Below are 121,896 nucleotides of genomic sequence, written 5' to 3'. Positions count from 1 at the left end.
AGGATAATGAAAGATAAGATTTTTCGTAGCTGCTGAGCCGATACAATCCATTATCTTCTTTTCAAGAACAGTTTTCAAGTTAACGGCTTCAGTATGAGAATGTTCCTGATGGTACGTGGGACAATGGGAACACCACACTCTGTTCGGAGATCTAAAGAAGAAGTTATCTGACAAACGACAAAAGATGTTAATTTTTAGTTAAATTAAAATACGACTTTCGATTACCTTTCACAATAAGCCATCGATAGTTTCTACAATATAGCTCTCCGTCATATAGAATTGAAACTTTTAGTTTCATAATTTCATTCTTGTTGATCACCATATCCTTGTTAGTAATCAGGAATTTACCATCCATGGGGACGGTAGTGTTGCAAACAAAGTGTCGATCCCAGACAGGAATTCCAAAATTGCTTGCTGTCAGGTTGTTTAGACCAACGTGAAGTTCTACTTTCAACATTTCCATAAACAAATGATCTGTAGTCCACACCATTATTCCTGATGGCTCCATAACCTGAAAGTTCACCACCCTTGTTGCGTATGTTGCCGTCGAAATAATGTTGCTGTTGATCCATTTAGACCAACTTAAAGGCAGCAAACTAAGCTCTCTGTAGCCTGGAGCTAAAATCCGAATTTTCTCTTGAGCTCTAACGGTAACCAAGAACGCAAACACAATCGTTAATCTCACAAATAACTGAACCATTGTAACCTACTCGAAGAGTTACTTCCAGTCAACTAAAAACAGCATTCACTTGCCATTCCATAAGCGCTGGATGATCGTGTCTCTTATCACTTGAACAGTGGGGAATCCCATGATGGAAAATACCATTCCAATTCCAAATCATTCAATTGTGTACAACCATGATCACTCTATTAGTTGTGCAATCAAGGACTTCACCATGGATTGGATGTTTGATTCTTTGCTTAATCTCTACTTTAAGATGCCTGAAAGCTTACAAAATCTGTAGATTGTTTTTCTTATATTTAGCGAGGGTGCAATAAAGTGCCTTAAACATGTTTATGAATGTTAATCAATCGAGGACACCTAGCATACTTTTTTTTGCCAGGAAAAATAATTATCTGTATGAGGCTGAATGCCGAAATATTGCTCAGTTTCATGAACACGAGTTTATTTTCTCTCTTAAATTCATTTACGATTTATAAAGAGAACTTTTTAGACTGCAAAATGAAAATCATGGTAAGCAAGGATACAAGTGTTTTGAGATTTTTCATGGTTTTTTCATAGACAGGCCAGTCATTTGAACAAATAATATGTTTCTTTCCTCTACAACAAACCTTTGATCGTGTTTCGTGATTTAAAGTGTTTAATTTCATATATTTTGGCCATGCTACGTATTCTTTATTAAGTGTTTCTGTAACCGGCATTAATGCAAGTTCATCTTCCGTATCTGTTCCAAAAATGATCTCTAACACATGTAGCGTTATGCTGGAACTTAACTAGGAGGACATATGAATGATAGTTGGGGTTATTTTATTTTTCATATCAATCTTCAGTCATGTACTAATCATAAATTACAGTTGTCGCGAGTATATCATCGTCGGTTGTTTCGTAACTATTGCTTTCAGTAGTTGTTGTTATTTTCACTGTACCAATTGCATGTTTGATAGTTGTATGAAGCAACATTATCTGTTGTTCTTTCTACTGTTCCTATTGCGTTTTGAGTAGTTGTACCAAGCAGCTTAGCTTCAGTTATTTTTTGTACTGTTTCAGTGTTATCTTGCGACTTACCTCCAGTTGTTTTCTCCACTTTTTCTTTTGCGTTTTGGATAGTTGACGATACTTCGAATACACCGTCTTAATCGAGTACCTCGAATACTCCTTTCCCGTGCTCAACCACTCTACATTTATCAGCAACTGTCTTCATTTTTGCTACTACACCATTTTGTACCACATACGTACCCACGACGTTATTCACCAATGACCTGAGGTCGTTTATGTTAAACAGGCGGGATTCAACAAATATTCTGTGATCCGTCACATACATTGTGGCATTCGGAATCGGAAAGAAGAGATACTCCGTCGGTTGTGATGCGATACAAGCTTTGATGTTATTTTCCAAAACGGTTAGGTTCTTTGCTGCACCGATTATATCACCTAGATACAGCAAGAAAACACTCATCAATACTAATTGGAAATATTTTACTATATCATGCAATAATTACCTGGATTCCATTTAAATAGGCTATTGCTGTAATACAGTTCGCCTTCCTTACGAACTGCAGGTCTGCACTGAATGGATTCATAATGTTTTCTCACCAAATCGTGTTTAATGATCTTTAACATTCCATTCTGAAGTGTGGTACTATTTTCGTCAAATATAGGCTCCCATACAACCCTATTATAAATGTGGTGACTGAGACGGTCACATTGTATTCTCAACATATCTATCGATGAAATGTCGCTGGTCCACACCTGGATTCCAGATGGTTCCAGAATCTGTATATTCACCGTTATTTTCTCAGGAAATAACCAACCCCATACAATAGGAAGCTTATAAATATCGGCTTCAATGGTGCCTAACAACGCACAAATAATCGCAAACACTGCTAGTGATCGTTTCATTTTAACTTTCTCGATGCACAGCTTCCAATCAACTAAAAACCATAAGCGCGTTTCTTGGCAGATCGATGAAAAATCTTCACTCTTATCAGTTTTCGTTGGGGAATTCACACAACGAAGAAATCATGTCAGTTCCACATACGTCATAAAGAATTGTAAAGATGTTATATTTGGTATTCAAGGTCAAAGTTCAAATTCAAAATTTTACAATTTGATAAAAATACATACCGACAGGCAATAAGAGCCCCCGTGCATGCGGTAGCTCTTATGAAAGATCATTTCAAGCATTAGCTCCTGATGCAGGAGTTGCTGCATGCTGAAGGCAAAATACGAAATAGGAGATGCTTGAGGAGGAGAGTATTTTATTTAGCATCTTCTTAAAATGATTAAACAGCATTTTAAATTGTATCGAACTCCATACAATTATTTGCTTTGTTCAGTTGCTTCGTTTACATTTTGTGTTTTTGCTAATTCTTGAAGACCCTTTGAGTCTGCATCCAGTACCTCGAACTCTATTTTCCCATACTCAAGAACTGTACATTTATCAGCAACTGTCTTCATTTTTGCAACTACACCATGCTGCTCCACATACGTATCAACGACGTTATTCACCAATGACCTCAGGTCATTTACGTTAAACAGACGACTTTCAACGAACATTTTGTGATCCCTCACATAAGCTGTGGCATTTGCAATCGGAAAGAAGAGATACTCCGTCGGTTGTGATGCGATACAAGCTTTGATGTTGTTTTCCAAAACGGAAGAATTGCTCCTTTGCTCATGACATATGAAACAATCACCTAGAAAACATAATTTAACTTTAAACTGACTCGAAATAGTTCAGAAATTATACACAAATTACCTATATTCCATATCAATAGGAAATTGCTGTAAAACATCTTGCCTTGCAGACGAATTGAAGCTCTGCATTCAATTGTTTCATTCTGTTTTATCACCAAATCGTGGTTAATTATCCTAAACTCTCCATTCTCACGGACGGTGGTGTTTTCAAAAAATAATGGATCCCATATAACCTTAGTTTGGCTGGTGTAGTTCTGTCGGTAGCATTCTATTTTCAACATATCTATCGATGAATTATCGTTGGTCCACACCTCGATGCCTGATGGCTTCAGAATATACATATTAGTCATTATTGTTTCCAGCTTATAACGCTCGTTTATAGTTTTAGATATGAACGAAGGTATAAAACTATGATTCCACGATCCTGGTACGGAAATAGGAAGCTCATAAACAGCAGCTTCAATTGTGGCTGCAAATGCACAAAAAATCACAAACACCCCACACAACACATATGCATGTAAATCGAATATCAACTTGAAATAATCGTACTTCTATGCAATATGATTGAATCGTAAATGATGCAAAAATAATGCCTATACGTACAAAAGTGGAGGCGCTAACCGTACATTGTTCAAAATGTATATGTTTAGTCGTATATTTTCTAAGTCAGCATCATATACGACTTACGATATACATCAGCCGGACATTGCTCGTTTATCTATACGTATGCATAAAGAAAATCGTATTACATTCTTAATCGGCATCATATGGAACAAAGATTATACATTGCTCGTACATTGTCTATGCTTACTGCGATTCCGATTCGAAAAATACTAATATGTGATTCAATTTCTTCAATTTAATACGACTTCGTGTTGTGTGGGACCGCTAGCGATCGTTTCATGGTAACCTTCTCTAGTCACAGCTTCTAATCAACTAAAAACATCATCCACGTTGCCTGCCAGAACTCTGAAAACTCTTTTTTCTTATCAGCTTTATTTTTGGCGAAGAATCCACACAAAAGTCTTACCATTCCAGTTCCATATCAGATTCAAGCCATTGATCAAGATCAATGCTGAAGATTGAATATTTCAGTTTCAAGCAATATTGATTTTGTAAAATTATATTTTTACCTACTCGGTTCGAGTAGGTTAAGTGCTAACTTTTAATTGAAGCAATTTGTTTAAATTATAAAAAATATTGAGTAATCGTCCCTTGCCTTGAAAAATTGAATCTGTAGTCTTGCTTAAGATCGTTGATGCGATCAATAGTCGCTTTCATACTCTTTTCTTCTGCGTACAAATGTTCAATGCTCATGTTCGTTGACGAGGCGTTAAATCATACCTATGAATCGTTAACAATCTCATAATTCACTCCACTTCACTTCCAATCCGCTAAGGATGCTATCAGCACCTCCTGACCGGCTGTGGTGAAACATTATCTCACTTCTCGGAAAGGAATTGTGGTGCTGGAATGACGTAATGCTCAAGACGAATAATTAATAAGAGTTGAAATCATTTTATTTTTCAGTTTCAATTTTAAGTTTCCTAATTTTATACAACTCGTGCTAAAGATTCATTGAGACAGATACTTCTGTTGTATCGTAACTACTAATTTCAGTTGTGTTACTCTTGTCTATTGTTTCGCTTGCATTTTGTGTAGTTAATGCTTCTTGAATACTCGTCGTGTCTGCATCCAAAACTTCGAACTCTATTTTCCCCAGTTCAAGAACCGTACATTTATTTCTAACTGTCTCCATTTTTGCTACTACACCATGCTGCACTATATACGTAGCGACCACGTTATTCACCAATGACCTCAGGCCATCAGTCTTCCACAAACGGCTTTCAACGAACATTCTGTGATCCGACACATAAGTTGTGGCATTTGCAATGGGAAAGAAGAGATACTCCGTCGGTTGCGATGCAATGCAAGCCAGAATTATATTTTCAAATTCGATAGATTTTCTCCTTTGTTCGCGCCATATGAAACACTCATCTAGGAAATAGTAGAATGATTATAAATAAATTAGAACACTGCACAAAATCATAGAAAACTCACTCATATTCCAGATCCTGTGAAATCTTGTCCCACTGTAAAACAGAACGTCTCCCTGACGAACTGAAGCGCTGCAAAAAATGGTTTCATTCATTTTTATCGCCAAATCGGGGTTCTTGATCATGAACTTTCCATTCTCATGGACGGTGGTATTTGAATAAAAGATTTCCTTGGTGTGATTCGATATGTGACCGACACATTGTATTCTCAACATATCTATGGTTGTAGCATCGCTGGTCCATACCTCGATTCCAGATGGTTCGAAAATCTTTATATTAACTTTTACTGTCTCTCGATTGAGCCTTTTGTTAAAGAAGTTAGATAAGAACGAGGGCACAAAACTAGGATTCCACGATCCTGGTACTGAAATAGCAAGCTCATAAACATCAGCTTCACCGGTGGCAAACAACGTACACAGAAGCACTACAAACATCGTTAGTGATCGTTGCATTGTCAACTTTCTTGAGGCTCCGCTTTGGGTCGACTAATGTGCGCGTTTCCTACCAGAACGCTGAACATGTTTTCTCTTATCAGTTGGCATGTAGTTCATCACAGTCCATAATCATCTTTTCCAGGTTAATCATCAAACAGGCACATAGGACTCGCCGGTCTAAAGATGAAATCTTCTGTACAGTTATAAAATATATAAATATTTTTGAAAATTCGCAATTTACTCATCCATTTCCTTTACTCGATAAGCACAACCGCAAGTCCAGTGAATATGTATGTGCCATGCTTAAAGTTAATAAGTTGAAACGGGGTTTCGGTAAAGACATTTAAAAAGTAGGACAATAAATAGATAATGTGGGGAAAATTTACCTTAATTGTGAGTAAATTGTTTGTAATTTTTATTTTTAACCAACCATGATGATAATGACATTTTACGCTATTTGAAACAATCCTCCTGCTTTTATTCCTACGGTTATTTTTACGATTTAAATTACTCAAGTTTCTTGAAGAATTGCATCAAAATCAACGACATCCAGCGTTCCCCTACCAAGCTCAAGTACTTTCAACTTATCAAGAACAGATTTCATTTTTACTCCTACTCCATCATGCGCTAAATACGTCGTAACTACGTTGTTCACCAATGGCCTCAGGCCTTCAATTTGCCACAGGCGATACTGAACGAACTGTAGGGTATTAGCCACATAGCTCGTAGCATTTGCCAGTGGAAAGAAAAGATGCTCCGACGCGTGCGAACCAACACAATTTAGGATCTTGTTTTCCAGCATAGTCTTCAATCGGGCAGTTTCTACTTCAATCGCCTTCTGACTATCCATCAAACACTCGGAGTAGCATACATTGTCCTTGGGTCGGTAAAACAAGTGATCTGAAACACAAAGATTGGTTTAAACGACCGTAGAAAACTGCCCATATACAACGCTTACCTGTTACCATCATCCTGTGGTAGTTACTGTGGGATAGTATACCCTTGTGTAGCACGGAAAATCTGTACCGAATGATTTCATCTTTTTTGATCGTCAAATCATGATCGAAAATCATAAATTTTCCATCCATGGGTACGGATGTATTTACAATTAACTGACGGTCCCAGATAGGCTCGTGATGAGTGTGGTTAGGCTGACCGACGTGAAGTTCGATTCCGAACATTTCAATCAGTGAACTGTCTCTAGTCCACACCATTATTCCTGATGGTTCACGAATCTGCACGTGCACCGTGAACTGTTTCATAAATACCAAATAACCAGGTAGATGAACTTCCTCTTGGGCTCGAGTTAAGGCACAAAATATTATAAACAAAGCTGTAAACCGCTCCATTGCGTGACCTTTGTAAGGCACAGCTTCCAATCAACTAAACATTCTATCAGCTTTCTTCCCCCTGAACGGCAACAGCAAACGATCTTCGTACTTATCAGTTCCTTGCAGTGAAAGTTGTTGATAGTAACTGCAAGGAGATAGCTTTATTTGCTAAAGCAAATATTCGGTGTGAACAGTTCAAACGAGATGCTAACATAACTCAGCATAGCGCATAGCTTATTTGTTACGATAGCATAGCTTTATTGTTACGATCAACTGATTTTTTTAAATTTCATGGAATTACAATAGAGACGGATGTAAACATTGAATCCTCTAGCATAAACACGAAGTGTACGCCATGACACTTGACTCTGCCTATAGGGGTGGGAAAACCCACTTTGAGGAACGTCTAAGAAACTAGTTCCTTTGACCATATTAAACTGACTCACAACAAGTCATTTGATTTACGTATGTATCAGTTTTTAAAGCAGATTTACGCAATACAGCAAGTGATTTAAAAATTTGAAGCATTAGAAAAGTAATCCAAAGGCTGAAAAACAATTCCTTTTTACTTTTTTGAAAACAGTTTTCATTAAATCTGACCGTAGCTAGGTTCACCGTTCCAGCATTGTACTCATGCCTACTCCCATGTTGAACACCCATCACTAAGTTGAAAGTGCAGTCGACGGATTCGGCTGGTTTGCGTGAAAAAGTAGTGAAGCATTTATTCAGAATTTGCACGCGCCAGCAGTTACCAAAAGGTGATAAAAAGCCATTCGTAAGCTCGAAGATTGTGCGGTAGTGGAGTTTTATAAGGTGCGTGCCCCAAAAGCACTCGAAAAGCATCACCAATCGGGTCGAGATTTTCACACATATCTTCTTCCTCTTTTTTTTTGCAACATCTTCGACATCCACCTCGCTGCTGTCATCGCAGTTACCCAGTTGGTAGACCTAGAAAAAGCAGAAACAGAACGAATAAAACATGGCTGCCAGTGCAAGCGGTGATAAAGCAGCGGATGATTCACTTTATCCGATTGCTGTTTTGATCGATGAGTTGAAGAATGAGGATATTCAGGTAGGTTTGCTTCCGTCCCGGCAAGGCGAAGGTGCGTGCTGTGCTGTATGTGGTGCGTACGCTTTCCGTTTGCGACTCGCGTTACCCATGTTGGCTTCCGTCCAGAACCGCTCGGAAGCGCGCACCGGGTAGCGTTCCGACCGGATCAAGGATTGCCGCGGCCTGTCCGTGGCACGGTGTTATTGACGGTGGTGGCGATAACACTCATCCGCAATCGTTACGCAAATGGGTCGCACCTTTCCTTCGACACCCAACGCAAGACCGGATATGTTTATCGATTTGACGGGGCCGTATGTTGAACCTTTGGTTTTCTTTTTCTTTCTATTTCCCCGCCCCGGCTGTCTATTTTTAGCTACGCCTGAATTCGATCAAGAAACTATCGACCATCGCGCTAGCTCTGGGCGAGGAGCGCACCCGTACCGAGCTGCTTCCGTTCCTGACCGAGTCCATCTACGACGAAGATGAGGTCCTGCTGGCGTTGGCCGAACAGCTGGGAAACTTCATCCCACTGGTGGGCGGTCCCGAGTACGCGATGTATCTCATTCCGCCGCTCGAATCGCTGGCCACCGTCGAGGAGACGGTCGTGCGGGAGAAAGCGGTCGAATCGTTGCGTACCGTAGCCGGACAGCACAGTGCGCAGGATTTGGAGGTACACCTTGTACCGACGCTCCAGCGTCTGGTGTCAGGCGACTGGTTCACATCCCGCACGTCCGCCTGCGGTCTGTTCTCGGTGTGCTATCCGCGGGTGTCGGCGGCCGTGAAGGCGGAGCTGCGAAACAACTTCCGCACCCTCTGCCAGGACGAGACGCCGATGGTGCGTCGGGCCGCCGCTGGCAAGCTCGGCGAGTTCGCCAAGGTCGTTGAGATCGAGTACCTCAAGTCGGATCTGATCACCATGTTCGTGCAGATGGCTCAGGATGAGCAGGATTCCGTACGTCTGCTGGCCGTGGAAGCTTGCGTCAGCATCGCCCAGCTGCTCCCACAGGACGAGGTTGAACTGGTAAGCATTTAAATCCTCCTGTTTAGGTACAGCTGATCTTTAGGGTCTTACCTTTTTCTTTTCTCTAAACACGCCATGAAAATTAAAATGGTCTCTACATTTAGTGTCTTGCATGACTAACCGGATATTCTTAGGGTGTGAGTAATAAAAGACACTAAATGTAAAGTTGTGTTGCATGAAACTATAGAACTTTTCGTGCATCATAAAAAGAAATAACGAAGAATAGTGCTATCAAGACTTTCACATTCCCTCACATTAGATAAACTGGTTTTTTATAGATTTCCAATGTCATTTTGTTACTTCAGTATTTATTTCCATTAGTTGTCGTGAAACGATTGCTTTCATTTCGAGTCTTCTACAAACGATCCTCGCACGTCCAGATCGTCGATGGCCGTTAGCTTATCGTAGTCCAAAATATCGCCATCCTGTTGGGCAAGCTCCAAAATCTTCAGTTTATCGATTATCGTGTTCACCTTAAACACGATCCCGTCCGTGTCGTCCTCGGCCGTAAGAACCGAACCGGCCAGCGGTTTCAGTGCGCTCTTCTTGGCAAAGTAGTCGCGCACAAACTGCTTGAGGTCACTGGTTGGTCCATCGGCGCGATCGACCTGCAGGAAGAGATACTTGGACATGGTCCCTTCTGCGCACTTTTGCGAGACACGCTCGAGAATGCGTCCGAGCAGCGCTATTTCCGCCTGCGGTTCGTCCACCACCTGGCGTGCGGTGTCCGCTGTTGGTGGCGCCGGTGTTGACACGGCCCCCGTCGGACAGGCGCATTTTCCCTTCGGCTTAATTAGATAGTCTGCGTGAGGGAAAACGAACATGCTTTAACCTTCGACGCTTTCACTTTTGGACAAATGTCCGCCCGTGCCTTACCGTCGACAATGAGCTTCCTCGGTTTGTGGCGTTGCACCGTCTTGCCATTGTCCGTGATGATCACGTACTCCAGTATGTCGCCACTCTTGACGATCACGTTGTCGTCCTGCAAGAAGAACTTGCCGTGCTTGACCTCGGTCGTGTTGGCACACACGTTGCACACCAACGGTTGATTTTTCCGTCCCGTGACCGGGTTGATGTACAGCTGCACACCGAACCCTTTCATTTCGGGCTTTTGGGCCGTCCACAGGCGGAGTCCTTGCGGATCAAGAACCTCGAACTGAACTTTACACACTTCATGGCCTTTGTTTTTGTTGCTTCGGAACCAGTCCAAAAATCCGGCATCAGCTACACTAACGGCAACGATTACCAGAAAGAGAACCGACGATGGTACACTGAAATGCTTCATCTTAAGACAACCGTTTGTGAACGAGGATTGACGAAGAACTAATCGAGCACACAAGCCTTGGAATAGGATCCACCCGATGAGGGTATGCTTCTATGTTGGTTGTTTGGTGTCTATGAGGGTTCTTATCGCTCGTTCACGGAAGGTTATCAACGGATCCGGCGCAAACAGGTCCCGGCTACGAAGACAACGGCTTATCCCTCCGTACCAAGCGAGTAAACGGATACGAATGAACGATGCTGTCGCGTTCCGCGATCTTGCTATGGTCATATATGGAACATGGACAGCATTCTCTCCCTCTCCAGTTACTCTTTCTCTTTCATTCTACGTTCCGTGGCTAACGCTACGATCACCTTCTGAGGTAGTTATACTCTCGCGATCGTAATTGGCCTCAGAAACCACTGGTGGGGTAAGACGAAACTCTACCACCCCTCCTTTGGCAGGGGATTTCCCAAGACGCGCGTCGGTGGATTTGTGTTGAAAATATGCACTTCCTTTCGTTACTACCTGGTGGAGTATTTTTGTTTTGTTTTATCTTTTCTTTTCCCCCCGCTCCTAGCACGACTGGATTTATTGAACTCGAGCTTAACCTTGACAATGCGAATAACATTAGTCTCTTCTTAGCCGGGATGCGTAAATGAGGACATAATCTTTAGGTCTAGACGACGAAACAGTCAACCGAAGGAGGAAGAGTCAATAAAACCGACAAAACAGATCGTGGACGGATAGGGATGAAATAAATTTGTTCGAACAAGCGCAGATGCGATTTTGTGGGGAACCATTTCCGTTTCATTTGTGACCTTTTCCGTCATGAGGGGTGTTTGTTAGCATTCGAAAAGATACGCAATCTGCAAATACTTTATTATTATATATATATATATATATATTTTAGAATCAGATTTGTTTGTATATTTAGAATTTTTACAGTTGGCTCCGTATTTTTTGTCTTTACTTTGGGCTGGAAAACATTTATCCCATTGATATTTTAGATGTTCATGTTCCGCTGCTCTGAAAAGTGGCAAACAATTTCACTCGTAGATATACAATCGCCATTTGCATATTCATATCTAAAGGGGCTTCTCATTTATACCAGAAATATGGATGTTTATAGAGCGGATATATGATAGATAGGGTTGGACATTCTATTCACCGTTCGAATGACGTGTTATTGCTTTGTATCTCACGCAACGATGCGTTTTACGCGTGTACGAAACGAACCATAACCATTGGAATTCCCACGACGGTGACTACTCATGGGAATGGGATATTAATTAATGGAGGTCCGCGTATTGTTTTTAATCCGATTATTTGTGTTTGCTTTGTTGTTGTTGTTTTTTCCAGAATGTAATGCCAACACTGCGTCAATGTGTTAACGACAACTCCTGGCGTGTGCGATACATGGTGGCGGAAAAGCTGACCGATCTGCAGAAGGCCGTCGGGCAGGAGATCACCAAAAACGACCTGGTTTCGGCATTCCAGTTCCTGCTGAAGGACAGCGAGGCGGAGGTGCGCGCTTCTGCCGCCACGAAGGTGACAGAGTTCTGCTCGAACCTCGACAAGGCTTGCCAGGAGCAGATCATCATGACCTCGATTCTGCCGTGCGTGAAGGAGCTGGTGGCCGACCCGAACCAGCACGTCAAGTCGGCACTGGCGTCGGTCATCATGGGTCTCAGTCCGATCGTGGGCCGTAATAACACGATCGAACACCTGTTGCCCCTGTTCCTGGTGCAGCTGAAGGACGAGTGGCCCGAGGTGCGCCTCAACATTATCTCAACGCTGGACTGCATCAACGACGTGATCGGCATCCAGCAGCTGTCCCAGTCGCTGCTTCCGGCCATCGTCGAGCTGGCCGAGGACACCAAGTGGCGCGTGCGTCTGGCCATCATCGAGTACATGCCGTTGCTGGCCGGACAGCTCGGGCAGGAGTTCTTCAATCAGAAGCTGCGCGACCTGTGCTTCAACTGGCTGAACGACCATGTGTACGCGATCCGCGAGGCGGCCACACTCAACATGAAGAAGATCGTGCAAACGTTCGGCACACAGTGGGCCGAAACGAACATCATCAATCAGATTTTGGTCATGGTTAAAAACAGCAACTATCTGCACCGTAAGTGTTTTTCTAGGGAGAATGAAAAAAGCGGTGTTCTCATGACCAAATTTAATTCATATCGTTCGTAAAACCCTTGCATCACCCAGGAATGACCTGCTTGTTCTGTATCAACGCGCTCGCCGACGTTTGTGGCGCGGACATCATCGAGCGGCTGTTCCTTCCGACCATCAAAGTATTATCGACCGATCCGGTAGCGAACGTGCGCTTCAACGTGGCCAAAACGCTACAGAAGCTGTCGCCATTCCTCGACCAGGCCGCCATCGACGAGCACGTGAAGCCGATCCTGGAGAAGCTGAACACCGACACCGATGTGGACGTTAAATACTTTGCCTCGGAAGCGATGGTCGGCATTGCCGGTACGTATGCTTTAAAAAACGTTCCCACACATTCCCGAGCGCATTACTAATTTTCTTTCTCTTCCATTTCAGCAGCCTAAATCAACACATTTGATGCGAGAGTGAAGTGAAGACAGGGAGAAACAGAGTGGGAACGGGGAGGGGGAAATATCTACATGGCAGTTGAGATAATTTAAGAAGGAGGGCATGGCTAAGATGAATTTTGCCCAAGTAGATCAAACACACATCATTTGCGTAAAGAAGGGCAGACTTTTTCAATGGCAAGAATTAGCGCAACTTGTTTTTCCTTTCAAAACAGATGTCTACTTCCAAGAAGAAATAGAACGAAATGAATGGGGTCTTTGCGTCAACGTGTACGAGCACAAGAAGTATCCTTGATAAGGACGATAGAGAGACGATGGTCGAAGGAGGAAGACATAATGTTGTTGTCGTTGTTTGGAAGCAGCACTTTTTCTCGGCTGCAAATGCCATTTCCGTTTCAGTTTGGTTGACCTCTTAGTAGCTTTCGTGTGGAAAACCATCCGGGAAAAGGTAGTATAGTGCTTGGTGAAAGCAATTAGCATGAACGTATTAGCTTGGAAGGGTCACGGAAAAGGGGGGCGCATTTGCTCGCACACTCACACACAATACACAACAGCATACAAATCACCATATAGGGGATGGATGATGGGTTTCCCTTCAATTACATTTTTCCTCCTTCACGCAACTTTCTCTTTTCGATTCCGAGGGAAATGGGTTTTGTAATTTGTTGTAGAAGCGAAAACCGCCATTGCTACTTACACTTGGTTTTGTTGGCGGTTAGTTTTTTTCCATTTTAAAATTGTAAAAGATTCTTGCTCTAGGATCTTGTTTTGTTAGACATCGCACGAAGTTCGCAAAACCCCTTAGTTATTGGGTGGAATGGAACAGCTAAATTCGTACACACGAACAAAGAATCTACTGTGAGCTGAACTGAAGGATTATCGTTTTTTTCGTGCATAATTTTCCTGTGTCTTCTGTTGGAAGAGTAGGAAAGTGGAAAACAATTCAGTAGAGGCGATTAAAGAAGGGAGCGAAGTTACAGCGCAGTGTGCATTACAGTGAAAGAGTTGTTCTTCTGATATTCGAAAATAACTGCTTACTACTTCTTCTTTAATACTTTAGTTTAACCTATGACTACAAATAAATATTAATAATTATAAATATATACATATAAAACATATTGTGGTAGAGGGGTGTGCTAAGAGAGAACAAAGTTGAACCCGAGCAAAGCACATTCATACACAACAAAAACACACTAGAACACTCACATCGTCGTGTATCTGGAGAGGAAAAATCTAGGAATAAAGTAAATAAGAAACACACGGCTTGTGTTTTTCGAATGTAACGCGGAAAGTGTGTGTGTGTGCGTGTACGTGGCCATCTTCGAGCTTAATCCTTCATCCATTGCGGCCGTCTATATGCGGTGGCTTCCGTCGATATCTACCGCTAAGAACCTCGAGTTTAACCCTAGATTAACCGTTTAATTCCGCTCCGTTTAATCCGAAAGGGGTTTTGGCCAGGCTCGCCGTTCACCGGCCGTTGCAGGTGCTCTCTTCGTTTGAGTATGCTTTTCCTTTTGGCTGCTTGTCTCTTACGATCTTGCGAATGCCGGTAAGGTGACATGCGTCATTCCTCAAGACGCAAACGGAGACGGTATTTGCCCATTCATTCCTAAGAGATAAATCGTCCGGTGTGTGCGTGTAGCCGAAAGTCAGCTGTTGAGATTACATTGGATACCGCCCGAAAGGGGGTTGCGCTACCCCTATTTTACACCGGCGCAACGGGTATGTGTAAGTATGTGTTTTTCTAATTTTGAATCTCCCTTCCAATCCCACCACTCATCTCTACTTTTTCAGCTTTACCCCATTCGCCAACCCCTGAGCACGGGGATCAAAGTTCGATCGTGTTGAATGATCGTACGTACGAAAGACGCGAGTCTAGCGAATTACAAATCTGCTGTGTTCCTCCGTTTGTGGTGGATGTGTTTCTTCCCGTATCAAAACTCGTGTCTGAATTCTGCGATCGACTAGTTTTTGTGTCCAATTCCAGGGCCCGCGGTTGGTTTGGTGCCAGAGTAGTAGTCAGCGCTGATAACAGACGTCCGCCGAATCGCGCGGGGTCCATTGTTGCGATTCATCGTCCGCTGAATGGCGAAACGCGACGGTTCGTGGTGATGGTGGTCATTTCCACTGACAGTGAAACAGTTGGTTGATACGCAACGGGAACGATCGCACTCGGTGGTGTGGCGCCCCCCAGTAAGTAGTACAGTCAAGTGAACAAAGTGGGTTGTGTCCATCCAGTTTGTCCGAAAAACGCGCCGAAGCCGGTCAACATGAACAAGGTACTGGTGGTTATTACCGGGCTGGTGATAGCGGTTGGTAAGTGATAGATTTTTATATGACCTGTGAACCTTTGGTAATGGTGTTTCAGTTGATATGTAATTTTTGCTAGAATGTTTTCTGGTACGAAAACCAGACGATTTTCAATCTATAGGGTAACATACAAAAGCCATAGAATTTACGATTTGTTTTAAACGTTCACTGTTTAAAATAAAAACATTCACGTTAACGTTTTTAGTAGAATACGTTGAGTGAATTCTTATTTTCAATCGCACCATGTTATTACGACCGTAACAGACGTTCTTTAATGATCCACCTAAAATGTGTTCAATCGTCAAGGATCATTACGCTAATCTCTTACTTTAATGGATATATTATGGTAATCAATTTTGACTACAACCATGCTGATTGATGTACATGATAGGAAAAATGCAGGGAGAAAAAATTACAATATGTTTTCCCATTCTCTGCTAAAAAAATCTTTTTTTATTTACTATAAAGACTTTGCGTTTGAAGAGCGAGTTATGTCTCTTAAAAGGTCTTCGTTTGGAAGGCAATGTTTGTACTCTATCAATATTTATCGCTTACGTAATGCTATGCTATCGGTTTGCTATCTTTATGGAGCAGGTGATATTCAATTCAAGGGCTTCAATTCTCCAAACTTTAAAGTTGGATTTTGGTTTCCTTTTTTTTTGCATTTTAAAATTTATTTTAGTTTGCAACACTTATATTTCTTTTATTTTATACTGTTTAACCCTTTAAAAAATTGGTGTGCTTATTGTATCTCTTATTTCTCTAATCGTACTTTTCAATTATACTTGTGAGTGGAAATCCTTTAGCTTTTTCCTATTGTTTTTTTTTCATTCAACCGACATTTGCGTTCTCGAATGTCTACTACAATGTTAACCTACATATCTTTCTGTTAACTGCAATTGTACTCGCCTAAGTCACTGGTGTAGTATAAAGTTTTGAAAGTTTATTTTAGTTCTTGGAACATCCACCAACAGTATGAACGAATAGAAAAAGAATTCGTTTTTTGGGAGAGATTTTCGATACAAAAACGATATCGTGAAACTTTTCTTACCAGCTTTCCTCACTTTTAAATTGTTTTAAAACTTTGAATCCCCTGCCTTGCCCATCGTTGCCAACCCCTGGTGCAATACGTTACAAATGCAACGTCCTAAGACGCCGCGGTGTAACGGACGTTACGCTGCAACATCGCGTTTACACGACGATCGCGATCTTCGCGGCTGCCTGGAAGTTTCATTCACGATCACGTTTCAGTCGACCGTCGGACTTTAAACTCTTTGCGCCCGTTGTGTGTGCGTGAATTCAATTCGTTTCGCGTCGTATAGAACACATTGAACACTCCGGTTGGTTACCGTTTTTCTAATTAGCTTGGTGCAAATTTACATGCAAATGTGCACCCCTTCGGTGTCGTGAGCAATTAGAAACAGCGGAGTCATTAAGGAAGGAGTGTTTGTCCCGTCTTGAGGCTTGATCGAATGAAGTGTTTGGTGGGATTTCAATCCGAAGTGCAGAATTGACGAATTATATTCAAATCGACGTCCGTTAATCCTTACTTATTTATTAAACAACGTGTTAAGCTCGCTCTCAACATTGTGTGGAAGAAAAAAACATTGTGTTATATTGTGATCGATTTCAAAAGCGATAACAGCGTGTGATAAATATTATGAAAATGGGAAAGCGTGAATTTATCACTGACCTTACGATTCGTTTTGCTGATTCGATCGCCCAATTTCGCTGATGCAGAACGTTCTGCGTATGCTACATTACATTTTTATGGTTTTACGTTTTTGGTTTAGCTTTCCAAAAGATACCCATTTTAAATGCTTTATTTGAAATCCAATTATCATCTGACCTAGAGGGCCAGTATGTAGAATTTTGCGTGAATCACTAGAAATAGATAACTTTGGGCGTAGGCATTTGTTTACTCGTCGAGTCGTTATTTGAGTGTGAAATTATAAAGCCCTTAAGTAAGCACATTATTACTTCTGCTGCTTGTTGTTGACACGGCATTGCCATTTGAAAGGCACAGTTGTTGATAACCTTACTACCAGCGTATTTGGGTGTTGGCCGCTTGTTGCGCCATCCGATGTCTAAATTGTTAGCTTGACTTATTTACTTTCCCACTGGTATTTCGTGTGACGCTCCTATTGATTTGCTACCGTAAACATGATCAATAGTTACACTGCAACCGTTCGGCAAACGTTTGCTCTCTGCGTGTGAATTTTGTATATTCTACAACTTAATTTTGGGTAGGCTTTTCCATTTTCTGTACCAATAACCGCGACGTTTGGCATATGTTGCAAAACTTCTTCTGTTTCGCAGGCTTACTGCCCCTTCCGACAGAACTGCCACTAACTGGTTCTGGTAGTAAAAAGTAGGCATTTCATCTAAACGGAGGCACGAAAGCTTAGGCCTCCTTGCGTGCGCTCCCAAGAAGCGGGGGAAAAGTATAAAAGTAAACCTAGTGTAGATGAAAAAAGGTGGGTAATTCAACCATCTAACGAACACGCGGCCAAACGGCCTCCGACGAAACCGGCCAATGCGGTTGGACTTCCAAGACATCCGTCAGCGGTTGGACCCGGTTTTTTTGATGTTGTTGTTGGTTTGTCTTCTTCTGCTTCTACAACCAACGGTTGGGCCGTTTCGTTGGTGCGTTAGCCAACCCGTTTGACCATGGCGAACCGTTCCGAGGAAGCTTCTGGTAAGGGCCTGAAAACAAGAACCTGGGCCCCGGGGGTGTGGAAATTTCGAAAGTCGCACAAATCGCCTATTGAACCTCTGCCAATTTTGCACGTGTTGATCGGCGCTCGTCAGACGCTTCGATCGCTTATGGACAGGAATGCCGTAGAGCCGCTCCGAACTGTCGAGACGAGCCATTCCGATGATAGACCGGTCAGCCAGCCTAGCCTTTCCGATCCCCGGGTGCAGACTAATGACCCGTTCACGCTCTCATTAAGGAAGCAGGGCACGGTTTTTAATTTGGAGTGTGCCTTAATCTTCCATCGGTTTTGGCTAGCGAGCGAAAACTAAATCTCCTATATCCTAGGAATACTGCATTAAAATGTATCACGTATAGTTTACCGTTTGGAATACCACAAACGTACCGAAATTAAGCATAATGTTTTTTTCCAACAAGCGAATGGATCAAGGATCACGGAAAAGAAAACTAAAGAAGTTATGAAGAAAATCTGAGGAATGCCAGAATGGTTGGCATGAAAAAGACATACGTTAAAATAGTTACTTCTAGTAACAACCGAGATCGACCGGATCATATCACAAAACGAAAAGGCCAACCAACAGAACTTGATGATATGTACTCCTCTCAATGAGTTGCTAATCACTAAGTCAAACTGTGAACAGAAATTCCAGTAATTGATTGAATAAAACAAACCGGTAGGAAAGCATCATAAAATAGCTGCACAATCACAATCGTATGAACTCTTCGCAAATGCAACCTGCAGCGAAGCGTCAACAGAAAAAAATGTGTTTGAATAATTTATTACCACCGACACGCGGTGGGCACTTACCCTTGGGGGAGGCAAATAAAAATGTCAGCTCCATCGGTTACACGGTGTCGACATAGCTACAGTTGACGAGCCCGATTTCCCGATCACGTCAGTAAGATTGCATCGCACTCGAACAGACCGTCGAGTAACGGAATCCTACCAGCAGGAAGTGTGACGGAAAAATGATACATGCAAATCGAGTCCGGTCCGGCGGAAGAGGTTCACTTTACTGCTCCTCCTCAACACTCAACGGGCCCCAGAGATGGGGTGGCCTGGCGGAGCTGGAGCACAAGGTCAAACAGTGGCGAGGGAACGAATGGGTCCAACTTCCCGGTCGTCGTCCCGGTGTAGAGTTTCCCTCCGTGGTCAAACGCTGATTGCCACTTGTCGATTTGTGCTTCGACGAGCATCAAACTTGGGCGACCTGTTTCGCAACAGAGGGTTGAAATCAATTTTCTCCGGAACGCCATGTCATCGGTGCAACCCCCAAGATGCGGGGCATTAGTTGATGCTTTCCCTGCATTTCATGTCACCTGTGGTGAACATAAGCTGGTGGTTTGATGAAAGTCATCTGTTGCAACGGTGCGAGGTGACCGTTTAGCGCTCGAAGCTGATTAACTTTCAACATCGGATGGCTTCCTGCTTTTGCTACTGCATGCATTTTTCACATAGTTCGGAGAGGAAGGGAGTATTAGAAGATCAGACCAGGGCCGGTTTATTGCACCTGTAGCACCTTATCTATCCCCCTTGAGGTTTCCTTGATCGCTGCTAATACAAGCGACTTTTATTTTATTCAGATTCATTTTCTTATTTCTTACACTACAAATTTTTGCAACTATGCTTAGCAGTTCCTCTTTTACCAAATTGCTAAATCCATTTTCTTTTCTCTTTATCTTCAAAATGAGCTCAGTTTTCAAATATTTCCTAATGATTTCGTCAATCACATGCTAAATTGAACAAATGGCTACTGTTGTCCCGATTACGGGGTTGTTTTTGTAAACTTCGTACCACGGGGTTGGGAAAAGATGTAAATGTTTGGCGGAGCTATTTGAATTGCCACCGTTGTGATCGTGTGTCAATACCGCCGTCCCGAAAAAACCGACGAACCTGTGCACCTAATGCAATTAGTGATGAGAGAAGTGAAAAAGTCACACTTCACAAATTAACATCGATCGAATGACGGTGTAATTCGGCAATTTGGGATTGTGTGTCGCAATTTGTCTTTCGGGGATTTTATATCTGTGCAAAAATACAGCTTTGTTTTGATAAGGTCATTTAATTAATTGAAGTAACATTTGAGTTTCCGCGACAGCCGAGCGGTAGCGCCGGTTAGAAAAATCGGCAAATGAGCGCCGGGGCTCACAACCTCGACGGCGTGGGTTCGAATCCCAACCGAGACCGGACCCTCCCCTGTACGAGAGGACTGACTATCCACGTACACATAGGGTAAAAAGTCTCGTAAGCCCTTTACGGGCAGGCATGACCAAGAGGTCGTTACGCCAAGAAGAAGAAGAAGAAGAACATTTGAGTTTACTAGAGGGTTTAGTTTATTTTTTTTCTCGAAGTATCAACAACATCGGCTTGAGCTATATGAAAGACGAATAATTTCCATTTAAATCCATTTTATTTACATTTAAATGTTTTATTTTATTCAGAAAAACGGGCATATTAGTTAATACTGGATTGATTACCCAAATCTAACATTAAAGCTTATTATAGTTCCATTTGTCTAATCAATATTTTGAATGATTCAAAGGTTACCCTATTCCAGATGGTTTTAAGATGAAGAAACGCTTTGGTTTCTTTTTATCCCTCGAGTATAAATTTATTCCGGTAATGCTATTTTCCGGAAAGTGATGAAAATTGATGTCGTAAAGTCATCATAAAATTAACTTACTAACTGTTTTTAAAAAGTAACGGGAAAGGAAAGGAAGCTTTGATGTATTTTAAAATAAATTTAAAAACGGTTAATTCAAACGGCCTCTAGAATAAATAGACAACAGATTGCTCCCCACTTCTAACAAAAAACTACCCTTTCCCCAGCGGAACGGATCCCCACACTTCTAACGTTCGCACAAATTGAGCGCACGCCATGCCGTCCGTATCTATCGTGCATGAGGGGGGAAAAACCACGCGAGCGGCGAGAATATTTCAAGGGTTTCCAGTTTTTCTCCGCGCGAATCATGCACCGCATACGCCGATCCCGCGCTTTTGCTCGCCCCAAAGCGGGGTGGCGCCGCGCCATTTCAGTCACCGTCGAGCGATCGGATCGGACGGTCGCGTTGGTTCGCTCCGAGCAAGAGGCTGATTCCGCCGGAACACGAGAGTTCCACCACCGCCATCTGTTGAGCCATTGCTTGTTATTGACCTCGTAAACAAGCAGCGACTTCGCGTTAACGAGTTCACCACGTGCGCCGTCTCGCGATCTTGGTTTGGTGTGCGCCACTGTTTTGTTATTTATTCGGGTTTTTTTTCGTGCTCGGGGATTTATTGGCGATCGTGCTGGCAGAAATTGGCCATCCGTGTGGTAACGGATGGGGTGTGTTCTGTGTGGTGAACTGCATTACGCAAGCAATCTTTTGCCATCACGCGAGCTTCCGTGGATTGCGGCTCACTGAACTGCGGTGCTGAAACGTGGCGCAGTTGAAGGCCACCTAAGAGACCAGAGCCGAAGCAGAACGGTGGTGCGAAGTTCCCAACGGACGGTTCCCCCCTTACCGCCCCGAACCGAATAGGTCATTCAATTTAAATCCCAGTCCCAGCAAATTAGATACCTTTGCGTGCGTGTACGTGTGTGGGTTTGGGTTCCGCCACGCGGTTAGTTTCGTTACAACAAATTCCGCACACTAACGTTCTAAAAATAACGTCGCCGTAAAACATATATTTCAGTTTTTTTAGGGGCGCGCGCATTCATCCTCCTATGTTCCGTAAGTGCCTCAATGTGCGGTTTGTTATACTCCAGTGATTGTATCGTAAATCGTCGAGTGGTCGAATTGTTTGTGCGAGTGGATTGTATTACGGTCGCGAGTGTGTTTCGTCCGGGTGTGCGATAAGACATCGTCCCCCTTTCAAGATCGGCAAAGTGTAAACAGCGGGGAGAATCGCCTTCCTCTTACTTGGGAGCGCCATATTTTCCAGCGAGACAACCACAATCGTCTTCGAACGGTACACATCAACGTAGCCCCTGCGAAATTCCGTCAACCATGAAGAGTTTAAAAAATCCAAGTAAGTTCCGGTTCCGGCTCTAACGAATGCTAGCCAGCGGTTGTGTCACGGCTCGACAACTTCATTGTCACCGAACACGTAAACAAAACTCATCTTCCGGTGTCCGCAGTTGCACTTGTCCGTCAGGTACTCCAATGCATTTCCCGGAGACTTTCTCCTTTGATCGTGTTCCGGATTGGCGAGCCGACGACGGAGAAGATACGATACAAAACTAGCTTTCATGCGTAGAAATGGATGAATCCCCAGCAATGTCTAACGACGAAAACCGGTTCTGGAAGTCTAATGGGTTCCATGTTTTGCAGACTTCAAACCGCTTTTCTAGCGTGAATGTCGACGAATCGAAGAACAGCAGAAACTGACCGGACGTGTTATGCTAATTTTGCTCGGAAGATCTCAAAATCATGACCAGAATAAGAAGTCCTTAAGTGTGTTCTTTAAGAAACCAGTACAATTTGTTGGTATTCTTTGCCATACGTTACACGGCCCACTTAGATTAACTTCCGCAAACTCAGGAAGTCATCGTCCGTTCATTGACATTTCGTTATCTAATGTTTTTAACTATTCCAAGTGGTATTACTTATCGCCAAAGCCGTATCATAAACCAAAGCAGATCCTCCCGCCAGTTTCAACAAAAAACTATTCGTTTTAGGAAACCGTTCAATTTATATTCAACTTCCCTGCAGCTAGGAGATAAGCAACTAGCGCGCCAAGGTGATAAATAACGTCCATCCAAGCGTCTTCTATCAGCGTGTTCCGTTCGTCACCTTGTCAACTCTTCCGCCGAACCGCCGTGCAATGCTAAGGCCAGGGAGTGTGCTACCCTTGATCGTGACCGCATTTGTGTTTGTGCTAAGAGATTAGATTTATCTCAACCGCGGGGTCTACAATTAGGACGTAATCTTTGAACCAACAGGTCGCGCAAGTTTCTCCCCCCTCCCCTGGCCACGATCAATCTGCATACCGCTGGTTGGCTGTAATGACTACCTACTAGGCTTTAATGATTGGTCACTTCTCCCTAGAGCCAGTGGTACGGGCCGGCGACGGTGATCGGTGGCCACAGTAGCCAATTAAAACGTGCCCTACTCAATTGTTGCTGCCGGGCTAGCTTTCTTTAGGACAAAGTTAAAGCTGAAGGTCTTGATGTCAACTGGCAAGCGGTTTTTTGCGATCAACTTGAAGTAATTATGCTTTGTCACATCAGCAATGCATGCATGCTTTTTTGATTGATATGGGATATTTGATCATACTTGCTAGGAGACAGTAATTAATATCATCTCAAATTAATACTCTCGTTCTTCAGTTTTGGCTGTAATAAATGGAAGGCAAATGATCAGTATCATAAAACGATATGTACATAGCTTAAAGACCCGTGCGATGAAAATATCGGTTGTTAGTTCACTTATTTAATAAAATGAGACAAACTCTTTGGAAGTAAATATTTTTATTCTTGTTTTTGGACTGTTATGGCCAAAAAATAAAACTAAGGTTTCTTAAATACCTTTACATTTAAATTAACGATACTGTTTATTTGAATTACAGTTAATTTGAATGTGAGACGCTCTTAGAAAGCGATCAGAAATTAAAAACAATATTATGAAGGATCGTTAGAAGATTAACTTTTGAATATTGAAAACAAGATATTGATATTAAATTTAGTTTTGTACAAAACACTTCAACCAAACATTGATGAAGCTATAAACTATATATGTTAATTATACATTAAAGATAATTTACAGCTTTGTATGGATAATCACAAATTATAAAAACATATGCGTTTCAATGATATTCATATTAAGACATAATGTGTGCATAACATTAATGTGTGCTGATGGAATCTAAATTTCGGAATAGATTTACTCAAACGTTCCTTGAAGAATGGTTTAATTTTTCAGCAAATGGCGCTGCCAATCAGATCCAATCAGCCGATTCATTCTCCATCGCATGCAGATTGTACTAACTCGCTCAATGCCTTTTGCTCCATCTATTCCACAGGAGTATGGGTGGGCATGAAGCCGGTGCGGGCGCATCTGGACACGGCCAAGTTTATGTTCTTCTACGGGTAAGTATAAACAGGCTGCTTCACTGCTACACAAACAAACGCGAAGGTCAATTAATTGCCTAACCTGTTGCCCCATCGCTTCCATCTCGCGCACAGTCCAAAGTTCGAAGATCATGAAACTTACTCCCTGGAGAAGGCCGAGGACATCCTGCTGCACGGTCAGTTCGATAAGAACAAAAAAACCGTAATGTACTTCCACGGATACATCGAGACGCCCGAGGTGGAAAGTGTTCACGTCATCGCCGACGCGTACCTGAAGCGGGCAGATCACAACATCATCATCCTTGACTGGGCTCAGCTCGCCGACGGCAACTATCTGCTCGAAGCGGTCCCCAACTGCAAGAAGGTAAGGCCTGGGGTGGAAGTGCGGAAGTAGTCCGGAAGAATCGGAACGGCACTAATGTTCATTCCCTCTGCTTTATTTCGTAGCTCGGAAGTTACCTCGGCACGGTGGTACTGCGTATGGCCAACGCTGGGCTGGATGTGAACAAACTGCACCTTGTGGGCCACTCGCTCGGTGGTCAGCTGGCCGGCTACATTGGTCGAACTGTGATATCGCAATCCGATAAGCAGATCAAGCTCAACAGGTAAATGCGCACGCGATGGCGCCATCCCTTGAGGGTCTGCCATCGTCATCCGGTTTTTAAATCCCGCGAGAGTTTCTTAGGCTCTACCCTCGTAACACTCATTTGTTCGTTCAATTTTAGAATTTCGGCCCTGGATCCCGCCTTCCCACCGTTCTATCCGGGCATTTTCGCTACCGCCCTCAGCTCCAAGGACGCCAACTTTGTCGATGTCATCCACACCGATGCCTGGCTGTACGGCGCCCCGGTCAGCACGGGGACGGCCGATTTCTGGCCGAACAATGGTAAAACCCTGCAACCGGGCTGCCCGAAGCGGAACTACAAACTACTCACGGACAACGGTAGGTTGGGGAGGGGCAGAATGGCTGCATGGAGGGGGACACCCGGGCTTACGCCAGATGATATGGACGCTTTTGTTATCGGTGCTTTGTAGTGATAGTGACTATTGTAATACCCTTTTTGTTTTCTTTCTTTTATGTTTCGATTTATTTCTTTTTTTTTTGTTTGTTATGTTATGTTACGTTCCCTGTTTACGCTTCACTTGTGCGTACAATCCTGCATGGTCCTTGTTCCCGCTCAACCCATCCAACTCCTAATATATCCAGCCAAAGCTTTCCGGCAGAATTCATCCGAAGGTCTCTCATACTTAGTGCTTATTTATGATTAAGTTGTTGCGGTTCATTTTATTCCCTTTGTCAGATTATTTCGTCCTTTTTTATCAGTTTAAAAAACACTTTTTTAATATTTCCCCCTACAGACTTGTGCAGCCACCGGCGGTCGTGGTGGTTCTGGGCAGAAAGTGTCGCCGAAAGCAACGTACCCTCATTCCACTCGGTCCGCTGTAAGTCGTGGGACGATTTTAAGGACGGCAAGGTGGACCGCTCGGCCGCCGTCGTACAGATGGGAATCGATTGCAGCCACGAGTAAGTCGGACTGTGACAGCAACTTGGTTTGTTGGAACACATCGTACTAATGTCCTTCCTTTTCGGTTACTTTTTAGCGCCAAAGGAGATTATTACCTGCAGACCAACGGTGCCTCGCCGTATTCCAAAGGAGTGACCGGCGCGAAATATGAATAGCGTTGGCGACACTGCACTAGCTTAAGATTCCAAGTTACCCGTGTACAAAATGGTTTTTTAGTAAAAAAATATCAGAATTTTTTAATAGTTTTCACAAACATATTCGACTGGTGGGTTTTACTTTTGGAAAGAAAGAAAATAAGAGTGAATTTGGTAGGTAGCCATTGTGTTTTCGGCAAATGGCATTTACATTTTCCTAAGTTGTTTGTTGACATTTTTTTTGTTAAATTTATATGAATTGTTACTTTTATGAATTGTTTAACAATGAAGTCTTAAAAAATTAATCAATTTTCCTAGTTTCATTCCCCGTGTTACGAACTGCTTCGAAAAACGTTGAAAATTCAAAGTCCAAGTAATTCGAGTTATGTGTTCTGCATACCTTCAGGCGCAAAAGCAACCATAAACTTCGGGCGCAAAAGCAACATAAAACAAATTCAAACCGCTCGAGCCCGGTACCGTCCTACTTTTCCTGTGGTTTGCATTGAAAGCTGAAACATTTTCCCGCCTGATCCAGTTATTCTGTTTTATTATCTAATAAACGGATATTGTAGTTTGTTCCTTTCTACATTTCAAGGTCCGATCGTGTTACGTCACAGTGTTTGACACAAATACTTGCGGCACGCATTCTGCAACCATTCCACCTTCCACTGAACTGCAACAGATGCGTAACCCGACGCAGCTTCTTCCTCCATCCACCTGTCGTTGAAAACAACTGGATGTCTTTTCCTTTTCCGTGTTCCACAAAAATGACAGCAAGTGGCGGCTGCGGCAACGTTCACTCCTGCTGTAGAATCCGGAAAAGCCGGTTTTCCCTGTCATCGGGACGCTTCCGATCCCAGTCTATCCCGGTTTTGTCCGAGCAGCAAACCGTGGGTTCTTCCAACAACAAACATCCTATCTTTATCTTTCGCACGAATGGTATCTGCATTGTGACCGGTTTATTGCTCATGAACTTGGGATCGTATACGTGCCCTCGCTGGACCTCACGCTTTTTTAACATTTTTTAATCGGGAGCCAATATAGCATCGCATTGCGTGATCATGCAAATGGTGCGTAAAAAAATCGATTAAAATTTGCTGTTGACTCGATCACGATGGAATGTTTAAAATTCAATCACTCCAACGTTAACGTTAACACGTGAATGTGTATTACATCCCCCATTCGGGGAGGTTTACATTGCCGTCCCGGTCAGGTTCAGGTTCAGCGGAACATGGGCGAAAAACGGAAAACATACCGACCCACACCGGCATCGACAGCGCCAGTCGCGAAGAGGGTTCTCTCTACCGAACCGGCGGAAAAACTGTTGGCGGTTGCTCGCTTGCACGGTTCAGTAAAAGCGCTCCCCGGTTGAGCTGCGGGGGGCTCGTGGAGCTGACTGTGGGCTCGTACGAAGCAGTTCGTTGTCTGCTGGCGGCTGAGCCGGCTGAGGGGAAAACGCGAAAACTCATTCCGGCTCACGCTGTCGACCAGTGCGGATCGTGCGGTGGTTGCGCATTTGCTCCGAGCGTTGGTTCGTGCAAAATCGTACTTCCTGAGGGACCCGCGGGTGTTGAAGTGTTTCGAGGAGCCTCCGTTGCTTGTCCTTGTTTTTAAGATCGCGAGTGAAACCGGGAAGAAAGAATAAAGCCTTTCAACGCCTTCGTTCCGATATTCCGATTCTCAAGCAGGAAATCTTCACCTCTTGAACAGTGCCTTTTTGACGTCAATGAAAGCTTTCGCGGTTGATACCTCCATTCTCCATCGTGCCAGAATCGATCGATGAATAGCGTTCCGTGCCGTTAAGTGTCTGTTGTAAATTATCCTCTTGTGATCGCTGGGGAAGCATGAGAATTTCCATACGCTGCCGCAAACGAATAGCGGCTGATTGTTCACTATTTGGCGTGTGCAATTAAAAAAATTTCTTCCAAACAGTGTAATCGCTATCGCCGGGTTAAGTGATAACCGATCCTCGACTTCGTCTTCCACTCCATCGATAGCTGGATTCAAACCGGTGCTTCGCGTTCCGTTCTGTTCGAGTGGCAACTTGGGGTCTTGGAATGTTCTGCTCCTTGGCCGAAAATGGGCCACCAAATTACGTTAACCCCACGGTGATTACGGTTCCCAGCAAGCCGTGATCAGTAAGTGCTGTGAGTGTGTGTGTTAGTCTGAGTTGCAGATTTGGCGCGGATGTAATTGCTTAAGCTTTAGTTGTGCGTAACCCTTCAGAACGCACCTCCTCAGGGCGCTTTTCATTTAGCGCCGGATAAGTAACGAGCTCGGCAGCAAAGTGTGTACCGAAAGCATAAGTGTACCATAATGAGATTATTACTCGGCGTGATCATGGTTCTATCGGTGCTGGCAGGTAAAGTGTTCTGTTGTTACCCCATGGTTTTTACATACTCGCGTTGGACGTCTCTCGGTTTTTCCAACAAACAGTTTCGCTGGTAAATCTTAAGCGAAAAATCGGAAGCCATTCTCCCACATTAATAACAACCCGCTAATGAGCTTCGATCGGTAGCCATTTGTAATTCCATTCAACTTTACAAAGCTAATGACTTGGTTACCCAACACAGATTAAGCTTCGGAATAAAGAAACATTTTCGTTTTTTTTATTGAAACAACACCCACACTTCCGCTTGTCACCGTGTTCGAATGATACTTTACCTTTTTTTTCCTCATTCTCCATGACCGCCCACATCCTCCCAACGCTCTACTTAGGAATTGGCGCCATTTTCCAGGGCGGTGTGCTGGACCTTAACTTCTTCCGTTGCATGTGGAAAAAGAACTACGAGTGTCCGCACGAGGACATACGCTTTTTCCTCTATACACCGTAAGTATTACCGGGGTCGTTATTAAGTTGTGCTGTGTTGTTTATCGAATGTCTCGTTTGAAAATGTGTGTTATTATATCTTCTGTTAAAGAAACATATTCGCTCACACGTGCCAAAACGTTTGAATAGTTAAAACCCAGCTGATGCTTGTTTATTGTTTTTGAGCTTTTGAAGTGCCACGTGTTTCTGTGGCATTTCTTTTTCCGATTGGTTGCATCGGTCGTAACAGGATGGACGTGTTCGGTTATTTTCTTCTTCTGTCTATTCGTTTGCCATTTATTTATGTGGTCTAGCCTTGTTTTCTCGTTTTAAGACCTTCTCGGTCGCTTGTTTACCTGGCAGATATAAAACATACCATAAAGTGTTAATCAGGCAATCGGCAAAAGTAGCGCACTGTTTTTTCAAGTAATGCTGTTGCTCTGAAAGGTAAACTGATTAATAATGCAAGATTTGAATGACGGTTATGTGGAATGAAACAGATGAGAGACTTTATTTGTATGCCGATCGCAACCGAGTTATATTTTCGTGTAAACAACTGTTGGCCACGTGCATGCACTTAACAAGATAACTAAAAATATATCTACCATATCTGATTCATTAATTAGTAACGAATTAGTTTCGTGCTAAGTCTACCACCTTCAAAATTCGTTTAAGAATGAGTAGTGCTGTTAAATAATTTAATCAATTGAATAACTTCAGTTTGACATTCGAAACTTCTTTTACAAGAAACCAACATCCACAGTAACCCCATTATTCTCTAATAAAAATAGCAAAAGTGATTCAACTGCAACCTGTTTTAGTTGGCTTGTGGTTTGTGGTACTTATTTTCCCCCTTCACTCTTCAACTTCATGTTTCCGCTTTATGAGAGCTCGCTTCTCGCTAAACTTACCACCGGCCTCTGCGAGATAACAAATATATTCCACATCTTACGAGAAGGCGTTATTTGAGGATTCGTTCAGGTTTCTGTTTATTGCTCGGACCGACTGGAAATCCTGTTATTCGCTGACATTGCGTGTCACTTTTCCGCCGTTTCGAAGGTGCTAGAAGCTAAATGCCAATCCAAACGGTGGAGGAAACGAAACTGTACACCGGTAGTAAGGCTTTGTGTGTGCAATTGCACAACGGATGCACTTTCACAACTGCAGCTCCCACATACGGGAGTTCAGGAGGGTTTCCAAGGGATGGGAGCGGATTCGAGAAGGATTAGGGAGATCGACCCGAGGGAACCAGCAGTTACTAGGTCACTGGGCTGTAGAATCCGGTTCCGTTGATCTTGGTTAGACGAAAGGATGCGAGACGTTGAAAGGCGTAAGAAAAGAAAATACCCCTCTCTGAACACCAGCAACGAAGCAACGTGATCGAGGGGCTGAGTTTTATTATCATTGATTAATATTGGCCCTTCGAGGGACTTAACCGGTTCACTAACTTGTTGTCATCCTGTCTGATGACCTACAGTCTGCCACTTTTCACTTTCTAAGCTTAACATTCGACAGGATGCTAGTGATAATAATAATAATGCTCCACCGCCGACGAGAAGCAAATGACTGCATACACGCACAATCAGTGAGAGTGAAAATGTTCATTATCATACACCCTCGATACGTTCGTCTTTGCATCGGCCTAGCGGGACGAGCCCCAACGGAAGATTTATGTCGAAGGAAGGGCCCCACACTTGATCGATTAAGATAATGATAGCCGTAACAATTATCCCGACGATCGTTAAACATGCTCATTGATGGTCACATCGGGTTTAGCACGAGTGTTTTACCATCGTTGCATGGAGAAGGGTTTATTTAGATACAAATTTTCAGGATGTTAAAAATTGTAGAAATCTTTTTCATTTTTATTTTAATTAGGTCACTTGTTATAAAACAGCACTTCAAAATTTACCTTAGGAAACAGCTATACAAAATGCTTGTAGATTGAACAAACCTAACCTTGTGTGAAGAACAATTTTAGTAGTTTAATTGAAGAAAATAGCCCGTATAGTCTGATGCCCCTCTCAGAACTCTCTCACACATGTTCCCCTTCAAACGTGGTGCACCATTTACCAAGTTCCGCGCAGCTCGGCTGAATAATTATTTTAATAACATATTTGGCAGCACCGTTTCGATGTTCACTTCCCCCTGCTTGGAGAAATTCTAACCGACTCTAACTGTATCGATCAATTAACCGATCACGTCGAAGCTCCGTTGTTTGTAGATAGTCCAGGTACGCGGTCGAACGATTGGCGCCATTTACTGCAGAGCGTTTCTTTACAGATGCTTCTGTTAAATCGCTTCTCTATTCGGCTGTCAATTGTTTCCTTTCCGCCCTTGATGGAGGAATAATTTCTTCCCAATGTTTTTAAGCGAATGAAAACTATGATTGCATCGTTGTTTTTTTTTCAACTGATTCACCGTCTGAATCATTTCCCGGAAGTCGCTTCTAGTTGATTGATGTTTAGCGACACTATGACTTTCGATTTCAGACGGCATGTAATGAAACAAAAGGATGTTCATAGTTTCTGCCTATTACTTAGTGTGGTACTGGAGAAAAAAAAAATAACGAAATATGTGCAACATATTGCCTTGTTTACCTCACAAAAGAAAGATGAAACTTCCAAACCGACTATCTACTCGGGATGATCAGTGACTCTTCGTCGCATTTCGCCTAACGTGAGCCTCATAAACTGGTACCATTTAAGTACATTGCACGCGAATCGTGATTTCTTCCCGCATGATCATTCCCCACACATTTGTAACCCCGGAGAATGATGTTCGTTTCTGTCGCTGGCTAAGGTTAACACGATCAGCCGGGTTCGATCGGGCGGAACAGAAAGTGCAGCAGAAACGCTCCCAAACGATGTCACTTCCATCGGTCGGTGTTTCCGCGCGCAACGGCAGGGGTTCGTCGCTTACCGGTGCATTGAAGTCTTGTGTTCATGCGCTCGCTGGCTAAACGCTGCGCTGGTGGTTTAATGTTGTGACAGCGCGCAAACGTAAACGATCGACCACTAGCGACATTCAGTAGCGTTTTGATCCACAATCTTCTTTTCTCTTCCGTCTCCTGAGTGTTCGAAAATAAAAGGGAAGCCTTTGGAAATGCTCTCGAAAGCTGCAACTGTCAGCCACCAAGTGCCCACATTCTGATGGAATTCCTTGCGATCGACACCTTTGGTCCCTTTATTGCATCATCGCAATTAACGAGAAGTTTATCCGGGGCCACCGATCGGACCCTTGCGGAAAGTGAAAGTCACAGCAAGAAGCTTCCCAGTTTAGCTCAAGAAAAATGAATTATTGTGTTGGAGAAGGCGTGACGATGGGAGGAAATCTAAGGTGTTCCTTTTAAATTGAGTTATTACTGATCAACGCTGTTACCTGCTGTTTCCATTCGTCTGGGAAATAAAACACGAGTCCAACAGAGACGCTGTTCCGTACGGTTGATTCGGAGAGTTTTGTTTTTCGCGTGCAATCTGTGAGCAAACACAGCATTGCTTTGAATTACTACCTAACACCTCATCCGATGTATCTTCGTCTGCATGGGAAAATGCGTACGATCATGCGAATGCTGTTCGCATTCATTCCTTATCGGCGCGCGAAGATCCTACAGCGGAAGTTAGAGCGTGGTGTTACTTTCAAAAAATTTACTTCCTCTCGTAAGACAATCGAAGCGATGTGAGTTGGTACGACTTCCTGCCTTTGGTGAATAAATTTGTCGCGTTGACAAACACGATGATTAATTACTCGTGCTCACAAGTTTGCCGGGAGCCAAACAAAGATGACCCATTTATGCCAGCTTTATCGTCTATGAAGAACCGACGATGGAAAGACCTGAACACCCCTTTCCTGCGGGCGGCAAGATTTGCCAAACTGAAGCCTAATGGCAATTTCGAGCGTCGTTCGTCGCGTTGATTGCTTCCAATTATCACCGTCTGCGTGAGTGAAAGAGCGTGAAACATTTTCCCTGCATCGCTTCCGCGGAGGCGGAATTCGCTCCCTTTCCCTTCCGTGCGGGAAGCTCGAAGGCTGGGCGGGGTGTTTTTCCGCTTTTCCGTTTGCGTGCCCACGTGCCGGTGTGCCGATTTATGTATGCTCTCGTTTGCATCGTAAGCACATCCATGCACGCCCGCCTGCAACGCCGATGGTGACGTTCTGCATGGGAGCATCGCGTAACAATACGAGAAACGATTGCATCGAACCATGCGCTCCATCTTATCTGGCCGCGAAATTGTGTTTGTCGTGCTCGAGTTTACGATTGACGGAGGCTAAACGTTGGAAATGAAACCGCAATAAACTTCTCGCTTTCGTTTATGCTCGGCACGGTCGCAGAACCTTCCGCAAGGGCAAAGTGATCGACATGAACAAACCGAAGACCATCTTCAAAGCCGGCTTCAAGACGAACCAACAGACGGCGATCATCATCCACGGCTTCAACGGGACGCAGACGAGCCGGCACATCATGTTTTTGAAAGATGGTAAGCAGATATAATGTAAAAAATTAAAACAATCCAAACTCCAAAATGTTATGGTTTGTTTGAACAACCATTTAAGGGTAACATGACTTATTTATTAAAATACTAAGTTAAAACAAAATTTTGTAGACATTTATAATCATAAAACTTATAATAATTCACTTGAATCTTATTCAAAAACATAATAAAAACCATGCTCTCTCCTAACTCTGTAAAAATCGGTTAAAGAGTTAAATTCGATCAGTTTCGAGTAGTTTTATGCTGCCATGAGCTTTCGGAAAGCTTCATGCTTTTGCGAAACCTTAAGGTGCATACAGAATATGCAACGATTTTCCTCTCAAAGCTTTCGGTTCGAAGCTTTCGGATGATTTTTTTTGAAGATTTTTTCACAAAAATTTTCTTTCTTTCCTAGGTTCTTGCAATATCCATTTAGAACAAACCACATTGCTATAACAAATAATTCCAACTGTATGTTTACAGCATATCTTTCGCGGAAGTTCAACGTGTTTGCGGTGGACTGGGAGGTGCTTTCGCAGTATCCGTGTTATCTGTCGTCACTCTCCAACACGAAACTAGTGTCACAGTGTACGGCACAGGTGAATTACCATTTTCTATGTTCCATAACGGTTGTACTTACGACTACTCTCTTTTTTATTTCGGCAGCTTTACTCTTTTCTAACCTTTGCTGGATGTAGAAGCAATCAGATCACCTGCGTGGGCCACTCGCTCGGGGCACACATCTGCGGCATGATGAGCAACCATTTGACCAAAAAGCAATACAAAATAATCGGTAAGAAAGATGGAGCCATTCTCCAAACGTTTAGTTCGCTCAAAAGCTCCCCTTCGCTCGGACAGGACTTGATCCCGCCCGGCCGCTGATCGAAAAGCACGCCTCCAAGGAGTTCCGGCTGACGCGCGATGACGCCAAGTCGGTGCAAATTATCCACACGAACGCCGGTTTGCTCGGGCAGAGCGCATTCACGGGCAAGGTCGACTTTTGCATCAACGGCGGTCAGGTTCAGCCGTACTGCGAGGGCGACAGGATAAGTAAGTCTTGCCCAACGGGTCCCATTTTCTTGGTGCTAATGTTACCATCTTATTGCCTTGCCTCCAGAGCAAGCTCGTTGTAGCCACTTTCTGAGCGTTTGCTATCTGGCAAACGCGATCTTAGCGAGGCGACCGATGCGAGCCTTCCGCTGTCCGTCCGGGTGCGTACCGGACAACCGGATACCATTCGTTAAGTCGAACCGTGTGCGAATGAAATGGCTTGCGGTGGGACAGGACACGCCGGGAAAGTAAGAACATCCATTGGTCCGAACGATTCCCATCATTTATGTCTTCATCTCCATTGGTTTTACATTGCAGTATTAGCGGAGGATACTGCGTTCACATGTCGCAAACGATGAACTGCCCGTTCAACTAGGATCTAAAAAGTGGCAAACGACTGAAAACTGACATTAAAAGTGTGTTTGTGTGTGTGTGTGGGCGACGCAATTGTTGGTAGTAACATATGGTTCTACAGATACCAGTATTAAACCAGGATAGGCTCCATCCCAAAGTGCGACAGTAGTAAAACGATCGACATCGAAATATATCCTGACCAATGTTCTCAACAGGTTTGCAATAAAGAATTTCGTTGATGTAAATACTCAAACCCTGCTAAAAGGAAGTGCTTGGTTGTGCGTGTTTGAATTGTTCAGCAAGGTTTAACCGCATTCCACTAAATGATTTTCCGCGTTGTTTGTGTGGATTGACCCGAATTATTACATGTAAAACATTGTGCATTTTTGAACGATGACACAGTTTGGGTACTCCGACCGGATGTTTCCGAATGAATACCAACGTTGCAGGTCGTGTTCATTTGCCTCGGTTGAACGGTTTAACCATCACATACACGTGCCTTCAATTCTTCTTCTTGGGCATCGGAGGTTCGCTCGCCGTGGGTGCAAGGCATAAAGTGGCCACTACGTGACGGGAATATTAAGACACAAAAAGTCCGCAGTACCGCGAGTTCACGAGGGAGGATGTCGACATCAATTTGACATTTGGTGCGAAGCGTCTTTGTTTTAAATTTGTTACCTCTTTCTTTGGTGCTTTCCTATTGCCGAAGACACCATTAGCGAACACACCGAAGGCACATAGGGTGTAACGAAAAAAGTACCGAGGGAAATACGATAATGCAATGAACTGAAACCAATTGGGATGAGCGGTTTTTGTAGACAACAGGCATGCGGTAAGGAATGGGTTTTTTATTTCTTAATATTTATTTTATTTATTATTCTAACTTGCCCTACTTAGTAAAACTTTTTGTTGAGTTTTTTTTTCTATTCGATAATTTAAAAAAAATCAGATGGTTTTCTTTAAAAATATCAATAATATTAGTTAAGTGACTATTTTGCTTATTTATTGCTTGTGAAAATCATGTCTGATGCTGTCTCTTACCCTCATAAGCAAACCGGCCCTGTGAAAAGCCTAATGAATACGTCATCAAGCATAAAGGCGCGGGTCAATTCAATTGACAGCATAATTTTCGCGTTCCAACCGATCACCGGTATCGCCAAGGTTGGCTTCTGTAAATGCTGCTCGTAACGGTTTAACTAAAAACCGCGAACCACTTTGCGATCTCCACCAACCTTCACCTACGCGCGCACCACGTGCGTGTATGTATCGAATGAACATGTTTCGCGAGCCCTCACCGCTTTGGGGATTCACTTCGAATGGACCGATGAACACTGGTCCCCACTGTTCGGGGGGGTGGTGGTGCGGTGGAAAACAGCAGACAACCTAGGTTCCGATGGACGGCCGACCGACTTTGGTGGCGGTGGCTTCGAGCTGCCAGCCGTTGTGCGGACCAGTTGCAGGTTAGTCGCTTGGTAGGGCTCGGTTCGTCCAGCCGATCGGTGGTCAGTTGCAGTTGGAAGCGAATTCCCCGTTAGTGAGTGAGATCGTCACAGAGTGTTGGTAGAAAAAAATCGTGTGCTGTAGTGAAGTCTGGAAGCTGATTAATTTTATTACCGTGCTCATCCATCAAAAGGCGGCCCAACGATGGTGCTGCTGTTGAATTTAGTCCTCGGCTCGATGCTGCTCAGCGGTGGTGTTATGATTTGTAAGTGGCCTGTAGTCGTTGGTAGTCTAAAGTATCGTTCACAATATCATCCCATGTGCATCCGAGAGAAGAGGGAAAACGAATTCCTTGTCGAGAAGATGGAAAGTAAAGGCAAAAGTCCTTTCGTAAGTGCTAATAGCCGTACGGGGGTGAGCCTTTTGGCAGTAGACGACGAACCCAGCGTGATCGAAAAGATCACTCACACTCGCCTCATCGTCGTTGCTATACGGATGTCGTATTAATTTGTGAAAACCCATCAAAGGATGCTACAGGAAGCGAGAGATATTAATCCGATTGCCTAACTCCAAGCAGTCATCGTTTGACTGTACGAGCGCATCCCAAACGCAAACAAAACAAGAACCAGATGAAACTACTCCAAACAACACCAAGTAGCAAAAGATTAAACAATAGAAAACCACTGACACGAATCATATGACTTTGGAATTGCATGTGCATGCAGCGGAAGTCGACCACTTTCCACGGTAACTATCCACCACCACTGCACAAAGCTTCACTACCACCACACACCCAAAGAGCCGGTGCGTACGAAGGTTGCTTTTAATTACTGAGGGGTTTTTTTTCCGAAGCTCCACTACACTGATTTGCGATCCACCCAATACACCACCCACAAAATACCCTTTTCTGTCTTGTTGATGTTTGTGTTGTATGTGCTTCCGTTCTATGCTGTTTTTTTTATTGTTTATTACGTGTGTGTGTTGCTGGTTATTTTTTCGTCCAAACCAACACGGATACGGTTCAGTAATTGTAGCGTCCATTTTCTTGCTCTTTCTTGTTCTATTCTCTGCTTTTGTTTCTTAATTCCTAAAAAGGATGAAAGTTTTTGATTCTAAGAAGATTTTTTATGCCCTTAATATATCCAATAATTTCCTGTTCGTTTGCTCAATCCGATCTATATTTCCGATAGTCCCTGCTCGTAGCTCTCTTTATCCATTTTTGCATGCATTCTTTTCTTCTCGTTCACCTTACTCAGTTTGAACATCACTTTTCCGATTTGATTTCTCTCCATCACCATCCTTCACCATTGTTATGCACGATAAAAAAAAAACATCACCACCAAAACTGCACCCCTTCTTTTTCCCCACCATGTTCCGACCTGAAAGCATATGATTCGATCTGGTTTTACGTTTCTGGTTTTCGTGGTTTTTTTAAATGAAAATACCATCGAACGAAAAAAAAACAAACAAAAAAACAAACAAATCAAACCAAACACCACGAAATGCGTGCGTGTGCACCTACACACACAAAAAAACCAACCGCAAGACCAATTTATAGACGCCCAGGCGCAGCATCTTCTGGCCCAGGCCCTGTACCTGGGCGATCCGAATTCGTTCAACTCGACGCGGGAGGACTGCGTGTGGAAGCGAGGCAACGGGCAGGACGTCTGCCCGGACGAGGACATCAGCATCATACTGTACACGTCCGGCATCGTGAAGGATAGATTCAAGGTAGGTTCGCATCGAACGGCAAACCGTGGCGACAACTGGAAGATCCTTGCTGCGGTTCTCCTTGACACGCTGGTGGAAAACGGTGGACGAAAAGAAGTTATCATAGCCTTGTTCTCGCTGGCAACATGCGCCAGATTGCGGTGCACGCGAGAATGTGCCTGCCTAAGTGCGACTAGGCTCGGCGGTTCGTCTTTGACCGTCAAGGTTGGCCGTTGCGTGGCCACACTTTGTTCAGACAGGCTCGGAAAAGGGCCGCAACGGTGCAAGTGCATTTTTATATACCCCCAACTACTAACCGCTGCAAACAGTCACGCAATCGAAGCCGGTGGCGATTTGTAGTAACGATGTTAGTAACTGGTTTTATTTTTCGCTAATAAAAAACCTCTTCCAATCTCCCAAACTCCACGCTCGTTGCACTCAAGGAGGTGATAAATATTACTCTTTCAATCGTGCTTCGATCGTACCGGCGCTGAATGGTGGGATGCTTCGACTATGGCAAAGGGAGGAAGGGAGCTTTTGCACTCGATGTACTTAAAAGTGTCCGCAACATCGGTGCCCAACATAAACGAGTTCAGTGGTTTCGCTGCCGAGCAGGTTATACAAAGTGGGAAGTATTTTACCGTTGACCGACGGAGGGAGGGAGGTGGGTGCGTGAGTGAATGCACGTGCTGCCTTGCTTTAACCGTGTTGGGCAGAAAAACGGTATGCTGCTGGGCGTAGGGCCATAATTTTTGAAGTTCATTATCACCGCATTTCTCAGCGCGTGGATAAGTAGCAGGAACAGCGGAATCGTTGTATGGTCTTATTGCCTCGATTTGTTTTCATGACAAAAAGAAGGTTAGCATGCAAGTTAAAAGTATTACATAACTGTTTACTGTTACAAGATGCGTCAAACTCATTAAAATACAAAACGCAATGTTTAAAATTAGCAAGAAATTCCACTCCTTTTTAATAAACTAGTCATTCAACTTTGCGTGCAGAAAACTACACTCATAAACACACTGTTGCATTAGGAATTTGTATTCAGTGGAACTAAAATAAATTGACGAACATAAACAGAACATATTAAACATCCTGGACTCCATGTGATATTAAGGCTTCAATGCTGTCGGTAAAAGCTTAGATGCAGTCGGTTTTGTTGAAAATGGTCTTTTGTTTTTAAATTATTTATTCTATGGTTATAACTCTGAATTGTTTTTTCAATATTGAAATTTTGAAGTGAGATTTTAAATTTTGGTTTCAAGTATTTTTTTTATTTTAAAAGAAAACAATTGACACTACATAGAAACAGTAAATCGGGTTTAACATTTCATCTACAATCTTCAGTTTTCCTAAAAATGTGAAAAAATGTCAAATTAAAAAAGTTTTCTTATTGTTTTAAGCAATTGTTTGTCATATCAATAACTTACTCTAGAGGACAAACGATTTTTCAAATTAATTTTTAAAATGCATGAAATCTAAGACTTTACAAATATTCAACAAATATAAAACGTTCTTTCGAATGATCAACGGAATAGCATAATTTTTAAAACCTTCAGTTTCTACGGCTTTCAAATTTCACTTTGCCAGTGTCAAATTGTCTCTGGTGGTTCCGTTATTATAAATCGAATGTTATATGACACATTTCCAAAAATGCAGTCCAAAGTGGAATTCCTACTCTCTCCCTATCGTCCAAACGGTAGTAGAATTGACACCACCAAAGTTGGTCTTGACACAGTTGAAAAATTCGGTGTTTTCCAATCGCTCAAAGGCGGTCACTAATTAGTAACTTCCGATTCGATATTCGAAGCCAACGACGTTGAGGATTGTTCGGGTGAAAAGCTACGACGCCTGTTAGTAAAACTTGTGTCCGCCAAGGGCCTAGTTCTTTGTCTTCTCATCACACAACATATGGAATGCCGGAAAAGGGTGTTAGTTGTGAGGTGATTTAATAATATGTTGGTACCCTGTACATAGCTCGGCAACCGGAAAACGTCTCGGAAGTGATCGAGCCGGCGTGTGCCGTATTGGATCGATTTGTTGATTCGAGCTTCGCCATCCGCTTTTGGATAGCATGCGATTTAGTCAGCCAACATGCACATACGGCGAGCGAACAGTGCAAAGCAACGCCGCTGCAACATAGTGGTGGCCAAGAGCTGGGGGTGTTTTAATATTCAATTCCATGCGCCATCCACCCCCTCGAACAGCCACGCGATCCGGTGCGATCACCGTTCGAATGAACAGTTTATTAACCTCAATTATTTAACCACAACCGGTGCGCGCGCGCGTTCGGAATGGTGTCTCTATTTGCGTATTGAACTGCGCTCTGCCACGGCATGGTGCGAGCATCCGTGGCCTATTGGCCCTGATCAATGTCACGCCTGCCGCAGAGGCTGCACGATTAGACCGATGTTTTGGCGCCCCGCCGTTATCGACGCACCTTTGACCCAGTTCTAGTTGTTTGCCGGTAAAACAGCAGCCTGGCCTCAATGCCGTATCGCTCGGTATCTGGTGTTGGCGCATCGAGTGTACATCCATCTTCTTCGCAGTTTGATCATCGGCTCCGGGACTGGTTGAACAACACCGAATGGGACCACACGAAGGAGAACATCATTCTGATACACGGTTACGCCGGTGGAGATGATACGCTGCCGATTGCGGTTCTACGCGATGGTAAGAAGTTATTCTGGGTGCGCTCTAGTTTAGCTACATCGATACCTAACCGATCACCGGGTCCTGTTACTGTCGTCCTCAGCGTACATTAACCACGGTGGGTACAACGTGTTTCTCGTCGACTGGGGTGCCCTCTGCCAGCCTCCGTGCTACGTGGCAGCCGTCTACAATATTCGGCCGGTGGCGACATGCCTGGCGCAGTCTCTTATGCAGCTGCGTGACCTGGGACTACCGGTGGAACGAACCACATGCGTGGGACATTCCCTTGGGGCGCACATCTGCGGATTGATGGCCAACTATCTGAACTTCCGGATGGAACGAATCATTGGTAAGGAATAGTTTTAGATCTCTATGGAAATCTCTTCAACATCGAATCATTTTAGCTCTGGATCCTGCCAGACCCTTGATAAAACCGGGAGGCGTTAACCGATTGGATCAGGGCGATGCCAAGTACGTGCAGGTTATCCACACCAACGCTGGACACTACGGCGAAGGTGGACGTGTGGGACACATCGACTTCTGCGTGAATGGAGGCAGAAGACAACCCTATTGCGGCAACAGTACAAGTAAGACTCACATGTACTAACTTGATTTGGATAGAGAAGCAAAACTGATCTTTTTTCTTAAATACTTTTAGACGTTAACCTGTGTAGCCACATCTGGGCTATCTGCTACCTGGCACAATCGCTGTACGAAGGTCACGAACCGATGGCGGAACCGTGCAGTCGACGATGCCCTTCTAATGCAGTACTTCCGGGGATCCGCGAGGGACGCCGAAGACGGTTTGGCTACGCGATGGGCTACGCCATCCCGATGGGACTGAAAACACCACCAAAGTAAGACTATATGAGAAAAAGAACCTGCTTTTGCTAGTTAAATTTTTTTTGCCAAGTGATAAGTTATTTGAATCATCAGATATTGCTGGAGATAATCTAAAACCAGAGTTAATTATATGACTTGAGCTCGGATAGAGGGAAATGGAAGCCATGTCTTAACACTGTTTTTATTGTCGTTAGAACAACCTAGTTTCAAGGACTTGCCAACTTAGGAAAAAGCCCGAGGAGCCATTTAATAGGTCGTAAAAATATCCATCTTGTTGCCGTCAATTAAAACGACCCAGAGATCAATGCCACCGATCATCGTTAAGAACTATGCCTTGTTTTTCCATCAGACTTTATCTTGCAGAACATGTGTCCGTTGCGTTTGACGGCTATGCAGAATTTATAGGAATGTAGAAACGAACCTTTGTTCCCAAGAAGTAGCTAAAGGTCGATGGGCAAGCAAGAATCGTAAACGAACGTCGAACCGCACAAGCTAGTTAAATCCGAATTAACCCCGTTCAACCATCCACGTTCTCGTTGCAGCGCCGCCGGCTCGTACTGCATAAAGGACAACTATCCACCGTTCTGCCCGTCGACGCCCTCGATGGTCGGGGATCAGCGGTGTTGCATATGAAACCACATACCGCGGATCGATACCGACACCTTCATCGTCAATAACGCTCCGGGTGAACCGTCGGACGAACGGGAGGATGCTCACCGTTTCGATGATTATTTTTTAAGTTGACATTCATTCGCAACAACCACAAAGTGTTTTAGTTGTTACTCTTCACCGTCATCCCCACATGCATCTCGCATCTCGCGGTCACAAATCAACACCCTCATCATTATCATCCCAGGAAGTTGAGCTGATGTCTGCAGATTTTTACTGTAAACAGAGAATAAATAGATAACGTTTGAAAAGAAAATTACGGCAATTTTGTTTAACCTTTTGTTGATTTCTCACCATGAGAAAGGTTATACCGATCGAGCAGTGTCGTAGGTCAAACAGTTTATTATAATTTAAATCGATCGGGATGTAATTTACAAGGAAGCAAATAAATATCACAAGTGATCGGTTTTTCAAGAAAATGTTGACGGAATTTCCGTAAAAACAAACCATATTACAGTATAATTTAATAATAATTCTTTTATCAAATAAATTAGATTCTCAAAGAATACTAACAATGTTTTATGATTTTCAATATGATTTTCATATTTTTCATTCCGTTCATTCAGATGATTCGTAATTTATATTATGAAGCTGGAAGATCATACTTATTATATTACTTATTACTTATCTGCTATAGAACATATTTACATTAACAGTGTTGAATAACATAAATGTATAAAATGTGTAGCTGTAATTTTTTTCGTAAAGATTCGATAAATATATTAATCGAATATATCATACCTTTGACAAAATGTTAGCAAGCTTTAATTTAAAATAATAGAAATGAGCTATATTTATAAAAAAAGCAGATGAAACTGCTATTTGATATTTTTTACAATTTCTTTATTCATTTCTCCTCATGCTATGCATCAATATAAAATCTGCCACATATTTTCTCATTGGTTTAAATTTTAATTTTTACTTTTGGACGACAAGAATCAAATACTGTCAAACATACCTTGAAACTGGAATTCATGAATTATGAATTTCCGTTTAATCTTGTTCACCTTCTGCAGTGTGCTCCGTAGAACCCACTGTGCACGGATCCACGTTAGAACGGAACATCTCCCCTCTGCACGCACCTTGTGGGGGGTTGTATAAAAACGAATTCTGCCTCGCATCTTCTCACCACTATCCGGCCGGATCGTGACACGGTTGGATCTTCACCAAACCCGTATTTCTCACCCCATCGTCGGAGGCGCGTTATCTGTCTTTAATCCCCCACCCGCGTGCTGAGCGGGTCTTCCAAATTACGGCGACGAAGAAGCGAGCGGGAGATCGCACACGCGAAACCGTCAAACCGGCAAGTGAGATCGAAAGTGTGAGTAGTGGGATTTAGAACGTGTTGTACCGCAGGACGTTTACCGTACAGCGTTGCGGTACGTTGTTGTTTTGCTAGAGCTTTTTCCAAACACCCCACTAGCGCCATCCGTTGCGGCAGTGTTGCCAAACCGGGTGGGGATCTAAATCGCCCCGCGTGGCGTAGCACGCGTGAGTGTCGTGTCCGGTTGAGGTTGGCTGTTTTGGCGCTCCCGGTTCGGGTCGCCGGGCGTAAGATTCAGTGTGAAGCTGGCGCCCAAAACGTGCACAGCCTTGCACCGATCCGAGTGCCTCCATCGGGACGATTCGATCTCCGCGTGCGTCAAAAAGTAAGTGCTGTGAGGTACGGTGCAGGTCGGGTTATGAGGCGCGTGTGTTTTGCTGCGTGCAACTCCAGACACAGATCGAATTTGTCGTCGATCGTCGTTTACCGGTTGTGTTGAGCAACGCTGTTTCGATTGAGCCATCCTGCGCTCTCTGTCGCGCTTTCTCGCAGTGTAATTGGATTCGGTGTTTGGAGGGCGAGTTTCAAGCAGTGTACCATCCATTTATCCAAGTGTTGCGACCATTTCAGTAATAATTTGAGTAGATGAAAATAACTAGCTGCAAGCAAACGTGTGTAACTCCGGTACAGTACTTCGATGTAGGTCAAACGCACAAAGTGAAGTGAACAACGAAGATTGACCAGTGGTTTTGCAGAAATTCATTCCAATGAAATCCATAAAGCGTACATTACGTCCTGCATTTAATTTCTCCTGCCTTCGTATGCGTCCCCATGCAACGGTTGGCGATCGATAGTGGTGGAATAAGGTAGTAACATGGCTCGAAGTTGGGGGGATGAAATGTGCCATAAAAATCATCGAACACTACGGCGGCGCATCGGGATCCACACCAAGTTCCAGCACCTGGCCCTGCTGCTTCTCGTGCTTGCCGCCATCGGTATTTGGGACAGTGCGTGGGCCCACGAGTTCAGCATCGGACCGTGCCAGTTTCAGTACATGGAACCGTGCACCTCGAAAACGATCGCGTTCTACATTTTCTCCAGCGAGCACCCGAAGGATGGGCCGATACTGCTCGATCCGATCGATCCGCACGTGCCGGCGCACATTTCCCTTAACCGAACGAACAAGCTGATCGTGCACGGTTACGGTGGAAGCATCGATTTCAACGCCACCAAAATGATCCGCAAAGGTGTGAAGATGTTTGTCACATACATCCTATCCCAGCTTGACGTGCGCTTAACGTCTCCCTGATCATTTCTCCTCCCGAACAGCATATCTGCGGAAGCCGGAGACGAACGTGTTCATCGTCGACTGGGGGAAGCTGGCCCGGCTGCCCTGCTATCCGACGGCCGCCTTCAACACCAAGCAGGCCGGCGAGTGTACGGCCACCTTCCTGATCGGGCTGCAGGCGAACCATCCGGAGTTTAGCACCCGCGACCTGCACGCCATCGGCTTCAGTCTCGGGGCGCACGTTCTCAGCTTCACCAGCAACGCGCTGGAGAAATCGATTGGCTTCAAGTTCCGTCGGATCACAGGTTCGTACCCCTTTGGCCGAACTCTCTGCCGTGGGAGCAGCCGGTAATCCGCGCGAGCGCAATGTTTTATGCTTTCATGCCGCACTTTTCTAGGCGACTCCTGCGGGGGGTTTTTATTTTATTTTTGAGAAGCTGTTCACATTGACCGGGTGACATGCGGCTATTTTTGCCACCGCTCCATGTGGTAGCTAGAGCGTTACAACATTTCTTACTAGAAGCCGTCGGAAGGGGAACGGTTGGTAGATATGCCGGAGTTGAAAAACAATTTTTTTTACTCGGAAAATAAGTCTTTCGAATCGCATTCTAATAGAACCACGGGATCGTGCATTGGAAAATCACTCTAGCAAACGGGCACTCTCTTGGATGCCAAGCCTGCATGAAGTCGTTCTCGACGGACTGGTTACACCCGAGGCCTACCCATGAAACTACTTTTTCTGCTCGATTTAACAACGACCAAGATCGGGGGGCAAGGAACCTTTTAAGCCGTTTTCACAGCACATTAAACCTGATTAGCGATGGATCATTAATTCTGAGCGCCAATGTGTATGCTGGATTTCTTTTCATATGATCCACTTAACCCGGCTGACCTGCCTCCATGTGAAGATATCTCCTTTCAAGATCGAACTCGATCAACGGTTGTCGGTACACCCCGAAGAAAACGATTTGTTCCACTTCTTTTTAGATTGTTAAGTGTTGATTATAGGTTGGTTATAAATTTAGCTCTAAACAAGAACACGGTGGGAAAGAATCATAATTGCAATTACTACAAGCAGCAGTCTTTCAAGGTTTTGATGCATTTAACAAGGGTCATACTTTCACAAGCTAAATGATCCGAGAAGAATCACTTGTTGTTTATGCAAAACCAACCACCAAATCGTATAGTCACACGTAACACATTTTATAGGTCATTGTACATGAGTCGGAAATGTTTTAAATTGTGTCGATACTTGTTAAATTATTCATACAATTGATTCCCTCTTTTTTTGCAGCTCAGTGTGGTGTGACGTTATGCAGTCGCGAAGGGGATGAGAATTATGTCGAGTTTGCATATTAGCTTTTTCTCACCCTCCATACACACCAACACACGGTGTTCCTGCCTGTGGCGCTTGAGCAAGGGTCACACATTAATTATGACCCGCGATCAATAAAAGTTGTACCAGCGAAGTGCGTACAAGCCTAGTGTAAACAAACGACAACCGACCCAGTGGAGCCGAACAGCGCTAATTGTACTTCTAATTGAAGGAAGATTGTTCGACAATTGTTGTTTACCCTCGAATTAGGCAGCAAAAAACGAAACATTTGTTTATTTCCTTCTTTTTTGCTTGCATTTTAAACGCTCCTCAAACGCCGGGTTGTTGCATAACCTCGCCTCGGGTTCGTCAGCTCGTCGTTGCTCGTCGAATGCAGCTCACGTTTCCGCCATCTTCGTCATCTCCACCGTGCCGTGCTCTAATGTCAATGTCAGCGAGATGTACAATGCCCCATGTGGTGCTCCCCCTTGTGGCCGACTTCTCAAGTTCAAAACCCGAAAGCCTCGGAGCGTGTTTGGTGATGAAGATGGAGAAAAAAAAAGAAAGCATACCTGCGTCTGCGGTTCGTTTTTTGGGGGAAGCTGCTATCATTTACTTGCCCATAATGTTTATATATCCCATTCGAGCAATCCTTCCGCACGTCGTTCAAGGTCGAGGTCACTCTTGTATATATCTCGTCTCAAAATAACCACGACAATAACGTCATTCGACGGGCAAGTGGAATAGGATGCTGGAAAGATATTCTTAACCTTTTTTCTGTTTGTTTTCCACTCCGACATGCAGGTCTCGATCCAGCGTTGCCATTCTTTGCCACGGCCCGTGCGCACTGGAAGCTGGACCAGGGCGATGCGGACTTTGTCGACGTGATCCACACGAATGCGGGCGTGTACGGGAAGATTGAGACGTGCGGGCACGTGGACTTCTACATGAACGGGGGCCAGAATCAACCGGGCTGCGAGAATCATCCAAGTAAGTCGAACATAAGTGATCTTTGTTTTATTAAAAAGAAACAAACTCATGGAACACCGAATGTGCAATGGTTCTACTTTAAAGAATTATGAAGAAGTTGTTCATATTTATACATCTTTTTAGAAACGCACAGATTTTAGGATAAACCTAGCATATTTAAACAAAATTCACTGGAAAATTACTTCTATCTATCCTTTTATTAATCCGTAGAAAAATTTGAAAAAGAAATATAAAAATGAGAAATTGAACTGTAGCTCTATTCAATTTTGGAAATTTAGCATGGAAACTAAGATTACTAGGGATTTTTTGACTAGTAAGTTATTTGTAACAAAAGAATTTGCCATACATGAGCGGAGTTAGATTAATCGTATGATACCAAGACAGATTTTGAAAAACCCGATCACGATCGCTTTCGAAACAGATCAACCCCTGTGCAGCCACAAGATGTCGGCCGCCTTCTTTGCGGAATCGATCAACAGCAAGCAAGGGTTCTGGGCGACGCGCTGCTCGAGCTACTTTTCCTACTTTTTCGGCTTCTGTAAGTATCGCGTGGAGCAGCAGCAACAGTCCCAGCAGTCCCTTCTTGCCGAGGAATCCGGCAGCCGCCAGGAAGAGGAACCGTCGAACGCGGTGGCCTTTGGCGAAAACCTCAACAATGAGCACGATAGCAACCGCATACTGATGGGCGAGTACTGTTCGAATACGTGAGTAGCGCATCAATCATAAGTCGGGTGCGGTTTCGCACCTGGTTTTGCTTCGGGCCAAAAATATTTGGGGATGCACCCAACCCCTCCCGTTTTTCGAGGGTGACGACCAGTGACCTACTACCGGGTGTGGGTGGTTTTCTCCACGAGTGGGATTTCACCAGCCGTTTCCTTCTCCACGCTTTTTCATTCGCTTCTCCATTTCTTTCCACAGCGTCGAGGGTGTGTACTTTGTGCAGACGAACCGAGAACCTCCCTTTGCGATGGGCTTCTGAAGAGCGTTTTGGACCGGATGCGACCAGCGTTCCAGCATTGAGGAGACGATCAAGATCTGCGCGCGTTGCAATGTCATGCCACATACTCATAAGCCCCCATGTGTTTATGCATTTCCCAAACTGTCTCACGAAAATGAGCGCAACTGCAGTCGCAGCGTGGCGTGTCGTGGAAAACGTGTTCCATGCCGTAACCGTTGGCTTTGATCGTTGATCGTGGACCACGGTGCGGTGTTCAAGATCGGTGGTGCAATGTCTCAAAAACCGGATAGCGTCAGACTGGAACCGTGGCGCATAATTGGTTTGAAATCGTGAAAGTGTGAGTCGTCATCGAGGAAGGAAACGGGGAAGATTTCACCGTACGATTTTAATTCTCGACCACTCGAAGTTACTTAATTCACTGCACCAACTGGCACTACTGACTGTAAATACACTCGCAAAAACTCGCTCTTAAAACACATACGAACCAACGGTAGCAAGTATAAAATCTAGGGGCTACCTCATAGTGACTACAATCCTCATAAAAGGTTTCATTACGGGATCACAGCCCCCTGATGATGACGCTAGAGGCGACTAGAAGAAGCAATGGTGGCGAAAGGTGCACAATAATGCCTCAAGTGAGTGAGCTGAATGTGAGCAAATGCGGCGAATTAGGAGTGATGTATTGGGTTAACCTCCAGCACGTGTAGGACATTTGTACGGTTATTTGTTGCTCCATCCGGAAAGATCGATGGTAATTCGTTGGCGGGAGCCATTTAATCGGTAGGTTAAGTACACCATCATCTTCTAGCACGACCTTCGTCATCATCTGCATCGTGGGGAGGTACGAGGACATTTGCCCCAATGAGGATCACGGACCTAGTGCTGGCGGCTGTTTGGAAATTGGAAAGGATCGAAAAGCTAATACCAAAAGTCGCATTAGCGATTGGAAAAATAAAAATAAAGTAAAAGGGTATCAGGAAGTTTACATACTACCACAACGGGTAAATGATTCTGAAAGTGTTTTCTTTTTTACTCAACTACCTTATGTTAATGAATAAATTTAAGTGTGAGAAGTAGCATAAGTTTGACGAAAATTAGTTGTTCAATTGTGAAAACGAATGGAGTTGCACTAGATATAAATATTAGGTTAATCGCATACATTGCGTTTAAATTCTTCTCATAAATAATGTTTTCTTTAATAGTACAAATGCAAACGAACTTATCTGTATAAAATTGGCTCTTAAATAACATACTAAATTTTTGTCTCGGTTTTAAATTTTTCAAAAATATCATTTTTCATTCAAAACTATCACACACAATAAAGAGTCTCTCAATATAAAAAAACACCAAGTTACATATTTATCACCATTGAAAATAAGAAAACCTAAGAGAAATACTAAATAGGGAGAATAATTATTGCAGCAAAACTATAATCAATCAATTTTAATAAAATAATTTTTAATAAAAAACTTCAAAACAGAACGAAATGAAAATGTAAATATCGGCATAAGGTCGGAAATTTCAACAAGATATTGAAACTAAACTATATTCTTTTTTAATGTGATACCAATTGAATGGATTATTGTCGAAGTGCAATTTAGATAATGTATTTATAAAACTTAGGTTTTGTGTAACCGTGAATGGTAACCGTGAATAAATAAAAATTGGATCGGGATTTAAACTTGGACTTTTATAATAATTATTTTTGGACTTTTAAATTTAATTAAAATAAATTAAATTATTCATATTTTGTTTTCGTAGTGTTAATCTGTGTAGTGGAACTGTACTGCTCCATTCTCTAAATCTCAACGTTTGGTGTATCGCTCTCTAAATATATTCCTTTCCAACATACACGCGACCACGTTCCGACGCTACCGATGGCGCGATAAACAAACTAACCTTCTCGCGGAACGCAGTCTCATCGGTTGATTGGCAAGCGGTGGAAGTCACTTGAAGCCTCGCCGCGTTCGTGCGATATTTGTTGTCGTGTGCCGCAAATTCTGAACCCTTTCCATGGTTGGATTGGTTCTTATCACTCGTAACCTCCATTCGCTCGCGAAGACGCTTGCTATCACTTCCTTCTTTCACTGCGGATGTGTCCGATATAAACGAAAACGGTGCCCGTCTCTTGGTCAGCTCACGAAACGCTACTTTCACTTGCGACCGCCTAGACGCGGGTCCGTTTCGCCGGCCAGACCTAAATGGTCAGTCAAAGTCAAAGCGAGCGGTCGCGCGGATCGATTTTAGGTTGCCCAACGTTTTGTGTGGTGCGGTAGCTCGAGAAAATCGATAGCGGTTGCCAAGAGTGTCGTACAGTGCGATGGCGATGTTCCGGTGGCATTTGGAGAATCGTATGCGAGAACCGAACACGACGGCGGGTCGCGAGTGAAACGAATTCTTTCACCTCCTTGGTTCCGGCTAGGGACATAAAAGCAAATCGCATTTGGCGATAGAGAAGGAAAACCTCGCGAAAACACTTTCGCGCCAACGCAGCCGGAACGCATAAAGAATACTTAACCACCCGGACTGTGCCAGAAACGAATCCGGACCGGTGAAACTTTGGTCCGGCCCACCCATTAAGCCCGTTAGTTTTAGTTACTCCGGTGCGTCAAGGGATTGCGGATGCGTCGATCGGATTTGCGGTCCTCGGGTTGTGGTGAGAAAATTGTTCAGATGTGTTTTTCTCGCGCGCAAAAGTGAGTGACAGAGTGGTGTCAAGAACGTACGTGCCTAGTGTTGTGTGCCGGGACCGTATTTGGCACAATTTGTTCCATTTCCGGCTTGGAGTGTATGCTTTTGGTCATAATGGGCAATCATACTGTAACACCCAACCACGCCTAAAAGTGAGACGAGTGAGCGAAAGGGAAAAGAACGCGCTTAAAGTTACGAAAGATTAGTAAATCAAGGGTAACATAAGCCATCATTAAAGCCGACATCGTGTAGCATAATTGTTTTACAATTATAACATAATGGCGAGAAGGAAAATCAACTGCATCCAACTGTTGTGCAAGTATTGGAGCTTGCAGAAACACATTTTTATAGGTACGCATAAGTAAGACCTTCAAAATCATCGGGGTCGAAAATTGTTGGCGGCAAACAAAAACTTACTTCAAGTGCACGTTATCATCGTTATCAATTCAACAGCTGCTCGTTTCCTCTTCGCGAACATCATACACAAGTGTTTGCTTATCTATCGTCAACAAACTTGAAACATATCGAGGGAATGAAGTGTGTGTGTGCTTAAGTTAGAGAACGAGTCGATTTGATAAGGCGTAACATTTATGCACTTTATAAGTTTGGTAAAAACTTACAACTAAATTTTATTGTCGCTTTTCTATCTGATTCTTAACATTTACAAACATTTCCATAACTAATGTTTGTTCTTGTCCCTGCAACAAAAATTCCGGAAATGGATTTTAATCACAAATAAATAAATCATTTCAAAAGTATCCTACAGTTAAGCTTTTCTCATATAAAGTACTGCATTTAAATGCTGTTAAATCTACATATTTCTGGAGAGGCTGTCTGGCCTAATTGATAAACAACACATACACATTTACCCATAACATAAATCAAAACTAAAACTGTATATCCAATTTGATTTTCTGAATCAAAGCCAAATTTAAATTTTTACAATATGAAAAACGAAGTTACGGCAAAATCTCTCTTTAAAAGTATTACATAGCATTCTTTAGAAAATGCTAATAATTTCCCAAATTAGTCCAAACCGTTATCTAATATCAGTGGCTTCCGATTACAGCATTGCTGCTTTTACCGCTCAGCGCTCATTCGGTGCCGGTTTCGGTGAAAAAGGGACGAAGTAGTTTCACAATCGGAAACTGTGTGTGGATCGTCGACCGGCCCTGCCCGGACAGTGATATACGGTTCTATCTCTTCACCCGCTCCAACCCCGAAGATCGACAGTACATACACATCGATGAGAGCTGGGAAGCGTCGAACATCAGCTCGTCCTACTTCAACCCGGCCCATCCGGTGAAGGTGATCATCCACGGCTACAATGCCGACATGTTCCTGACGCCGTTGATTAACATGAAGGGAGGTATGTTGTGCGAAGGGTCGTTGTCATATCGGATGTGGAAGAACCAAAGGGGAAACGTTTGGTATCATTTTCCGTTTGGTTTCAGAGTACCTTCAACGGGCGAACTACAATCTCATCTACGTCGACTGGAGCGAGCTCGCCCATGGTCCGTGCTATCCATCGGCCGTACACAACACGCGCCACGTTGGCAAGTGTATTGGCCAGCTGGTGCAGCGGATCATCGATGCCGGCACGGACAACATCCATCTGGTTGGGTTTTCGCTCGGAGCGCAGGTGACGAACTACGTGTCCACAACGGTGCGGCCCTTCCGATTGAAACGCATCACGGGGTTGGATCCGGCAATGCCACTTTTCATTACGGCCGCCGCCGACGACAAGCTTGATCCCTCCGATGCGGAGTTCGTCGATGTCATCCACACCAACGCCCTGGTGCAGGGGAAGATCGAACGGTGCGGGCATGTCGATTTCTATGTTAACGGTGGCATCCTACAACCGGGCTGTTGGAGTTCCGGACAGAGTACGTATAGCTTTTTGTTAGTCCTTAAAATTGACACGTGAGGTAACGGATTCCTGTCTTTATACATTTTAGATCCAATGGCATGTAGCCACCACCGAGCACCGGACTATTACGCCGAATCGATCCGCAGTCTAACCGGATTTTGGGGCTGGAGTTGCCAGAGTTACATTTACTATCTGCTCGGGTTCTGTCCGCAGAATAACGTACAGGTTGTAGCTGGCGAAGACTGCCAGCCCGGTACGGAAGGCATGTTCCTGATCACGACCAACCCAGCCTCACCGTTCGCGATCGGTCGATTCGCCGGATTCAGTATTCCACAGAAAAAGGACGCGGTCCTGCACAAGCACGGTCTCAACCGGGATCCGTTCATCAGCGACATCGATCAGTGGGGCAAGCTGGACGGGTCGTTCAACAACGTGGACCATTTCCCGACACCGTACTCGCAGGACCCGAACCCGGCGGACGACGACGAATGGCCGTACTTCAATCACGTTGGGACGAAACAACTAACCAAGGAGCACATCAAGAAGATCCTCGATCAGGACAAGTCACGCGTGCACGGAGACGACCGTTTGCCGGTGGCGAGCACCCTGGCTACGGCCATTCCTACGTCGCAGTCACCGTACGACAACGAGATCGAGGAGGCGTTTCAGCTGCAGGACCTGCGGAGACGGCTGCAGCAGAAGGAGGCCAGCGTGATGCAGTACTACGCGATGCCAACGTACAACGCACACTAAAGCACATTCCGACGACAGCGAGTCTGGCCGCTGCATTTCTGCAAGCAAAACGCGAAAAAAAGAAGGCGAAACCCGTTGCATCTTATCCAATGAAGTTGTACTTCATTGTTAGTTTTGAGCGGGGCTGCACGTCATCTTTATCTAATTAATGATAGTCGCCTCTTATTCCTCCGTGGTCCTAAGGGGAGCCATAGTTGGAGCGTAGGGAAAGGGCTTGCAGTAGAATGGCACCGGAAGGCATAAGAACCGGTTTCCGTGGACCGGCGAACACAGAACAGGAAACACAATTAAGTACATCAGTACGTTGATTTCACGTTCCGCCGTGCTGGGCTATCGCGTGGTTTTGCTGTTCGTTTCATTAAAAGCCCCAAGCGTTACATATGTCCGATAAGGCGTTTTCGGTTTCGCTAGCCTGGGCGCGTTAAAATGGTTATTCAATCACCTGCCCATTTCACGCTTTAATCGTTGTTGCGCTTAGAGGCCTAGGTTAGACCGAAAATAACGTTCTTTTCAAAAACCTAAAACAATAACTAGTCACAAACCGGGAAAGGAAAGGTGCTCCCCGATATAAGTACATTAAGGGCGAAGCGAATGGTGGAACGATTGGCGATTATCTTACGCTCGTCGTCGAGGTCACTATAGGGGAGAATTCTCAGTCTTCTGCACTCCTTTATAAATTGGTGCCGCACGTTAACGATGATTTCAGTTTTTGGTTTTTGGTCTTTAAGTGAAGCGGTGCTCAGTGGTGTGAAACATGGTGTTCTGGACAGTGTTGAAGCTGATCGTTTTCGTGAGACTAGGTTGGTAGAAGATAAAGTTGATTTTATATCAGTATTAGCAGTTAATAATGATAATTTTTAATTGCTAGTGATCGATATAGGTTAAGCTAATGGTATTTTTCACATGGACACATATTTGTTCTACATTTCTGTTGAACAGTGTTTTCACGTTTTTATTATAGGATTATTGAAAGGTACGATATTGTTTTAAATAGGGTTGTTGGACTGAAAATATTGTAACTGCGATTTGAGATACTTGCATTGTTACGTTGTCCTTCAGTTCTACTTCGAATAGGTTTATAATAATATTAAAATATAATTAGTCAAACGTTGGTCTACTCAAAACTGTTTCTTCTGTTCTCGTTCATTCTATTTCTGTTTCGATAATGTTTTAAATTTTAAATTGGAATGGAAACAGACGATAAAACGTTAAAAGATACCGAAACATATATGCGTACAGAATCAGTTTACAGTTTTGTTCAAGACTCGCTAATCTCTAAAAACAGCTGAAAATATCAAAAGCAGTAAGTTTTTCAATCTAATACAAAAATTTTAATTTCTGAATCAAAATTTTTCATTTAGAAAATATAGGTATCTTGTTTTGTAATTACCCTAGGATCAACTTTTTGATAAGCTTTAGTAATCTCAAGAATGGTCATGGTCATATTGAATGTTTCAAATGAAAACTACATGACTACTTACCAACTTGGTTTGAAACAATAAATCGTTATTTAGATCATATTTCCAAAAGTTTTCTTTAAACCTTATTTTGGCACAAATACAATTGGGATCTCGTTTCTTTTACTGATGTTTAATTAATTTTTGTTTTTTTAAACATGAAAAAATGTTGGATAGCAACAAAATAGAACAAAACAATTATATAAATTAACCAACCAAGAAAATATTTGCAATTTACATTCCCGATTCAAATGATAATTTCCACGGTATTAAAGTGACATGGCAAAAGTCCTTCGGAACTTTACTTTCATTTCATCAGCAAAAGCATCAGCGATGGCTGGCAGTCGCGTGGTACATGACATCAAACTGTTTCCCGAATAGACCAACAAACCTTCCCACAGAATGACTGGCCTTCAGTGGGTTCAGCTCGACGTCACTGGTCAACTAAAAGCCCGATGTTGTTATGACCCTCAACACGGTCGAGTAACCCTTTCCCGATCTATCTTGCTGTAAATGATCCCAATTTTGTTAATCACACCTACAATTGCTGAAGCCCCTTGCCGCTGTGCGTTTATCTGTACACTCGACCGGCTGATAGTGTCGCACTGGGCGCTGATTTTACGGTTTATTAGTGCAGTAGTGCCACCGTTGGGGACCTTGGAGCGAAGCGGATTGTAATGATTGTGATCTTCGCGGGGTTTTGCCGGAGATGATGGACTCTTCAGCACCACCACTCACAAATGGAGTTCGTTTTATTTGCAAACAACTTCATGTGGTGGGAGCGCGAAAGACGACCTTTCCGGTGGTGGCGGGAACATCATGTACATACCCCTTCCTCTGAGGGACCAACACATTGCCGGGGGACTCTAATTAACGGTAATGTACGCGCATCTAATGTTCATCGGTGTACCGCGCAAACAGAATCGACGGTGGCGATCGACCAGCGATCAGTCTGTGTGCATAATCCACCCCGTACGGCAGCAATGTACGAATACCTTATCCAGCTAATGTGCCAATATGTATTCCTGCGGGAAGTGTTCAAATGTTAGTGGTAAAGCCGACCCCCCCGGCAACGACAAGCGGCCGTTTGACAGCGAAATCGCTCACCGGTTGTGGTTCGATTGCACTGTTGCTTTCTTTCCAGTGAACTGTGACATCGAGAAGCTGAAGGCGCTCGACCCGAACTACGGTGTCACCTGGATGTTCATGCCCGACGACAAGGGAAACCCGCACATCGTAGATCTCACCGTACCGGACGAAGAGCGGTCCGAGGGAAGGGCGACCACGGTGCAGGATGACGTTACCTTCTATCACTACCGGCAGTAAGTGTTAGGTGTCCTTCACCGCGCAAGGTGATTAATTTGGTTTTTTGGTGGTTAATTTAAAGATCCACGATCGACTCTCCGTTCTCGTTTCGCTTCGTGAACGATCCGGCTACTCCGCTGGCCCTGAACGAATCCTACGATCCAACGATCCCGACGAAGTTCGTTATACACGGTTGGAGGAACTCGATTAGCAGTCCCATATCGCAGAACATCAAAAATAACTATCTCAAACGAGAAGACATGAACGTTATCGGTAAGAAATGTAAACGTTTCGAAAATTTAGGATTAAATGGCCTAATGATGATTTCGGTTTTCCACTTTCCACATTTTTTAACGCAGTGGTAGATTGGGCTCCGCTGGCGTCGGACATTTTATACGTCAAGCCTTTAATAGCCACTCGCAACGTCGGTGCCCATGTTGGAGGACTTATCGATCGTATGGTTGAAGAACGTTACACGGACCTGTCGGATGTGCACATGATAGGGCACAGCCTTGGTGCGCATACCTCCGGCGTTGCTGGCTGGTCTATCCGGAGCGGAAAGGTGGCTCGAATCACCGGACTTGATCCGGCCCTGCCCGGGTTCGTCGGAGTGTCGTCGGAAAAAATGCTCGAATCGACTGATGCACAGTTCGTCGATGTCATTCACACCTGCGCTGGATTCCTGGGCTACGATGAGAACATCGGACATGTGGACTTTTGGCCTAACGGCGGCCGCCAAAACCAACCAGGTTGCGGTGTTGATATGCTTGGTGCTTGTAGCCACGGACGATCGCATGAGTACTACGCCGAGTCTATCCTTAGACCGGACGCTTTCAAGGCTTACCCTTGTGAAAATACGAATGACACTAAGTGTCGTTCACAAAGCGCGGTGCCAATGGGAGACGCGACTCCGAACACGGCCAGAGGGACTCTCTATCTCGAAACGAACGCCGAACCTGCGTATGGAAAGGGATTGTAGTAGTTCACCCATTCCTGTGGTCGTCTCTCTCTTACCAATATGTGCTTGCGTGGGTTAGCTGAAGACTGAATTACACGCCCATTGGAACCCGTCCAGTGTGCTCCGCGTTTGATTCGATTGTGTTGTTTATTATTTAAATACTTGGTTGTTAAATACAATAAGTTGAAAGAGTGTTAACACTGAGTCATGGAGCATAATGTTGGGGCGGCAGTAGATTAGATGCATTAAACCTTATGGCCAGGTTATGGCAGGGTTCTCTTTGGCAGGGTTGACCTTAGTCTATGACGTCCGTGCGAGCGATGATTTCGTTTTCTTCCGTCTCCATGATGATATCCTCCGGGCGTGGGTTGGCAAGGAAAGCAAGGAAGCCATCGACATCGTCCAGCTCCTTGGAGGTAAACTTGGCGGCGATGGTCAGCCGACCGGAATAAGGCGGAGTCATGGTAAAGGTATTGAGAACCTTTTCTCCCGGGGCGATTTCAGGATGCTGAAAAGAAACAAAACTTATGTAAGTATTTTGAAAGAAAACACGAGGTGTTCCCTTACCTTGAAGAGAAGTGGTTTCCCGATGCCGGATCCCTCGACATGGAACACACCCTTCCTCAGCGGAATCGGGAGTGGGTTTTCAAGTGTAAACTGAACCTCCACCGGTGCCTGTGAGACCGGCGTTCCCAGGAGGGATATCTTAATGTCCGGCTTACGCACCCGGAAGTCATCCTGGGCGTAAAATTCAAACTCGGTGTCTTGAACCGTGGCCATACAGGAAATGTTGAACGCGGCCTGATCACGCAACTTGCCGTAGTACTCGTGGAAGTCGACAATCATGCGCACGGATTCCTCCGTTCCAGGCTCGAGCGCAATCGAGAACGTATCCACCTTTACACTATCCCGACTTTTGCCGGTATATAGGACGGTGTCGACGTGCAGCGAGCCTTCGACCGTGTGTCGATTTTCCGACGATCGATTTTTGATAAGAAGAATCTAAAACAAAACGGAGAGAAGAGTATGTTAATCATCTTTACCAATTTAGGTTCTTCAATTCCTTACCACACTGAATGGTTCTCCGATTTTGATGTCATCCCGCAGCTCAAAGTTAAAGTACACCTCGTTGAACTCCTCGTTCAAGTAGTACCGGCTGAAGTAGCTGTTTGCCTGCTTCAGGGCCTTCAGCATCGTCGCACGCTCTTCTATCGATTTCTCCGCAAACTTATAGTTCGCCGTGATATCCTCCCGCTCCCAACGACCCACGGCCTTTGTGCTGATAAACAACCCAATACCCAACACATCCTTCCTCAGCAGCTTCAGCGGATGAGAGGGACCGGTGTACCGCCAGAATACCTTATCGGCGTTCACTTCCGCGAAGAGGAAATTGTTATCGTACGGTTTCAGGACCTCCCCCAACTTGACGGCGAGAACTGAGGCCGGTCCACAGCGGAACATTCCGTCTGAGGTTTCCTGCGGGGTGGCATCGATCGCTTGCCATCCACCGTAGTCACCGTCGGAGCCAATGCCAAGGTCGGGCCGCTGCATCCAAACCTCGTTCCACACGTGGTAGTTCCAGATGGAGTCGGCATTCATTTCTTCCATGATTTTGCCAGCATTGTCCACGAAATAGTCCACCGTCAGCGAGGCTTGCGTGTCGTGGGCGGAGGAGTAGTTGGTGACCACGCGGGAGGGAATACCGATGGCTCGAGCAACTGAAAGAAAGGCGAAATTAAATCGTTGACTCATATCGACGGGCGGATTGATCTTCTAGCAGAACTTACTTGTAGAGACAACGCCCGCAAACACCCAGCACTGGGCAAACTTGACCGGTTTCTGTTTCTTGTAGAATTGCTGCAATATCTCCACCGAACCGACCCATTTGGTCGGGGGTGTTCCACCGGAGAAGTCACCACTCCAGTTCCCGAGCAACGCTCCATCATCGTCTGGGGAGTTGACAGCGGCGGAAATGGCACGACAAACTCGTACGGGGTCACCTCGATGTGTCGCACTGACCTTCCCAATTTTAGCGATCAGCAGTAGCGAGCAGTCGAGAATGTGCTTCTCAAACTGGCCGAACTTCCAGACCGATGGGCGCAACCGATTGTAAGATCCTCGGTAGATGAGTGTCGTGTCGGCCATGATGTACTCGTGCCGATGAGCTTTTTCTGCGAAATATATGTACATTGAACATCGGGCACTTTGTTGCGTTACGATCACACAACATGTACCTTCCAGGTAAACCTGATCATCGGGACACCAGGGGTTGAAGAGGACGTAAAATGCCTGCGGCAGCGAGTAGCTCCGACCGAACGCATCGCTCAGAAGCTTCGTGTCGATGTCCAGCTTCCACTGGCCCACCGGAGCCGTCGCAGCAGGCTTCACCAGGATCTGCAGCAGATCACCACGGATCTCCTCTATCGCGGCACCCCACTCGTGGGGGTCGCCGAGCTGGTTCGGGAACTGATTGACCGCAATCCCCACCAGGGTCCCGTGCCCATGCGTCGGTTGATCCTCATCGGCGACGCTGAAAATCAAACTCAACGCATCGCGACTTCGATCGTACGGGCGATCGCAAAGCAGCCGCAGCCAGAACGGTTCTCCACGGCGGACGATGAGCTTCGGGATCTTTCCACTGTACTCATCGCGGCTCATCAAATCGTACCGCTGGGTGTGGTGATCCTTGCCATTTTCTTCGATGCAAAGATCAACAGATTTTACATTCAGCACTTCTGCGGAAGGTGAATCTAGAGAGAAACGAAAGGGGAGGAAATAAAACTGTAAATATTTTTATGGGTCACAACATTATTTTAATCGTTTTTATGTTGTCGATAATTTAGATACTTTTGATTACCTTAAATGTAATTGTATTGTGGTTTGAAAATAAATTAATGTTTATCAGTTCTTCTTTTCAATCGTCTCTTTTTTCTTTTTTCGATCCAAACAATTAGTTATAAAACTATTTATTTTATATGATCAGTGGTATATAACTTAGTGAAACTATGTTTGCGTCAAGAGATTGGTATGTAATATTGTATATTTGGTATAATTGTAATTAGTATATATGCTTCGAATGGGGGGGAAAATGAACTTTCCATTTCTCAAATTAATTTTCACACCCGAGGTACTCCAACACCGAGCGCGATAATCAAATAATCATCGCATAAATCAGCGTATACAGGCATGAAATTATGGCTTTGATGGATGAGAACAAATTCCTACTATTACTACCGTTACAGCAATTTGTTTCGCTTTAAATAACCTTACGGCGTCTTGCGCCGTTGAAGATTGAGTTGTTTCACGCTGCACGTGAAGCTCAGATAATTGTCCAGCTAGAGAGAGTTTGCAAAGAGCACAGAACTATTGAAGTGAATCATGAACAATTGCGCTGGCACATCCGGTAAATCATTCATGTGGACTCCCCCAGGAGAACCTTTGAGTCACAGATCCTGGAGAGTTTCAAAGGGATTCGTTAGAAAATGATTCTTCTCAACGTCATCTTCCCTTCAGTGTGACATTCTCGTCGAGAAGTGTTCAATCACTTGGCAACATCCGCGTACGTTCTGACAATCAATTGCTGACCCATCGTTAACATTTCCCCCCTTCATGGGCGCCGGAGGTGGCCAGAGTCAACACCGATGGGTCAGCGTCAATGAGCAACGCGAATTGGGCAAACACACTCAGTTCGGTGCTAGTTTACTTATGTTCGCGCCAATCCCGCCGTGTGCTGCAATGTTCAAACAGTCTATTTTAAATATTCGAAACGTGATGATCGAGTTTAAACAAACAATCGACGGGGCGAGAATAATGGCGCCCTCGGAGCGATTCGAAAACCGATAACCACCCAGTAAAGAATAGACGGATAACTTGAAAACCGTGACTTCCAAGATTCTCGTTACTAATGCTGCTTTATTGTATTCCCGCGGGCGACAACCAGCAGGGTGCTATTAATTATAGCAATTGCTTCTGTTAATCATTCAAATGCCACCGTGAGCTACTGAACGTTCCCGGCAGAATTTGCCATCGTGTTGTTCATCTTTTGCTTACTTATCAAATGCTGCTTCCCCAAGGGAATGATAAACACCGACGTGTCACGAGCACCAGTTCGTCTGACCAACTTTGTGTTCGCGGGAGACTTTGAAATTTGAAATTATGAATGAATCAACTGAGAATACAACCGCACGGTTCAGCGTAACCACTCGCTCCTACGATACCTTCACTTTCTTCCACGCGACGATCGTAGGTGATGCTGAAGATTACAATGGATTATAGCCGCAGGGGCGACGGGAGATGCTTAACAGTCGTCGGGGGGAAATGGGGGCACGATTTATTGGCGTAACGTAACGTCTTAAGCAGTGTGCGCTTTAAGATGACGCAGCGCGCCTGTGTGTGGCGTTCAACGCCATTAGCATACAATAAAATTCAGGGTCAGTCAGCGTGTTCGCGGGTTGTGTACACAGGCATCTCTAGTGGGCTAAGGTGTCCGGATGCACTCAGCTGTTGACGTTCGATTGTTGAACAACACCCTCGTCAAATATCGGTAATATCTGAATGCAGTAGCATTTATTTGAACGCAAGACGGCCGATTGAATGTTAAGGTTATGGACGAAATTACAACAATTACAAGCAAAGAAACACAAATATTCCATTTATTCATTAATATTCCGTTACTTTTCATTTCATCACCTACGAAATATAACTAAATAATTTAGTAATTTCCTATAGAATGATGGCTATTTAGATGTTTTACTCTTTTCATTAGTTCTTTGTTCTATATGGATATGTTGCATTTTTTTCAATTTGATCGACAGATTCACATTTGAACATTTTAATTATTATAATTGAAATTTAAATATAATTACAATTGAAATACGACCGCACAGTGTGCAAACAATGTTTATAATACAATACTGCCAGCCAACAAGTTTAATTTTGTACTTTAATCACTCTGATTCAGCACGTGCCAGCTGCCGTCTAATAACACCCCCAACAAAGCGGCATTTGTTTTAACAACGCTTAATTTGGACCTTCGCGAGCCGCTCCACTTGGCGCAGACAGGCACAAACAACCTAGAACTCCAGCATCCATCATTAAAACGCAATCGCATTCAAATGGCGCTTGCTAATCTGTTCCGTGCTTCCTACGCCGAGCGCATGAACGCTCCACCTCCGATCGTTTCCTTAGACTTCATCCGGCAAGGTTACGATAGGCCCTCAGAAGATAGATCGAGGAAGCTCCTATTTGAGTGACACATATTTAGTGGATTCGTTGTTCCCCAGGTATGGTCAGCATCGCTATGGAATGACACCTACATGATCAAGTTCGGCGAAAAGGCATGCGCGGACTCCTATTGTCTATTAATCTTACCGCACATGCATGACCATAGCAAGAACTCTCCATTCAAAGCGGGTGCAACCAAAAATACTTTGGCAAAACAGCACTAAACCGCCAAGACAACGCAGTGCACCCGTGAAGTATCGAGTATTGACGTCTGCCTTTCGCGAATTTGCACGTCGCCATGAAAAAAAGCGTAAACACTCGCGTTAAAGTCTGCATGACACGCGCCATTGGGTTTGCCTCTAGGAACGCACAGCTAGAGGCCGTTGGTAATATTTACCAAATTTTAGATAAACATGCGTCCAAGAATAAACAACTTGTGGTCGTCCGCGGTACATGGTGCAAATTGACCGGCTCGCATGTACCCGATTCGCTTTCAATGCCATGGTCACGGACAGGCGAATTTGGAGGTGTTGAAGCACATTTGGATTATGAAATCATCGCTGGAACGTAATTCTGAACTTCCTGTGATCGTTAATTTGCTTCTTTTCTTGCCTTGCTTGCCACCGTAGGTTGATAATTTTGCGCAATGCGTCAGATTGCACATCTCTTCGGTAGAGGAATACAAATAGATCACATTTACATATTGTCGCACTGTAGTGCAAACGTAATGACCATCGCTTCCTAACCCTTGGTTAACGTACGTTGGATGTCAATCTTGTCGCTAGTGTCGTATCTAATTAAATCGATGCAACTAACCAGAGGACCGCTTTATACACCTAGCCCAACACGCAGGTTGCATTTGCTCCAGCATTCCAGTTTAAGAAGCTCGATCGTAATAGCACAGGTTGGTTTCGTTTTGTGATGGGATATTTTTAGCGTCTGATCACTTCGCTCGAGAATCCGTTGACTAAGTGTTTTTGAAGCCGTAGGGAATCGATAATGATGTACTGACTGACCTCCTCGGTTCGCTATCAGATGTTCGAACACGTACAACCGGACGTGCATAATTTAGAGAATGAGGCACTGCTGATGATGAGTAATTTGGAACTCTTTTTGCCTTTTTCGTTAAAACGAGCTTTCCCGCTGACCGGTAAATCTAAACTATGTTTTTAAATATCTTTGGTCAGTTTTAATAACTGTAAATTAGCTCAGCAACAAAGTAAGATTTTGGTATTTCGAACACGTTTTGAATTCATAATTATCAATCAAAAATTCGATTATTTTAAAGATGATTTAAAATATTCACATGTTATACGCAAGCAAACGAGTTCTCACGAGTTTCTTAATTGATTGACTGGAGATATTCTTCTCTATCCATCCATGACATCCACATGATCGTCGTACTTACACTCTGGAGACGACCAAATGATAGGCCGGCGGATACGCTTCCTTCGCCACGAGATCGGAAGATACTTCTCAACATAATCGTACAGGTAACTCATGTTCACTGCTTCAAAAAAAGGTTATAAATCGCACCCAAAATATCCAACAACACTCCCCAACCGTAAGTTCGTTTTTCAATCACAACACAACACTGATCGCGCGAAGGCAACAACCGATCGCGAACCGCGCGCGTCGAACAGATATATTCATCTGCGAACCAGTACCCAGCTGGTTAGACGGGTCACCGTTTTGTACAGCCTCTTTGGTAACCCCCATCCCAATTTCCAACCCACACGAAACTCCACTCCCTTGGCATGTTCGACACTTAACGCGAACTTCGCGGCACGATCTCCTCACAAACACACGGTAGGCCCGAGCTCGGCATGGTCTCGGAAAGGTGTTTAACGCCGGCACACGAACGAAGCGAACGGATCCGGAATGTTTTTGTTGATTCGCATATCAAAAGGGGGTCCCACCGCGGGGATGCGATTCCACCCTCGGGCCAACATAAGACCATTTGTCAAGTCAGCGTGTTCATGAATCATGCGTTTGGGAGGCGTTTGCGATGATTGAAAGGGCGTCCGAGAAGAGAAAGATGAATTGTGGCGCGAAGCCGATCATTTGAGCGAATTGTTCGCAGCGCAGGGATGATGTCATAGTGGCGGTCCGAACCGTCCCGGCTTGCATATCGGATCGTTCCGATTGACGTCACTGTACGTCATCGAAGTCCGTTAGCATAAGCTCGATCCTCCTAAGGGCTTTTCCGGAATGTGATACTCATGTGAGTGAATCAAGTTTTATGGAGTGACATTATAGAGTTTAAATATAATTTATTTATTTTCATGAATATATTGTATTTAAATGTAGTGCGCTGTTAATAGCGGCCATAAGGAATTGTGTCATTATTCAAAGACTTCGAAAGTATTTTCCGGAGCGGTTTGTACCGAACCAGCATTGGCTGAAACTAAACGGCATGGGTTAGTTTTTTAAAGTTTAGAAAGATCGAATTCCAAATGGCCATGGACATTTTTCAACTCATTCGAACTGAAGCGAGCACAAACGACCGATGGCCCCTTGTACGCCATGTTCAAACGGTAGACAAAAGACGCGTTGCCTCCGACTGGGACGGAATCGTACTGAAAAGAGAAAAAGTACGTAGAATCTTTGTAGAGACTGAATAACCAATGCCTACCGTTTGCTCGGATGGTTTCGTGAGGCTTGATCCTTCGATGAGAAACCGTCCAGCTGATAGTTGGATCGGTAGAGGATTCTTGAACGAGCCCTGGACCGTATACCCTCCCTTGCTCGAAGGGTCTTCTACGAGGTCCATCGAAATGTCCGGTGTCGCCAGGTTGAACATCTGCTGAGAAAAGAACGTCTGATCGGTACCGGGTACCTCAACCACACACAGTGCCTTGATATGCGATTGATCGAAGGCCGGATTGTTGTACTCGGCGAAAGGTATCGACACTTTGATGGGGACCGAACTGACCGCTTGGATGGTCTGATCGATCGTTATCTTTTGTATGTCCTCCGAGCGCTTACCGGTGTAGTCGGTATGCTTCAGCCAAAGCGTTCCAACCACTTGCACCGTTTGCCCCGCAAGGGTGTTGGTGATCGAAAGCTCTATATCGAAAGGCTCGCCCAGACGGTGTTCTTTGTAGGTCTTTAGCTCCAGTTTTACCCATTCGGATGATGCGTTCGCCCTGGCGTTTTCGTAGTGAGGAACGAGAAGCATTTTGACAACCGCATTGCTGGAAAACCGCTGTGAGCCGAGTCTCTGTGCACTGGCCATCACCTGACGCTCCTCGGGCGTACCTTCGCGGTGTTTGTATGCGCTCGTTAAGTCTTCTCGTTCATTTTTCCCAACCACCTTGGTGCTTATATCTTGCCCGATGTAGTCCGTACTAATCTCGAGCAGCTTGGGCACACTATTGTCTCCTCGAGTAACCCAGTACGTCCTGTCGGCGTTTACCTCAGCGAAGACAAACTCCGTGTCGTACGCTAGGTTTACTTCACCATTTTTAACCGCTCGCACGGATGTTGGTCCCAGCTTGAACATCCCGTCGGAAAGTTCTTGCGGTGTCGCGTCCACCACTTGCCATCCATCGTAAAGGCCCGCTCCGAGGTCGGGGCGAGTCATCCATACCTCGTTCCACACGTGGTAGTTCCACATGGAATCGGACGACATACTTCCATCCGTGCCACCGCTTGAGTCGACAAAGAAATCTAGCGTAAGCGAAGCCTCGGAGTCGTGTGCCGAGTTAAAGTTGGTCACCATGCGATTCGGTATACCGACAGCTCGGCAGACGGTTGCGAAGATGCCGGCAAACACCCAACATTGGCCGTATCTGACCGGTTGCATGCCCTCCCTGTAGAACTGCTGTAGAATCTTCACGGAACCAGACCACGCCTGGGGTGCCACTCCGTCGGCATAGTCACCGTTCCAGCGTCCCTCGAGCACCCCAGGGCCGTTGTTAATGTTTAGGGCGCCGGAAAGGGCTCGAACGACCCGAACAGGATTTCCACGGTACGTAGCTGGCACACGGCCTGGTACTGCGATCACAAACAACGAGCAGTCCAGTATGTCCTGCTCGTACTGACCCAAGTTCCAGCTTGTCATACCCGAACTCGCTGGAGTTTGTTTCCACACCATGGTGTTGTCCTTCAGGACGTACTCCTGGCGTGCAGCCTCATCTGCAAGTAACACCAATATCATCACCAATACGTTTAGCCACTGAAGATAATAACCCTAGAGCTTCTTCCTTTTATAATACCTTTCAGGTAAACAGCGTCTTGTTCACACCAAGGGTTAAACAGCAAATACAGCGGAAGGGGAAATTTAAAGGAAGACTTGGTGTCCTTCGTGTCCAACCGACAGAAGACCCCCAGATTGTACTTTCCCACTGATGCCTGCGCAGGTGTCGTAATTGCCAACGTAATTGTTACCGTGCCGTCCGCTTCCTTGGTGCTCCCGGTTATAGCTGCACTCCATCCCAGGTCGGGGACCGCCTCGGACTCGGGCTCTGTATAGACAGGACTGTTCCCCGAACCTGCCATTTCCACCACCATGTTCACCTCGGTCCCATTGCCAAACGTGATATTCTCCGAGCCGTACGGATCGAGCGCTAGGATCATCATCATCGTATCCACGCTCGGATCATACGATCGACTGCACTGCAACTTCACGTTGAATGGGGCCCCACGCCGTACGACCAACTGTGCCGGTTTGCCGGATGGCCGCAGGTCGCTCATCAGTTCGTACCGATCCGTGTGGAATTTTAGTCCATTCTCCGCCAAGCACAGATTGAACATCGACACCTCCAGCACATCCTGGATCGTACTGTTAGCGGCCACTACCAGAAAAGTTGTGGGAAGGTTACATCGGTTAAACACCGGAGCAGCTGCACCCTACGCTTACCTTTCCGTGTTGGCCATATACGGTTTTCGTTGGAGAGGGGCATGATTTACAGGTTGCTAACAAATTCACACTGCCTACACTGGGGTAGATTCGTGCACTCGCGCAAGTCGGAGCGATATGTTTGTAGTCCTTTTTATAGGGCTACCACTTGTGTTATATTTTCGACGTAGAAAACGAAATGTTGCTTATCGAATTCGCACCCGTGTTTCCCATTGCACGGTTGATATTCCGATTGGTTAAAGACTTGCTCCCATACGCGACTACATCTCGGGTATAATCCAATTTCAATTGGATATGGCCGAGGACCAGGGGTTGGTAAAGTTTTGTTCTCCCTGTGATGCCGGGATTGACGCAAAACATCACATGCGAATCAGAATATTACATTTTTTTCACAGAGCGAAATATGCCGACCCCTGGTTTAGGAAGCACGTGGCAAGCACAAGCAATGAGTCGACATAGCTAAATTTTGTTGCAAACTAAAAAGTAACAATTTGTAATCAACACCCTGTAACAAACTCAGAGTTTTATCACTAATACAACTTTAATACGAAAACGAGCATTAAAATATGTCAGAGATTCTTACATGGGGTGTCAATCGAGATAGAAATGTATTTCAAGGTACTTTTCAATTTACGACACATAGACAAAGTCTAAGTTTTTAAATTAAATCTAGAAATAAAGGTTTGTTGAAACTCTTCATTTCCAACAAAATGTTTGAGGTGTTTACGATATCTTTTTCATTAAAATAAAATATTTTGTATCTTTTATGAATACGATCGAATTTGCGATTGACAACAAACTTTGTTACAAACCCAACCCCACATATGGCTCAAACAGACTTTCAACAGTTAGTATTTACCAAAACGGAACGCCAGTAATAGAATCACGACGATAACAGCATCAATTTAGATTGATTCGGCCATCCATCTACTTTCATAAGAATACACACAATCTCTTGGAGCCTATTAAGTTAGATTATCTATGTTGCACTGTCAGCTTAAACTATAATATTCTTTCCAAAATATTTTTATTTTTATGTTAAATGCTTTCTAGCCCATATTGTTTCGTGGTTCCAGTTGAAACAAATCATCTCTGCTGCTGATTAATATCTTCATAACGACCTCTTCCTTAGTTTCTTAGTTAAGAGCTTAGGTCCTTAGTTTCTGCCTCCAAAGTTAGTTGGTATATGGTTCGCTATCCAAGGGTATTTCAGAATGATTGAATATTTCTTTTGACTTTCTGTGCTATAATAATTCTGGCATACCATTTCTCTTGGTAGAATTTTCAGGAAAACATGTCGGATAAGGGTTCCCAGTTGTGTAGACGGTCATATTTCCTAAAAGTTTTGTATTTATTTTCCATTGTAATCTATGCAATATTCCAGCGACCATCTTTTCTCTTCTCCACTATCATATGACGTAATCAAACGGGCTGCATACATTCTCGCGAAGCATAAAAGTCTAAGAAAAACTATACCAGTATGCTTGATTACCCAGCACTATGAGCATCTTTCACTCTCTACACTTTGTGATTTAACAATAACTGAAGATTGATTCACGTAGACACCGGACTGGTCGGTTCCGTATGGCAGACTGTCGTATAAATGGACCTATCATAACCAGTAGAGCGTTCAGTTGTAAGACTGGTGTGGCCACTAATAGACGATCGTGTCAAACATTTGTAACGGAATATTGTCACTAGTGCCGTTTAACATTTAAAAGGTGTACAAAATGGAAGTGACCGTCCCGCACGAGTTGCCGTTTGCCTTTTGGCTAGGGAACAATGGTAAGTCGTCAGTGTGGACTGATAGGATGAAAGAATTTACAGTTAACGAACGGATTGCGTGATATTTTCGATACAGAGCTGGAGAATGAGTTGGAAAACCGTGAGGGTGAGTTGAAGATCGAACGGATCGACACGTGCGTGAAGGAAAATGGTACTCAGCATCATACGGATAAGTTCGAAATGATGGGCACTCCTCGGGGTAACGGAATGCCGTCGCAGTTGGTGGTTCGCCGTGGACAGGAGTTCCTGCTGAAGTTTCATTGCAACCGACCGATCGATCCCGAGGTGGACGCCGTTTCGCTGGTCCTTGAAGTCGATGGTATAGGAAAGGATAATATCTACTATGGCCACGGTACCGTGGTTTTTCTGATGCTTCAGAGTGGTGACGGCGTGACGGAAGAGGATCAGGACATGGACTGGACCGCCACCCTACAGGCATCTCATACATTAGGGAACGGTTTGACAGAAGTGACCGTTGCGATAAAAACGTCACCGAATGCATCGGTATCGAGGTGGCATATGATCGTTAATGTTAAATCTAAAGGATTCGATGAAGTTCGCTATTCGCTTGGTCAGTCTTTCTATCTACTGTTCAATCCATGGTGTCCCGAGGATCCTGTCTTTCTGGATGGTGAGTATTTCATTACAGACATCCAATTTCGTGATATATGTAGCGAATGTATAATATTCCTTTATCGACTAACTTTTGAATATTCAGACGAAAATCAACGCCAGGAGTATGTTCTAGAGGACATGACCATGATATGGAAGGGAAGTGCCAGAAATTTCTACCCCTACAAGTGGAAACTTGGGCAGTACGAAGAAAACGTCCTGGACTGTAGCCTTTGGTTGCTTGGAGACGTTGCCCGAGTCTCTGCCACCTACCGAGGCAATCCGGTCAAAGTATGCCGGGCACTTTCGGGAGTTGTCAATAGTATCGATAACTATGGCGTCTTACTTGGTAACTGGAGTGGTGATTACAGGGGTGGCACAAATCCGACTGCCTGGACGGGGTCTGTGAAGATCCTACAAAAATTTTACCAACAAAAGAAACTGAAACGTGAAGAGAGAAAACCTATACTGTATGGGCAGTGCTTCGTGTTTTCCGGAGTGTTGGGGACGCTCTGCCGGGCCCTAGGAATACCGTGCCGTATCGTAACGAATTTCACTTCCGCACACGACACTGAGGGTTCAATGACTATCGACAAGTACGTAGATGAGGAGGGAAACAATAAGATAGGGTTTTCCAAGGATAGTAACTGGAACTTTCACGTGTGGAATGAGGTTTGGCTGAAGCGCCACGATCTCGATTCGGAGATGTACGATGGGTGGCAGGTGATTGACGGAACGCCGCAGGAGTTATCGGATGGAATTTTCAAGCTCGGTCCGGCTCCAGTCCTGGCCATTAAGAATGGACGAGTGAACATGCTGTATGATTGTGACTTTGTGTTTTCGGAAGTGAACGCAAACAGCGTGGTTTGGCGTTACCGCGGACCGGGCAAATCCCACGAGCTGGTTAGTATAGATACAACCGAAATTGGTCGCTTCATCAGCACCAAAGCAGTCGGCGTTGACGAAAGGGAGGACATTACGAATAATTACAAATACGACGAGCAGTCGGCTGAGGAAAAGCAAACCATGCTGCGTGCACTGAAACTCGGAAAAAGCTGTCTCACTAAGCACTATCTTAAACTGGCAAGAGGAAAAGATCAATCAAATGCTAAGAACGATGATGTTGAGTTTGAGCTCCAGTTGAACGATTATGCCCGGTTCGGGGAGTCTTTCATTGTTCACCTACTGATCAGGAACATTTCCGATCAGGTGCATTCCATCAAGGGAAGGATCAATCTCGATCACATCGTTTACACCGGCAAGCATATAAAAAGCATCGCTAGCCACCCATTTTCGATAACCATCGAACCAAACGGTCAGGAAGTAATCCAAGTGCAGATACTCTTCGATGACTACTACGAACCGGGGATGGACGAGGCCATCTTCAAGGTGTCCAGCTTCGCGGCAGTCAAGGGCACCAACCATGGCTACTATTCACAGAAGGATTACAGCCTGCGAAAGCCAACCGTTCATCTGCAGTTGGCTAGCGATCCCATCCTGCGATCGTCGCTGAAGATTACAGCCGCATTTCGAAATCCACTGCCGGTTCCCATCACCGACGGGCTGTTCCACATCGAGTGTTCTGGGCTTAACAAAACATTGTCCATTCCTGTAAGTTCGGAAGGAATCTGAATCCTTTATAAAATAATGTATTTTATCGTTTATTCTATTTTACTTTTCAGGCTGATCCTATCGACGCAAGAGGTAATTGTGAAGAGACGTTTATGATAATACCTTCCGTCAAGGGCCCTACCCAGATTACGGCTAAATTCATCTCGCAAGAGTTGAGTGACGTTGTAGGATCGCTGACCTTCGAAGTGTCATCACCCAACGAAAATAATTCATTAAACGAAGTTCTCTACTTCTCCTAATTACGATTATGAGACACACTTCAGTATTTGTAACCAAATTATGTAATATTCCAACAAATATATTTACATGAAATAAATGAAAAACGTATTCTGTAATCCATGAATATATAAATACAGAAACAAGATTAAATGATTTTGATGTTTTGATACAATTTTCTTATGTATTACGTCACATGCTCGAGAAAATTTCATACGAAAGAAAATTTCATTGTAGCGAAATCATTCAAACATAAGAAAATAACTATTGCCACTATGTTACGAGTGTAGGTTGATCTCGATATAACATTTTGTTTCACGATTGAATCAAATCGAACTCAACCTACCTGGCCAGAGGTAGTTAAATGCACAATTTATGGCTACGGTAGGTCGTAAATTAACTGCGATCGATCAATGTCGATCACTTACTCAAGTCATCTACTTTCATTAAATTTTTTAAAGTGTTTATGATATCTTTTTAAATAAAATAACATATTTTGAATTTTTTATGATTACGATTGAATTTGCGATTAACAACAAACTTTATTACGAATCCAAAAACATATATGACTTAAACAAGCTTTTAACAGTTCGGAAGAGAAAAAGAAACTATTCATAGCACCTTCTTACGTTTCTTAGATTCTGCCTTCACGGTTAGTTAGTATACGTCCCGCTATCTAAGGGTATTCCAGAATGGTCAAACATTTGACCATAGCTCCATTATCACATGACGTAATCAAACGCGGCACATAAATTCTCGCGAAGCATTAAATTGTAAGTAAACATAAAACCCTATGGTTGACCCGCCCCCCCGGCACCGTGATACACTTTTACTCTCTACGCGTCAAAATCAGACTGGCAGAAATATTTATATTTCACAGGAACTTGCTGATAAGACAATGACCAGGCCTAGCAAAAGATTTAATTTCATGCTTCCTTCGGGATTGTTTTGAATGCAAAGAATGCCGAAAATAACGTCACCACGATGACGAAAAGTTCCGCGTCGTCCCACAATTTTTTCGCCGAAAGAAATGGGGATGCGGCTCCGCTCAGTTTCGCGTGAACATCGTTTGTGATTTAATAATAACCGAAGACTGACGGGCTGACTCACGCAGACGCCGCCGGGCTGGTCGGTTCCGTACGGCAGACAGTCGTATAAATGGACCTATCATGATCAGTCGAGCGTTCAGTTGCAAGTCTGGCGTGGCCACCGATAGACGATCGTGTCAAACATTAGTAACGGTATACTGTCCCTTCTGTCGTTTAACATTTAAAAGGTGTGCAAAATGGAAGTGACCGCCCCGCACGAGTTGCCGTTTGCCTTTTGGCCAGGGAATAATGGTAAGTCGTCAGTGTGGACTGATAGGATGAAAGAATTTACAGTTAACGAACGGATTGCGTGTTATTTTCGATACAGAGCTGGAGAATGAGTTGGAAAACCGTGAGGGTGAGTTGAAGATCGAACGGATCGACACGTGCGTGGAGGAAAATGGTACTCAGCATCATACGGACAAGTTTGAAATGATGGGCACGCCTCGGGGTAACGGAATGCCGTCGCAGTTGGTGGTTCGCCGTGGGCAGGAGTTCCTGCTGAAATTTCACTGCAACCGACCGATCAATCCCGAGGTGGACGCCGTTTCGCTGGTCCTTGCGGTCGATAGTATACGAGGGGAATATATCTGCCATGGTCATGGTACGGTGGTTTTCATGACGCTCCAGAGTGATGACGGCGTGACGGAAGAAGATCAGGACATGGACTGGACCGCCACCCTACAGGCATCCCAAACGTTAGAGAACGGGTTGACGGAAATTACCGTTGCGATAAAAACGTCACCGAATGCATCGGTATCGAGGTGGCATATGATCGTTAATGTTAAATCTAAAGGATTCGATGAAGTTCGCTATTCGCTTGGTCAGACTTTCTATTTACTGTTTAATCCATGGTGTCCCGAGGATCCTGTCTTTCTGGATGGTGAGTATTTCATAATATACATCCATTTTCGGACTGACAAGCGGAGTATAATATTATTTTATTAACTTACTTTTAAAAATCCAGATGAAAATCAACGCCAGGAGTATGTTCTAGAGGACATGACCATGATATGGAAGGGAAGTGCCAGAAACTTCAATTCTTACAAGTGGAAACTTGGACAGTACGAAGAAAACGTCCTGGACTGCAGTCTTTGGTTGCTTGGAGATGTTGCCCGAGTTTCTGCTACCTACCGAGGCAATCCGGTTAAAGTATGCCGGGCACTTTCGGGAGTTGTCAATAGTAACGATAACTATGGCGTCTTACTTGGTAACTGGAGTGGTGATTACAGGGGTGGCACAGCTCCAAGTGCCTGGACGGGGTCTGTGAAGATCCTACAAAAATTTTACCAACAAAAAGAACTCGACCCGGTTGACAGAAACCCTATACTGTATGGGCAGTGCTTCGCGTTTGCCGGAGTGTTGGGGACGCTCTGCCGGGCCCTAGGAATACCGTGCCGTATCGTAACGAATTTCACTTCCGCACACGACACTGAGGGTTCTATGACTATCGACAAGTACGTAGATGAGGAGGGAAACAATAAGAAAGAGTTTTCCGGAGACAGTGTGTGGAACTTTCACGTGTGGAATGAGGTTTGGCTGAAGCGCCACGATCTCGATTCGGAGATGTACGATGGGTGGCAGGTGATTGACGGGACACCACAGGAGTCATCGGATGGAATTTACAAGCTCGGTCCGGCTCCAGTCCTGGCCATTAAGAATGGACGAGTGAACATGCTGTACGATTGTGACTTTGTGTTTTCGGAAGTGAACGCAGACAGCGTGGTTTGGCGTTACCGCGGACCGGGCAAATCCCTCGAGCTAGTTAGAATGAATACAACCGAAATTGGTCGCTTCATCAGCACCAAAGCAGTCGGCGTTGACGAAAGGGAGGACATTACGAAAAATTACAAATGCGGCGAGCAGTCGACTGAGGAAAAGCAAACCATGCTGCGTGCACTGAAACTCGGAAAAAGCTGTCTCACTAAGCACTATCTTAAACTGGCAAGAGGAAAAGATCAATCAAATGCTAAGAACGATGATGTTAAGTTTGAGCTCCAGTTGAACGATTATGCCCGGTTCGGGGAGTCTTTCACTGTTCTCTTACTGATCAGGAACATTTCCGATGATCAGGTGCACTCCATCAAGGGAAGGATCAATCTCGATCACATCGTTTATACCGGCAAGCATATAAAAAGCATCGCTAGCCACCCATTTTCGATTACCATCGAACCAAACGGTGAGGAAGTGATCCAAGTGCCGATTGTCTTTGACGACTACTACGAACCGGGGATGGACGAGGCCATCTTCAAGGTGTCTAGCTTCGCGGCAGTCGAGGGCACCGACCATGGCTACTATTCACAGAAGGATTACAGCCTGCGAAAGCCAACCGTTCATCTGCAGTTGGCTAGCGATCCCATCCTGCGATCGTCGCTGAAGATTACAGCCGCATTCCGAAATCCACTGCCGGTTCCCATCACCGACGGGCTGTTCCACATCGAGTGTTCTGGGCTTTGTAAATCTTTGTCCATTCCTGTAAGTTCGGAAGGAATCTGAATTCGTTATACAAAAATGTATCTTATCGTCTATTTTATTTAACTTTTCAGGCTGATCCTATCGACGCCAGAGGTAATTGTGAAGTGGTGTTTATGATAATACCTTCGGCCGAGGGCACTACCCAGATTACGGCTAAATTCATCTCGCAAGAGTTGAGTGACGTTGTAGGATCGCTGACCTTCGAAGTGTCACTACCCAACGAAAATAATTCATTAAACGAAGTTCTCTACTTCTCCTAAATTGCGATTATGAGACACACTTCAATATTTGTAACCAAATTATGTAATATTCCAACAAATTTATTTACATGAACCAAATGAAAAACGCGTTCTGTAATCCATGGATACTTATAAATAAATACAGAAACAAGGATAAATGATTTTGATGTTTACAATCACTTATGTATAACCTCACATTTCACGATTGACTCAAATCAAACTCAACCTACCCAGTCAGAGGTAGTAAAATGTACAATTTATGGCTTCACATTTTACTGCAGGTCGTAAATTAGCTGCGATCAATCAATGTCGATCACTTACTCAACTCACCAGTTTTGTTCGCCATTCTCCAGGAGATGATGGGATGGTTAACCAAAGGATTTCGCCTCGACACTGCACTATTCGCGACCGGCACGTCACTGAGCGACTTGTCTGGATGTGACCCACTGCAATAATCACGCAAGATCGCCCGCCAACAAGTGCTTAACTTGGTTCCCATCGTGCTACCTTAAACAGAGCGGCACACTAGAGCTCTACAATTGTTGCCCGAATGGCTTCCACTGGTACCGGTGGTCAAATTTAGAACAGGCGCGTTGTAGGTGTCGTTAATCCAACCGGTATCTTTAGCGTATTACACCTAGCACGCCCTTGTTTTAGGAGAATGGAACACGAATTTTCACCTTCGGTTGGGGTTTGGCTACACAACACACCTGTCCTTCGATGGCACGCGTGTTCAGGTTTGAGACACAGAGGGAAGATGATGTCACTTTATTTATCAAACACGTTGTCCTTACTCGTAGATTCCAACGGATGGGTTGCTTTTAAAAAATTGTTCAGAGCAACCAGACAAGAAACAACCGTTTCGCAGATAAGCTCTCGGAAGAATAAACAAGCGACCGGACGGACCTCAGTGGCACCAATAAAGGTAACTCTAGCAAACGTAAGACCGCTCGTGCATAGTGCAGCACATCAAACTGTGCGGCATAGGCAATTAATTGCAATTAACATACAATAACCGATTTTAAACCGATCGCAATACATGCACCCGGTCGGGGGCCACCGGTTTCGCACTTTTTATCTCACGAGGGAGTGTCTAGTGTTCTAATTAAAACTGACCCTTCAACAACCCGTGACGTACACGGTGCGGTCTGTGAACACGGACTGACCACGAATTGCGCTCCGATCGATTGGAATGCTTGAGGGAAACTGTTAAAACAACGCACCGAGCTAAACATGCGATATCTTTCCACCATTTCAAGTGGTTCGTAGTCGAGAGCGAACAACTCCAAACAACCAAAATCCCCTCCAAGGGATGGGCGAATAAAAATGTCCGTTGATTTTTTCTCATTAATTTTTCTCTTCGCTCAACAGCGTGATGATCGCGTCCAACGCCGACCTCCAGACGCCTACAACGTGTGGATGTTTCATGCAGTAAGATTGCGCATAAAATTCTCTATGTCGCGTAGCAAGAGCATCAAGATTCATCTGCAGAAACGACACTACTGTAGACTTCACCTAGATTGAAAAGGGTTGGTGAATGCCACGGTGATTCCCATTTGATCAAATGCGTCTATCGGGGAAGCCGAGAACATGCAGCTGTAAATATTATATGAATGTTTAGCGTACTTCTGTGACAAAAAGGAAAGGAGTGCTTCCTTCTTTAACATGAGTCATGAAAACAAAAAGGGGATTAACCGCCAGAGACTTCCTGTAGCAGGATTCATCATTCTTTACTGTTTATTCAATGATCATTGTGCTAAAGAGGATGCAAGCATTGAAACGATGATTTCATCAAAATCTTTGAAAGCTCGATTTATTCCATAATTTTCGTTTATTATTCGGTTGGACCATTCCCAGCATATTTATAAACGCTAGCAATTGAACATTCATTCAGATGTTGACCATTTATTACGGGTTACCTTCACGTAACGGCATTTGCGAGCGGACAGTAGAGATTAAAATAAAATTAAAAAGTACATTCAATAAAACATAAAACAATTAACAGTAAACAAATTAAATTTTAACTGGCGTACATAAATGACTCTGCTGGTACAATACACTCTACTCTACCCCTTGCCTTGGCCTATTCGCCGATCGTTTGTTATTTTTTTTCTTTCACAATTGACTAGAACCACATTGGCGTAATACAATGTTATGTAAAGTTTGTGGCGTTCGTTTTCGTGTAGATAATTTTGTTTTTCGTAACTTTCCATTTCCGCTGCCCATTTAAACTCTGCTTGCTACCCCTTCATTCTGCTAGGAACCAAATAAAATATTGATTAAACTAAAATTAATAATAATCACAAACAATTAACGTAAAGCTCAAATACAAAGTGGCATCGTACGATTAGAAAGCTGCCATTTTTCTTCCTCACTTCTAGCTCGGATCTTCGGCTTCGTTTGGTAGAACAGGAACTTTTTCGGTTAGTCTGGGTTTTTTTTAGTAGCATGCGTTAGTTGTACACCTTTCCTCCATCTTCTAAACATGCCCGGCTAAGCTCGGATGGCAATAACCGATCGATTTGGGCGATCGGTTGCCAAATGTAAATATATAAATAATTAATGCATCTTTTGCTGAATCGGTCGATAGTTTGGCTACGCACTATGCAGTCGTTTTGGTTTCGTCCTAGCGGTTATGTGGTTTTGTGTGAGACTTTAAACATTATGTTACGCACTAGAAGCTGGAAGAGCGTATGTTACACCCTGGGAGAATCGATACTTGATCCTCCGAGGGGTTGGGGGAATATGTGGAGATCCAAATATTGATCCACTTTTCAACAACATCGTTTGTAACAGTGCATAAAAGAAACAGTAATATTACGGTGTGGCGGGGGCACACCAGCAGAACCCGGGAAGCACTTCGTTGTGTGAGGCATTTAGCTTTTGATTAAAACAAAGGTTACTTTTACGTAAATGCACAGTCAATTTTACAGCGGACACATTCTCGATAGGATATGCTGAGATTCACTCCTACTACTCCCCATAATCTGGAAGCACCACGGTGCGAACTATTTACATCCTTACTTTTCGCTTTGGGACTACGTCCCATCGTATTTCCTTCGTTCTACTCAGCAACAACCGTGTACATTAAGCTCGTGTGTGCTCATAATCTTTACCGATCGATGGTTGGGAAAGCTTTTCTTCCGCTGCATTTTGAAGTGCAATGGCACGGCATGGTCGTTCAGTTTGGATTTCGTTGTTTCGCTCCCCACTCATATTTAGTCGCGATCGTGCAGTTTCCGATGGCGCTTCAGGTTTGATGAGCATGAGAACTTTTTCAGGCACACATCGCACGCGTACGGCTTTTCGCCCGTATGTGTCCGATGGTGCAGCTCGAGGCTGCGCGCATTGTCGAACATTTTCGTACACGTACCGCAACGGTACGGGTTCTGATCGCTGTGGATACGCTGGTGCGTCTTCAGCGTGCTAGCGTTAAAGAACGATTTCGAGCAGATATCACATTTGTACGGCTTTTCCCCCGCGTGCAAGAGCATATGCTGACGCAGGTTGGCCGTATCGGGGAAGCTCTGGTGGCATACGTGGCATTCATGCTGTCCAAGCCCTCGGTCGCTCGGTTGCGTTACACCAGCTCGGCGTGACTCGCCCTGGGACGTTGATCGGGCGAGCGGCAAGCGTATTGCGGTAATGTTACGCCCCAAAACCGTCCCATTACTGCCCGAGCTACCGTTAAGGTTTATATTAAGGCTTAAGCCTGCGCCGACGTCTACGGTGGCACCGCTCGGGATGGTATTATTGTTTAAACAGTCACTGCTGTCCAGCAGCGGAGATATCGGGCTTAGGCCACCGTTAGTGCTCTGGCTAACGCTACTATTGTTACTGCTGCTGCTGTGGACGAGGAACTGTTGCCTGGCGACCAGCTTAGTTGACTGCGTTTGAGCATATTTTGCCTTCGAGTGAATATATTCGACATGCATGTTAAGGTTTTTGGCAAAATGGAACGTTTTCGGGCAGTAGTAGCACTGAAAGATTCGTTCCTCCTTGTGGCTCGTAATGTGGCGCTTTAGCTGCTCCAGGACGGTAAACTCCAGTGAACAAAACTCACACTTTAGTAGCGCACCGTACGTTAGCTCCGGAGACAGATACAAATCCTGCTGAATGCTGAGCGATTCTGACGAGTTGCCAACCGAATCGAGATCGTTTGAACGGGATTCATCCCAGTCGTCAATCTCTCGTTCAGCTGGTCGCATTTCTGAGTTTCCGTTCGTATTTTTTGCAGTCTCCAAGACCGGTCGGTTGATTTCGTTGTCGTTGCGATCAACAATCATTGCGTCGCCCTTCTCGTCGATCTCCTTCTGGTCGAGATCGCTTCGTTCCTCGTCCAGTAGCACTTCTGGTTCCATCTTTATGACCACATCATCCTCCTCCTCCTCCTCCTCTTCGTCTTCGTTTTCGTCCTGTGTTTCCACAGCCAGCGTTGATCGTAGATACTCATCGTTGTTTATGCAGCGCTCGCGAAACTGATGGAAGCACTCGATTTTCGTCTTGCAAACACTGCAGATCGACGACGGAAAGCCCATGTTTGGTAGAATCTACAAGTCGAAGAACATAAAGTGATCAAAATGTTGAACCTAAATATAGCTACAGCGCACAGTGTACTCCGAAACCCAACCCATGCGTCTCCAGTGAAACATAGCGACCGAACTCGATCGCAATGTCCAGCTCGACCACTCACCCTAATCGAAGTACAGTCGTAGATAATCGTCTGAAGCGCATCGCTTTCACTATCACCAAAAATAGATTCCAAAGTGCCATCGCCGGACAAACAGAGCCTGCAAATGTTTTCTATTTTTGCACTACGCCATCGAACGCGATCCAACGGGGCAAACAGTGTGCGGGTGACATGAAGATCACAGCAAATCCATAGGAATACAACATTAATAAACGCACTCTTATTATACTCTTACGCGGAACATATTTGCTCCAAAATAGGAATACTTACTGTAAGGAACTCATGGCTTACGAAAGACGCACATTTGCACAAACGGGGGAGATTTGTGTGGGGGGGTAGGGTTTGTTTGTTTGGTGATGTTCAGTATTCACTGGGTAGCCGATGCAGCTTCACCGTTAGGCACTTTTTGGATTGCAAGGACTAGGCGGTTGGCGTTCTTTGGCCTATTTTGCCCGGGTAGCCCCCAGTTTGGAGAAAAATCCCGTGTTTACGTCCCCCGTTCGCTCGTTCGCTCCGTCGTCCGGCGATGTTTGACCTGTGGACAGGTTTTTGGATTTGACACTTTTCAAAATAAAAAGAAAACGAACGAAATGACAAGTGACAGGTTGTTGTTGAAGGCCTATTTGCACGATACGCAAATTGAGTGATAAAATTGATGCGATAAACATAGAAAGTTTTGTTTTTTTGTTTTAATGAAATAAGTGGAACAAACTCGCGACAAGTAGGACACACAAGGGAGATTGTTAAGGTGAAACCCAGATGCTTCTGCCCGCGACTTTATTACCAACAAATTGATTTTGAATTTTAAATTTCCTGTCTGTCTTTTCAGAAATTTCTACAAAGATAAAATGAGCTTTAGTAGCTATCCGAAATAGTGTGGACTATATATTGAATTAAAATTTACCTAATTACTTTTTAAATTTAGATTAGCACGTTGCAGTTGAGTGAAGAACCCACCTTGCAGCTTATAAACACATCGCGATCCATGCTGTCAAGTGTGACATCCACCGAGCACATTGTTTCTGTTCGGTTTGTTTACATACCATACACACGCGTAGCGCCGTCGTTGCGGCATCGGTTTCATCCTGTTCGTGCAATATCCTTTTCCGACCGATACTCCTGTTCCCATTCCTGGCAACGACGGGACCGTCAACCAGAAAAGGATACACCCCGTCCGGTTCGTCCGTCCGTGCGTATGTAGTCGCGGTTGCGTTCGCGAAGGTACGCACTTGTGTGCGTCGTGTGCCACGGCAAGGACGAAGGGCCGCAAAAAAGGTGCACAAGTACAGCTAGTTCGCGGAAAAAATACGCCAGGACTTCGCGATCCCACTGCGTTTGTGTTGGTGCGCGTAAATCCGAGCTCGATCCTTTTCTCGCACCCGGTGGTGCACGTGCTCGCTCTCGCGTTCACTCCGCGTCCATTTCCCTGTCACTTGTTTGTCGGTGTGTTTCGCCGCGTTCGAGTGTCCTTTTGCGCGTGTGATTGGAAGGCAGAGGGATCCTTTTCATCGCTTGCGACCACCGTACGCGGATCAATCGTAGCGCAGTTGAAGTTGAAGGTTGACGTGCGAAACGGTGACTCTCTTTCGGGTTGCCGCTGTTGCTGCTTTTGCGGCTGCTGAATTTGTGTGTGCCGTGTCTCTGGAAAGGATTCTGCTTCCTGTGCCATTCCAGTGATTGGACTGTGCGCTACGGCATTTGAAATTAGAATAGAATTACGGCGAAGTTATGACTTGACAACAGTGGCTCGTCGATAGCGCACTAATTCGTGAAACCAACATTTGCTAAGTAATCCGGTCTTTCATGGATAGCGTTGTGGATTTGTGATTTGTTTTGATTTTGTAACCAGTCAGTTAAAACGTGTGTCCTTCAGGCGTCGCAATATTTACCATTCGGACGAAACAATATTTCAAAATCATATTGCAATTTCAAGAAAGCTACCGCATTTTAAGTACCGCATTTAACAACCCTGCTCTTCGCATCGCAGTTAGCATGCTCGCCAACTTTGCCTGGTTACGAGTTTAGTGAAAGTAAACATAAATAAACGCCGCGCGAAAAGCACACACAGTGTCAACTGGAACAACTAAATCCTGTATTCCTCGGTGTATGTGCGCAGGAAGCAAAAGAACGGGAGTGTAAGCGGACGGGCGGGTGTACTTTGCTGCCCGAGGTCCAGCGGAAGGAGGACTGAAAGTGTCCTTAAAGTACGCACGAAGAAACGACATTCATAAACAGGAAACCAATCCAGCGGAAGCCGCGAAAGGAAAACGCAAGGAGAGAGACCCTTTTCCCGGCTAACGACGCAACACATACACAGTTTTAAAAATGGTGCAGGTAAATGAAAGACAGCATGGGTTAGGTTCAGGATACGGATTCGTTATTGTTCCTCTGGAGCAGCGTGGCCTACCGCTTTTCCATACATCATATTTTATTTTTCCTTGCATCACACTAGAGCGGGAATCCGAGCGGTCCCGGTGTATTGTGTGCCAGTAGAATGGATTGTTCAAATGCTCGCTGTGTTGGTGTCCCGGGGTTACACATGGCAAGGGGATCGCGGGACCCTTGGTCGGAAGGGAAACAATATTTCCGGAGGGGTTGAAAGCGAAGGCCCGGTACGGCATCAGGTTCGACGGGGTGTAGAGGCTAGGGTGGAAAAGGTAGCTAGGAGTTCCGTCGTCTACGTCGTTGGGCAAGTTCGGCGCACGGGCAGAAGAAACGCCGGGGGATGGCTGAGTTTTTTCCTTCCCCCTTCAAGTCGGTTAATGGAAATAGAACCTTTTTTTGTGCCATGCATTATTCGGGAAACTGTCGTATCTTTTCCGTGCCCGCGCTCGCGGACTCCAACGTGTCGTGGTGTCCTGCGCTCCGTTTGCGGCCATTAATCCCTCAGCATTGGCAGCAGAACCCGGAACAACGACGGCGACGGTGCATCTTGTTCGCGGCAGACCGCTCTGTCCACGCCGGTCTGATTAAGGGCATTCCATCCTATCTTATTAGAATCCCTGGTATTTTTTTTCGAAAGGATTCCATTTTTTTTCGTTGTTTTCGTCCAAGGGAGATGGAATCAAAACTTCACCGTGCTCTCCTCGCCCATGACTAAAGCGAACCGGTCTTCATTTCAGAAATTGGTAACGTATGGCAATATTCCGGCCTGCTGTGATGCATATTTCGGTCCTGATGGGACGCCAGATTTGTGTCCTTCGAGGCAGTTTCCCCCGAGGGGCAGTGTAATTTTTCTGCAATTTGCCTCAGCTGAGCGACGCATACATCACTTACGGTGCTGTTTGTTCTGGTCTGATTTTTCTCTGCTCGCTAACGTGTTGTCATGGAATGGTTTCGGCAGGTGTGTTCTAATGTTGTGTTTAAACTTCTGAAGCCCAACACAGTGTCCATCCTAGCTTCATCTTCCAAGGTACAATTTTAATTAGATAGTGTTTTGAAAGATAAGAAAACAAACTCGTGAGGTTCTATCTTATCTTCTCTGATGTAAGAAGGGGTTTTAGGCTTTTTTGGCTTAGATTAGTAAAAATTACAATATTGATATTCCTTAATCGGTACTTGTTCAATTCTTTAAATAATTCCTTGACTTATCGGAAACATTTTCAAAATATCTTCCACCTGATGATGCAAATATATCACAACATTTAGATGGTAAAAAAGACCATTGGTTAAGTTGCATGTTCTTAAAATATGCGTTGTAAGAAAAAATCTTACATTTTAGCCCAAATTTGCCTTACATCACGTAAGGTTAATATTCCATTAAAATAATGTCTTTCACCAGCGTAAACTCTATATTATAATCATGATTGCTAGATCTGCAACAATAAGAATTACAATTACAGAAATTCTATGTTTGATTGCTTCATGTTTCGATTTGTTTCATTTACTTAGGCGCTTGTTTATGTTGGTTTTCATATAAATTCCATTTTATATGCATTTCTCATTTGTTTTAATTGCCCGAAATTGAGGAATGTAATTGTTACCAATCTACTGCTGCATTTTCTTTCCCATTTCTTTCAGTTTGGCGAGTTGTTTGGGTCCAATTTACTTGTGGTGTATGAGTTTTCATATTTACTCGGATGTCGAATGACAAAACCTCATGCGACTGGCTTTCTGATTGATCAATTCGATGTAACCACCCGGTACGTCCAGCCCCGGAGCTCGGTCTGGCGTTTCACTTTGATGAATTGCTGGCCAATTCGTGAACATTGCTGGTCCGTCGCTGTAATTCCAGCAGCACACGCGTGCACACTCATTGAAACGGTCTGGAACAACAACAAAAAAATCGTTTGTTACGGTGGAAAAGATCATCAACACAAACCGACCGAATGGTGCTGGTGCTACTGCTGCTCAACCTCCTTCGCTGTTGGCATAGGACGGTCGACGGAGAGTGGGCATGCAAACGTAAACACACACACACCGGGTCCCGAGTGGACGTCCTTTCTTGCTTATCCATCTCTGGAGAGATTGTGGGGCAGAGACGTTGAGGCAAAAAATAAAAAAAAAAATGCACATATCCATACGGGAAAAATCTAGCAGGGCTGTGTAAGGCCGTGGCAAACCATCATCGTCCTCCGTATCCGCACACACGCCGTAGAAGCAGTGTGATCGAATTTTTATTAAACTTCGTCCTTGCTGCAGGATACGGTCGCGTAGATGCAAACGAATGTCTGCTTGTGTGTGTGTGGGTTGATTTTTTTTTCGCTGTGGTCGCAGCAAGGGTTACGCACACACTACGCACCGTGCATAACGGGAATCCGGGCTACTTTCCCTCCCGATTGTCCAACCCAGGGCTTCAGGGCTTTCCATTCGCGCTCGTAATATCCCGTCGTCCTGTGGACCGAAGCTGCTGGATATTTCGCTCGTTCCGGCGTGCATCGAGAACCCATTTCTCCAGCACGTTGTACCTAGGCCTAGTGCTTTGAGCATACCGTGGGTCTTCGTTCTGCTAGTTTTTCTCCCTTCCCAGGGTTAGGTGCGATCCCGTTCGGCAGGATGAATGCCCTACCCGATGTTCGTCCCAGGCTCGGAGCCTCACGTGGCCACAAATATTGGCTCGCCCGTTTCAACCCCTTACAGTCGCGCGGGGTTGTTGAGGGTGGTTTGTACGTGCGTAAGGTGCGTAAGGTCCGCGTCTTTCACCGCCTACCGGTTACAGTTGTGTTTCGATTTACGGCCGTCCTCAAAACGGTTGTGGCCGATGAGCGGACGGTTTGCCACTGTCCCAAAATGGAACGACTGGTGGGTGGTGTGCGTGCGTCGCATGACACAGGACGGGAAAACACGGACAGCGACCGTAAAAGATTGGAAAATGTCATATACACGCAGCGCGCTCTGCCCTGCTGATCGTCTGGCTGGCTGGCGGTTGAGAATTTTCATCCTGGCCACACAGACATGTTTTCGTTTGGCAAACGCAGCAAGGATACGCACCACGGTTGGTTGTGTTCGTTCGCCTATGCACGCACATTCGCTGTCCCGGTGTTGGTGTGGATCGGTGTGGACGGGCAGTTTGTGCACATCTGGTGACGATTTGCAGTCCTCGGGGACGAATGGCACAACCACGGATCCCAATCGAATCTTTTCCACGAGCTCGGATCCAGTTTGTTGCCTTGGGGTTGGCTGAAGAATATTTTTAACTTTTCACCTCGCTTCACAAGTTTAATGAGGTGTTATTTTACAGCATGAGCTACAAGTTTTATGTTTTAAGGTTTGTTATGTTTCCAAGACACATCATTTATGCTTAAAAATGAATTGAAAATGACCAAAATTTCGTTATTGATCACTGCAGTTTGGCAGCGTTTTTACCATTTTTACTCTCTTCAGTTAAACCTTCGATATCTCCTTCCTTGATTAGATGCCTGTTCGTATGTCTTGATTTATGACCTACCGTCGGCGCCGCTAGTGGCACGCCTGGGACGGTCCTAATTTGGTAACAATTTCCTCCTTTCGATCGGGCAATGAACTCCCGGCCCGTCCATCCGGGCGTTAGGGGTGGAACCGCGGAAAAGGTCCGGTTTTGGAATATCGGGAGGGGTTTCGCTGGCTCGTGGCTACTGCACCCCATCGGTTTGCGTTCGATGCACTATAACTAATACCACTAATACATCGCGACGTCGCCCCTCTTGCGCGTTGGGTTTGAAGGGAAAATTGAATTTTCGCCGCCAGTCCCCGACATCCGTTGGGCGCAGAGTTCGGGGTGTGGGGTTGCCGGGAGGCGGAAATGAGAACCTCACCCGGTGTAACTAGCTCGGGAAAATGGACGAATGGATAGCTCAGTTTCATCAGCAAACCGATAGTTAGGCCCAAACGCACACGTGCCACGAGTTTTATCGCACTTGGAAACAAATGAAAAGTTAATGTGTTGTGCCACAAGAATATCGAAAAGGGGAGAAGAAGGATTGTTCGCAATTGTTGTTTCACGGGGGATGTTTTTTTTTTTGCAACTGGTGGTTAATAAACTGGTTTGTTTTGTTACGAATTACCTTCATCAAAGTTGAATCAAACATTTATAATATTTATCAAACATCTATTCGTTTATAGATGTTATTGGTCCCTGTGTAAAACAACAAACAATTTTTAAATAATTATTCAGTTTTGTACATGAACATTATTTTTGCAAGATCTTAAAGTGATTGTGATCTTACTTTGAAGGTTGAAATAAGTTGCCAAAATTATATATTAGGAATTTTATAAAAAAATGTCAGAACTAAAAATTATTTTTTTTACAACAAGACATTGTAGGGTGTAAAGCAGCAATATTTTTGTATCGTAAATCATTGAAATTCGTAGTAAAAGACTCTTAAATGAACAAAAATTAAGTTCAACAATACTTTTGGTTTATTTCGTTTTAGTTTCAGGGAAGACAGCGTCTCGTAGGCAGTTTTTTCACACGCATCAGAAACCATTCGAGTGCCATTTCGCCTGATTCAACATCATCCATTTAGTGTTCTTGTTTTTCTTCAAGCTTTATGCCTCTGCTTCGGTTCTGTGTCCCTACATGCTAAAAATCGTACAAAATCATCGACTTGTTTTCCTTCACTATGCCGAGGCCTGACCGTTTGTGCTAACTTTTCTGCACGCGAAACACGACGTAGGAAATACGCGAGGAAAAACGCTACCAGCTTCTCGCAAGACAGCGCATCTCAGTTGAAAACTAACAGCGTGGGTCGATTTTTTTTCTCCATTGGCTGCTTTCCACGGTCCCTGACGTTCATGCTTTCCGGCGAAAAACGCCGACTCTTATCATCAAGTCAAGCACTGGTTTTTTTTCCTTCGCTCATACAACTAGAACATAAAAACCACAACTACCGTACCTCCCATTGGTAGTATTACTATTACTCGCCAGCGTAGTGATTCGTATGTTGTGAATGAAATCGTTCCTCGAAGAAGATGATAATACGGGTCGCAGAGCTAGCACCGCCTGGGAAATCCTTTTCTTTTCAACGTATCTATCTACTTTTTCCTTTAGTTGGGCGATGACGGTGGAGATGGTAAGCTTCTTCTGGCTCTCGGTGTGGGGAGGAGTGTAAGATGTGAGAAGTTTTACTCCCTATGTTTGCTTATCGATCGTCGAGCGAACCATAGCTTTGTGGGTCAAGTTTGCAGACCAACCTTCTACAGATGACCATTTATTCCTCTTCTACACATTATCCTTTGACGTTTCTAGCGAAGCAGAAAGTGTTAAATGTTTTTGATTGTTTTTCATTTGATTCGTTATACTTCTCTGCTTTGGAATAGATAATGCAATTAATGCTGTTTTTTAATATCCGTCTCAAAACATATGCTAGAATTTGCAAAAGTTCCAAAACTATGTTTATTAATATATTTTGAAAATATAGAAAATTATTCTCGTTTATTTTGCTTATAGCACGATGCATTTTCTATACGTTTCATAATCAAACAAAATTGAATATATTTCGTTTGCACTAAAACTATTGTTGAATTCCAGTATAACCTGTCCAAGCCTTCCCTTGTTCCAAAAGACAAAAAAAAAATTGGCCAATAGTAAAGCGGAGTTAAACAAAGGATGAAACAAGCGGAGGACTAAAAAATGTACATATAAAATATTTCTCAACTCCCGGAGACAGCCGGACTTCCCGGTCGATCAGCATGAAGCTGGCCAACAACACACACTAGACACACGCGTGATGGGTGCGGGGGTGGAGCAGGGTTAGAAAACATGTCATGTTTCATCACGACAACAATGCAACTGTTTGCAGTCGGGAGTTGCAAACAAATCAATACACCCAATGCTCCATTGTATCGACGGCTGATGGTCATGTCTCGTTTGTGTATTTGTGTGTGCGTGTGTGTGTGTGTGAAGGGGTGGCAAATGACGCAGGCAGTGATCTGCGACGTACGTTTATGCCACCTCCACTTCCCCTGGTCCCGGTTCCAGTCCAGCACTAGTCCTTGTTGGCCGAACAGGATTTCGACCCTGGTCGTTGTAAGGATCTCCCTTTGGTTCCCTTCCCTCTAACGGCCCCACCCCGGGTTGGTGAGCATTCGGTGCCGATTGGGCGGAAAAGCGCTTCCAACGGTGTGGCGAGTGGCCTTATGCCTCCTTTTCCGTGCATGGATGGATGGAATTGGATAAAGTACTTTGCAAACTTCGCGTATGCAACGGACGCGGTACGTGCGCGCGTGGTTCGCGAATATTCATCCACCCGGACCGTTTGGCCGGATCTTTCCCCTCCTCCTCCTCCCACGGGGAGTTTCCCTTGGAGGGGGAGGGGGGTTCCCGAATGCCCAGTTATCGTTTTCCCTTTATTCATTTGAATTCCCGCGTTTGTTTTTTTGTTTCATTATGCAATCAATATTTATGCAGTTTTTGCTCCATCCGTCGATGTGACAGTGTGTGTGTATGTATGTGCCACTCGATGCTTTCGCTATGTTGGGTCTTTGTGGGGAAAAAGCTGCTACCGGTTCGCTCGTTGAGGGATGTGTGTGTTTGTATGCGTTTTTTTTTTTTGGTTCAAGGCGATCGGTACTTTTCCTCCATTTTCCCCCCGTTCCACGTCCTGTCGTACGTCATTGGCAATGCAATTTTGCACCGGGAAAAACGCACAACACACATACATGATTTTTTTTTGCCCCTATCCGTCCAATCCTTTGTCCTGTTACTGCTACACTCTATATATCCCCTCTCTGGCTTTTTATTTTTATACCTCCCTCCAACCCCATCCCCTTTTTCCTGGTTTCCTTTCGCACTTGTTCCCCGAAAACTGAATCCTGGTGGATCGGTGGATATTTCATCCCCCATCCGGGTGGTTGGTGAGGGTGCACACGCTTTTCGTTCGCTGATTACATTTCGTATTCGCATTTCGGTATGGCACAATTGGTGCGAGAGAGGGGATCCCTTTTTGGGGATCAGAAGGCAGGTTGGAGCGGATGGGTGTTGTGTTTTGTATTTCACTTTTTCGCACTAGTTCTCCGCTCAACTGCACATCATCATTCCGCTCGTTTTCCCGACCCAGGGTTCGGAAAAAAGGCTGTATAAATAAATTTATATATTTCTATTTTGTACACTATTTGTTTGGTTTTTGTTTTCCTTGTTGTTGCAAACCATCCTCTGGCCCCCTTTGGTACGCCCCTTGTACGCAAGTATCGAGGTTGGCGTCCACTTCAGGTTAACTGTGGAATCGATAGTGGAACTTCCGCTGCCCTCTATCACCACCAAGTACTGGCCAATTTCGTCCCCAAACCGTACATATTTCCATTTCCAATTTGCTCTGTTTATTTCACGCACCCAAAAGCCCACCCAACGCACGTCTGTTTGTGCGCCCGATTGCGTTCCTGCTATAATGTGGTCCGGTCAGGGTTTCGTTGTTTTTTTTTTTTAAATGCTAGGATGTTATACTCCTACCCCCTTCATAGTTGCTGAAAATCGCTTATTTTTGCGAGTTTAATTCGGCAGCCCCAAAATTAAATGCACCTTTCAACGCACACACATGATAATAAGGCAAACGGTGGTGGAAAGGTGGACGTGCGTGGTTCGCGTTGCATTTGGGCTCGTGTGCCGAATTTTCCCCGGATACACCGAAAGCCGATGCAGCGGCCGAATTCAATATGCAACTGCAAACACCGGGTTCGGCCGGTGGTACGCAAAATATGGATGGGTGCGTTTCAGAATATGTATATATAGATCTGGTGAAAATATAATGCATTCGCAAAACCGTGCGTGGTAGTCAGTGGGCGATTTTGGGGGAGGGAGGCCAGAATGACAGTGGCCTGACGCGTTGTGGGTGGTGCTGATGTGCCGTGTGTGTGTGTATAAGTGGGATATGCTTGCACCCGAACCCGGGGTAAGCCGGCTGCATCAAAGCGATATTTTTTCCAAAACAAAGAAACGGAAAAGAATATCGACTCACTTTATTCGGTCAGGTCCTTTTATGCTTTACCGCGGTAGCGCATCGTCGTTCGGAATGTGTTTGGTTCGAAGTTGGGAATGTGCAGATTATAATATCGAAAGCTTTCGTGTTTGCATTTTACTTTTGTAGCTTTTTGTTTGGTTTCACGTTAGTCTCACTCCTCACTTTAGGCCTTTGTGTTCAGTGCACAATTCGGTTCGATGCAGCAAAACCCACGCGATTCAGCATTCTTCCCCATTTAGGCACTGCACCCCGCGACCGTTCGATGCCAATTGGATGCTGCATTTTGCATTTATATAAATCCATTTTTTTCGAACCAATATTTTTCCCGTGTTTTCGTTTAAATATTCGACGAGCGATCGGTTTAACGATACACGATGGTGGTTTCGGAAAATGATTAAAAAATGTTTCAACACATTCGCACTGCTGCAAAATGCATCTCCAAGGGGGTGGTGGGGTGGCTTGAAACCCTGGAGAACATTGTATATTTTTCATAAATCTCCACCATCGAGCGGAATTGTGTGCGTGTTTGTTGCTTTTGTTGGGCTTCTGTCGATCCGATAAGGACCCCATTCCAGGGGGGTTAAATTTGCCCGTTGGTTATTATTATTATTTCAGTTTAAATGGAAATGCGTCGTTGGTGGTGCATTATTTGGCAAGTGGAATAAATTGCGTCGGTAAATAATATATCATTAACGGAGGCAAATGTGTTGGAGAACGCGGTGTGGAAGAAAAAAGTTTGGCCACCGAATTTAAAAAGACCTACCGACAATTTACATTTTAATCACAAAAAAACAACCAACATGTTTTAACGCTATGTACCAACAGGAAGGAGAAGTGTACACGCACGTTAACAACGTGCTGATCGATGCACATGCATTTTGGTTGTTTTCGCCGATGGTGATTATTTAAATTTTTGGTGCATAATAAATTGCCCTGACGTCCGTTTGTGCTACACCGTGGCCAACAAATTAAAATTACCAATTTTCCAGGGTGTGATTCGAATTGTGTTTTTTCGGGGTTGGATGCCATTTAAATTATACATTTTAATACCAATTTATAACAGTCATTAAATGCTTGTGTTTATATTAAGATACATTTTGAAATCATTTGTTTCGTGCTTCATTCTATTTATTCGATGTTCGAGTTTATTCAAAACATGTGTTGCTAATTGACAAAAACTATTTAATTTCGAACCATTTAGTTGGTTTCATCATTTTTAGTTTTGTGAGCAGTTTTGATTGATTATAAGAAATTATTTCGTTTCATCGAACGTCAAAACGACGATTTTGCTCCTAGTTAAAATTATGATGAAGTAACACCATTTAATTTAAATTGCCATTGCAAAATATAGTCTTGTATTGATATGGCTTGCATTGAAAAAAAAAGAAAGAATCAAAACATTTAAAATTTCACAATGGTACTTTTACTATGTGCAATCTTGTTAAAAAATATAGTCTAATCCGTATTCCGGATTTTCAATCATTTAAAAATGACCCATGATGGAAGATTAGGTGTTAATTATTCTTTTCCAGCTTCGAATTCAAATAGATAGAATGTATACATGTTCAAATCTACTCTTTTTCGTTTTGCTCTATTTTTGCTGGCTCAGCGATCATGCGTATCAATAAAATGTTGCTAATTTAGTTGCCATATTAAAATAATGAGTAACATCATTGGTGTATTATCCCTCTGCATTGGTGTATCTGATGTGAAATAGTTATTCTATAAAATTCCTTCATAGTTTCTCTTTTTATTATCTTGAATCGATATTGCGTTAGTGGCTTCATATCGTTTGTTTTACCTGGGAGAAGTACCCGCTGAACTGCGTGGATAAATATTGCCCCGGCTTTTCATGGCGCGCCTGCGACGAACCGGACGCCATACATAACATCTCCATAATTCATTAAAATAACTTTCGTCCAATATTTATCGCCAGTCGTCGAATTCCCGAACCAGGCCGGCTCGCGTCGAAAATCCACAATCAATAAGTAAAGCATATTTCGCCCGCTGTCGATGATGGGAAAATTCTGGAAAACAGTTTTACCTTTCGTCTCCCGCCTGCAAAAGGGCCGGGATACTTGCGACCCCTGCTAACGAATGATGAAAATATTTTCTATCTCAAATATTTTACCCCCACCGCATGTGAGACGGGTCATCGGTGGTCTTAAGGGGGTTCAGTGGCGGGGTTCACTCCGCAACCCGGGTGGTGGTTAGTGGTGGTAGGCCGCGTTAAAATTCGCGAACACAAAATTTCCATTTGCACCATTCCTCTCCGAATGCACACAAGCGCAATGGCAACAAACAAACGTTGTGTTAGTTCGTTGCGCGAATACATTTTTCAATCGCCACCCACCTAAAACTTCCCATCCTTCGCGCGGTGGTTGGGGATTTGGCAAACACGGCCCAACAGAGATGGAGGGGGGGGGGGGGTAGGGTATAGGAAAAATAAATGCGAAAACTATCTGCCACCCGCATAACGCACGACCGAACGCACATAACGCGGCGTGGTACGATTCGTTCACGCGGTTCTGGTTTTGGTATGTTGCGCGCGTACAACCCGTCGATCAAATCGTCTGCTCGATTATTGATTGCGAGCACACTGCTCCACGGCGCACAGAATGGTTACAGCGTGTGCCCGTAGGGGGAGGGCGGAAAGTTTGGTCTGTTTTTTAGGACAAAACAGTGGAAAGCCCACCAACCTTTGCACAACCGGGGAGGATGGCCCTTCCTTCACCGAGTTCCCCGTTTCGTATGGAAAAGGGAAAAAGCCGAGTTGTGAGTGGAATAATGGTTTAGCGGAATGGTGTTTTCACGTTTTCCATAAAGGGAGGTCAAACTCAGAGAGAGCGAGAGAGAGATAGTGATAGACAGGAAAATCAAACCCACCAGACAAAGAACGGCACACAGATCGGATTCGGCCCATCAGGCGTTTTTCCCCAGGCGTTTTTTTACGTTTTTTAAATTAAATGTTATTCGACTGATGGATGCTGTGCCCGGTGGCCTTCCCTCAGCGCGCTGATGACCAAGTTGGATCGATTCGCAGGACCAGATCTTTCGTTTCCTCTGTTCTGTATGTGTTTGTTGCAATAGTTCTGCGCGATACAATCGATGGTTTCTTTCACAAGCACAGGTTTTTGGAATTTTGTTTAAATCAATTTTAATTGGTAGTGTTGATAATTTAGCTGAGTTTCGTTTTGATAAAAAATGAAGTATTGAAAAGACTCAGTCTCTATGTAAATTCAAACGGCTATATAAAAACGTATGCCTGTAGTTATGCCACTTTAGCTAAGCCTGCTGTTTTTTATTTTTTTAAGTCAATTTGAAAAATGTACACAAATCACTAGCAAGTCTATTGATATCTTTAAGGCTTGTTCTTTCTCCTAGATATACTAGGAAGGAAACGTAGTATTTTTAGTTTTTAATTTTTGTGGAGAAATCTTATTACATCTAACGGTTGGTGATGCTCGTGACCTGTTAAAAAACCAACCTGTAAATTGTCCACCAACAGATTAATAAAGTTTTAATAGAAATTCTAACGAGAATCCTTCAGAAGGCCTCCGGAAAAGCTAAATCTTCTTTCGCTAATTTTATCGCGCAGCGTGATAAAGTAAACAACGCTGGCGTCTCGCTTCTTTCCCTCTCGTTTCTTCAGTATCCAACGTCCAGTGACCATCAAGGACGAATTCCCGCACGCTTCCCGTAACTCATGGTGGGGAGGAGGAAGGGATGATTGGATTGCCGCAACCGGACGGAAAATGTCAAACGATAAATTTTGGGACGACATTCAGTAGTCTGCGGATGCTTTCGTTAGACAACTATCTTCTCTCGTTTGTGTCGCGGGGTCTTGTTCTCAAATTTCCCGTTGAGGTTCGGTCGCGAGACATCAGTCATCTGTATGCGCGACATTTCACCATCGGAAGGAAGCATCAGATGATGCGTATCGTCTCTTGTTGCCGAAGAATCGATATGTGATGCGTTTCTAGTTTGTGTTCGAGCATGTTTATGAAACTGAGCGCTAAGGAATTTGATTTATGGCAAATCTTTTTTGCAGTACTAAAAATTGTTCATATACCTTTCTCGTTTGTTTATCAGCTTTTTTCCTTTTAAAAATAAAACATATGTAACTATTCTGAGATAAAAATGATTACGCATTTAGAAGTAACACATTGTCATTATTCTGAAACATTTTCGTTTATGTTAAATTTATTTAAAACCTGTTTGTTACATAGATTTTTCCTCCTCATTGTGGAATCATTCTGTGCAATATCCACTTATGGCGCCACGGATTCGGCAATAATTAGCACCACCAAAGTGGAAAACCCTGCTGCACACAGCTGAAGCCTTCTCCAAACACACATTGTCCAAATGAAAATGAATTAATTTCGTCCGCAGCCGATTCGCATCATGGAGAGCTTTTCATCTTTCGCATCCGAAACCGGGGAAGCCTCCGATCGATCTCTCACTCTCTCTCTCTTTAGCTTTCCGGTAGGCCGATTCGTCGGTCCTGTTCGGCCCTGGCCGCCACGTCTCCCACCCACCCACTTAGTGGTTGGTCAGTTGCTGCTACTGATTTGTGTTCCGAGGGCACTTTCGCGTGTGTGGGCTTTTATGTAGGGGGTGCACATAAAGCGATGGCCACGCATCGCACGGGAGCAGCAGCATGCGCGTCCGGAATTTCGTCGATGGACGACCGTTCGATGCGATGGCCTCGCTTACACACACACACACTTCTCCCCCGGACGAGAGGTGGTTTGTATCTAACTCTTCGTGGAACGTCTGTCGCCCGTCGGCGGTTGGTAAAGGCCTACATCTACCGATCGCACTGCAGTTGTGTTTGTGATGCACACCATCGAAAGGTGCATCAGGATAGCGCGCGATGATATGTGCTGCTGACGATGACGATCACTACTGATGATGATGGTGCTGTCCCCGGTTGCACAGCGGAGACACGAACCTCCCAACCCCGAGAAGGAACCACGGCTGGGGGAGGGCGTCAGGGAAAATGCTGCGAGCGTGCGGATGCCCGTGTCCTGCCTCGCGTGTTATGATGTGTTTCGTATATCGCTTCACGGTGCCAATGTTCTGCATGGCCAGCAAAATGTGTGCGGGAGGAAAAAAAGAACGAAAGCGCAACGGGTGGCAAAGTAGCGAGACGAAAACAAAGCCAAAGAAAAAGGCACATCAGCATCATAGAGTCGGAATCAATGGCAGGAAAAACCTATGGCTTCAATTCAGTCGCTTTCGTTTTGGATTTTCGCCTGCCATCGCATCCGCACGAGCCGGGGAAATTTTTCGTCGATACACCAGTTCGGTTTGGTGCGCTGTTCTTTCTGGTATTTGTTCCGGGTCCGGGTCCTTTTGTTTTGCTCTTTTTGATGCTGTACATTTTCCCGTTTTCCAACACAACACGGGCATGGGAGGGAGGAGCTCGCATTTTTGGCTTCTCGTTTCCTCGCCATTTCTTTTTTCCACCGCATCCGAAAGCTTTCGGATGATCGGTGTGGAAAGCGGGAAAGGATCAGTTTGGTTCCGCGTATGTGTGTCCCTGGGGGGTTTTTTTTATGTGTCCTTCCCCACCACACTCTGGCCATTCGTTCGTCTCCTTGGGGGGTGGGGAGTTTCACTACTTTTTTATCCTTATTTCCTCGCTGTCAATATCATCGCCCCCCCTTCGTTGCATCGTCGATTTGTGCATCCGGATATGCTTGATGGATGGATGGACGGATTGTGAGAAAGAGACGGCGCGCTTTAGCTGGACAGCATAACCGAAGAGACCTCAGGCGACTCCGGGGAGCTTTTCCACGGGACACTTTCCCCGTTCCAGTTCCTTTCTGGTCGGATGTTTCAGTGTGGATGGAACACAGGTTGGAGGTTTTCCGTTTTTTTCCCTCGCTTTGCGTATGTGTGTCCACTTTGTTTGACGGGACGCAGACGGATTGACAGGTCCCGTAGTTTGTTGGATGGACTGAACGGAGGGGAAACGATTTCTTTTTTCCACCTCCGGGTGGTTTTTTTTTATTGCATTTCAGGTGATCGCTGCAACGGTATGTGTGGCCTTTGTCTTCAAGTTTGCTTATAGTTAAACCTCATTAGGTTGGGGTTCCTCAAAGGTTCCCTCAAAGCTGTTGCTTAAGGTCCCTTGACGATCTTCGATATTAAAGCCACATCTTTGTTTGATCTCATGTGAATGTGTGTATCGGTAAATTCGCTGTGTGTTTTTGTGTGCGATTAAATCGGAAAAGTAGAAAAATGCTGACATATTTCTTTTTATCAACCTCCTGCATCATCTCCATGCAACCCGGGAGTTGTATTGTCCCGCAAAAAGGTATCTTTGCCTCGTCGCTCTTCGAGCTCCAATCGTCCCTCTGCGGATATGCGATGGTTTAACGTTTGAAGGACGAACGATAGGAAAAAAGGATTAAAAAAAAATAAAACGACTTTCTTTTTTTCTTTAGGTACTCCTAAGCGCATTGCCGCCCGACGGTCATCCCTGGGAAGGGTTTTTTTTTTGGTTGTGTGTTTTTTCCTTTTTTCCGGCTGTTCAATGCAAAACGCGAATTTGCGGACGTTCGGGGATACAGCTATACAAGCACACACACACACACACAAAACCGGGACGAACACACATCGGCAAGGGTTAGTAGCAGTAGGGTATGCATTCCCGAATCGGTCTCCACAGCCCCGGAATATAGGATGCTCTTCGGAGGCGGCCACCAAAAACTCCTCCATCATCATCGGCACGTCGCGTTCGGCTGTCGATTTTTCCCGGCATTCCATGATTCCCAAATCTTTGTGCATGTGTGTTCGGTGTTGGTTTTGTTTTGTTTTTTTTGCCGAGCGCAACCATTTGTTTCGATCACTCCCCCGTCCTGTTGGCACTCGCTCACACAACGCCAATTGCTTCGCTTAGGCTGCAAATCAAACGAACGCGGGAGCGAGTGGATTGGCTCAAAGTTAAAGGCTGAGTGCAGTCTTGCATGTATCGTTGTGTGATGTGTGCATTCAAAAAAAAAAAAACTCCCACGCTGGAACGGGAGCTTTGCATTGAGGGAGGCAGGCAGCAGCAGCAGCACAAGCGAGTCGTGCCGGAAAGGAAAGGTATTGTCCCGAGCGCAGGAAAAAAGCGGATGCGATACCGGGGATGGACATTTTTCCTAGGGTTTGGGTGAGAGAGTAGAAAAAGAACACCATAACGCAGGAATAGAGTGGAAGGAACGTTATGTGTGTGTGTGTGTGGCAGGCGGGAGCCATAGGAACAAATGTGCAGAATCCGTTCGGTGAATCATTTCATACGTATGGTTTCACTGCCGAATGTAGAAAAATAGAAAAAGGTGAATACGGAATTTACCTCATCTTGCACATTCCGACTCCCTCTTACTTCCTGGCAAGGTGCAATGTTTTTTTTCCATACCCCTCGTACATTCGGTCGCGATCACATTTTTTGACGTGTGGAAATGGAGGCGCCTGGTTGATCATGCTTCTACTTGGCGAATCTGTGTCCTCCTCCGTCCGCGATGGTGTGTTGAGGAAGAAGAATCGACCGGTTTCATCGATAGGAGTGTGATTTCTCACAGTGTCGTATGGAAAGAAAATTGAGAGATCTCAACGTAACAAGAAATGGAAACAAAACATACAAAAAAAAACCGCCACACAGAAGAACTAACGAGTCCCACATGCCACGGATGGTTCTCATGCACACCCACCGTTTTCGAAATCATTACCTTGCTCGCGTCATCGCCGTCATCTTCAGCGTTTGGTGTATCTTTTCTTCTACACCCTCGTGCAACTGTTTCTTCTTTCCTCGCAACAAAAAAAGCCGTTGGTGCACAAAATGGGTCGAAAGAAGATTTAATTGATTTAATCGATTCACAATTAGGCATTCTGCGGCAGTTGAATAGGAGCATGAAACAGGATGCCGTGTGTCTGCCTCGGGGGAATCGGATCGTCTTTCAATGTGTGTTACTCCACTTGCGTGCAGCAAATGTGTGTCAAACTGTGGGAGGCATCTTTAAACCCGTTTCACTTGAAGAGGATGGAAGCTGAACGAAAATAGAGCTTTTAATTCTAGCAATTTGTTTTTATTATTTAAAGTTTTCGATATTAATCTTTCTATTTTCTTATTTTCTTTCTTAAAAAGGGGAATGTTTCATGAATTAAAACTAATCAAATTAATTCTCTTGCAAACAGTAATCCCTTGCCTCATTCAATACTTTTGATAATGATTAAGTCTCAACTCGTTTGGAATGATTTAACCTATTCTAAGTTACAACATATAGGTCTCTACCAAACGATACTTTTACTTCAGTGTTGGGTCTATTACCATCAGTTATGCCTTGTTGCTTCATCAATTAGTTTTTCTAAAATGAATGATGACGATACTATAGATAATGTGTAATTTTTCAACTGCTTTACAAACTAGAGAGAAATTTTAAATTAAAATTCGTAGTTATGGCATTATAATTTAAAATTGGAAATTCTGTTTCGTCATCTGCATATAATTTTCGTGGAATGGTGTTTAAATCCCATCAAATGTTTGTTTTTGCAAACACGCACATGCCATTTCTTCGTTAGTGCGTCGCAATAATGTAATTTTCCATTCTTATTATTTCTCTGAAGTTTATTCTATAATGCAAAAAGCTTTCATACTTGAATGCGAGCGAGCCATTTGCGCACAAACACAATTTATATTTATGAGCCGAACGGAAAAGGGCAATAAAAACGGCGAAAATCCCACCTCCGCCGAGTGCACCGTTCCCGCTTTCGCACGTGTGTTGTTTTCCGCAGGTGGATGATTTTGTTTTCATAAACGTAGCCGTCATCACTCTGCAGCAGCCCCGAGTTAATTAATAAAACGTGCGGCGGTAGCACTTTCGCCAGCGTTGCGTGTGCATCTCAACCCGAAGCGTCCGAAATCGTTGTGCATCGTCCATTGGTTCCACCTCGCCCCGGGTTGCCGGTGGGAGTGCCCCGTTTCCGGCCGCCGAATCGCCGACCGATGTCGGACAACACTGATGGCCAACCGATGGCCACACACAGATGTCCCTACACGCCACAAACGCACACGCGCAAATGTCTCCCCCCCCCCCATACCAGCCGATAACGCGTGGGGGGGTGTTCGCCTAGTTTTGGGTGTTTCGACGAAGAGGATGTTGGTCCATTTCGTTCCGATGTTCCAATATTCGGTACACGCTGGACCGAAACCGCCGAATCTCTGGCGAGCTTCCGCGGCCGAAACGGGGCACGATGCCGCTCGCGGAGTGTACGTTTTCATTTTACCGAGCATCCCGCATGGTCCGCCTCCCACTTCGGTTCGTTTCATTTTGCGGTCATCCGTAGGAAGGCGTGCGTTTGTGTTGGTTGATCTGTTTCCTTTTCTTTCACTCTCTTGTATCCTTTTCCAGCCTCTGCTAGCTGCTTCTCGGGTTGAAGTGAATATATGTTTGAGGATAATTGGAAAAGCGGCTCACCACCTCCCGCTCCCGTGGAAAATGCTGGGGTCGCGAGGGATGAATTAAAAAAAATCCGATCAGTGGCCTCCGAATTCTGCCCGCTCGTTGGACCGGACCCCTCCCCCACTCCCGCTCACCTCCGCGCGATCCCACCAGAGTGCGGGTGATATCCCGAAATGAATGGAAATAAATCAATAATACCGCGGGTCGTCGAAACCCGGCGACCGTTGCTGGTGTGCTGGGGTCTAGTGCCTGTGTTGGCGTTGCGGAAAATCGAACACGGCGGTCCATCCCGGTCTCGGCCGTCGTCCTGACCACTCTTCGTCGTCGTCATCGTCGTTTGTTGCTCCAAGGGGTGGCGCGGGTTTTCCCCTTTATGTACGGCCGGCTATCGAGCGTCGCATTCGGATCTGGCGCGTTCGTATGCGTGCGTGGCGTAGTTCGACTTCGATTGCTGTGTGCACCTGGCCCCAATATCCCTGTTTGGTTTTTTTCCCCGGGTAGATTTGCTGTTTTTTTGCGGCCACCGGCTGATGCTGCTGTGTTGTGTGATTTTTCGGTTCAATTCTTGTCCACTCCCGATGGCCACACGTGTACCACGTACGATTTGTCCTTCCCCTTCACCCCCCCCCCCCCCCCCCCCCCCCCCCCCAGTTGGAGCTTTGGACGGGAAAATTTATATTTTAAAATTGGAATCGTAATATTTTTACTTTTATCCGCGCAACAACAGCATCGTTCGGGCGGCCGTGGTGTTTTAATAAAAACGAAATATATATTTGCTGGAAGGGTGGGTGGGTAGGGGAGGAATATATACAAATTTCTGCGGACGGGATTGGGCTTGGCGTTTTTTTTTTTTTTCTTGTACGTTGTTGCGGGATCTGTTTTTCAGAAAATGCAAAATATCCATCATGCTCCACAACCGTCCAGTGGCATGTATGTTTGCTGGTTTATTCTTTGTATAAAAAACCCCTTTCAATCTCTACTTTCTTTTCCAACAGAGTATTTTACAAAAAAAAAAACCGTCCGCCACACGATCCAAACCCGGCCCTATATTGATGCCGCTTCGACAGCATTACTCCCGGCAAGAGTGCGTCCCGACCGGGAGTGGGACAATTTTGTGCGCTATGTTTTTGGCATTTTTCGCGAGCTCTTCGGGCGGTTTTATTATGTCCTCGCCGCGGCACAACGGTGGCAATAAAACGCTGGCTGGCCACGGGCTGGCCGGGGCCAATTTTAAACTCGCGAAAATATTTCCCAACACGCTCGAGCGATCAAAAGACTATGGCATGAAACGAACCCCGTACAGTGCGTCCCTTTTACTTCCGAAAGTGCTGTGTGGGATCGCCTTGCGTGGCTAAGAACGTCCTATGGTGTAGGTCTTTTTTTTCGAATGTTAGTAATTGCTTTTTAAAGAAAATTAATTTATTTTACATCAAACATTTTAAAATGTATGAACGGAGTGCAACGGGAAAGATTTATAATCATTTAAGAGGGTTAATGATTAGGTTTTGTAAACCGGTAGAAATCATCAACAATAAGGTAACGATCGGCATATAATCCCCCCTGTTTGATCGAAAGATTTATCGAAAAGTACCCTCGATAAACAATGCTTCCATTTTATATTTATATTATATTTTACTTTTCCGTTGTTTCCCATTTGTGCACTCCCGTTCCCATGAAAGCCTTGTGCATGTGTCCAGCACAGCGGGATATGAAAAACACAACCGGACGAGTACATGTTTTACCAATCGCGCACAATCCTTCGCAATGCCAAACAGACAGCAGATCCTGAAAAGGCGGTTGTTCGATGACGGGAAAACGTTTCACGGAGCGAACCGAGCTAAAATATGCATCCGAGCATCCAGCATCCGGGCATCGCGAGCCAATCGAAACCCCAAAGTCCTTTGTGCTGCTCCTGCTGCTGCTGCTCCGGCTGTGTCGGAAAAGTGAAGAAAAACTACGGATAACATATCGATGTGGTGGTGGTTTGCTGCCAGGGCCAACCGCCTGCATGATTGAACGTCGAACGGCAGTCGGGCGGCGAATGAGAGAGAGAGAGAGAGCATCGGACCGCGCGGTCCCGGAGTTCTGGGCGGCGTGTTTGATTGATATTGATATTAATATCGAAAACGCGGCGCGCGGTTTCCTCTTTTTTCCCCATTTTTCTACCGTCCTGCCAAACTCGATCGGGGCGTTTGCCAATGTTTTGCAGCTATTGCTGCCCGCCGGGAGCCCGGGATCGCCTTGGCATCGTTCAGTGGCTGCGAATATCGTGAACTATCGCGAGCGGCAGCTGACGATGTATGGCCAGAGTCGTCGTCGGGTGGATGAAGAATTCATAGAAATTTGGATTTTTCACCAGCCAGGATGCAGCGATGATCGAGCATCGCTTGTGCCACGGCAGAGGCACGGAATATTTTATGATTAACAAAAGGAACAAAAACACGATACGAATCCGGAGGAGGGAACTCGGGGAAAATAAAATAAATTGCCACCGTTGCTTTATGCTAACGATTGTGCCGCGTTTTTTTTTGTGTCGCTCGCTCCGCAGGCATTAGACGAGTACGATATCCAGCCGGATCTGCCACAGGCGCTGCGACTGCTGGACGAGATGAACAATAACTTCAAGCAGGTGTCCGACCTGGTGGGCAACATGCTGCAGCGGGTGAAAACCGGCGAACTGTCGACCGAGTATGGGCTGAACTTTTTGGAAATCAAGTACCACATGCTGCTGAACTATCTCATCAATCTGACGTACGTCGTGCTGAGGAAATGCTCCGGTAAGTTGAAATGCATCGCTCATATTTGAAATAGCTTGGGACAGTGTTATATTAGTATATTTTTAACTGGTGTAGTAGCACTGATTGAACTGTTTGGGTAATTGTTTCCGACAGGATAGAATGATAAATATGTATTAATGGTCAAATCATACATGAATTCCTATCTACTGCTTATTTATTTTGTAAAATACGAAATCTTCCTTCATGAAGTTAGAGTTGAATTTTCAGCACACTCTGCAAAAGTTGAAAAATGTTATAAAGGAACGATAAAACATCACAACAATAGTGTTTCTTGAGACTAATTAAATTTAATTTTTTTGATTTTTGGAAGCAAATGTTGTCCATATAACACTATACATGTTCGCTTTGTAGTCTGAATATACTAACCAAGATGCATTGCGATTATCGCTATTCGAAAGCTGACAAAAAATGTATAAACAATGCAGTTTCGAATGATGAAACGAAAAGATAAACTGATAAACAATGCTTTTCTGAAATGAAATACATGCTTTGCTATTTGCTAAAGAAGTGGCCTCTAGTAGTTTGACTACCATAAGTTTTTAGAATGTAAAATAATTGGAAACCCAATTGAAGAAAAACTGTTATTACCGTGACATTTTAACTGTGTAACCTTAACTCTTCAACGTCGAACAAAACCAAATTTGTTTTTGTTAGTTTCTATAAAAGTTAAGGATATTAAATTAACCTTCACGCACAGATGTTTTATTAACCTGTAGTTTTGTGTGCATTTGCTTTGAATCACATTGTTATTTTTTTCCTCAACCGTGTCTTCATTGTGTCTGCCCATTTTGTTTCCAGGACACCGTATCGAGAAGGATCCATCGATTGATCGACTGATTGAAATACGAACCGTGCTTGAGAAGATTCGACCCATCGACTACAAGCTGCGCTATCAGATCGACAAGCTCGTAAAGACGGCAGTCGCCGGAAGCAGCTCGGGCACAGCCGATCCAACTTCATTCCGAGCGAACCCGGCGAATCTGACGTCTCAAATGCCGGAACCGGGCGAAACGGCGGGTGACGACGGGGACGCCGGCAACGGTTCGGACGATGGTGCCGACTCGGACAGCTCCGCGAAGGTGATGCTTAAACTGAAGCGCGCGAAAGAAGCTGCTCGCAAAAAGGCAGCAGGTCCCGGCGGTGCCGCCGACGTCGACGCTGCTGATGGTGAGGAGGCGGCTGGTACCGGGCGGCGAAGTAAGCCGGACGTGTACGTGCCACCGAAACTGACATCGATGCCTTACGAGGAGGACTCGAAAGCCGATCGGGCCCGCAGACAGCTGGAGCGAGCACGGAAGCATGCGCTCGGCTCATCGCTGATACAGGATCTGAAGGACGAGTATCTCGACACGCCGGTCGAGCTGTCGAGCAGCTCCCGCGCGCAACAGATTCTATCGCGCCGCGAGCGGGAACGGGAGGAGTTCGAAGAGACATACCTTACCCGCTTGCCGACCACGAAGGCGGACAAACACCGTAGCCGAAAGCTGACGACACTTGGTGAGTTAGTTGTTTTTGCGAGAATATGAGTGTTGGCACGGTTTACATTGCTTTCATGTGAGTGTGGGGACAGTTCCAATAGTTTAGCCTGATGTACATTTTAACTTGTTCTGTTCATCCTAATTATTCTATCGTCATCGTGTCTAAACAGCTATTTAAAATTATCTAAATAGTATTTTACATATGGTTAGTTCTCAACCAACTTTGAAACTTGCTTCTAAAGGGTTAATGCTTTAAAACTGTTCTACACAACGTCTCGCGTATCTTTATCAGGATATGCTGTCGTGCAGCAGACCCTTATTGCGCATGTTCTTGTGTTATACAAGAACGATTGCATCCAAGAGCTTTCCACCAAATTATGGCAATGTTTACTTCAATGCAACTCGCATCTCGCATTACCTTTGCAATCCGTCCGTTGCATACTAATGTTCTTCACATTTTTCAGCTACCTTGGGCGACGAATTGACGAGTTTCACCGATTTAAGCGTGCTGAATGACGACTATCCGTCCACATCGGCAGCCGGTCGTGGTGGTAAGAAGCGTAAAGCTGCGAAAGTGAATAAAATGCAAGGTAAGAAGCGTCGGTTCCGTTAAACGAGAGTCATTCCCTGGATACGAGAGTCGCCCAAGCAGTAATAATTAATAAACTTCAATGCAGCTTTGCGAAAGGCAAATGTAATATAAACATAGCATACAAGTTTTGCCTCAAGCAGCTCATCAACTTCCTGTTCCAAAAAGCTTCACATGAGATCCTGTTTAACTAAAGCTTTTAACCGGTTTTGTTAAAATAGTGCAATCGGTCCTAGTACAGATGTTTTGTTCATAATGTTACTGTTTGCGGTGTTTATTTTGATGAGTACGTTTTGTTTGTTTTTTTTCCCGAAATATAATTGTGCATTGATCAGGAACAGGATCATTTTTTCTTATTATGCATATTTTTCTTCCGTTTGGGTTAAATTCTGATCATATTTAATTGGATCATTAGACAATATACAACCATCAATGGGAAAACTCATGCGTGTTGAACGTTAACACCCGGTGATGGAGCGTCGTAACGTAAATAGGCATAGGGCACATGAATCAGTAACGAATGTAGCGTATGAGTAAACAGGAAATATAAATCGCATGAGAAACAAACTTAATTGAAAAGGTAACTAAATCCAAATAACAACGTTACAAGAGAAGCCTTTTATAATATATTTATATGAGAATATTTTCCCGTTTTCAATGAGACTACAAACCGATGCTATGAAACGACGAAACAAATAGAAACCCGATATAAGCCAAACAAACACAAACACAGGTGATTCGTTCGAATCGACTAGCATGAATCAAGAACTACACTTTACGCGCAATTGATCGATAGGCCTAGATTTAAACAGAGCCAGCGTTTTGTTTCATTTTGATTTGAAGTCGTTGTTATTTCCTTCGTTGGGCGTTCGTTTTCGAAAAGATATACAAATAATAGTTATCATAATGGTAAAAAGAACAATGGAAATAGAACTAACTGTGTAACATAACTAAATGGGGAAAAAACCAACCAAGCACACAAAACTGAAAAAAACATAGCTATAATATGAAATGAGACCATTATGTTATTTTTATATTATGGAATACAAGCAATTCAGCGATGCACAAGCACGGCACCGCAACGATCTTATTGTTAGTAGGGAAAAGAGAGTACCGGAACGGGGAAACTCGAGAAATGGAGGTGATCGTACACCGACGCTGCCGTTAAAATGGAGACTACGTAGCAAGAGCTAGGAGGGAATAGTAAGATAAGATGATTAACCATATTGTTGCCTTTTTCTATAGCACGTACGTAAAGAAAGAGATTTCTTATAAGAGTGTAGCGCGGGCGTATGAGTAACACTGATGCAACCGGACGGAGGAAGAACATAGCGAAACGTTTAGTACAGGCTGGTGTTTTTGGCCCCTACCGGGTCAGACACATATATACAATTTTTTAAATCGAGCTAAACCTACCCCGGCAGCGAGCGTGTATACTCTAAGTGTTTACAGTGGTTAATTTTTGTTCGATGTTTTACACTGAGTTAACTAAGGTATCGTGTACGATGGAAATAGAGAAACAGGTACTTCCATAGCCGCAGTGAGGCGTCGGCGTAACTTGACAGATCCATACAAGCATACTCACAAAACCTCAGATAAATCCAGAACTCGAACGCCCGGATGAAGGAAACAATCAACGCGCTACGTACGGAAGTGCGATAGAGAGTGGGAGAGGAGGACGAAGGACAAGGACAGACACGCAGTTGGGAACACAACCCTCGAGGGGGACGTGATTTGGGGAAACATTATGATAAGATGAAACGTAATTCTGACATTAGTTGGTGCATCTCTTGTACCATATATTGTTGGGAATATACCCAACTAACCCAACAAGAATTGGTGAAGATAGATGCAGAAAAAAAGGATTTGGATTTTTTTTTTTGAAAAGCAGCAAACGTTCTGAGTATGTAATGAATGATTAGAAGGAATATTGAGAGAATACAAAATAAGTTTAATATTTGATTCGCCCACAACGGCCAAATAATGTTTCACGTCGCATATTCTTTCAGTTTGTTCAGTGTGTTGTTTAAATTTATACCAGTTTTTTACTTCGATGTTTGCTCAATCAAATAAGAGAACAACGTTTTAAAGATTATTTTCGCTTCAGTTATAGAAATGGGATTATAAGGAATGGTTTTCGCTTGCAACTGTAGACGACTTTAGTTGTTATGTTTCAATAGCTCCTATTTTGATTATTGTCGTTAATGTTACGAAATAATTTCTTTTTCAAAGAATCGAGTTAAAAGTTTAATTGCATTTGTATCACACTTTTTCTTTCTATGAATAAATCTTTCAGTTTATGATAAGCATAAATTGTTTTATTATACGTTTTTCTAATTTTCTTTCTTTTTCAGCCTATATTAGTTTTACCTTTAGATTTATGGATTGATTAGTTGATTGTTTGTTTTATTTATTAAAATCTCACTGAGCAAATAATCTTAAATTACGTTGCAATGCTGAAGCTTTTTAGTTTAAATCAAACGCAATTTGTTACCGTTCGGTTTGATAAATCAGACCAATCCACCAAGCAAACATTCGTTTGGGGTGTAAGAATATCAACCATCATCAGAATGACGATTGCAGTTTGATATAATTTATCTTTATTTTACTGTACTGCGGAAATCAACAGATGCGCCCGTAATGGAAGATCATTAAATAGGCACTGTGAACCTGTGTGATGTACCACTTACAACTCCATTGCTTACGTTTTTGCTACGTATTCTCATCGTGACAATGGGGAGGTAGGGTGTGCGGGATTCATTAATTAAATTAATTAATTAATGATCACATGCAAACATATCATTCAGCGGTACGCAAGTGGAATGTGAAAAAGAATCGAGAGCCATTGAAAGCAAATTACAAAAACCACGATAGAGTAATAACAAAGGAAAAAAGCACACATTTTTATTATGTGCATCAATATTCAGGATTTTCCTTTCCGCTCACCGCTCATTGCGTATGAATTTAAATGGCTCTACAATTGCCCTTATTTGTGGTTCCACAGATGCTCCCATTCTGCTGTTCGTGCACTGTGACTTTTGATCAGTTCCACGCTGTCAACGCATTACAACGCCCGTCAAGGTTGGGGCATGTGGTGCGAGACGGTTTAAACATCATTTCCATTTGCATTTCCTCTTCCAACGCAGCCACGTTAGGCACGTTCAATCAATTAATCATTTGTTTGTGCCAAAATTGTAACAACAAAAAAACACAAGCGGACAAAAACTATTGTTGTACCGTATAACGGTTTCGCTCATCTGTTGTTGAACGGCGCTTCAAATCATGCACAATGCATTGCTTTGTGAGGATGGTCAATTTTTCCCAGTGAGAAGCTTAAATGCCTTGCTGCTATTCACAGGAGGTAGTGCGTTTTCCCTACCCATAAGCAGGCAAAGTATGGGTTAATGGGATACCAATTGGACCGCACGCTGGGAAATAATCAATGGTGAAATAATCTTCCACTGTATGCCATATGCAGTAACAATAATTTGCGACATCATGTGAGGTATTTAAAAACGAAGCAAAGATAAAAAAACACCAGAGTAACGCAAACGCGTTGTGAAGATACGGCACATGTTTCACAGGTTCACAAATTGATCAGCACGGAATGGATAAAATCCATGAATAAATTTTCCATTCCAGCGGATTACAAGCGCACAATGATCTGATTAATATTGATGCAACAGCAAGCAATTAATAATTATAATTTAAAGCGCACACCTGCGCTGGCAGAGGTGTGATCCTCCATTCCCTTCATTCTGAGTTCTTGGAGCCAGTCGGGGGGCCGCCCCAGTGTAGATGAGCTGATGGATGATAAGCGACCGCCAGGAATAATCGGTAATTGGATGGGGGAAAATCCGCGTGTATGGGAATAAGATGGAAAATGCAAAGGGAGGATTCGGAACTCGGTAGGAAAGGAATACTATACCAGGTGGCTGAAGGCCTCGAGTGTCGTTTTGGAAACTAGTTTTCGCTTTTTCAATTAACGTTTAGACTAAATTTTAAGTGGACCAATGAATGCCTCAAAATTGTTTGAGATCCAAAATTAAACCAAAATTGAAAATAATTACCTTTAGCAGTCCCTGCAACTGAACATTTCCCGGTTGAACACTAACCGGAGCGTACCATGGCGCTAGTTGGCTGCTGCGGTATGGAACAGCTGTTGCAGGGCAGGGCAGATTAAAGGAAGTAAAAATTCCAAATTTGCGCATACAAAGCGAATGTCACAAAACAAAAAAACTCCGTATAAGGAACGCTGAAAATTTCAAAATTACCCAACCCTTTCGATTTGTTGAGTATATCTCAAACTTAACCGTTTTTTGCTTAATTGTGTTTGACTTGGATTAGTGTTTACGTTCCCTTTTTTTGAGGAAACATTAATAAGGTAAAATTAAAGTCCTAAGATATAAAATTAGCATATTATGGAAAGTGATTTCTTAAACAAAATATCTAAAATTATGTGTTTTTCTAGAGTTAGAAATTTTTTAGAAAACAAATCACGGAAGACACGGAGAAAATTATGTGTTTTTTTTAGATTTAGAAATTTTTTAGACATCATGGAAGACCATTTACACGATTTCACATATGTGAAATGTTACTTTAAATAAGGGAAAATCAAGCAAATTTTTAAAACGATTTTGAATTGAGTAATATGAAGTAAAGTTTTCAAGCATCATTTAAACAAGTTTCGAGTTATTTATTTTCTACATTTTAAACACAAATTGATAAGTTCCAACAACTCGAATTGTTGATTTTTCGGTGGGAATTCAAACTTCGGTGGTAAAGGAAATTTTTTGAACTTATTGAATGAGAATCGACACAAATACAAACGTTTGAATAACACAATTCATAGAAATATGTTCACAAAACAAAACTGACCCTTAAAATCATCGATTGATGCTGAGTACTGGGGCGCACTTCCGGTACTTCGGTGGATGGAATAATGTTGAACATCATGCTCTTTTTTTTAAATTTCATCGTTCGCAGTTCGATCGGTGTTTGTTCAGGATCGGTATGTTTTTGGATGAAACGAAAAACGGGAGGAAACTACCAGACAGGCAGCTTTTTTCATTGAGTGTACCGAGGCTGCATTTCACAAATTCACTGCCCGATTGGCTTCGACGGGCGTTAATCAGCGAAGGTTTGTCAAATGAACCGTGACGGCGTGAATCCGGATACCGATACGGTCGATTGGGTTGGAGGGTGCGGGTTGGGTTACCGGACTCGCCCGTCTGACTTTCCCAACATTGGGCCGGGATTAAAAACAAATATTGGAATGAGGTACGCAAGAAGCTAAATAAAAAACTCAACCAACCGTTATCACGAAGCGAGAAAGTAAAGATGAATATTAAAATTTTAATTTATCAAATCGAATGCGAAACATTCGGTCCAAACGGCCCCATCCGCATTTCCCCCCCTTTGGGAGTTTCCTTCTGTTCAGGGTTCACTCTTGGAGCGCGAAAAATTATAACGAACTACTGGCAAAAAAGTCAAAAGTCCCGGCGTATCATAATGAAACCGGAAAACGGTGGAAACCCATCCCCACACCCATTGAAAATCAATCCCATAAAGGAACGACAAAAGAATGGCCCCGGCGAAAATGGGTGGAAAATAGGATTGGAGGTCGCGCTCATCGCCCGGTCCCGCTCCCTCCATTCCCCGATGCGGTGATAACAAGAATGAAGGATAATTTTCGCTTTACGTCCGCTTGATTGAGTTGAAACTTGATTAGTGAGTGAATTATGCCGCCCTGCACCGAGCCCATGATTCGGGGGTGAAAGCTGGTGAAGCATTTTTCTGGACGGTCAAAGGCCTCGATCCTAACCAACGCCCGAAATGGTCGCTGGGGGGAAAAGTAAAACAAAACGGCAAACAAAATGTATATCTCTCCGGGATAATGAGAAGGGATTTTTTGGACAGTTTGTTCGGTGCCGAAATGCGTTAATGGTTTCGGCTGTTTAGAATTGATGAGATTTGGTAAACTTTTCTCCCGCCGCGCGAAAAGGGAAAAAACAAACAGTGGCAGATTTTTTCCAGTTTCGGGGAAAAAGGACGAAGCCATGACACATTAGCCGATTCAACGAACCGATTGTGATCGATGCAAAAGGGTTGTTACAAGGGTTTAAACGATTAGAACGAAATTTAGCATAACTCATGGCAGTGCTGCAACTGACGCAAGCGTTAATTGGATGTATTGGCACTTTTATGCCATTAATTTTCTTGCAAAAAGTTCATTCTCTAACGCTTGATGATAAATTAATTCAAAGCTTGAATACACAGATCAAATTCATCAGTCCCTAACTTTGTCTTTATCATAGAGCACAGTTGCATTCAACTGTAGGTATTTTGTGATGATATTTTGCTCAATTAACTATTTCCGGTTCGTGTATGGCTATCAGTACCGTTTTGCAATTACCTCCACGTACGATTTTATTGCAGGGTAATCATTTAAACCACCCTTGCCATTACCGAACTCACCGCGATTGGCACGCGATTGTGATTCACAATATCGAATTGCACCGCGTGGTTCCGTTTTCCACAGGAGTATTGGATGGCCCCAGGTTTTCCCCCAGGTTAAAAAATGCTCAACCTATCACCGGTGTGAACGTTCCGATGAATGCATTATATCGGTTTGAAGTGATAACATATTCAAATAAAATTAATCATAATGCGTTTTTAATGATAGGGCTTGTGGGTTTGGTGTTGCAGTACTACAGGTTCCCATCCTCCCCCCAACCCCTTTTTTTATTCAATGGCTCGTTATCGTTGTGTGTGAAAGGAAAACCTTTTATAAAAAACCAGCCTGACCATCAGTCGTCGTACATTACCGATTAAAATTTATCGTATCGGAATTTAAATGAACAGAAAACGACCGATACAATCTATTCGGTGAGGTGTGCTTGATTCTCACACATGGAAATGTGTCATTGCATTTTTTCGATTTATACAATGATCCCTTATCATTATTGAAAACTCGTTGACATAAGTTAGGCAGCCAGCCTATTGGTCAACCATCGGTATTATTTGCATGGTTAATTGAGCTTTTTATTTGTTCTTAGCATGTTACCAGCAGCAAAGTTACCACAGTAAGCAAAAGGTTGAAAAGGAAAAGTAAATGTCCGGCAGTACAGGTATTTCAACAGGCATGTTCTTTTCCTCCATTGAATACGCTGATGATAACCAAAGTACTTTTTTGCATCGACACATTTTTGGAATATTATTTTGGTCCAAACAAAAAGCCTAACCGTTGGTTAACTTTTCAATTTTCTTACCTTTGCTTTAGATTTGCAAACAAAACAGAACTGTACCGGATTCAAATCGTGTAACAGTTAAGAAACAATGAAGGAGAAATAGTTGCTGAAAAGATATTGTACAACATTTAAAATATTCTCGGAATGGTTGAAACCAAACAAATTAAAATATATTTCGACGTAGAAACGACACAATGTAAATTGTGCTGACCCAAATTTAAACCATTGAAAGGGCTGACTTTGTCATCGAAACAGAAAAGAAAATTAAAAGGCGCACATGAAAAAATCGCAATACAGTAATCAAAATTCAAAATTTCTAAAGATATAGGATTATCACTTAGCGTAGAAATGGAGGAATCTTAGGCATAAACTAACCGATTATAGGTACCACTAAACTTTTCCAACTGGCCAGAGCGTACTTGGATCAATTTGAATATAAATATATATACCTAGAATGGGAAATCTTCGACGGTGGAGGCGTGTAAGTATAACGAACGGATAAAATAAAAGTAATATAAACGAAAGAGAGCTTAAACAAAACAGTGGAATAAAAAACCAACTTACTAATGGAGATTATTTCTAACTACTAGTTTCTTTGAAACAACAATTCTAAGGCGATAAAGATATTGTGAAAACAGTAAGTTAGGTGAACGAAGAATGAGAAGCAACGGTTTACAAAGCAGATCGAAATGGGAGTGATGACATAAGCGCCAACGAATGCTAGTGCATAAAAACATCATTTTATAATTTACTTACTTTACAACCGGTCCAATCATACCATGTAGTACCATGTTGGGTATGACAGGGTCTCAAATCAACTGAAGCTACGAAAAGAATATTTTATTTGTATTCGGAAGAAGATCTCTCTTGGTAGATTTTATTCAACTCGCAGGCAGTACAACTGTGTTAATCCGTTGGTGATTATGTTATCAAAACCTATCTGTAGTTACTAACTAATATAATAACTTGTATAAACAAATCAAAGAAAAGAGTTCGAAGCATAAATAAACTACTAGAACGACACGATGGGAGGAGCAGCGATGCAGAAACATATTAAGAAACGGGGAGGTGTGCATGTTAAAAGGAAAAAAAGAGATGATTATTACCTTGATATTGCCTTCGATTATACAAATTAATAAAATAAAAGAAACTTAAATTAATTTTTTAATATTCTAATAACACAAACAAAAACAAAAACCAAAAGAAATAAAAAGGGAAAAATCTTGTATACCGAAACACAAACTGTAAACCAAACAACAAACTCAAATCAGAAACAAGAGAAACTTCGAAACGCATCTTATATTTATACAAATAGTGACAACCAGAAGAGGGAACCTTATGTTTCGTTCATTGAATAGACACAAATTCATTATGAAATAGATGATTTCTTATGATTACTAAGCAAATTGAATTGATTCTACGTTCAACGGTTCACATCTACCAATGTGTAACTTTTAATTTAGTGTGTAAACAAAATTCTGAGCTCTGCCAGAAAACACCGTCAAGAAAACTGCATACAATAGACTGGCCATGGTTATTTTACAACAATCCAGCATAAGACTTCCATCGGTAACAGATGGACATGCCGTCAGACTTGCAATAGAACTAACTATTGATTTGTGAATCTCTGCATTTGCCTGCAACTTAAATCTGATGAATGATTTTCACGGTTGAACACAGTTGATCCGATGTACCGACAACAAGGCAGAATAAAATCGTTTAACGAGCTTGAACAAAACTTAAAACACATGGTAAATCAAATTCCAACAGAAGACAACTGCTTCTACAAAACCCACAAGAGAGGAGTTAAACAACTGACAAAAAGCATAGAAAATAATCAGAAACGCACCTTTTTGTTTACAATCGTTTAATTGTCAATGATAACAAAGTATCGAAAATCAAGGGTAGTATCCAGGCATATAAACAAAACATAAGGAAAAAGTATGAATCACGATAAAAGAAATCAAGGGTGTATGAAAGAATCAAAAATCTACACGACACAAAAGTCGTAGCAACTTTGACATTTAAAAACTTACGCAAAATATTATCGAAAAGGAAAGCGACTGGCGATAGTTGACGGAAACAAAAATATTATATTTGGCTATCTTTAAGGAAAACAAACACGTAAGACAACTATTATACTTTATCAAAAAGTCGAAAATTTAAAAAAATCAAATAAATGTAGTGCGTTTTAGTAATAGCCTATAAAGGACAAGTGATTTGCTCGAATCGTCAGTATAAGAGAGGTAAAAGAGAAGCCATTAACAACTATCTATAAAGTATAAAAAAACATCTAAACACGTTTGGTCAATTTTTGGGCCTGTGCCGCTGTTGCTGAATCGTTTACGGCGACGCCCTTTGAGGCACGATCATACAGTGAACTGCAATTCCTTTCCTCAAAAACTTCCCTTCAGCGCGTTTGTCATGCCCTTGAAGGCATGCAACGAGATCAAAACAACCAAAACTAAATACAAAAACTAAGCGACATTTCGTCGTTGATTGGAGTACATTTTTCCCTTTGTCCCTTTTCGAAGTAATGCAGCAGTGAGGCGCAGGAGATGAGTAAAATATCGACAGGCCAGTTTATAGTGTCATCCTATAAGGAAAGTAACAACACACAAACAAAAAGCGCAACGCGACACACATCTTCTAGTGGGATTACGTAAATGGAAGACGGTTCGTTTTGCGAGGGTCCGGGGACGTAATTAGGCCAAACAAATTTAAAATAAAATTAATTGAATGTAAACCAAAATTGTGAACGACCGTAACAAGTGAAGGAGACTTGAATTCAATATTTAAGCGTGAACGGTTCTTCCATTTTGAATGCAGTAGAAGATGTGTGGGAAAGTATTTTAACAGACACACTTTTTACGTCTCGGTTTTATCTCATCATTTGTGTATTTTCTTTGTATAAAAATAATAAAAATTAGTAAAAAAAAATCTTTGAACGTTTTTGTTTTTGATACATCCAGTTTTTGGGAAAGTTTTTTCAAGACTGGTATTTTAAGGTAAGTTATTGTCTTCTTTGTATGGGTACTACATTTATGTGCAGTAGTTAGTTTTATTTATTTATACTTATACTGGTTTTCCTGGTGAAAAATTTATGAAAACAAAAATGTTAGAAAAGTAAATTTCGTATAACATACGATACATTTTCTACCCTGCTTTAAAAAAGTGAAGCTAGTTGAAAGAAGGAAAACATTACCCTCTTCCAAGACACACTCTCAAACAAATTGGCATGCTTGGTCATTTCAAGCGTAGGACATTTTTCTTTTCCGTAATGCGGCGTGCAATGGAAAAAAAGTTAATTGCGGGAGACGATGATTCTGTACAACAAAATTATGTACCCTCCCACACTGCCAGCTCGAGAATCGAAGCGACGAGGGGCGAATTCTTATCCCATTGCTGGTAGCTAGAATCTCCCGGCGTGATGTAGGTGGAAGTGCTCTGACGGACAAGGTTTTCGCCCATTTTGCGTACTTTCATTTTTCACTGTACCTTCCAACACTGCACAGAAGTAACTTACGGTCCGTGAGTTTAATTACACTTTTTTGTTTACGGTTAATTGTTTTCGCTTCTAGGGAGATAGGGAGAGTGAAAGGGAACCCAAGAAAGAGCGAAAGCCTCGGCTTGCAAACTTTCGTTCGTTCCTGCATTGTTTTTGTTGATCAAACTATCAAACGTTGTTTGTCAACTGGCAAACATTTCTTCAGACTCGTAGAAAGTTACGCCGAAAGAACATTTTTGGCAACAATAGCTTGTTGTTTTCTTGTTTGATGGTATATCAGATTTGGGAGAGTGTTTTCGCTTGGTTTAACGCAAAAAAAAACTGGTTGGACATGCCGAAAAGTTGGGCTGCGCCCCGACAGCTTCCGAACCAACTACGTGAGACCATTTGAAGAATTTCGGTGGTTTCTAACCTACCTTTTTAACAAGGGTGGGTGAATATTAATTAAAGTTACAAATTCCATCACGGCTCAAGAGCGGATTGCGTCCGGAAGCTGGACGGTTGCACTTTGAACTCATCTATCAATCCGTTACATGAGGAAAAAAAAACATCTGTTAATTGCAGTGCGACTTTTCCTTCCGTGATTATCCTTCTGGGAAATCTAGTCTTGAATGGAGGCAACTCGTTAAGCGCAACGAAACAATTTTGGAGCTCCTCTCATTTTGTTTGCATGTCATTTAAATTGCAGCCTTTTTTTTGGTAAAAGATTTTTTGTTGTGATTGAAAAAAGAAAAAATTCTGTAAACATTGACTGCTTGGATGGAAGTAAAGCCCGTTTGAAACATGAAAAAAAAAAATCATCAATCCACCAGACTTAACTAAATTATTAGATAAAATGCAACATAAAATATTTTATTACATTGAATCTTAGATTGCATAAGACTCTCGCAGAACCGAGACTCACTGGAATATGATGAACAGAAAGTTTCCATTTCTGTGAGACTTTGCCTGGTCTTTTGGCCGGACACTTACAAACGGCAACGGCAACTGATTACGCTAATCAGCCAGTCGCCGGTTGCCGACCGAACTAATTACGACCAAACTGCCAGCAAGACTTTCTCTCAATCAAACGCATGATGGATGAATTCCTTCGGGCAGATGCTCCACTTCATTAGTGCAGCGTGGCGTGAAAGTGTATCTTGCGAATGTTTTCCCCTTGTAATGCCGTGCAAAGTATGTGTCTGTCTGGGTTGTTGTTCGGAAAACTCGCTCCGCTTCTGCAGCTCGGCCGAGGGGTTTTGCTGCCCGCAGTTCGATTGGATAATTCAGCAGCAATCAGTTACTTTCTCAAAAGGGGGGGGGGGGGGTCCGTGTTAGGCCGGAAATCTGCCTACCATGTACACCGGAACCGGGTCCCGTTCCGCCCAAAACAAACTTCTCCACTAAACGGATTGCGCGCTTTCGTTCGATTCGTTTGGTCAGCTGCTAGTTAAGCCGAGTCGCCTCCTCCGAGCAGATAATTCCATTGCGCTTTTCCGATGGCACGTGTTCCCGAGGCACACAAAAACCTGTTTCTCTATGTAGCTGTGTATGTGTATGTGCACGAGGGATGGTGGGCAGAAAAACAACTCGGTACAAAATAAAAACGAACGGCAAAAGGATAACGAGACTCCGAAGGAAGCCAAAATCCCCAACGCCGAGCTCGGAGCATCGAAACGAATCTGCGTGGAGACTTTGGCGGTGGAAAGCGAGTGTAACTTTTCTTTTCTTCTCGTAAACATAATTCAATTTTCCATACTGTTGCAATTAAGATAATTTGAAAGATAGAAAACAGCGCAAGGAATGGAAAGGGAGGGAAAAATGTCGAGGAAAGTCAGAGGCAAAGCAACAAAATAAAAAAAAACACACCCGATGGAAAAAGTATTCACCGAGGATTATCAGTGGATTGAAAGTTTTGTTGTTTCTTTGCTTTGGTGTGTTGTTTCTTGGCTGTTTTCATCCTTCCACCCATGTTGAGGTTCGAAGTCGGTTTTTCGGTCTGTCCTTCGTGGCTGCTACCATTTTTCCACCTTTTCTCTCATTGAGTTCGCTTCAGTATTTTATGCTTCCTTTTTATTTTATCAAATACACACGTTTACATGGCAGCGATTTGATTGTGTATGACAATCGTATCACGGAGGGCTGAGATAAAACAACTCTCCTGCTCGTACGGACTGGCTCTGTTGGTGGACTGGCTCGAAAAGGTCCAGCGTGAAGCTTAATCAGTTTCGAGTGCAGCAATTGAATTAGTCGGTACGATGAGATGCAAAACTACAAACACAATTTATGATTATGATTTTTATGAGAATTTAACGAGCATATGCACGCCATTCACAACCCGATTTTTGGATTTTGTAATAAAAGAGTAATTAAATTGCCATACTTTCGGTGAGTCAGAATCCAAAAGGCATCCGGATTAATTTTAAAATTTTCTAGTTTGGAGTTAATGTGAATTGTTGCACTCTTGAATTACTTTATATTGACTCAGGAAATAAATGTCGTTTTTAATAGAATGTGCTCACTAATAATGAAATTTGAAACTTTCTCTTTAGCTGTTTATTCGTTTTAGGACGAAAATTGTTCAGCTTTACTTGCCGACCGCTTGTGGTTTAGTCAGTACATTTTCCTGCAAATATTTTCATGCATCAGTTTTTATAAGCCCGAATTTAGTTTATACAATTTTTATGATAAAATAACATTGTTAACCATGCACTTATCGGCCAACCTTATATGACGACGATGGTGCAATGCACTTCGCGGGTTTTTGCATCTTTTTTCCAGGGCCACTCCAGGGGCTGGTCAGAACTTTCTCCCCGCCGTGGAAAGTTACCGTCGGAAAGCTGTGAAAACAGCACCGTCGAAGTGATAAACAAAGTCGTCATCGACACACAGTTGCCAAAATGCGGTATGACAGGCTTCGCTCGCGAAAGTTCTCGTCCAAAACCAAACTTCCCCGAAAAGAACGCAGAAAGTAGCAGGAAGGCACAATAACAAAAAAAAAAAGCAACTAGCAACACTCCATCTCCCAAGAGACCAATTTACCATTATCCTTTGGCTAGCCCCGGGAACAAGATCCGTTTGCCGGTGGCTTTGTGCCGTGTGGTTAGCTTGGCTTTTTTCCGATTTTCTCTGCCCCGATCTCGAGCTTAGCGAAGCGCTGTGCATGTGAAGTGGCTACCGGCCAGGGCGGGAAACTGTGGCTCCGACACACTGACAGCAACCCCTTCGGGAGCGGTTGGCATGGGGAACGGAAGCGACTCCCCTTCCCACGTCCCCGGGTTCGGGGATGGTTGTAAATGAACGAACCCAAATTGTGAAATATGAAAAATGGCTTCCACTTTCGGTGGATGAAGTTTTTCGCTGCAGCGCATGCAATCGCGGTAGTTTCCCGGATGGGTTTCCCACCGGTTGCCAATGGACCGGGAACGATCTCCACCGAAGTCCCAACGAAAACAAACAGATTTTTCCAAACCGTCGTCAGCATTGTGCTGCCGTCCGTGACCGACACAAATCCGCACCGGTCTGTATCTGTGTGTGTGTGTATGTGTTCGGGTGGAAAATGTGCAACGCTGGCAAGGAAACAACATCTTCCTGCCGGTGTACGGAACCGGAAGATGCCTTTGGGTTTCTTTTACCTGCTTGAGGAGAGTTTTCTTTTCGTTCAGCCACCATCACCACCCGTCGGGGGGTTTTGTAAAGTTTTATATCGCCGCCTATGCAAACTGATCCGAGTTTTAGCCGGAAGATTTTCCATGGTAAAAAAAGTTCGTGGGTGAAACATTCACCGCCGACGATGAATAACGGCCTCGAAAAAGGGGGCCATCCTTGGAAAATGAAATGGATTGTTGGAACCCCTCTTGGTGGCTACTTTTGAAAGGGATGAAAAATGATGGGACGGTCAGTTTTCCGAGGATAAAAAAATTTGAATGTACACATAGCGCTTAAAAGATATCGACAATGTTCCTTTCGTGGAACTGATCAAATGGTCAAACGGATGCTTTTAACCTTCGAAGCACTAATGTGGTTTAGTCTTTTCAATTCCAAGAGGGATCGGACGATCTTACAAAGCACACATGATGAGAACCTGGTGGATGCATACATCAATTCGGTGGTGAGTTCTTTTCTCCAGAGATATTTCCCAAGACACCTGTTAACGTGCGGTACAAAGAAATAAAACTACCTTGACACTTAAAAATGATCGATGTCATTTGTAAATGGCTCCTCTTTTCGGAATATTATAATTAATTGTTGCATTCAACCATTACTAATTTCTACTTTCTTGTGTTGGTTCAGTATTATTTTGCATGTTTTCTTTGATATCTTTAAAGGCCTACAACTATTTAAAAGCGCGTTCCATTCTCAAAACTTTTCCTGAAATTGTCTCTCTATATTTTGTGCAAGAATTTAAAATATTAAAACAGTCGTGCTTTAATACACTATTTTAAAATTAGCTAGGAATGAGGAAAATAAACTCTATAGCATTTTTTTGACAAAAACAATGTATCAAGTCACCATAGTTTGTGGAAAACTAGAACTTTTTTTTTCTTTCGGCACGTAGTTGTACGCAAAATTTAATTTTCATTTGCAGGTAATTTCCTACACCAACACCCTGCCGCATAAACCGGTACAGACTGGGCGATTACAGTTGGAAATAACATACGGCCAAATGCTTCCACACGGACCCACAACCAGCCGGCCGGTTAAGCAAACGCTACTGGATATAAATAATCATCATCTTTCAATTTGGAGGATTTCGTTGAGCACCGCAGAGCACGCAGTGTCGGCTTGCAGTCTCCCGGATTTCTACTTCTCACCCTCCCGGCTCGCATTTATCATCATCAACTGAAAATTAGAGAAAACACATTACTTGCCTGCACGGCGAAAGAGTTTTGCTCGTGGCGTCGAGCAAAGATGCTTTCGAAGATTGCACCGGAGGATCCGGGCGACCGCCTTCCGATGCACCGAAGATTTGCTGCCATCCTTTACCCAACGGAAAACGCACCTTTCGAAATGCCGGAAACCGATCGACGAAGTCGCTCTGGTAGCTGGTGATGTATGGGCAATGGTTGACCTCGGGTCGAGTGGAAGTTCTACGGCCACACGCTTCGTCCGCAGAGGATGCATGCTGACGCCGACGCTTTTCCAGATAACGGTTCCACACCGCATCGCCCATTTCCTGAGTGCTCGTTCGAGGCAGAAAGTGTTTGGTCGTGTATCCGAAGGTCCTGTAAACGGCACGCTGGGGTGATGCAAGTGTGATACCATTCAGGTGATGCAGGTTGGTAGGAAAAAAAAAGAAATCGTGTGTAAGCTTAAATGCATTTTACCCTCCACCACACCTTCCACTTACCCCGACGGTGCTCGAGGGACAATCGTATGGATACTGCTGGATACGCTCGGACCATCCGGAAACTTTGACCCGATCGTCCGAATACTTTCGCACAATGTCGTGCTCCATTGCACGTGCCCAGGGAAGCGATGTGTGGGAAAGCGAAGGGGTTCGGTTGAACGGTCCACCGACCTCCGGATGACACCAACGGCGCGAAACCAAATGTCCTTTATTGAGTGTCAAAAAATTGAAATTATCTTAATTTCCCGATCAACGCTCGAAATGAAAATGAAATTGAATTTAAATTTATTCAACCCTACAAACACCCACACACACGCACACACCTTCGCAAATGGGGCAGAAAGTTTGGTGGGTGAAAATGAAAAACAAACGGACCATTGGCTATGGATGCAATAGCGTGTGGGACAACCGTTTAAAAGGGTATAGAGGAGGGGGTAAAAGAGAATGCAGATCGAATTTGGGATGAATACAAAATATATGAATCGAACCACAATAAAAAAAATGGTAGATGAGGTGGAACCGTAACCATCAATGCAGTAAAACAACCGCGCCAATCACTTATTGCTATTGTTTTCCCGTACGCCAATGCAACGAACTCTGGATGCATTTTATCGAAATGAGAATCGGAAATTGGAAATTCCAACGCAAGACAGGAGTTGTTTTTTATAGTTCTTATAGTTTTTGAAGAGTATATTACTTATCTATATAGATGTTTATGCAGCCAAAATCGTGCTGTTTGAAACCATATTTCAACAAAAATGACACAGTTGCTTTTTCTTTAGCCTTAATCGTGATTATATGACACAGCCTTAGATTACCCTAACAGTTATCTATTAGCTAGTCCTTTGATCAATTATTTTCAAACGAACACATTCAAATCGAATGATAAATCGTAGCCTTGGTGGTGACTACTGGCCAACTCGGACCAATGATGTGCTCTTTTTTCCTCTTTAAACACTTTTATTGATTTTTCATTTTCGCGAAATATTGTTTTCCGTTCGATGTGCGTTTGCACAGTTTAATTTATGTCTGTACAAAAATTCAAACAAAAACAAAACCCTAGGACGGTGTACTGTTGGCTATTGATTGTATTTCACTTGTGTACGATACTACGGCGTGCTCATACTCTACGCGATGCGTATGCCCATATCAGAGCAAGAGATTTGTAGATTGAACCAAAACCGAACAAAAAAAAACCGTAAACATATAAACCAAAAGTTAAATTTACCGTAGCAACGACGCGAACCGAATGGCCACAACTTTTTTTTTATCGGTGGAAAACCCTAACAAATTGGCACGCAAATAAATGTACTGAATTACTCCACCGGAGCTCGTCAACATGGAGCTGTGGTTTGGAGGTTTGTAGCGAGCGGCAGAATTTTGGAGAGGAAATAAAGTTTTCAGCCCTAAAGAGTGCAGAAAATGTAATACCGTAACTGTATGCTTACCCTTTGCGTTTTCACCACACGGTTTTGGAAATGTATAACTAGTTAAATTTAATAATTTTCAACGTAAAAGGTACTACAGCTCCAAATGGTGGTCTCAACGTTGAACACTTTGGAAACAAAACCAGTGTCTGCTTGGATTAATTGTTGATGTATTTT

At 43.8% G+C, this 121,896-nt stretch overlaps 14 protein-coding genes across 15 annotated transcripts; 9 read left to right on the top strand and 5 right to left on the bottom strand.

The window, feature by feature from the left end:
* Positions 1–6,381: 6,381 nt before the first annotated feature.
* LOC131293019 (uncharacterized) lies at positions 6,382–7,219 on the bottom strand. Its single transcript, XM_058321097.1, has 2 exons — positions 6,829–7,219; positions 6,382–6,770 (listed from the first exon to the last, which is right to left on the bottom strand). The coding sequence occupies exons 1-2, from the start codon at positions 7,217–7,219 to the stop codon at positions 6,382–6,384; spliced, it is 780 nt and encodes a 259-aa protein (XP_058177080.1).
* A 660-nt stretch (positions 7,220–7,879) lies between these two features.
* LOC131282765 (serine/threonine-protein phosphatase PP2A 65 kDa regulatory subunit) lies at positions 7,880–13,160 on the top strand. Of its 2 annotated transcripts, none has more exons than XM_058312306.1 (6): positions 7,880–8,014; positions 8,133–8,273; positions 8,626–9,273; positions 11,897–12,662; positions 12,752–13,021; positions 13,097–13,160. In XM_058312306.1, exons 2-6 carry the CDS (start codon positions 8,181–8,183, stop codon positions 13,099–13,101), a joined length of 1,782 nt encoding a protein of 593 aa, XP_058168289.1. In that variant the 5' UTR covers positions 7,880–8,014; positions 8,133–8,180; the 3' UTR covers positions 13,102–13,160. The 2 variants fall into 2 exon arrangements, with proteins under 2 accessions (XP_058168289.1, XP_058168288.1); XM_058312305.1 differs by having other exon boundaries at positions 13,094–13,160.
* Positions 13,161–14,828: 1,668 nt separating this feature from the next.
* LOC131293017 (phospholipase A1-like) lies at positions 14,829–25,864 on the top strand. The gene is made up of 9 exons (XM_058321096.1): positions 14,829–14,832; positions 14,899–14,958; positions 15,343–15,420; positions 24,135–24,201; positions 24,298–24,547; positions 24,631–24,788; positions 24,909–25,126; positions 25,543–25,708; positions 25,786–25,864. The coding sequence occupies exons 1-9, from the start codon at positions 14,829–14,831 to the stop codon at positions 25,862–25,864; spliced, it is 1,080 nt and encodes a 359-aa protein (XP_058177079.1).
* A 2,295-nt stretch (positions 25,865–28,159) lies between these two features.
* Positions 28,160–34,550, top strand: LOC131282833 (phospholipase A1-like). Its single transcript, XM_058312378.1, has 8 exons — positions 28,160–28,205; positions 28,562–28,673; positions 32,985–33,130; positions 33,608–33,723; positions 33,791–33,917; positions 33,983–34,174; positions 34,242–34,422; positions 34,493–34,550. The coding sequence occupies exons 1-8, from the start codon at positions 28,160–28,162 to the stop codon at positions 34,548–34,550; spliced, it is 978 nt and encodes a 325-aa protein (XP_058168361.1).
* A 1,622-nt stretch (positions 34,551–36,172) lies between these two features.
* On the top strand, positions 36,173–41,806 carry LOC131282822 (phospholipase A1-like). Its single transcript, XM_058312367.1, has 7 exons — positions 36,173–36,233; positions 37,527–37,699; positions 40,228–40,351; positions 40,434–40,679; positions 40,735–40,917; positions 40,989–41,187; positions 41,716–41,806. Exons 1-7 carry the CDS (start codon positions 36,173–36,175, stop codon positions 41,804–41,806), a joined length of 1,077 nt encoding a protein of 358 aa, XP_058168350.1.
* A 2,198-nt stretch (positions 41,807–44,004) lies between these two features.
* LOC131293015 (phospholipase A1-like) lies at positions 44,005–47,678 on the top strand. The gene is made up of 5 exons (XM_058321094.1): positions 44,005–44,353; positions 44,436–44,699; positions 46,514–46,699; positions 47,121–47,403; positions 47,618–47,678. Exons 1-5 carry the CDS (start codon positions 44,005–44,007, stop codon positions 47,676–47,678), a joined length of 1,143 nt encoding a protein of 380 aa, XP_058177077.1.
* A 605-nt stretch (positions 47,679–48,283) lies between these two features.
* LOC131293014 (uncharacterized) lies at positions 48,284–56,712 on the top strand. Its single transcript, XM_058321093.1, has 9 exons — positions 48,284–48,296; positions 51,418–51,717; positions 51,803–52,216; positions 52,277–52,955; positions 53,450–53,457; positions 55,350–55,472; positions 55,573–55,750; positions 55,816–56,006; positions 56,093–56,712. The coding sequence occupies exons 1-9, from the start codon at positions 48,284–48,286 to the stop codon at positions 56,710–56,712; spliced, it is 2,526 nt and encodes an 841-aa protein (XP_058177076.1).
* Positions 56,713–56,986: 274 nt separating this feature from the next.
* LOC131293013 (annulin) lies at positions 56,987–63,416 on the bottom strand. The gene is made up of 6 exons (XM_058321092.1): positions 63,323–63,416; positions 58,926–59,441; positions 58,479–58,862; positions 57,760–58,409; positions 57,259–57,693; positions 56,987–57,199 (listed from the first exon to the last, which is right to left on the bottom strand). The coding sequence occupies exons 1-6, from the start codon at positions 63,414–63,416 to the stop codon at positions 56,987–56,989; spliced, it is 2,292 nt and encodes a 763-aa protein (XP_058177075.1).
* A 927-nt stretch (positions 63,417–64,343) lies between these two features.
* On the bottom strand, positions 64,344–66,821 carry LOC131293012 (annulin-like). The gene is made up of 4 exons (XM_058321091.1): positions 66,779–66,821; positions 66,135–66,713; positions 64,550–66,054; positions 64,344–64,493 (listed from the first exon to the last, which is right to left on the bottom strand). The coding sequence occupies exons 1-4, from the start codon at positions 66,819–66,821 to the stop codon at positions 64,344–64,346; spliced, it is 2,277 nt and encodes a 758-aa protein (XP_058177074.1).
* Positions 66,822–68,508: 1,687 nt separating this feature from the next.
* Positions 68,509–71,046, top strand: LOC131293011 (annulin-like). Its single transcript, XM_058321090.1, has 4 exons — positions 68,509–68,563; positions 68,640–69,194; positions 69,282–70,786; positions 70,858–71,046. The coding sequence occupies exons 1-4, from the start codon at positions 68,509–68,511 to the stop codon at positions 71,044–71,046; spliced, it is 2,304 nt and encodes a 767-aa protein (XP_058177073.1).
* Positions 71,047–72,308: 1,262 nt separating this feature from the next.
* On the top strand, positions 72,309–74,846 carry LOC131293010 (annulin-like). The gene is made up of 4 exons (XM_058321088.1): positions 72,309–72,363; positions 72,440–72,994; positions 73,079–74,586; positions 74,658–74,846. The coding sequence occupies exons 1-4, from the start codon at positions 72,309–72,311 to the stop codon at positions 74,844–74,846; spliced, it is 2,307 nt and encodes a 768-aa protein (XP_058177071.1).
* A 2,063-nt stretch (positions 74,847–76,909) lies between these two features.
* Positions 76,910–80,040, bottom strand: LOC131294978 (zinc finger protein 880-like). Its single transcript, XM_058310174.1, has 3 exons — positions 79,786–80,040; positions 79,519–79,639; positions 76,910–79,375 (listed from the first exon to the last, which is right to left on the bottom strand). The coding sequence occupies exons 1-3, from the start codon at positions 79,797–79,799 to the stop codon at positions 78,044–78,046; spliced, it is 1,467 nt and encodes a 488-aa protein (XP_058166157.1). The 5' UTR covers positions 79,800–80,040; the 3' UTR covers positions 76,910–78,043.
* Positions 80,041–81,475: 1,435 nt separating this feature from the next.
* Positions 81,476–104,281, top strand: LOC131287138 (neuroguidin-A). The gene is made up of 4 exons (XM_058316160.1): positions 81,476–81,849; positions 101,889–102,117; positions 102,937–103,635; positions 104,081–104,281. Exons 1-4 carry the CDS (start codon positions 81,841–81,843, stop codon positions 104,227–104,229), a joined length of 1,086 nt encoding a protein of 361 aa, XP_058172143.1. The 5' UTR covers positions 81,476–81,840; the 3' UTR covers positions 104,230–104,281.
* A 15,464-nt stretch (positions 104,282–119,745) lies between these two features.
* Positions 119,746–120,400, bottom strand: LOC131293009 (uncharacterized). Its single transcript, XM_058321087.1, has 3 exons — positions 120,293–120,400; positions 119,945–120,181; positions 119,746–119,784 (listed from the first exon to the last, which is right to left on the bottom strand). Exons 1-3 carry the CDS (start codon positions 120,398–120,400, stop codon positions 119,746–119,748), a joined length of 384 nt encoding a protein of 127 aa, XP_058177070.1.
* Between the last annotated feature and the right edge of the window lie 1,496 nt (positions 120,401–121,896).

Source organism: Anopheles ziemanni, chromosome 2 (genome assembly GCF_943734765.1).
Source record: "Anopheles ziemanni chromosome 2, idAnoZiCoDA_A2_x.2, whole genome shotgun sequence".
NCBI classification, from domain to species: Eukaryota; Metazoa; Arthropoda; class Insecta; order Diptera; family Culicidae; genus Anopheles; species Anopheles ziemanni.
The sequence above is the reverse complement of the archived record's forward strand: the minus strand, read 5'-3'. Positions and strand labels throughout refer to the sequence as shown.

Excerpts from the sequence above, each read along its gene's own strand:
- LOC131293014 (XM_058321093.1), top strand. Across the intron at positions 55,751-55,815 it reads ACCTTCTATCACTACCGGCA|ATCCACGATCGACTCTCCGT; the intron begins GTAAGTGTTAGG and ends GTTAATTTAAAG. Across the intron at positions 56,007-56,092 it reads AGAAGACATGAACGTTATCG|TGGTAGATTGGGCTCCGCTG; the intron begins GTAAGAAATGTA and ends TTTTTAACGCAG.
- LOC131293015 (XM_058321094.1), top strand. The coding sequence starts at position 44,005 with ATGTGCCATAAAAATCATCGAACACTACGGCGGCGCATCGGGATCCAC. Across the intron at positions 44,700-46,513 it reads CAAGTTCCGTCGGATCACAG|GTCTCGATCCAGCGTTGCCA; the intron begins GTTCGTACCCCT and ends TCCGACATGCAG. Across the intron at positions 46,700-47,120 it reads GGGCTGCGAGAATCATCCAA|ATCAACCCCTGTGCAGCCAC; the intron begins GTAAGTCGAACA and ends CTTTCGAAACAG.
- LOC131282833 (XM_058312378.1), top strand. The coding sequence starts at position 28,160 with ATGAGATTATTACTCGGCGTGATCATGGTTCTATCGGTGCTGGCAG. Across the intron at positions 33,131-33,607 it reads CATCATGTTTTTGAAAGATG|CATATCTTTCGCGGAAGTTC; the intron begins GTAAGCAGATAT and ends GTATGTTTACAG. Across the intron at positions 33,724-33,790 it reads TGTCACAGTGTACGGCACAG|CTTTACTCTTTTCTAACCTT; the intron begins GTGAATTACCAT and ends TTATTTCGGCAG.
- LOC131293012 (XM_058321091.1), bottom strand. The coding sequence starts at position 66,821 with ATGCCCCTCTCCAACGAAAACCGTATATGGCCAACACGGAAAG. Across the intron at positions 66,714-66,778 it reads TATATGGCCAACACGGAAAG|TGGCCGCTAACAGTACGATC; the intron begins GTAAGCGTAGGG and ends CTTTTCTGGTAG. Across the intron at positions 64,494-64,549 it reads CGAAACCATCCGAGCAAACG|TACGATTCCGTCCCAGTCGG; the intron begins GTAGGCATTGGT and ends TTCTCTTTTCAG.
- LOC131293011 (XM_058321090.1), top strand. The coding sequence starts at position 68,509 with ATGGAAGTGACCGTCCCGCACGAGTTGCCGTTTGCCTTTTGGCTAGGG. Across the intron at positions 68,564-68,639 it reads CTTTTGGCTAGGGAACAATG|AGCTGGAGAATGAGTTGGAA; the intron begins GTAAGTCGTCAG and ends TTTTCGATACAG. Across the intron at positions 69,195-69,281 it reads GGATCCTGTCTTTCTGGATG|ACGAAAATCAACGCCAGGAG; the intron begins GTGAGTATTTCA and ends TTGAATATTCAG.
- LOC131282765 (XM_058312305.1), top strand. The coding sequence starts at position 8,181 with ATGGCTGCCAGTGCAAGCGGTGATAAAGCAGCGGATGATTCACTTTAT. Across the intron at positions 8,274-8,625 it reads TGAAGAATGAGGATATTCAG|CTACGCCTGAATTCGATCAA; the intron begins GTAGGTTTGCTT and ends GTCTATTTTTAG. Across the intron at positions 9,274-11,896 it reads CACAGGACGAGGTTGAACTG|AATGTAATGCCAACACTGCG; the intron begins GTAAGCATTTAA and ends TGTTTTTTCCAG.
- LOC131293017 (XM_058321096.1), top strand. Across the intron at positions 15,421-24,134 it reads CGGGCTGGTGATAGCGGTTG|GAGTATGGGTGGGCATGAAG; the intron begins GTAAGTGATAGA and ends TCTATTCCACAG. Across the intron at positions 25,709-25,785 it reads GGAATCGATTGCAGCCACGA|CGCCAAAGGAGATTATTACC; the intron begins GTAAGTCGGACT and ends GTTACTTTTTAG.
- LOC131294978 (XM_058310174.1), bottom strand. Across the intron at positions 79,376-79,518 it reads ACGACTGTACTTCGATTAGG|ATTCTACCAAACATGGGCTT; the intron begins GTGAGTGGTCGA and ends TTCGACTTGTAG.
- LOC131293009 (XM_058321087.1), bottom strand. The coding sequence starts at position 120,400 with ATGGAGCACGACATTGTGCGAAAGTATTCGGACGATCGGGTCAAAGTT. Across the intron at positions 120,182-120,292 it reads GTCCCTCGAGCACCGTCGGG|CGTGCCGTTTACAGGACCTT; the intron begins GTAAGTGGAAGG and ends GCATCACCCCAG. Across the intron at positions 119,785-119,944 it reads GGTTTCCGGCATTTCGAAAG|TTGATGATGATAAATGCGAG; the intron begins GTGCGTTTTCCG and ends TCTAATTTTCAG.
- LOC131282822 (XM_058312367.1), top strand. The coding sequence starts at position 36,173 with ATGGTGCTGCTGTTGAATTTAGTCCTCGGCTCGATGCTGCTCAGCGGT. Across the intron at positions 37,700-40,227 it reads TCGTGAAGGATAGATTCAAG|TTTGATCATCGGCTCCGGGA; the intron begins GTAGGTTCGCAT and ends TCTTCTTCGCAG. Across the intron at positions 41,188-41,715 it reads GGACTGAAAACACCACCAAA|CGCCGCCGGCTCGTACTGCA; the intron begins GTAAGACTATAT and ends TTCTCGTTGCAG.
- LOC131287138 (XM_058316160.1), top strand. Across the intron at positions 102,118-102,936 it reads CGTGCTGAGGAAATGCTCCG|GACACCGTATCGAGAAGGAT; the intron begins GTAAGTTGAAAT and ends TTTTGTTTCCAG. Across the intron at positions 103,636-104,080 it reads CCGAAAGCTGACGACACTTG|CTACCTTGGGCGACGAATTG; the intron begins GTGAGTTAGTTG and ends CACATTTTTCAG.
- LOC131293013 (XM_058321092.1), bottom strand. The coding sequence starts at position 63,416 with ATGAGTTACCTGTACGATTATGTTGAGAAGTATCTTCCGATCTCGTGG. Across the intron at positions 59,442-63,322 it reads CATTTGGTCGTCTCCAGAGT|ATTCACCTTCCGCAGAAGTG; the intron begins GTAAGTACGACG and ends GTTTCTCTCTAG. Across the intron at positions 58,410-58,478 it reads TGCGGGCGTTGTCTCTACAA|TTGCTCGAGCCATCGGTATT; the intron begins GTAAGTTCTGCT and ends CCTTTCTTTCAG.
- LOC131293019 (XM_058321097.1), bottom strand. The coding sequence starts at position 7,219 with ATGGAGCGGTTTACAGCTTTGTTTATAATATTTTGTGCCTTAACTCGA. Across the intron at positions 6,771-6,828 it reads CCACAGGATGATGGTAACAG|ATCACTTGTTTTACCGACCC; the intron begins GTAAGCGTTGTA and ends TTTGTGTTTCAG.
- LOC131293010 (XM_058321088.1), top strand. The coding sequence starts at position 72,309 with ATGGAAGTGACCGCCCCGCACGAGTTGCCGTTTGCCTTTTGGCCAGGG. Across the intron at positions 72,995-73,078 it reads GGATCCTGTCTTTCTGGATG|ATGAAAATCAACGCCAGGAG; the intron begins GTGAGTATTTCA and ends TTAAAAATCCAG. Across the intron at positions 74,587-74,657 it reads GTAAATCTTTGTCCATTCCT|GCTGATCCTATCGACGCCAG; the intron begins GTAAGTTCGGAA and ends TTAACTTTTCAG.